This window comes from Phalacrocorax carbo, chromosome 3 (genome assembly GCF_963921805.1).
Source record: "Phalacrocorax carbo chromosome 3, bPhaCar2.1, whole genome shotgun sequence".
Classification (NCBI taxonomy): Eukaryota; Metazoa; Chordata; class Aves; order Suliformes; family Phalacrocoracidae; genus Phalacrocorax; species Phalacrocorax carbo.
The window spans coordinates 3,547,276-3,689,914 of NC_087515.1; the positions used below are offsets into that span (position 1 = coordinate 3,547,276).

General features: G+C 43.5%; 2 protein-coding genes and 1 long non-coding RNA gene across 9 annotated transcripts; 2 read left to right on the forward strand and 1 right to left on the reverse strand.

The window, feature by feature from the left end:
* Nucleotides 1-42,630: 42,630 nt before the first annotated feature.
* DLL1 (delta like canonical Notch ligand 1) lies at nt 42,631-50,945 on the reverse strand. The gene is made up of 11 exons (XM_064445640.1): nt 50,816-50,945; nt 50,295-50,606; nt 49,812-49,872; nt 49,261-49,518; nt 46,723-46,783; nt 46,112-46,242; nt 45,806-45,975; nt 45,451-45,667; nt 43,952-44,744; nt 43,720-43,834; nt 42,631-43,335 (listed from the first exon to the last, which is right to left on the reverse strand). Exons 1-11 carry the CDS (start codon nt 50,873-50,875, stop codon nt 43,330-43,332), a joined length of 2,184 nt encoding a protein of 727 aa, XP_064301710.1. The 5' UTR covers nt 50,876-50,945; the 3' UTR covers nt 42,631-43,329.
* LOC135312424 (uncharacterized) lies at nt 47,421-52,689 on the forward strand. 2 transcript variants are annotated; one of them, XR_010371935.1, is made up of 4 exons: nt 47,421-47,475; nt 49,323-49,420; nt 49,808-49,921; nt 50,577-52,689. It is a non-coding gene; the product is annotated as an uncharacterized LOC135312424 (long non-coding RNA). The 2 variants fall into 2 exon arrangements; XR_010371934.1 differs by lacking the exon at nt 47,421-47,475 and having other exon boundaries at nt 49,343-49,420; nt 50,577-51,926; nt 52,022-52,689.
* Nucleotides 52,690-58,172: 5,483 nt separating this feature from the next.
* On the forward strand, nt 58,173-114,177 carry FAM120B (family with sequence similarity 120 member B). Of its 6 annotated transcripts, none has more exons than XM_064445644.1 (11): nt 58,237-58,258; nt 60,964-61,138; nt 61,612-62,657; nt 65,589-65,769; nt 72,447-72,542; nt 78,730-78,902; nt 83,020-83,112; nt 100,406-100,612; nt 104,469-104,577; nt 105,812-105,925; nt 110,060-114,177. In XM_064445644.1, exons 3-11 carry the CDS (start codon nt 61,638-61,640, stop codon nt 110,119-110,121), a joined length of 2,055 nt encoding a protein of 684 aa, XP_064301714.1. In that variant the 5' UTR covers nt 58,237-58,258; nt 60,964-61,138; nt 61,612-61,637; the 3' UTR covers nt 110,122-114,177. The 6 variants fall into 6 exon arrangements, with proteins under 6 accessions (XP_064301712.1, XP_064301714.1, XP_064301715.1 ...); XM_064445645.1 differs by lacking the exon at nt 58,237-58,258 and adding an exon at nt 61,377-61,510 and having other exon boundaries at nt 58,304-61,138; XM_064445643.1 differs by lacking the exon at nt 58,237-58,258 and adding an exon at nt 58,304-59,804.
* Nucleotides 114,178-142,639: the final 28,462 nt, after the last annotated feature.

The following is a 142,639-nucleotide window of genomic DNA, read 5'->3' on the forward strand; positions in this document are numbered from 1 at the left end:
CTGAGGCCACCAGGCAGCCACTACTGCCATGTGGCAGCAGCCACTCGGCTTGGGCATGGATACAGCTATTTGCTTTGCCAGGAGCTGTGGAGGAGATGGCTCTCTCTCACCTCATCTACTCAAGACAGCGGAGAAAAACAGCAGAGGAAGGAGCAGAAGTGAGGTGGAGACAAAACTGTGGTAAATCAGACCAGGACACAGCCGGCACCTGCCAAAACAGGAGTTTGCAATGGGCATTTCACAGAGCAGCCCTAGAATTGGCCGTGAGACCGTACCAGTGTGGTCCTGCAATCCTGGCCGGACAGAGAAGTGGTGACACAGAAACCAAAGACAAAGCTCCCCACCGCATCAGTTGCACCAGATCAGGCTCAGGGTGCAGGTGAAAGCTGAGGATCGTTCTGCAGGAAAGCACAAGCCTCTGTACCGCAATTAGTGTTAAGGCCAGCTTTATAATATTTACACGCTGTGCTTATGATATTCCCTGGTTAGGAGAACAACCAGCTGAGAGATGGGTAAATAATTGATCACACGTGTTGTTTGGGATTTGATTTTACCCCATCCCGCGAAGGCAGAAAAACTATGCATTTTGAAGGATTTATTGTTTGGAAATAATATACTTCACACTCAAGGAAAATCAAACCTAATGCAAAGATTTACAAATAAATACGACCTTCTTCATAAAATGCGCTTTAACATTAGAGCCCAACCTTGGCAAGTCCTGAAAGACTGAGTGCTTCAAAAGCTAAAGGTTCTTATTACCTTTCAGGACCAGCCCTTAGCCTCGGTCTCTCCTTAACGTTCATATGGAACTTTCTTCCCTTTTAGGTTTATTTTTGTTTTTAACCAAGAGCCAATTAGAGAGATTTTGAATAAGGTTGAAGCACTTTTTGTTCAAACGAGAAATTTTTAGTCCCTTGAAGTGTAATGGGGTTTCAATAGAAATCCTCTCCTGCTGTGCATTGATCAGCTATTGATTGGTGAGGGTTTAAACTAAATTATCACTGCCAAATAAAAGATCTTCAGAATGAACGAACTGAGCTAAGCACAGTGTTATATGAAAAGTAAGCCAGTCCTTTGTGGTGGAATCGAAAGGCCCTGGTCACTCTTGAAGAAAAAAATGTTAATTGAAAAATTCCTTAAATAGGTAACAGCTCTGAAAGTCTGCTTTACATAAAAGATATGAAATCACAATCGGCCAAGAGAGAGAAAAGGATCCTGCAGCTCAAGTGGTTTTTCTCTGTAAATGGTGCTGATTACTTTCCCATTCATGGATGACATGGAGTGATGGAAATTAGTCATTTCAGAAGAAAGGACTAATGACAGCTGAACTTGCAGGCACTGGGGGAAGTTTGGCGATTGGCTCCTCGAGACAGAAAGTTAAAACAAAAGAACTTCCGATTGGGTGGAAAGATTTATCCCAAGTCTAGCAGGAAAACAAACACGCAAACTTGATTAGGCTGCAAAAGATCCATTTTTTAATTTTTGCTTTCACTAGCAATCACAGGGGTTTCAAACTTTGTCAAAAGAGCAATGAAAGAGAACTGTGTTGACCACACACAAATGGCTATTAGTAAAATACATTCCTAAGCAAGTCTTTTTCTTTACAATTTGGAAATTGAAAGAATGGTTCTTGACGATCCTCCGAGGCAGGCGTGGGAGGTCGGAGCTCCATCCAGCTGTTGGAATTTCAATCACAGGCCTGATGCGCTACAAAGCTTTTGGTAGCCCTAAGCAAGTTCAAAGGGAGGTGAGTACTCTTAGTCAGGCCAGGTTTGCTGAGCAGCTAATTCTGGGTACCCATATCTCAACACGTGCAGGACTGCAGGATCAAGCAGGACCATACCCTGCCAGAGTCCCAGAGCGCTGCAGTCCAAGGTGCTCCAAACTCTCCAAAGCTGCATTCCCATATCCCCGCTGGAGCACGGACGCGTCTCGCCTTGGCCACATCCGTGAGTGCCCCCAGCTCTGCCTCCATGCTGCGAAGCGCACCTGCACCACCCTGGCATGGCTCTGCCTTCTCTGCTGGGCAATTTCTTCGCTCGTAATCCTCAGAAGATGCCTTTTTAAGGATCAGGTAGTACATACTTAATACATAGTGTCTTTCTTAGCATGTCAAAGGGTAACGTGGAATAGGATCATTTAGCCGACTTACAAAAGCGTGTCATTTTATTACAATCAAAGGTATTTCAGCAGAACAAATCTATCGCCCTGTTTGCAAGATTTCGGTACCTCGAAGTTCAGGATTGCTCAGTTTCAGGGACAGTTTTTTCCCCCTTTCTGAATAGTTGGCTCCATAACTAAACAAGGATTCCAAAACATCATCATTCCAATTCATATTTACAGGGTCTGGTTCAGGGGTCCGTTTAGTTTGTTATCCAGACCTCTGGAAGAGAAAGGGCTGGTTTGGCCTCCGCAAAAATTCATTCTCAATCCAACTCTTTGTACAGCACAATCATGTGCATTTCAAGACTTCACAGAAGTCGGAGCCAATATGGTTACTTGATTTCTTTCAGTCAGAGGAACCCTGTCTATCTAGTAAAAGCACTCTTTTTGATTAAGCGACTCCGTAGGCATTTAGCTGCTGGTAGTTGTAAATTGAGTGCTTGCCCGGATTTTGATACAAACATTTTATCCAACAAGAGGTTTGCCATATCCTCTCAGTCGAGTGGGATATCACAGCAGTAACAGAATAAATATTTCTCTGTCATAACTTTGCCAGTATTGTAAATACAGTGGCCAATGCCAGAGCCTTCAGAAGAGTAATAAAATGCCTCATAAAGCCCTTGGTTTTGTCACTGTAGATACCTTGAATGTTAACATCCCAGGAGAGCCTTACCATTTGTAATCGAAGACTGGATAACATTGATGTGGGTAATATTTTTAACTATACAGACGTCTGCTGCTTTTTCTTTATTTTATTTATTAATGTCCCAAAGCTGTGAGTTCCACCAGATAGTCACATGTGCATCAGCCAAGCACAAGCTATGCTTTAGGCAAGCATGCATTCAGACAGGTTTGCAGAGAGGTAACTGGGAAAAATGTGATCATTTCTGATAAATTCGAGGTCAAATTAAATTGTCTAGTTGTCCCATCCAGCTCAGAGCTCTGGGAAACAACTCAGCCTAAAGAATCTTCGCATAAAGAACCTTCCGTTCATTTCACACCCGCTGCCTTTTAACTGAGAGCATTCCTTTTTCATGTACTCTGTGTGCAGAAGTAGGAAATAACATCTATCTCCAGAGCAGTCTCCTGTTGAACACACACATTTCTCCCATTTCTGTTAAATAATTACAACAGAAGAGTATACTGAATAATGAAAGCCCAGCCTCCTTACCATTTCAGTAGTGATGAGTCACCTGGCTTTCGTAGGACAAAGAACAAGCCATAGACCCTGAGGCGAATGAATCTGATGATGCTGAAGATAGTAATCTGCGAGAAGGAAAACTTATGCAGAGGAGACTGGAAATATTTTCTTCCACTGCTGCCCACAGAATATCTTCTTCATTCTTGCCTGTTCCAGCGTATTTATGCAACAGACAGGTTAATAAATTTAATAGTGCCTCCCTAATCTCCAGTTTATCCCCAGCATATGGTTACAACATGCTCCAAATCCTAACTGATAGTTAGGATGAATTTTAAAGTAAGAATTAAAAGAAAAACCTGTAATGAGGATGTAGAAGTTCATCATCCACATAGCAAATATCTACAAAGTCATGTAAAGTAAAATGTAGTGGTTTGATTGGAGGATCTGATTTGACCCAGAACTGGTTGCCAGATCCCCTGTTATGTCCCTAGACAAGCAGTGCTTTGGGCGGCCAGAAAAGTCCACTGGCCTGGAAAGTCAGGGTGCTGGGGCAATGCTGGGTGTCTTCCCAGAACACTCCGCAGAAGCCCAGGACCAGAGTTTCAAAAAAAGAAATTCAGTAAAGAGAAGTCAGCTCTCACCTCTCCTGCACCTTGAATTTCAGAACCTATTTTTTCTGTGGCAAAGTTTCAGGTTACAACCACCGAACTGTCAGGCTTCGGCATCTGACATAACATGCCTACCGGGGATGTTTTTCAGACGCCACAAACACACTGGGCAAATGAAGAATAATTTGTTTAAGCACCCACACTAGGCCTTTGATGCAGGTATAATGAAAATCTCTGTTTCACAACAAAGAAAATTGAGGAACGGAAAAAATATCACCTACCTAAGGTGAGGAAACCAGCATCACAGACAATGCTAGAATGCAGGTCATCTAATTACTGGGCTGTGTTCTCCTAATTGCCAAATAAACCCACAATCCTAGCGGAAGAATTATTACACCTTCATCGCCATCCTGTTTATTCAGCAATGTGGTAATAATAGAGCAACGACTGGGAGAAAATACATTCCGTTTTCGAAAAATGGTCTCAGAAATTTGACGAGTCCTCACACAGAGACCTGTAACGAGTTCAAACCGCTCTTCAAACTAAAACCTGAAACAAGCTTCTGAAAAGGAATCTGTGTCACTTTCTGAAATGAACTGTTCATTTACATTCCTTTAATGATCTGACTGTATTGAACCCAACGCACTGAGCAACGCATGCAAGAGAGCTCATTTGCACTTCCAACTTTGTTTTTCCAAGGGAGCTGTATTATTTACCTCCTCATTTCCTTTGGAGCTCTTACGATGGGAGCTATAAGCTAAATGTCTCGAGCAATAGATGGAAGATGAAAGGTGACCAAATATATTCAAGCCGATAATAAACAGAGAGCATTTGTAGGTGAAAACAACCAGCTTGGCACAAGAGAGAGAGAGATAATGCAGTGGGTTTAATAGGAGGCTTTTAACGTTTCCTGTTCAGGATTGGCTGGCTTATTAATGATTTAAGCACAAATTGAATTAACCAAATATTGAACATATGTTCTTTTAAACTCTCTTAAATCTACCAGAGCCTTGCGCGGGAGAGCTATGCGGCCATGCTGTTGAAGTGGGGGGAGGATGACAAGTGGGTATTGAGGGTGATTGGGTAAGTAAAACATAACCTGAAGGTGGTCAATTTAATGCTGTGTTAGTGGCCTGAACTTTCAGTTCCCAAAGGGAAAGGATGATTAATGCCACTACCAAATGTATACCCATACCTGACCCTGATCTCATCAAATCCTGCTGCCACCATCTGCTGTTTTTAATTCCTCTGCAATATTTGTATTTGCTACCTCCCTCCTACAAAGAGAGGGAGGAAAAAAAAATGTTCCCTGCTTATGAATGGTGTGATCTGGTTGTACTGGCTGAACGCTGGCCAGGAGGCATCTGTTGCTTATAGTCCTGACAGCATCTGCTACTATTTCTCACTTTTCCCAGCATGCTGTGAGATATGGTTTCTCCCAAAGGTGGCCTTTGTATGCACCATTGTCAATTCCATCATTGTCTGCCACAGCCTGTTCCCACGATGCAGTGGTAGTTATTACCACGCTGCAAAACCTTTTCTTGCAGGCTATCTGTAATCTAAGATATTGTGTGATTGAGTTATGCAGTTAACCCTTTTCCTATGCATCAAACCATTAAAATAAAAAGAAACAGGCTGGACCATTTCTGGAAGGGAAACCTTCAGGGCTTGCAATGGATGGGAAAGTGAAACAGATTTTTTTGGTTGGGTTGTATTTTTTTTTTCTTTTTAAATAATGACAGTTTGTCGTTAAGTAAACTCGAGGTTTAAAAACAAACAAACAAAAAGACAAAAAGCAAAAAAATATCTTAACTAGCAGTTTTACTTCTTCTAAAAATACTATAAAGGATGCATTGTTTTTTCTCCTGATTCCTGATACGGCTATTAAGCGTTGTAACCAAATGTGTGTGAATGCTATTATTTATGTGTCTGATCTTTAAATACCCTCTGCTAGTGGGATACAGACTGAGCCTTCTGATGGACATAGGCGTCCCAAGCTGTCATCGTGCCTTGTCCTTCTGTCAAACAGTTAGTGTGTCAAGCGCTTCTCCTGGGAACTTTTAGAGCAGGAGACTAAGTGCAGAACGGTCCAGTCTCCAGAGAGCCACTTTTAACTCACGACAATATCCTTGGTGTCAGCCCAGAATAGCCCACTATGGGGCAAGGGGAAAGAAAGCGCAACAGATGTTACTAGTAAAACCATGTTTACAATTCTGTAAAGATATTGCCCTTATGTACCTTCTGACCAAAACCCACTTAAAAGACAGCCAGGTTCCTAGCGGCTGCGTTTTTTAAGTCAATTCTGTTCACATAAATCTTTGCGTAAAGAATCAGTGCAACTAAAATAGGCATTGCATCTCTCACGTGTTTGTGCCCCTCCCGTTCCCCGCAGAGCATGTGTAACAGCGTGGACTTTTGAATAATATAGTTTTCACTTACAGCTGTATTTATGGTAACTTCTATATCTGTGTAAGAATTGTAAATATTTCTTCCTCAAATACCTAGGACGTGAGTGACGTTTTATCACCCCAAATGCTTTCACACATAATTTATTATCTTTTTTCCTCTTTTTTTAAACTTTTCGTTAATTTGAGGCTACTTATTACATACAGAATCATACCTAAATCCCCTCAGAGGTACTTTCACAATTGTGTAATAGAGTAAGCAAGGTGGCTGACTCTGGAAGCAATGATAATTAGCTGATTTTTTTCAATCCATCTTAGAGCAGACCAAAATATTGGAGAGATGGGGGGAACCAGGGAAAATAACCCTGTAACTTGCGAAGAAGGCTTTTAAAACTAAGGCCCCCCCCTCAAAATTCTCATCTCTCCTTCTGCCCAGCCCTGAGGAACTGTTGGGCAGTGCAATACAGCACATGATGACAAAGCAAGTACCAGGGCAGCATTTACAAGGCTACATTTGGCAAGTGTTCCCATTAACCTCATTTGTGTTATACTTTGCATCACTTATATTACATTTTCTGGGGGAGGGTGCTTCTAGGGAAGGGGGAAATTGTGTTGTTTTATATCTCTGTGATTCCTATTTTAAGTGGCGACCCGTGTTACTTCAACTGTTTTTACTCTGTCTGTTCTAATAATGCCGACAGTTGTACAGACATGGAGGGAACGTAAAGAGCAAGTACTGTAAAGACATACCACTCTCTTTGGCACCAGTTCATCTTCATGCTTTTGCTAGTTATATAAAGTCCATTTTCAGTGTTATCATAAATTTAAAATAGGAAGTCTGATTTAAAACTCTTTTACGTTCTGTCTGTGCACGTAAAAGTCTAGGGAGAATAAGGCACTTTACAGAGGAAGCACTAAGCCAGGTATGATGTTAGGTAACAGATCTGTCGAGCTGCTGTTGCTTAAGACCATTAAAAATACATTGCTGAATCCAAGAGCAAGTTCCTCTCTGCACTCCGAAATCCTTTTTCCAGAAGCGACAGGTAACAGAAGGAAAACCATGGCTGGGTGGCTCACTTGCAGCTTTTTTATCACTAAGCCAGAATGAGCTTGGGGAAGGAAAGAGAGCACCTAGAGCTGGACTTCTGTACTTACATCATCCAGCGAGAGCTGGGCAGGCTGGAGAGCTGGGCCCAGGGGAACCTCAGGGAATCCAACATGACCCAGTGCCCCTGGGGGGGAACAACCCCCCGCACCAGCACAGGCTGGGGGGGACCTGCTGGAGAGCGGCTCTGCTGAGAGGCCCTGGGGGTGCTGGGGGGCAGCGAGGTGACCCTGAGCCAGCACCGGGCCCTTGGGGCCAAGGGGGCCAGCGGTGCCCTGGGGTGCATGGAAAGGAGTGTGGCCGGCAGGGTGAGGGAGGTTCTCCTCCCCCTCTGCTCTGCCCCAGTGAGGCCACATCTGGGGGGCTGCGGCCAGGTCTGGGCCCCCCAGGTCAAGAAGGGCAGGGAGCTGCTAGAGCAAGGCCAGCGCAGAGCTGCCAAGGGGATCAGGGGCTGGAGCATCTCCCTTGGGAGGAAAGGCTGAGAGACCTGGGTCTGTTCAGCCCGGAGAAGAGAAGGCTGAGGGGGATCTCATCAATGGCTATAAATATCTGAAGGGCGGGTGTCAGGATGATGGGTCCGGGCTCTTTTCAGTGGTGCCCAACGCCAGGCCAAGGGGCCACGGGCACAAGCTGGAACACGGGAAGTTCCCCCTGAACATGAGGACAAACCCCTTCCCTGTGCGGGTGCCAGAGCAGGGGCACAGGCTGCCCAGAGAGGCTGTGGGGTCCCTTCCCTGGAGACATTCACCCCCCGCCTGGACGCGGCCCTGTGCCCCTGCTCTGGGGGTGCCTGCTCCAGCAGGGGTGGGACGGGGTGAGCTCCAGAGGTGCCTCCCAACCCCCGCCAGTCTGGGATTCTCTGATTCCGTGATTCTGGTTGGCTGCAAAATCTGCACAGGCAGATTTGCATGGAGAAATTGATGGTTTCTTTATGAGAGTGTGAGCATGTGAAGGAATCCATAAGTACAAACCGTGTGTGATACACTTTTATAAAACATTTAATATCCATGAATGGAAAGCAATAAGACCATCCTAGCAGGCAGGTAACATGACTTGTGACAGAATCATTGAGCAGGATTACAACATACAGATGCTCCGAATGACAGATATCAAGCTACAGATTCCTCCCAGGCTGGCTTGTGGAAGCTCAGCTGCTGCAAACCTACCACCGTTCCCGAGTCTGTCGTTCCCTGAGGCACCACCATAGCCTTTGTTATTTCCATTAGGATACAGGATCCTTTAATGACAGCTTTTTTGCAGGAGGAGCTGTGTGTTTATTATTTCCTGTAACAGGGTGAACCAAGGCAAGACCTACTATGAAGGGCACTATGACCTTCCTGAGATCTTCAGTAAAATACAGCGAACCCCAGGTGTGATGTAAGGAGGCACAAAAGCGTTGCTTTCAACAGAAAGAGATTTGCACACTAATGGCATAACATTGCTTCGACGAGCCTCACTGGATGTTTTTTCCTATTTCAGGCCAATCACAGGGAGTCTGTTGCTCTTTGTTTTGACTCTCTGCTCATTCCCTGGCTGAAGTCAGTGAATGGCTCCTGCAAGAGGTGGTGGGTGCACCCGGCCCCTCTGACACCAAAAAGGGGCCCAAACCTCACCAGCGCTATAAACCAGAACTAACTTCAGGCCTTCTAGCAGCTTCACTGAATGAAAAGCAGCACTGGCACATTTACAGACAAGCATGTGTATAAATGTGTTCCTGAAACAGGAAATATTGCAAGGAGGCAGGCAATATTTTTTCCGTGTTTGTTTCAGCAGCAGGAACAAGTATGGACAAAATTCCTTTATTATGGGTGAGCAGGGTATTTAGGCTAGGATCTGTAGTCTCTTCTCCTCCCCCCAGCATTATTGTCAGTAGATCCATCTGCAAATGAGAAAAATACTTCTTCCATGTGCAGGTAGGTTTTGATAGCAAGTGTGCGCTGGAGGCTGCTCTGACTCACCTCTGTTTGTTTTTACTTTAACCAAGAAGCTACAGCTCCCACCGTGTGAAGCAGAGATTAAAATAAAACGAAGCAGAGGCAGGGAAGGCCTGTACTTGGTTCTGGAAGGGGTTATTGGAGGATGATATCACATGCAAGGGGAGATCAACCACCCGACCTCCACCTCGGGGGCAGCAGCGTGCTGCCCAGGCGCTTGCCCCAAGACTCATGGCCACGAGCGACCTCCTTGCCATCGAGCGACCTCCTCGCCACGGAGCAACCTCCTCGCCATCGAGCAACCTCCTCGCCATCGAGCAACCTCCTCGCCATGGAGCGACCTCCTCACCATCGAGTGACCTCCTCCCCATCGAGCGACCTCCTCACCATCGAGCAACCTCCTCGCCATGGAGCGACCTCCTCGCCATCGAGCGACCTCCTCGCCATGGAGCGACCTCCTCGCCATGGAGCGACCTCCTCGCCATCGAGCGACCTCCTCGCCATGGAGCGACCTCCTCACCATCGAGTGACCTCCTCACCATCGAGTGACCTCCTCCCCATCGAGCGACCTCCTCACCATCGAGCAACCTCCTCGCCATGGAGCGACCTCCTCGCCATCGAGCAACCTCCTCGCCATGGAGCGACCTCCTCGCCATGGAGCGACCTCCTCGCCATCGAGCAACCTCCTCACCATTGAGCAACCGCCTCGCCATGGAGCGACCTCCTCACCATCGAGCGACCTCCTCGCCATCGAGCAACCTCCTCGCCATGGAGCGACCTCCTCCCCATCGAGCGACCTCCTCACCATCGAGCAACCTCCTCGCCATGGAGCGACATCCTTGGCATCGAGCAACCTCCTCCCCATTGCCCACGAGGCACCAGCCCGTGGCCTCCGCCCAGACACCCTGTGCCAGTGCCCGGTGGCTGAGCCAGCTGGGTGGCTGTGCTCACTGGGATCCAATCCCCAAGCCTTCTCTGGCCTTCCTGGCCTCCTCCAGCCTCCGCTGGCCTCTCCCGGCCTTCCCTGGCCTCTTCCCAGCCTTCCCCAGCCTTCCTTCCCCGGCAACAGCGGGGCGGCAGCCAATGGGGCCAGCATGGGTCAGGGCGGCACGGCAGCGGCCGCGGTGGCGGCGGCGGCGCGGGCCTTTGTGCGGGGTGGCAGGTGACCACGGCGGGGGAACAAAGCGGGGTCAGGGCGGGAGCCGGGTCCCTTTTCTCAGGCCCATGTTCTCCACTCCTCACAATCTGTCTGAATTTAACTTGCCATTGAGGGCCCTGGCTGTAGAAAACAGCTTTATGTCGACTAATCCAGGCAGAAGTAAGGGTAGACACAGAGACAGGTTTGAAGGCGGGGACGTGGCTATTCTGCTGCCTCTTTTTATTTTTTTTTGGCTTTTTTTTTCCCTCCCCCTCCCTTCCCCTCTGCCTCCAGTGAAAAGTTTTCTGAACAAAAAAAAAAAAAATGGTGACAAGATTAATCAGCCCGTGGAGCTGAAACACATGCTTGACTTAAACAACCTCTTTGCTGTTATTAACAACTGCTCCAGCATTTCTCTTGTTATGCTAATGGTACAGATTAGAGTAAAATCTATTCCTTCTTTGCTGAACAGGCCAATTGATAGAGGCCGATCTATTTTTCTCCCCCGTTTTAATTCTTTTTTTTTTTCTCCGGGCACAAGTGTTTGCAGCAGGAAGAACAACAGAACATGAAAAAGAAAAAAAAAAACAAAACTGCACACAGAAGTGAGTAGCCCCCACATACACTAAAATCATTAATAAATACAGATGTATATTCGTCTCTACTACAGCCTGGAAATAATGTCTGGGTGTTGTAAGATAGGCTGACCACAAAAGACAGGAAATTCCACACAGTGGCCAATGCCTTACCTTTAACTCATTCATTTGTTTTTTCTACACAGACACAGAGTGTAAAGGAGTAAAGGACACAGCTTTGATTAGTTTTAGTACGTACCTGGGATGAAAAAATGAAGAAGGGAGTGTTGCTGGCAAGTTCTGGAGAGGGCAACTTGACTCAACACCACATCACGTGCTGGAGCATCATTCAGATGGAAGGTGACATTCCTGTTGCCAGCACAGGCCGTAGGGCTGTTTGCTCCGTGGTGCCAAGGGGAGCAGGATAGGTGCCTACGTGTCAGTCTGTGCTTGGTGGTTTTTACCTCCTGTTAGCTTGGGTCAGACCCTAAATGGTCTCTAGTTTTTCTGCATTTTTCCCCCCAGCATTTTAGTAGTCAAAGACTGTGACCTCTTTCACAGATAACAGCAAAGATGACATTGCAACCTATAAGTTTATGATGTGATAAATATTTAAAAGCCTAATATGTCTGACACCTCAGAGAGGAGCTTTCAGCAGATAATAGCCACTGAGTGAGAATGAATCAACTTCCATGTGCAGTATGCATTTAGTGTTTATATTAAACCCTGTATCATTTCCTCTGGATTTGAATCATTCCTATATAAATAAGTGGAAATATCATGACCCTGGTCTGCTTCATCATAGCCAACTTAACTTAGGGAGACTTCTCCCATTGATTTTGCTGATTTCTAGATTTGACCCTAACGCTGTCTCTGTATACACCCACTGCTGAGCAGCAAACATCTGCAGCTGCCTACCACCTCCTTCAGCCTTCCCAGACCCATTCACAGTTGGTTGATACTGTAACTTGTCTGAGTTCAATGTTCCTTGACTTTAATGAGTTCAATGAGTTCAACAAATTTCCAGGATCCACTTGTGAAGCCTGCAGTAACAGCAGGCTGATTTGTCTGGGTCCAAAGACGTTAAAGACTCTCCTGGGCCAAGCCTGGATGTGGAGGTCAGCACTTTGCTAGCACTAAATTTGATCAGACAGATTTCATAATTACACGGAGTCAGAGACCACAGGGATTGTTAGATCATCTGCTCTGACTTTCTGCATACCATATGCCATCACATTTTGCCCAGTTATTCCCATATTGAGCCTAATTACCTGTACTTGATTAAAACAGATTACCCATCCTATCCTAATGAGATGAAATAAAAAAAATGGGAAACTACCCCCTCCTGTAGTAGTTTGTGCCAGTATTTTAATGACCTTCACTCTTCAAAAACATGTGCTTAGTTTCTCATTTGAGTGGGCCTGGCTTTGGTGTTGGTTTTTGCCCAATTTGGCTCTACAGGAGTAACAGAGCCTTCCTGAACCTGGTATCTTCATCTGGTGAAAGTATGTAGATTTGCAATCTTTGTGTCTTTATGTCATTTTTTTTGACCATACAAACTGGTTGAACTCCTTAGGGTGTTCACTGGAAGGCACTTTCTTGATCTTTCTTTGCTGTTAGGTGGGGATTGCCTACTCTCACTTGCTAATCCTGTGCAGGCACACAAGGACTGCTTTGACCCCTTTCCTATCGCCGTGTTCAGGCAGCTTGTCCACTGTGAGTGCCAACCCTCTGCAACATTGCCATATTCCAGGAGGCAACCCCACTTTCTTAAGGAGTGGCCGACCTTCTTTTCTCCTAAGTGTGCACCGTTTTACAGTTTCAAAAGCATTGTGTGTCTGATGCATGATCATATTGCTCCATATGACTCCTCTGTCCTCAGCCATTCTACTAATCTTTGTATGTAAATGTATATTTAGAAGGGCTTTTTTTTTTACTCCAAGATGAGCAGGATGAGGCTTACATCTGGCTGCTGTCAAGCACACTAGGAAAAATCTAATTGAAAGATAATTACTCGGGGGCGACTTCTCTTCATTACAGGCCAGCATCTAGCTATTAATCTATTTATCACATGATCTAGTGATGTTTTAAAGAACTTTAGTCTTAATTAGTGTCCTATAGCATGAATGCTGTATGAAATGCATTGATCTCTGTAGTTATCTTTAAAAGTTGGACTTTGAGTCTCATTGAAGAAGTTGGCAGTTATTTGACAAGATCATCTTTCTTTGGTGTCATTAATTCAAAGATATCTCCATCTTCTAATTCTTTGTTGGTGGAAATCTCTATCAGTCTAAGCATTATTTCCCCTCAGATAAATGGTAGGCTAATTGGGCCACTCTTACTTGGGTCATCCTACTTGCCCTCTTTGAGTATCGGCAGGCCATGTGCGCTCTGTACAGCAGGAACATCCTTGGTGCTCTGAGATGAGGTGAAAATGAATGTCAGCAAGCTGAAGATTTCCTTAGTCAATCGTTTCTGTATTTCTGGGTGTAAGGCACTGAGCCCTGATGGTTTATAAATGATTATCACTAAAACATGTTGCCTTGCTTTCCTTCCAGTAACCCAGTGTCTGAAAGGAGCTTCTGTGACCTCCATAAAATAGAAGTATGTCAAGAAAAGAAAAAAAATACCTGTGAAATACCTATATTTCCACATCCAGGGAATGCTTTTTTGTAATCTCCATCTGCTAGTATTTCTATCCCATTGTTAGGAATTTTTTTTGTTCTTACTGTAGTTAAAAAAATTCATGTTCATTGTCTTCAGCAACTCGATAGGGATTTACCCAACTTTGGCCTTCCCTGTCAATTTTCTGCATTTCATCCCTTTGTTATTTCATCCTTCATTATTGATTTTATCTTTTTTCATTACACTTTTATTTCTGACTGCTGGTTTAACTATTTTGCCCATGCTTTGTTGTTTCTTGTTGTAAATGCACAGCTGCAGCAAAATATCACTTCTCTTCAGAGAAAATATAAAAATGTACTGCATTTTTAACATATCGACACTGTGATAGACTCCCTACAGGAAATCTAAGAAATGACAAATGCTTTGTGAGTCTGTGCAAAGCAGTCATCTTTCCAAGAGGAAAAGAGATATATACCAACCTGTCAATAACTTCTGATGCAGCCCCAGTCCAAAGCTACGGGCCGCACCACTGCATTCCCATGGCTGCATCACATCGGCAAGAGCATGCAGGGGAGGCATCAAAACCAGTTCAAGAAACCTCAGCCAGAAATATGGGGTGGGGTGGGCGCGTGGTAGGTGTGCAGCCACCAGCAGGACTGTCTCGGTACGCTGTAGTCGTACCACACATGAGCAATGGCCCAACAGCTGGCCCGAGGCACTGCTCTGCTTGTGCTGATGGGACCGGGAACCCCCTGAATGCAGAAAGGTTTGAGGGAGACAGGGCCTACAGCTAGTTTAGGGTACTGCCACTCCTTCTTCTCACCCCCAAGCCAATCTGCAGGTAGGCTTGGTTTCCCTGGATAATTCTGTGTGAAATGAGCGTCTGAGCACATGTGGTGTTAGACGCTTCTTAAATAGAAAGAGAAATCCAGGCATTTTGAGGCACTTACTACGTAAAAGTTCTTACTCCGCACTGAAGAAACAGTGTTCCAGGGAGAAATATCTCCCCTACACTCAAGTAAGAACTCAACAACAAAAAGAAAACGGAATAAATATTTCTGCATTTCACCCACCTACCTTTAAGTCGTGTGTTTTTTAATATTTCACTATCTACTTGCAGGTCAAGTATTTCCCTCGGTGAGAAATCTCTATACAGAATAAGGTCTGTCAGTCCAACCATAGGCCTCTTTTTCACCCCTCACTTGGAACATGTAGGATGTCATTATTTCTTGTTCCAGTTTAGCTGGTGGGGAGCAGTGGGAGAAAAGTGAGAGGAGAAACATGTTGGGCTCTGATGCCAAATCCCCGAGTCTGAGCTTCATGGAAACAATGCCAAAATACGGATTAGGCAATACAGGAGCCAAGGTGTTGTACAGGAACTCATTGCCAGATTTTAAATAAAACTACTGCCCCTAGAAAAGAAACTATGAGATTTTAAGAAGAGTCACGACATCGTCCAGCACTAATGTCTCTTACATCCAATAACTGCAACCCAACACAGTATTATACAAAGGGTTGAAGCCAAATGTTCTTACAAATCAATCACAGAAGTGCAAAAGTGGCATTATTATTATTGTTGTTGTTATTATTATTATTATTATTATTATTATTATTGGCATAATTTTCTATTCCTAATACTGGAGCCAGTGGCAGAGAACCTCCTTTTGCAGCAAACAGTCAAGAAACTGAACAAAACTCTGCAATTTCCATTTACCAGCATTCACACAATTTGCTTTGGTCCGCATACCATGCAATCCCTGGTTTACCCAGAAATATCTTTTAGGCAGAAGCTGTGCCTAAAAATAAGCCAGCAAAGGAACTAAGCACGGCAATAAAAAGACTTTGCTAATATGTGTAACATTTTCAGAGAATTGCACAACATCTAGCAATAAACACTTTTCCAAGCTTTAACTATTCCGTCATTCGTTGTGTTGTGCACTGCCTCTTCTGTTGTTCATATTTCTGTAGTATTTCAGAGTCCTGTTTGTAGACCCATTCTATTTAGGCACCAGTACTCTTGTTGAACAGTACCAGATTTCGTGGTCTTGCAAACCAGCTACTGGTTGGAGAAGGAGTGATACAGAGTCTGGAGGTTTTCTCAGCGTGGGCGTTATCAGGCTTTTCGGATCAGAGACTTGTGACAGCCATTCAAATTTCTGTCAGTCATGAGGTACTTTAAACATTCACCTTTTAGCTGAATGCGCTCTAAAGGGAAGATTGTTCCATAAACCAGCTCCTTGGGCAGCCGATGGTGTACTGCACTCAGGCTGGGAAACAACTGGCTAGACAGTATTTCAGAAAAGCTCCAGGGGCCAGAGTTTTTGAAATGAATCAGAACGTATTAAAGAAATACCTAGACTCTGCATCACTGTCTTAGGGTTTGGCTGCAAAAGGCTTTGTAGGCTGACACAAGCTCCCTCTGCCCACACTCCAGGCAAGCACAAACCCTTTCCGCCCTGGTCAAAACCAAGGAAATGTTGTTCTAGCGGCCGTGCAGCTGTATTAGTGCTGCATGGATCCAGGGTGGTTTCCCCTGCATCTCTCAGGACTTGTTAGCAAAGGCTCAGTGTCCCTCTAGCCACAGCTCCCAGTTTGGAGCTGTCATGGGTCCAGTTACATCACTCAACAAGCGGAGTATCACACAGCCACCACACCATACAATAATGTATTCTGTGTGCTCTGTGTGCATGAGAAATGGGCAAAAACCCCTCAGAAGTCCATTGCCTGAGACCTCTCAGCAAAAAATAATGCCGTACAATTCATCAGAAACAATGCTGTTTCTAGAATTCATTTAAGTTAGGCAAAACCAGGGGTGAAAATCTTCTAAAGCTGAAAGTGAACTCTCCAGGGAAAGAGGCAACATGACTTAGCCTAGCAGTTTTTCAAGGACAGAATAGCGTTCTTCCTAAGAAAACAACTGGTGAAGCCACGGGTGCCAGCCCCATGCCAGGACTGTGCCAGGCTGCAGTTATTGTATGCTTTTAATGAATGATGCCTCTGCTGTATTAGTTTGGCTTTTATAAACATAAGAGTATGTTCTACATTAATAAATATATGTAATATTATAAAATATCTTGTATGTTATAAATGTATATTGACTTTACAGAGGTGTTGGCAGTGTATGACAGTCCTGTTCTTATCTCACCATTGGTGCTCTGTGCAAATTTGAGTATCACTGTTAAAGTAAGACGTGCGGGAATTGGAGGAACCCCAAACAAGATGAACAGTTTGGGATGGCCACACTCAGAAAAGTGTGAAGGACACCAGAATGAGAGTCTTCAAATATGTGAAAGGCTGCCAGTAAAGAAGGGGATAACCTGCTCTCCTAATCCACAAATCAGGGGCTCGTTCAGACATCAGGAAAACTTTCTGACAGTCATGACAGTGAAGCACCGGACTGGGTCACTGGGAGTGACTGCAGGATCTGTGTCACTGAAGGTCTTAAAGAAGCAACTAGAAAATATCTCTCAGGAAGGGCGATTTATCTCATAAGCAGAGCTGATCCTCCCTTGGTGCAGTGCTATGGACTTGACAACCTCCAAAGGTGCCTTCCAGGACTATTTTTCTGGGTTCCATGTTTTTGGTATTACCACCTGAATGAAAAGGGCTTACTCTCAAAAAAAAGCCCAAGAACTGTCCCTCTAAAGACCCAAACACCAGTGCTAGCCAGCCCCAGCTTGTCAGTGGTATAAGCTTCAGAATAAGGGCTGGTGCCTGCAGACTTCGGTGGGTTAAGTGCAAGTGTCTGGAAGAATTAACTACTGCCCATTCCTGGTCTTCAGCCACCACCCATGTGCTGGAAACGCAACAGCAGACATGACAAAGAAGCAATTATCCCAACAAAATCAGTTATTACCAGCAATTCATATGGTAATGATGGTGGTGAGGATGATGATGATACTGCTCAACTGTAGCAAGGATGATAATAACCAGTGTTTTAGGGGACGGATTACAGGTTTAATCAAATGAATAGTTTATCACAGATAATGAATTTTACAGGGGAGTATGGTCCTAGGAAAATGCCTTGTTCTGAATGCCTGAAAATTACATTGATTTAAGGAGTGGGCTACCATATTTGCACTATTCATTTAAGAGAAGAGAGAATGTAGCATTTTTATGTAGATATTCTTTGCCATCCTTAAAGAAATCGATGTTAATGTCATGACCGTGGTAAGGAGAGCCATTATAGAGTCTCACATGTTTATTGGTATCATTTTCATAAGCTCTAAAATTTTACTTGAGTCTCACTTGTATCATCTTTGTTTTGTTCCTGGCAAAGAAAGAAAAAACTATCCATGTGCTAAAAAGAAACTAAGATGTGTATTTTGTGACATTCATAAGCAACAAAGATCCTAATTCTGGAGAATGTTGAGACCTCTGTTATTACAGTGGGACTTAAACACAAGCATATATAAGAGGGAAGCTCTCTCAAATGAAAGATGAATGGTGAAGGTCTGGAGCAATATATTAGCAGTAAAAAATTTGTTAAGCATATTCATTTCCCAGTACATGTCCTTTTTTCTAACAAAAAAAAAAAAAAAGAAGAGGGTTAGAAGCTTCATTTATATGTTGTAGCGAAAGGCTGGGGGGGAAAAATGAGAAAGAACGGTGCAATAAGATAGAATTAGAGAGTTGCCCATGTTTTAAAAATAGACAAATTTCAGACCCCAGAGAACATGACTTTATTCCCCAAAAGAAGCAGACGTGGGCTACCAGTGTATCTCCTTTCCCATTCATTTAACTTCTCCTTTTGCACGTTGAATTCTCTATGAGATCGTTCCTGATACCGTTAATGCTATTTTGCTATCATTGCTGATTTCAAACCGGGCTCTGCTTTACTTCACAAACTCAAACAAGCTGCAGAAATGCTGAAATCAATACATGCCTCTTGAAGGATAGATCTTTTGTAACACAAAGGAGAGAATGACTAATAGATTACGGAAGCCTTAACAAAACCTCAACAGATCCCCATATGGTGCATTGCAATTAAAAGAGTAGAGGATGGATTTATAATTTTTGGGGTGGAGAAAAGAAAAAGAAAAGAAAGAGTTTTGGACAAGAAAATGAGTGAGGTGGAGACAGAAGTGATGTGTGACCATACACAAAATAGAAACCCTTCTTTCTGAGCCTTTCATCTCCGGGTCACTGGTTCCAATCGAGCCCAGGTCGATAGTGAACAAAAATCATTTTAATCTGATGGCTGTTTGCTGACCTATGTGAAATGAACTGGTTGTGTCAGTCCACTTCCCAGCTGACAGCTCTCCCCATCATCAAGGCTATTGCTACAAGTGGCAGTAATTGGTACTTTTTTGAGGCCAGCTCAGCTAAAAGGCTGAAGAATGGAAAAAGCAGTAGGGCTGAACCACCTCCTCCTCTTGTTCAGCTGCTGCCTCCAGGTGAGTGCTGGGGGACGCCAGGGGAAGCTGGCATTGCTGTTGCCTGCACCACATCTGCTCTTTGAACCAACAAAAGGCTTCAGGGCAAAGGGGAGTCCTCTGAAGTGGTAAAGACCTCTTGTGAGCGCAGATTTCTTGGGGAGGATGTGGGGTGGTAGAGGCCCCAGGCCTGCAGTGCGTTGCAGGTGGCTACCATTGTTTGTCGGTGGCCCCATGGGAGGGTGTCTGTGCAAGCATGGGACTCCGAAAGGACCCGTCAGGCGACCGAGCTCAGTCCCTGGGGCTGAAGGTCTATAGTTACAACTCCACCTGCAAAACAGGAGCAAGGAGGCCTATCATGTCAGTGGAAGGACATCTGGGGCTCTCTTACATGCCGGTACCTCCAAAGGACTTTAATAACATTTTCAGAGACTTTCAGTTTTTAATGAAACAAGCTCGTGTGAAGGAAAACCTGACAAAGTGAGCTGAAGCTAAGATGTTAAAACAATAAAGGAAGAAATAAAAGATTAACTTCAAGACGTTAATAAAAACTAATGCCCTGGAGAGGGCAGTTTTAATCATGAATTTTATCATTGTTTCTCTGAGCAGCTGATACCTCCTCTGTGTGAGGGCATAATGTATTATGAAGAGGATATTATGAGGGAGACTTTCAATTACACTGTAAGCCACAGCCACCTTGTCTCCCTCAGATGCCTCCTGGGAACAGTGATTTTGCCATGGGACATCAGAGATGCCAGGACAGTCTGGCTAACTGGGACACCAACAGGTGGTCCGAAGTCTGCCCAGATGGTGCTGGCCAGTGATGCTTTCTACAAGGTAAATCTGTGCCTGCCACTGCGGACAAAAGGGAAAGTGGTGAAGGGTGTCAGAACTGCTGGCAAAGTGGTGAAACAAAGCCTTGCAAAGGGGGAAGTCCACCTTGTGAGTATCTGTTTCCCCTTTCAGGGATACACAGAGACACGTAAGAAGGTGAGGTCCATCTCCAGGTGGAAGGATCCATGCTGCAGGTGGATTTCCTGGCATCTGAATGAGCTGCTCCCAGCGTTGCATTTCATGAGCAGATTGTGCATTATTGCAGCTATGAGACGTAGGTGGATGGGTTAGGGACAAGGAAGAAAAGAAGCCTGGAAAGATTAGTAGGACCTTGGGTTTTGCAAGTCATGCCTTGTGAAACGAAGTCTTTGCCGTACATGCTCCCCTTTCACATATACACAACCATCCTTTTCATCAAACTTCACTGTTATTTGACAGACTGGGCACTAGGTAACAACAACATCTCAATTCCCAAAGTAGGGGCAAGAAAAAGACATGATAGTCTCTCATGTGGCGCCCTTCTGAGCTCCCGCCATTCCCTTTCCATCATCAGATAGACCGTGGCTAGAGGCAACCTGTGAGGAAGGCTGGCAGTGGTCCTCACCAGCACATGTACCTTCTACTCCCTTTCTCTAGAGCTGGAGAGAAATAAGTGATGTGCCTGCATGGAGTAAATTCCTCTTCAGTTTTCACTGGTGATCCCTCATATTACTGTTGGGAAAAGAAAGTGCCTGGAAACTTTTAGCAGCTTCAGTCTGGACACTAATGAACATTGACCACGAGCGAAGCTGTCTGTGCACACTGAATTCCCTTGTAGCTCAGAAGTCTGAAAAGTGGGAATGCTCAGGGTATCTCCAAAATCTAAAAAGGAGCTGTTGCCTTCCCACTAGTTGACATTATTTGGAAAGCTGTAGGAAGAGGTAATGGTCTGACAGGCACTGCTCCCACCTCAGCCTGAGCCAGCCCTTAGGCAGGAGGATGAAGCACTTAGAGGTCTGCAAGTGAGAGATGCGCGCTATGACACCTGAGCTAGCTGGGCTTTGGCTGGAGTCTTGTACTCCTTGGGATCCTTCCTCTATTTAATCCAAATTAAACTCACTTTGCTCAGAGGTTTGCTAGTAGGGTAGGTGCAAGGTGAATTTTGCTGCCATGGATAAAGAGCTGGGGCGAATGTCCTGCCACGGGCAAGGAAGAGAAAGGGCAGAACTGGTATGGAGAGTTTGTGGGATGAGCCCATCTCCACAGTATGCTGTGGGATATAAGGCTTGCGGTTCATAGAAGGGTGAGGAATTATATTATGAGGAATGTAATTCATATAGCATCAATTGGTAAACTAAAACATACATGTATGTTATATGATAGTCCTCATCTCTTAGTACACAAACCAGAACAAAATGTTCAGGGGCAGGTAGAAACATCATCCAGAGGTGAATTGCACCTGTGAGGTCTCTGACCTTCCTCTGAATAATTTGGTCTTTTCAGACATTAGGTCTGTATTGGAATAAATAAGCAGCAAATGGAAGAACGCCGGTTCAGTTGGAAAGAAGAAATTTCCACAGTGGCCCAGACCTCTGGCCCATTTGATTCAGTACCCCAGTGGAGCCACCAGCACAGGCTTGTTCAGAAGCTGTTACACCCCTGTAAAAGATAGTTCTCTGAGGATATACCTGTTTTAGGCTGTTTCTGTCTAGATACTGCAATATTGTCACCTCCTCAGAATTTGGGTGAACCTCGGTGAATATTCATAACTTGTAAACTATGGGGCTTAGGGGGCTGGAGTTTTGCGGTAATTGGGAATTACATGAGACCACCTAGTTCATTAAAACAAAATGAGAGACAGAGTCAAAGCCAGGCCCGCAAAGGTAAACAGTGCGTGAATTCACTGCCTCCATATTTAAAGCCTTCAAAGCCTTTCAGTTAAAATCCTTTTCCGCTCTGGATCTCAGCATGAGTCTGGCTGCGGGGAGGTTTTGTGTGGTGGCCTGTCAGCTTCCATCTCCAACACAGTGAAATTCAACTAATTGTAAGTGCATGTTGCTCCAGGCGTACGCTGCACGCTGCCGCTCGGGCCGTGCACACGCGCCATGACCCCATCCACCTACTGTAAAACACGGTATTCTCGCCACACCAACACACACACGCTCTGTCTTTTTTGTTACTTGCAATCACCAAAAAGATGACGGGCCAGAGCAAGGAGCAGAGATCCCCACTGTGTTTCTGCAAAAAAAAAAATTGGTGTGGAGGGATTTAGTCTCACGACCGCGTATGCGCCAAGAATTGCAGCAATCATTGGACTGTGCCTCCGATAATGAAAAAGGGATGGCCAGAGAGCACAGTGTGGGGCTGTGTCTGCCTTCTGACTTTGATCTCACCTGCTGAAGCTGACCTCGCTGCTGTGTCAGGATCTCCGCATTGCAGCTGAGGATCAGAAAGCATCCAGGGGAAAAGAGGAATAGAAAAATGGGAAATACATCACAGTTGAAGACCCTCTGTGACCCAGAATAGCCTCTGTTAGTGCTAATCCTCAGTTGTTTGTGAGGTTCTCCAAGGTCAGGCCTAATTTCCTCCTTATGCAAAACTGTTTTGCTCCTGAGCTTTCATAGCAATAGTATAGTAACAGATTACTGGCAAACCGTCCCCAGCAGGCTTTTTTTCAGCACATTCTCATTCTTCACAATTTGCCATCTGAACTTCACAGAAGTCATGTGAGTTTGTTTCTATTTCTGGTTTGGCCGGGCCAGGCTTTACTTCCATCAAAGTAGGGTTTGTTTCCTCAATCCTTAAACTAGAATCTTTTTCAACTTAATTTTGGATATCAGCTTGACCATCACAGATTATGAGTGATGTACTGCTTGCATGAATGCCATCATCTGGACTCTTCTGGAGGGACAATGAAGGAGTATTTTTACCTTCCTTCCCCACAAATTTCCTAAATCCCCAGCTGAGAGGATGATTTACATGACTTCTCCTGCTGCCAGTTGATCAGCAAACTATTATGGCTGCAAATCAAACATTTCATCCTTCTACACACACTTCTTTTCTCCGTCTTTGTGCGCTCAGTGAGGTAAGCAGCCACCTGTTCCCCCACATCTAGCATCCTTTGTAAGGGCCTCAATGCTCTCAGGGTCCATTAAGCACGATCCAGACACACCAAGAGATCAACCTTGTCACAGTACTCAGGCAGAGCATGGATGAGTCCAAAGTTCAATGAGCTTGGCCTGCCTGCCCCCAGGATCGTAAAGGTCCTGTGCAATGGGGCAATTTCAGGGAACTTTGTGATCCAAATCTCAGAAACTAAATGATGCTAGCTGCCTGTTGTGTTAATAGTAGTAGTCTGAGTGGCTGCTAGGGAGAGACCCTACTGTTGAGTTACGAGGTTCAGGCAGGACCCCCTTGCTTTCTAAACTCCTTCTCAGAGTGGAGTCTAGGTGTGGCGAAGTCCAGTCTTAGCCTCAGACTTGGTCAACAGTTTATTTTCTAAGGACTGTAGATGTAACCACCCATCAGAGTATTTGTTGTTAATACCTAATTTGGCAGCTGCCCAGGCCAGTCACATTCAGTGAGAATGACCATGGCTAGATTAATGTATAGTATGATTTATTAAAGCAACAGGTACACAGGTTCTTTGGATTACCGGTGACAGAATTGCTGGTTATAAGACACACACAAATACTAGGAAAATCAGTAACACTGCTAGGCTACAAGTGCGTTAAGCAAATATGGAGCAACTCTAATGCACTGGAGATTTAAAGTGAAGCTATAGAGAGGTTCCTAAGTTTTTCTGGGGAAACACTTGGTATAGTGAAGTGCTCAAATCTTACCCAAAGGAGTCCCAGTGCGGGGGAAGAGAGGCTCAGGCCGTCAACTAGTCCCAGAAGGCAGAGTGGTATGCCATGGTATCTTCCCCAAGGCCCCTTTTCTCTTAACCTAATTTATATTATTTTTTACCTTTCAGGTGGAGCTTGAGTGACTCTAGTCATACATACCTTCATTATGACTGGTATAAAATTTTCTTGCTTTGCCCAGTGAGGGGTGGTTGCACCTTAGAGGCAGGTAGCTTTTGGGGTAGAGGTGTGTTTTGGTATTATTATGATAAAAAGGACAGCATTTTGTCAAAAGCATGACGGACTGTTGGCTCACGGTAGCAAATGTGCAGCATACCAGCTCCATGGTACCGCGAGCTCCCATTTATCACAAAGCCTGGCCAGGTGTACGGTGTACCAGCTCCCTGGTTACGGAGCCTGGCCATTGTGTCTCCACACCGTTTCACCCTCTGGACATATCCTCTTAGAGTCAGTACACCAAGTTCTCCTGGCATTGCTGACATCTAAGGTTACATGGAGAACTTCCATGGAACGGATTTCTCACCTGTCAGCCGCATCCTACCCTGCAAGCTTCTTCCATGCTGTACCTTTTCTAAAAACATACATTTAATTTCTAAGTCACCCCCAGCGATTATTCCACATAATCCACCCTGTGACTATAGTCACTCAAGCTTCACGAGATTTGGGACGCATTGGGTGTGTCACACGTGTTCTTGTGGTGAGGATTATCGAGGACATATATATCTTGTGGGGACATTTGGTGAGACAAATATTTCACCATAAGCTAAAGTTTAACATACAAGGTAATTGTTAAAATACATCCCAATATGGTAAGTATTAGTAAAACCATGACAGGGTGAAGCATCTTGTTGAAGCTTCCTGTTGCGGTCGTGGACCATCCAGACAAAGTGTCCCACCAGTGGTGTTCTCCATCCTTCTTCACTCTTTCTAAGACACGGTGTATCTCCTCTGCGTCATGATGGACAGTAATTAGAGTGCCTTTCCCGTTGTTCCGAATTCTTTGCAGAAACTGGTTCAGATCATCATGTTGCAACAGTTTTCTCACCGATGTGAGATTCATTCCAATGGGGGTAGGTAACAAGTCTTGATATGACATGTAGTTAGATTGCAGCAATTGGTAGGACATGGCAGGAGCTGAATAATTAAAGTCACATCCCATTATGTCAGTAAAGTTAAAAACACAAATGTTAGAGTGGTTATAGGTAACTACAGTGGTGCTGTCTACAAGTATAGAATCACAAAGGGCTCTCACACAAGCGCATCCTTTCCCAATATATATAAGTACAGTTTTAGGGGTTTCATCATGTTGTATTTCAAAATGACAAACATTTTGTTCCGCGTCGAGACAAATGCCTTGGGTTTTGATGGTGTTGCTCTCACAAATAAATCCTTGTTGCTCCCACACGACACATGCAGCAACCTCAAGAGTTTCCCATTTGTCTTCTCTTCATCGGGCCCACGCTTGATGTTCCAATGGGTAGAGTACGGCCCCATTCTGGTTCAACCCCAGCGCAATGATTGGGTATATGGTATATACCGAAGCATTACATATTGTCAGAACAAAAGCTGTGGCTTTGCCATCAGTAGGGTCATAGGTAAAATTAACTGGGTACCAACAGGACAGGAATTCTTTCTCAAATTTAGTTGCATTATCCCAAATTCTCTTTCAAATTTCAGTGGGCAGGGTGCCTCCCTCACCTTCTCTTAGAACTGCAATGACTATAGATTTTATCCACACTTGAGCTTGGATACAACTAAGAGCTAGGGAAGAATTCTTTCAGGCAGCACCAAGTGCATCTGTCATCAACTGGTGGTCTTTCTTATTTACCTTTCCCCACTGAGGCAATATATCTGATAAAAGCCATTGGTTATCTCCCAGAACTGAAAGAGAAGATTGTAAAGGGTACTCCCAGTCCCGTTCCTAAGGCACCCATCACGTCTCTCTTTGGTCGTTTTTGAGAGGTCCGTCCGTGCAACCATGCTGACCATCCTGCGTAAGATGTATCCAGGAATGATGAACAGGTAGGTTTAACTGCAGAGAAATTAGTCTGCCTTGCTAATTCCACGCGTTTGAGGGAGTATGATGGATTAAAGAGTACTCACTGTTGCCCTATGCTTTTAATTGTGTAGGGACCAATGTTACTGATGTGAGGAGACAATTCAATAGGAGGTTGGGTGTGTGGATATGGTCAATTTTGAATCGATAGCCCAAGCTAAAGAAAAAGCGCATACGCTTCAATCCATGGCCACCCCGTCACACATGGATTCCACATATTATATTCAGTAATCATAAAGTCAAATAATAATTTTTGCACCACATCTGCCCCAGAGACAGAATGCAAATTTCAGAGGGTTTGCCGTCAGTAGAGTCATTGATTGTTCAACACCCTATCTGTATTTCTTCTCCTGGTGTGGCCTGCAGGGACAAAATTTGGTGAGAAGTTCATGGTTCCAAAGATCATGTGCCTGGACCAGAAGGAATGTACTAATTTTGATTAGAAGGAAACTGGTCCTGGTGGAGTCTTTCCCAAAAAGGTTATGCCATAACCAAGGGTGATTCCTCTAAATATAAAGAGAAAGGAAGCATGCTCAGTTGAGTATACAACCGACAGGGTTATTATTGTCTTGTTTTCCAGTGTAAAATCCCATAGGATATTCTCTCAGCTCAGTAGGAACCTTTGGGGCAATGGTATTAGCGGATACACAAGAGGCTTCCATTTTGGGCTGCCACCTCCAAGGCTGGGCAGCCACCTGTATCAGAGTCACAATCTCGGCAATGTTTGGAACTGCAGCATTTAAAGGTGCAATATTAGCATCTAACTGTCGGTAATCCGCTGTGAAACGTCGTTGCCCAGTTGGCTTCTTTACTGGCCACACTGGTGAATTACAAGGTGAATCAGTACTTTTGATGATGCCTCTTTCATCTAATTCTGTTCCCACCCTGTCAGTCCCCGTAATTGCCGCTGCTGGTAATGGGTATTGCCGAACATTATGGGTAGGAGAGGCGGGTAAGATGCTTCTAAGAGATTTAATCTCACTAAGTCTGACCCTATTTCATTTCCTGCAAAACTCCACACTGTCCTGTCTGGGGGTTTCCATACCCGTCTGTGCAGTATGTTAAATCACAGCATGTCAGTGAGCGCTGCACCAACTAATATCTGTGCCTTGGTCAGTCTTTGTTCTCCTGGCAGCCAAAGTGAAACTTTCCCCATAGAGCATTCCTTTTCCACGCCATTGATTCCAGTGAATTTAACCCTGCGCTGGCCAGGTTGTATGCGGTCTTGCAAATAGTTTGAGACTATCAGGAAGACCGCGAATAAGAGAGGTTAATCGTGCCAGGTTGATGGGAGCTGGCATCAGGGATTTCCTGAACTTGCCTCTTGCGTACATTGCCTGTGTGCAGGCTGTTTTCTGTACTGACACAGCCAGGTCAGAGAAACCAGTAGCTTTAATCTCCAGTGGTTCTTCTCTCCCCTGAGGATCTATACCACCTGCCCAATATGCAACCCGTGCAGTTAAGGAATAGCTATGATTTTCTGGTGTGGAGGTTAAGAATACTCCTGGCCCCCAACAGCTTCCAGCTTCTTCCTCACTTAACATAATTCGGTCTCGTCCTTGAAGAGAAACTCGCCACACATACTCAGCTTTTGATTCCCCTGGTCACCTTGGGAATTTCTCCTGTATTTTCAGTAACTCTGCTGGTGACCACAGAATTGTTCACACAGTAATACAGGTTCCGTCATCGTCATCAACAGCGGTCTCGGTTTTAATCAAAGGTCTTAAAGGAACTGGTTCTGGTTCGGGATCAGGGGTTTCTGCAATCTCATCATCGCTATCAAGCCAAATATCCCAGGGTCTGTACAGGGCATCAGTCTGGGAAACTGCTTAACTGGGGTGAAAGGTAGCACTTTATCTGTCAGCCAATTCAACCTTTTCAACTGCTGTTTAAGATAATGATTTTCACTCGCAATTTGATTATTTTCACTCACAAGTTCATCAACTCAGGTTCCTAGTTTTTTGCCTGTCTCCCTCTCAAAGGCCAATGATGATTTTAATACTTCATTTTCTGATTTTAAAGCTGTATATTCTACGTTTGAAATTTGTTGGGGAGCAGGGGATTCCTTCGCTTCTTGCTGAGCACAAGACCAACGGGCTCCTAGCACCACACAAATTACACCTTTACTGTTTGCTCCCAGCCTTTGCGCAGCCTGACGCTGTTCAATGCGTCCGCGACTTTCTCTTCGTCCCTCCAAAATTCTTCAGCGCACTCCTTCCCACCCTGGGAAGGGGCACATTTGTGTTTTTGCAGCAATTTGTCCATGGTAATCCTGCCAAGTTCACCAATTTTCTGTTGCGCTAATAGTAGGAGTCTGAGGAGTGGCTAGGGAGAGACCCTACCGTTGAGTCACGAGGTTCAGACAGGACCCCCTTGCTTTCTCAGTTCCTCAGAGAGGAGTCTAGGGGTGGCCTCCCCAGCAGTGGGGAACTGGGTTTCTGAATTAATCTCTTTGTGCCTCAGTCTTGTTTAGCTCTTGTATAAAGTTCTGGAAGAGGGCATTTCAACCCCACCTGATCCTTCACTGGCGATTCAAGGTGCTATAGTTGAATGAGTCACGTAAATAAGATTAATATTTGGTTACTTGTTAGCACACCTTTCAGGCTGATCCTCATAAAGTTCAGTTCTGAGCAATCTCCCTGGTGTGACCAGCTTAATTTTCATTACTCTACCGCAGAAGTGCTTCTTGTCCTTCAGATCACCTGCTAGCTCTGCTCTCATGTTCAGTTGACCTGTGACACTCTATAATTCAATGCCGCTTCAGTGACAATAACATTGAAATTCAACTACACAAGATCAACAATTTAAATAAATAGTTCTGACTGCTCTCAAAGACCTCATAATCCAAAAGGCTTTCATTGCCACTCACTGCTGAACCTCACCACTTACGCTCATCTAATTATGCAACACTTTTCTTCCCAAGCCATTGCACCTGAAGTGCTGATTATACTGTACTTGGAGTGCTGTGTGCTCTCTGAAGGGCTGTTTGCGGTCTCTGTGAGGTTGCCACTTGGGTCCTGGTAGAAGTGATCCCATTGCTATTTCTACTTTGTTTTGGGAGCAATGACTGGAGCGCTGATGTTCAGGGGTGCACCCACAACACCGCAAGAAGTAGAAGTGTGACAATTCCCTTTTTGGAGATGGGGACTTCGGAGTAAAGCAGTTAGCCCAAAATCTCATCCTTATTTCTGGGCAGAGTGAGAACTATGATCCAGGAGTGCCAGACCCCTCTCCCGACTGTGAGAGCGCCCTTCTCCTAAAATAAAGGCTAGGCAGGGGAGCCCTGGGGAAGGTAATAGCTGCTGCTAGCTGCCCCGGGAATGAATTCATTAGAGATAAGACAGTCTCAAAAATATTTGAAGGAACAATTCGGTTTCATTAAGTAAATAAAATCTTAGAGGAGTTAATAGAAAGAAACAGAATATGGTGATGTGTGTGGTGTATGTGTGCATGTCTGAAGATATAGACGTATAGATATGGATATAGATACAGATATAGATGTAGACAAATATATATGTGTGTGTGTGTGTATATATATGTATAAATATCGTTTCTTCCTAATGGAAGTATTCTCATTAGTTTTACTGCTTCATTTCTTTATTTCTAGGTGTTTTAATAACTAAATTTAAAAAAAAAAAAAAGAGGTCATTCCAAATACTAGAATCAAGGGGGACTTCTTGGACCTTTTGATGTTGCTTCAGGGTGCACCAGGTTTTTCTAATAGACCAAAGACAGCCTCTGCACATACAGCCAGAACAAACCAGCGTGCCAGTGAAGCCTTGTTTTGAGGACTTAAATGCTAAGGACCTATGGCTTTTTATTGATCTTCTGCCAGGTATGAATTTCATCCACAAGGCTTCAGAAGGTAAAAAGTGGCACTACAGCAAATGGGAGGCACAAGTATACCTCCCCTCACTTGGCCTTAAATGTCTTACCCATTTGAACTCAAACATTTCCGAGAAGAGATTACAATTAGGAAGACGCAGATTAGATAGAATTGAGTGGCTCAGCTGATCCTGACATGTATTCTGATAGGTTTTGTGTTTCTGGAAATAGCTATTCAAGAGAGTTAGGGCTCCTTCCTTTAATGGAGACTTTAGGTCTATCGTATCAGATGGGTTGAATCAGAGCACCTCACCCACCTTGTGGGCAGAGAGCCAGTCTGTAACACCGAAGCGCAGAGGGAAATGTAGGAGGCACAGCCCAAAGGAATTAAGAAAATAAATAGCGCGTCCTCACGTGTCCTTCCTTACACAGGGACTCGAGAAGGGCCAGACCCACTGTTCTCACAGATTTCTCAGAGTCCCAACTCCCAGCTCCTGCCTTCATACCGATTTCTGAAAGAAAAAAAAATCAATTTTACCAGCCATGAAACTCTCAGAGGATGGCTTCTTCTGCCAGCGGAGCCAGTGCTGGGGAGCAAATGGCATCCCACACTTTGAATTCACAGATCATCTGCCTACCGTCAAGCCTGCATTTTTCCTTGAGCATTCTGGATATGGGGGCAAAGCATTTTCTCCCAGCAAGGCAAATTCTCTTGCCTGTTCTCCCCTGCAGTTGCCCTATGGTTTCTCTGAGAAGCCAGAAATGCCTAAAGCGATTGCTAGTATGGTTGATTTTTGCCATGTTGACAGTAAGCAGTAGTCATTAGTAAGCAAATACTGAATTACCCATGTTGCATCTTCTGCCTGCAGCTTAAAGACATTATTCACCTCTACTTTCTTTCCTGCCATGCTTCTTCTAAGATAACTATAGAGTGCAAAACTCACAATTATTCTACCACTCTTCTATTCCTGATCTTAAGCAGTAATGGTTGAGGTGCAGGGATTATTTCTGAGGAGTTACTGACAAGTCAGAAGGAGCTGTTGGTTTGAGGTGCAGAAGAAAATCGTTAACCTTCAGCTAGTCATTAATCCCCAGGAAATGTCCACCCTGCAGTCATTACTGCTTTTAGGATGAAAAGTATTATACAGGAGCAGAATATTATTATGAGGTGAAACAGGGGACAGGGGGAAGGTGTTTTCTGAGAGTAAGTGCTCTCCAAATTTTATTTGGTTTGGATTTCCTTTTCCTAACAGTATTGAACTTCAGCAGAACGAGCACTGCGTTGCTTTAAATCATTGCTTCCCTCATATGTAACTCAGTTTGTACAGGCATGGGTTTGGGTTTTTTTTGTTTCTCTGAATACTGTTTATTTAAGTAATTGTTGGCTCTTTTCCTGTCCTTTGTTGACCCCAGGAAACAACTTTTTTTATGTGTTTCCATTCTGGGATTTCTATTATCTACTGACTTGAGCTGGGTGTACTTCCGTGAAAAGGCCCAAAAGAGAAGGAGAGAGCTGAAGTTACTCTTGAACTAAAGTCAACTTGTCTTCCAGTCTGAGGCCCAAGAAAACCACCGCTTGAAACAAAGCACTTACAAGGTAGTTTACAAGTCTACTTCCCAAGAGCAAACCAGGATGTAGTGTTATCACCTTCACAAAGTTAAAGGAGGTGGTTTTACAATTTAGTGGAAAGAAGTCATGCTGTTAATTAGTCACATTTATTTGACAAAAAAGTGGGGGAGGGTGAAAAGGGGAAAGGAAGTTGGGAAAGCAAAACAGAAGGGAAAAAATCTTTATGATGAGGTGCTCGGCAGGATGAAGGAACAAAAGGAAGGCTTTCTGCCTGTCTCCTGATATTTTCCAACTCAGCAAAAAAATCCATTGTGTAGCTTAAGGGGGGAAAAAAGTTAAAGTGGAAGCTTAGTGTGTGAAAGCAACTGCTCAACCATTGTGTAATACGGGCTAATGTAATGTCAGTGTTTCCCCATGATGTAAGTTGCAATTTTTGTTCCAGTTGCTGTGGTCAATGTTATCGCTTTCACTTTTCAAAAGGGGGCAAAGGGATGCATGGAGATGGTATTTCTCTTTACCCCCACCACCCCTTCCCCATCCCGAAACAAATACTTCTGTTAGGAAATATCAGTGCTGACCAGATGTCACTGACTTTTTTTTTTTTTTTTTTTTTTGCATGTGTCCCTTAACAGCTGGCAAGAATATCAGCTCAAATTATTCACCACAAGCACACTCTTTCTGTTTGTCTCCAGATAAAGGGATTTGAAATCCTGGTTGTCAGAGAGGGATGCTGAAAACTGTGGAATGGATTTCTTTGGGCAGAGGGAATACTTCTTGAAGATCTTTATACCAGTCAGGGATGGTCATGGCTAGCATGCAAACCAAACGGATCCTTTAGGGTTGGTACTTCATGTTCTCAGAAGCCATTTTAGCCCAGGATGTTTTGTTGGAAGCACTGTGAAGTGGCTTGTTCGTAACAATCAGCAAATCTAAATGTAGAGACGCTTTTTGTTTCTGTCATGTCAGCTGAAAAAAAAAACCTTAGATGTGGTTACAGATGAGAAATAGAGTGGGTGGATGATGAAAGGAGACTTCTGTGCATGGATGCTCTAGAATTGCTTAGGACCGTAGTCATGTGTCTGTGTTACCTTGAACTACAATCTCTACATCTTGCAAAGGGGCTGAGGGCACAAGACAGTGCTAGGTTTGCAGTGGGACCGCTCAGCACACAGCCCTGGTGTCACAGGGCTCAGGAGGCGGCGGGGGTGATGCAGCGAGTGGCATTGCTCCAACTGGAGCAACACTCAGTGGGTACCACTGTGCGCAGCGCAGAACAGGGGCTGATTTATCCTCAAGGACTATCAGTTAATGGCTTTCGCCATCCATGTCAGTGAGGACCATTAACTCCTGCATAACCATAACCTTCACCTCTTCCCCTCATATTGATGGTTATGTCTGCTTTTCTCTTCAAAACTGACATAGGTGACTCCTGTTGTACAGAATAGCGCTGTGCTCTTCCCCAGTTACGGCTCCATTGCAAAATAAGTTGTTCTCCTTAGGTAAGCAAAGATAATTAAGGAGCTCAGTACATGGAAGTCACAGCAGGATAGCATTATTTTTAACATTATCTTCAGATGAATGAAAAAACAAGATCAGATGAAGATAACTCAGAGTTTCTGAAAACTCCCAGGCAGGGGGCAAGTAACTCTTCACTTCAGCTATGTCTCTAAACCAGAATGAATCACTGTGTTTATTTAATACTGCATCTTGTCTTTGGTGATGGTTTTAAATGGTCACTTTAAAAGAAAAAGGCAAATATTTTTAATGACCAATAAGGACAGCAACTACCCTTGGAAGAGTATGTAACACATGACATGTCCCACGTATGGTAATGTTATGCTTCATCATATCAAGTCTTGTCTTCTATTACTTGCCATCTCTAATATAGCTGTAGAAATCTTCACTACTGATATGAACAACAATGTTTTTCTAAAGTATGCTAAGCTCCTAAGCTCTTGAAGTGGCATCAAACTTGTTCATAGGCACAAAATTCCACTGGTGAACTACACGTTGTAGTTTCAAGCCCTCTTATTTTGGCCTTTTCCAGCAAGCAAGTAGGAGAAGCCAATTCACCGTTCCATGTATTGTCATGTTCCATCTTTACCTACCCTTTAGTAAGGAAACCCTCGCATTTTGTCATGACGTGGAAGCATTTCCATATGCCTCATCACCTCCACTGTCCATCTCTGTGGTCCGTTCAGATTTGAGCATACCTGTTTTGAAATGCAGAGGTGGGAACTGACTGTGGCTCTGACCATTTTAGGATGCAGGGAGATGGGGCTGTAGACTACTGGAAAGGCAGTCTTGAGTGACCTACATTTCTGTAAGAAATCCTAGCTCGTTATGAGTCAACAGCAGCACTGCCACTGACTTCAAAGGGGCCTGGGTAACAGTCCCTGTGCCTTCATTTTTGTGCTGAAAAATGGGATATTATGGTACTTGCCATTGTTTCTGAAGTGGTTTTAGATGCATATAAAAATTAAATTATTAAATAAAAAAATAATTGTCATTATTAATGTATTTTCCATATTGGTTTCCATCACACTATTTTGTTTGCTTCTCTGACAGCCCCGAGGACAGAGCAGATGTTTTCACTGAGCTGTCCTCAATGACTTTTAAATTACTTCATCATTGAAAAATGGCAACAGTGCCAGTCTTTCGTGTAACGTTCAATCTCATCATCCCTGCTTATAAAAGACAACTTCAGGGCCAAATATACATGGCGTTGCAACCACCATCTCTAGATACCTCAGGTAAAGAGCAAGAGGGAGATGGAGAGGTAAAGAGAGAAAAAAAAAAAAAACAGAGAGAGTAAGGGAACATGAGATGGAAATGGGCAGCAAGAAAGAAAGGAAGGTCAAAAAACAAGTCATTTGTGCAACTGAGAAGCATTATAGTTTGTGTTTTCCTCAACTATTGATGGCCTGAAACTCAAATATTAATTTAGCTCGATTCTTGAATCTGTTTTGCCTTAGAAATAATGGGGGAGCACTTTACTGGAAAAAGGAAAAAACATTCCTTGAATGTCTGACAATGGAGCGTTACTGAAAACTTCTGATTCCCCCAACAGAAAACCTATTTAAAAAAAAAGACAAGTCATTAATCAGTAACAGCTGCTCCCAGCACCTGTTATTTATTCCCGTCATTAACACTTCCTTCAGCATTTCTGACAGAAATGGGTATCTTTTCTATCTATCTGATAGAAAAGTGCTCTTTGGAACATCCCCAGAACTTGGTGGCTACACTTGATCTGCAACGTGTGTTTACAGCTTACCCCAGCATGGTATTGCAGCTTTTCTTTTTCACTTGTGGGTTCTTTCTTTATTCTAAATGTAGGTTTGAAAAGCACTGAACATCCCATGTCTTTTGCTGAATATTTGTGCGGCCTCTAGTCTTTGGTATGCCCTGGTTAATCGGTCACAGGGGCAAGGGCACACGGTGACTGTGGGGTGTGTAGAGGTGCCAGAGGATTCCCAACCACCATGGCCCCCCTGTGCCTAATTCTTACTGAGGTAAATGGAAACCCAGCGAGCTTACAAGCTGGGATTTCAGTGCTGCAGGTGTCGTAATGTTTCTGTGTCAGTTTTGTCTTCTGTCAGAGCCTCCATCTCCCTGCTCATATCAAGCCTAGCCAGGGTCCCCCAGTTACCTCACCCACCTTCCTCCACCAGCACGGCCCTGTGATGCCCCCCCAGCTCCTTACCACTGTCTGGAGGAGCGGGGTTCCCCAGGCAAAATGGTGCCCTGCCTTACCTTGCTCTTGGGGAGATTCCAGTTGGACACGAGAGGGACATTATTCACAGTGAGGACAGTCACCTTTGGAATAATCTCCCCAGGGAAGGGGTTGGCTCGGCCACGTTGGGCACCTTCAAGAGTCGGCTGGACAGGGTGCTGGGCCATCGTGTCTAGGCTGGGCTCTTCCCAGAAAGGTTGGACTAGATGGTCCCTGAGGTCCCTTCCAGCCTGGGATTCTGTGATTCTGTGACCTCTTCCTGCAACAGCCCCTGGCTGACTCTTGCCCCTTCCCTTCCCAGTGCAGGAGGCATCCAAGCCTCTTCTCAAAACAGAGGAGATTGAACAGCAACAAACGTTGTTCAGAGGCACATTTCCTTTATATCCATTACCTGTAGGCTTCTAGCACCAAAGCTTGGTGTGAGAAGTCCTGCTTTCCACGATCATCCAAAACCCTCCTGTGCACGGGCAGAAGTGGGTGCTGAAAGTCCATCCACCTCTGGCAATCCTGGTTTGAAAATCTTATGGTAAACCATAATATATAATATAAATAATACATAATATAAACGACGTGTAGATGTGGCGCTTAGGGATGTGATTTAGTGGTGGACATGGCAGCTTTAGGTTTACAGTTGAACTTGATGATCTTAAGGGTCTTTTCCAACCTCTGTGATTCCATGATTCCATGATTCTGTATTTCTGCACATAGTTAAACACATCAGCAGCAGTGAAGAAATGCAAGCATACCTGTAATATTGCTGCTCTTTGCTTCCTTTTTCTTTTTCCAGCTCTCTCTTTTTGCTTAATAAATACGTCAAATCTGTTTCATGCTTATTCGCAGTTTAAACATTGAGATTTGTAGTGGTTTCCTACCACCATTAGATAATGTTTTTCATCTGAAAGCCACTGTTTTCATTTAGGACTGTTGAAGTTGTGGCAGCATTTCTGTTAGTCTTTGGGTTTATAACGTTGTTTTAGTAAAAAGCCTGCATGGGGTTGGATTTAGGAGAACATTGTTTCTTTAATACAGATAGATAAAGAAAGCAGTGTATTGTATTTATCAAAAGGAAATGTCAGCAGAACTTTATAGTCTGGTAATTAGATAACGCAGATAAGTCTGCTGAGTTTGTGTGCTCACAACTGCCATTCCAGATAACACTTCCTGAAGCCAATTAGAAGAACTTACACAACATCATACATTTTTCACGGTTCCTTTCTTTAAACTGATACAGAAAGAAAGAAAGAAAATTGAGATACAGGCTAGGACCAGCACGATATGTAGTTGTTCCATGTTAGTTTTGCGCTCTGAACAATCCCGCTCTCTTTGAGCGAGAGCGCGGGGAATCTGACTTTCCCAAAGACACCCACAACCACGGCGGCAGCAGCTGTGCCAAACCGTCACCACCGCGGGGCAATGGAGAATTCCACGGGCCCTTTGATTCAAACCAAGGTAAAACCAGCCCGAAGCCAGGGGCTTACATTTTTCAGACAGGTGGCCTTTGTAAACATCCACATTTGCATACATGGAAAACTTCATAAAGGAAAATCTCTTAGTGCCTTGAAAAGGAAAGCACACACGTAATATCCAAATTATCTTGGATGCGGGTATCGGATACAAGTGTTGGAGGCCTGATTCTCCCCCTCCTAACCATTTTTATTTTAACTGTAGATCAGATATTTGACTCTATGCCTGTTGATCTGAAGAGGTTTAATTTATTTATTTTAATGGTACAATACTAGCCTTTTATGCCAGGAGTTCATATCTCATAATGTTTAGTGCCTCATGTAATTAGTTGTTCTTGAGGACACCAGTTTTCCCTTGCGCAGGTTACCGTTAGAAGTATTTTCTGACATACGGCCAAATCCTGGAATTCGCTTGTGTTAAATACAACCTTCCTCAGGCCACTGAAGTGCTACTTAGGGCTGGAAAATTGGATGAGAGACAGAACTTATCTTTAAAGATCTTCACATTCTAAAGCAAAATCAAAAGTAAGATATACTACTCTTGATGAGATAAAATCCCCGGATGAATTCTATTTTTGGGATGGGGAGGGGAGGGAGGGGAGAGAAAAAGAAAGGACATTTTCATCTAATTTGCTGTCTGCTGGGAAACACTTACTTGTCATTTTGTTTTATTGCTTCACGAAGAAAGTGAAACTCATAAGAACTTTTCAAAAGGGTATTTCAGTTTACCATAGCTGAAAAACAGTTTCCCCACTGAAAATCTCCTTCGTAAAAATATTGGCTTTGAAGTGTTGTGGAAAAACATAATTTTCTGCACGGTAAAAATTCTGATTAGAAATGATCACCAACCGCCTCCTGCATGAACGTCCTGGCAGTGGCGGGAGCTGGGTGCCGAAGTGGCTCTGCAGCACGTGCCCTCCCCGCACTAAAGGCTGGGCAGAGCTGCCTGTCTGCTCCGTCCTTTCCCACAGAAAGTGCTGATTTCACAAAGTTCCGTTTTCATGTTATGAAAGAGAACACAGGACACCCCCTGATCCCGATCCTTTCTCCTGCTCAGCCTTCAGCACCCTGGGAAATTACCCCATGGAGATACACGCACTAACTAGCAGTCCTGAGCCCGCGCAGCTGTGAGCGCTCAAGCCTTGTCCGAACAGCTATGTATTTTTCTGAATTATACCTGCTTCTTTAAAGGCCCACAGCCGTGCTCTGGAGAACACAGTGGTATAAAGTTGCTTATCCTAGCGCAGTTTAGATAAATAAGCATGGGAAGGGAAGGTGTCTGCACTGATGTACATGACCTTTCTTTCAGTGTAGCTGCATCCACGCTGGCTGTTCAGCTGATAGAGTTTTATGCCGTGAAAAAAATCACGCTGGTCATATATAACCCATGCATGGAGCAGGCTTTAAAGTAAGCAGTGCCGGTTTATATAGTTGCCCCTAGCAGGTGACATGAGTCTGCACTGACCCTCACGGTTACCCCCACAGCTGTCAGTCAGAGTTCCTCGTCTAAGCCAAGGAGTAAGGCATTCCTGAGCACGGCACTAAGGTGCTCTGGATACACCTGTGCTGGGAAATTTAGCGGCTCCCGATCTCTGGAGTGCAATAATCTGTATTGTTGCATTGCTACAGTGGTCCTGCCATGCTTTTGCCCGCACAGTTAGCAGTGTCCCAGGCTGTTTCTAGGCACAAAGCAGGAGCTGTCCCCCGCAGGCGGTGTGCATGTAATCGGTCGGTTTGGGAGAGTAACGCAGTTTAACGCTATAGGCACAGACTGATCCGTACCGACTGGCTGCAGGGCCAGAGAGCAGCCCCAGCAGCGCTGCATTTATTGGTGCAGGAGATGAGGCCACAGAAGCAGAAGAGACATGGGATGTTTCTTCCTAAGAAAAAAAGGCCAACGTGCCACGAGGATGCTGTGACCTCGAGCCCCGTCTCCCGTACCTCCCTGCCCCACTGACCAGGCAGCAGCCCCCGCACAGCAGCGGGTCTGTCATCCGCCTCTGCCTCACTGCAAGCAGCAGGATCAGCCGTCACATTTTCACAACAATAGGCCCCGTGTTTCATCTGAAAATCTGCCTCGTAGTGCACGTTGGGTTTTTTTCTGCCAGGCTCTTGATTTCTGACTTGCATCGTAGGGAGCAGAGACACAGGCAGAAAGCTGGGTCTTAACAGCCAGGTGAAAAAAGTGGCTCCCAAAATGGGAAGGGAATGGAGAGGCTCCCCATTCGTCCGACACAAGTAGATGTCAGGCACCATGAGAGATTGCTGCTCAGTTTGGGATTTGGCCTAGAAGTAGTTCTCAGGTCATTTTCTTTAAAATATATGACTTTGGACGTTCAGCCATTACAATAGGGAGGTTTCCCAGGGTCTGTCAGTGAAGAATTCCCATCTGTGTCATTTCTGCAGCTTTCCTCCTTGGCCCTCATAGTCCCAAGCTGGGTTTAGTCTGTATCTCCACCTGCAAAATGGTTTTGCTGGAAGAGGGCCTGCTACAGCAGAGAGCAGGCTACAGACCTCGATTGCAGGTACTGATCCGTGAGGGGAGGCCGACGGCACTGTGGTCCCCCCACGTTAACGCTGACATGTCTGGCATCCTTTCTGGGCCATGGGCACACAGCTGCATCACGTCCCCCCTGCGCACACACTTATACCACCGCAGCTGCCTCCCTCCCCCCACCAGTTTGTCTCCTTGCTGCCAGCGCAGGGATTGCGTATCCTCCCTGAGATGATGGATGTTTCAATTGTGATAGGGGTCTTTATTCCATGCAAGCATCTGAAAGCGCTTTGCAAAAATAGCTCACCACCTCGCAGACAAGCAATCTGACATGCAGAGATAGGAAATAGTCTTACTTGCCTTGGAGGGTATTTTAACATTCCCCACCACTGCGGTATCCTCTCAAAAGCACAAATGACCTTCTCCCTGTTAGCACAACCAGGAGGCCCCCATTTTCCTAAGGTCCTGGAAAGATTAAGTGACACAGGTCCAAGGTTGCACAGGAAGTCTGGAGGGAGCACTGGAAATAGGAGGGGGCCCTCCTGAGTCCCTCTGCAGCGCCTTGACCACAAGACCATCCTTCCTCTCCCAAGGTTACACATCAGGACTGTGGTGGAGCCAGGAATAGTACCCAAGTTTCCTGACACCCAAGCTGTCCTCCTGCACTGTGTACAAAGTAAGCACAAATATCAATTTAAAGCAATTTATAAACCTGTGTCTTGCAATTAAACCTAAGACATGCTGTCTGAACTCTAAGCTTCCTATGTTTCAAAAGCTCACTTAAAAAGTCCTCTTCCACAAACAGGGCAGCTATTACCTCCCTGCAGCTAACCTCTCCTGCTCTTTCAGTGCCTCTAAGCTCCTGACACGTCCTGTCCATGCCAACCCACGCCGCTTCCCACACATAGACAGGTTTGCAGGCAGAGGCGTGGGCTGAGGGGTGCCCTCCCCGGCCACCCTTTTGAAACTTGGCACCAAACAAGGCCAAGCCCTCCCTAGCCGCTGCAGGGTGGAGGGGAGGAGATGCTGCAGGTCGAGGCAGAGGCATGAAGGAACAGTGCTGCAGCGACAGCCCGAGGAGGGACCCCGGATCCCCAAGGCCCCGGCACAGCGTGCGGGCTGGCACCAGCCGCCCGGGGGGCAGAGGTGGCTAAACCGGCCGTGGGTTTCTGCATCCCCCACCCGCGGGGACACATGCCGCATCAGTACATGCAACTTCCCTGGGGAGAGCTGGGGATGTGCTGTGTCAGGAGGGGCACGGTGCCATGCGTCCCTGCAGCTCGTTGGAGCCTTTCCATTAATTTTAATGGACTTTGGATCAGGCCCTGAATTCTCAGCTGTCCCGGCTACATGGCCTCCCCAGGCAGGCTCTCCTCTCGTTTTAGAACGAGGAGGCCTTTCGGAGACCCTGCTGACAGGGAGGTTACTGCCGCTTTTTGGCAGCAGAGCTCCCGTCCGCGGGCGAGCGCTGCCCGGGCAGGGCCGAGGCGGGCAGGCACCTTTGCCGGCCCTTGCCCACGGTGTGCACCACCTGCACGCATGGCTCAGCACCTGCATGTGCCGCCCCCTCTCTCTCAAGCAAACACGGCTTCCACCAGATCATTCATTATTTTCCCCAGAGAAGCCCAGGAACTATAGGCGTGGATCCAGCGCTCCACACTGCATGCGTCCACCTGCTCTGGTCACTGAGAGCCTCTGTGTACTCACACACTCAGGTTGGGGGACTCAGTAACCTTGTACAAGAAATAAATCCTGCACGTGGCAGTAGCCCCAACCCTGCTCAAGACAGAAATGCAAGGAGCCGTCAGGCTCATCCATGTAGCCATCATTTCAGAAGGTGCTTCAGAAGGACAAGACCGTGCCTTTCTTCTGCCCACAGTACGTTTTCCTTCGCTCACCAAGCTCAGCACTTCTGGTAATTAGCACACTTGGCCAAACTGAGCTTTCAGAAGCTGTTTTACTTTTAAGCAAAGTTGGGTAGATGTCAATGCTGTGCCTCTTTACAAAAGCAAGGAGCTCTGTGCTTTTCCAGTCCTTTACCTGACACCATACTAAAGTAGTACTTGCTGTAGCACTAAAGACCTGACGTTATGGAGGCTCTCAGCCATCAACGACCTTCTGTTCGTTACTGCTATTTGTACAGAAGCAGCGTTAGGGGGCTCCAGCTGAGACCATGGCACTGACTGTGCAAAGCGCAGTACATCGTAAGACGTAAGCCTGCTCCAAAAAGCTGGGGAAGAAGAGGAAACAGAGAGAAATAAAGTGATTTGCCCAAGGTTGAAGAGCAAATCAGCAACAGAGGTGGCAATAAAACCTACCAAGGCTCACTTGTTTGTCCAGTCTGTGAGATTATGTTGCTCTGAACACCTGCTGCCATACACACTGTTGTGCCTTGTTTGATATATGATGCATCGACTGGTTATTGGCAGGTTGTTATGTTACTGGTCAGATTGAAAATGCTGTTCAGACCATCACCGACAGGCTCCTTTTTAATACCGCACATCACTCTCCTCGTGAAAACTTTCCCTAAAAAGGCAGTTTGGGATAAATGAAGAGGATGACCCTGTCAGGTCACTTCATGAGAAGTGAGCTGGTAGATCTTATCTAAGGTTTGGCTTAGCGAGAAGGCCTTATAGCCGGATGAGCTCCTGCAGTCATTGTGAGTTTTCCATTGATCTCACACCAAAGTTCCAGTGGTTCGTGTACTTATTTACACTAAAACAAGGGAAGCACATATGTACTTTACAATTATAGATCACCAGCTGCCATAATAACTTGATTATATCTGCTACCCCGGATATATTATATCCCCCTCCCCTGAAGTGAAAGGGAACAGAGGATCTTCATGAGCTCCTCGAAGCTGCGGGAGGTGCCCCACAATGACCCGGGTTCAGCTTTAATGGAGCAAAAAGGAAATTATTTCCTAGATTTCCCTTTTTTTTCCTGAAGTGGAAGAACACTTTGCCTGTTTCAGAAGGACCCCTGCTAGTTGACACGCAGCATAACCTGAAGGAGAGCTAGTTAGGGCAAACTAAATTGGGGAAATTCCCTGAGCATTTGGGGCCAAGCCAGGGGACGGTACCACACCCTGCCCCAATATGAAGGCAGCAGGCCCCAATGTGAAGGCAGCAAGCCCCAGGGGCAGAGCGGAAACCAAAGATGCAACTAATACAGGTATCATAGCCAGGACTGTTGTGGCCACCGGTCAACTCAGCATCACCCTTTCCTGAAGAGGGAAGTGCCACCCCGCAGCAGGTGTGACTAGGGGAGCTCCCATCCCATGGGTGCACACCAAGGACCTGAGCTGGGGGCTCTTGCTGGCATGCCCTGGGTGCCCCAAACGCGCCTGGACTCCAGGCGAGCGTTTGAGGTTACGAGAAATGAAGAGCTGAGTCATGACGGGCCCCACATCTGGATTGCGACGGAGTGCACTCGCACCGCTCTCCTCAGGAAGGGATGCCGTATGTGTTTATATATACGCGGCCCAACACGACTGAGCAAACATTACTCAAGGTTTTGACATTCGCCTTTGGGGTAAGGGTGAGGCCAACCGTGGGGTCAGCAGTTCAGGAGATTAGGAGGGGAAAGAGGGGGTTCTACACAGAACGAGTTGTTCCCCAGTCTTTGTGATAGGTCTCGGTCCTACCCCGTCTACCCATGAGTCCACAGAAGCCTGTCAGATGCCTGGTTACAAGGTTCAGTCAGTTCATCATCGGTTATGGAATAAACATAGCGCTCCGGTTATCATTAATAATATTTATTTTGGAAAAATATTTTAAAAATGAATTTCTTTATTAACAAAACGGTAAAAAAAACTCAAATAACTTTTGCACAATATTCCATAAATACATTTATATACAAAAAAATATAGTCACATAGACCCGAAGTGCCTTTGTACATATTTACCAAAAAATTTAAATTATAAAAAAATGAACATCACAAAATACTCAAGCTTTACAATTATCATGAAAATATTTTTACAGATTCAAAAAAATAACACACTTTTTCTCACCTAGTAAAAACACATTTTAGTATCAAAAAAGACAATAAAGGCAGTGTTTGTGTCTCTAATTCAAGAAAAGACTGGCTCATAAGAATCCAAAATATACACTTCAGGCAGTGCATGCTTCTTATGTAGTAATTAAGTCCATTCATTTAAATATATATAGAAAAGCAACTGACCATAGTGCAATGATAAAATTCATAAAAGGCAGTGCAACAGTAATCCTTGAACACAGACCCTTGCCTGGTGTCCATCTTGTTTCTTTATTTTGCAGTCACTTTGCTAACTTCAGTAGAGAACCAGCTCAAGCCTGAATTTAGTTTCTCAGCAGCAGTCAGTGAAGGAATCTATCTCCCATTCCTCTTTCAGCAGCATTCGTCGGGGCACGTCTCCTCTGAAATTGTTCTGAACAACCACCTTGCCATATCGCCTCTGGTTTACACCTGGTGAGAGAAGACACGAGCAGAGATCAGGAGAGGTTACTGGAAAGGAAGAAGAGGGCTGTAAGGCTGCAGAGGGTCAGGACTCTGTCTTTACGCCGGGCAAGAATGGGCTGTGCATGAAGCACACTAAGGGGTAGGTCAGCAGACCACCACCACACTGTTATTGAACCCTTGTCTGCAGAAGTCATCGCACCCGTACCATCCACAGCAGCGAGTCACTGAGCTCGTCCTTGCAACATCCACAGCACGACAAACTCGAGCTGGCTGGATTTCAACAGGTGCCAATCGCTGCGGAAAAGGGTTCAGCTGCCCTAATGTGTGTTAGATGAGGGTTGCACACTGAGCCTTCTCTCTGCTGTTCCAAGTGCCGGGCAGTATACTAACCTCAGTTGCTATGATGCACTCGTCTTTCTCTTCTGATATGACATACACCGACTGGTACTTTGTGTCCTTTGAAGTGGAATATACTGAATCTGGTCGCTTTCTTTCAGAAGTATCACTATTGAAGACAAAAAGAGACAACACAGGTCAGATGGCTCTTGCTTAATGCTACCTATGAGACACACACACCCCCTTCAGAGTCAAGCTGCCCCCCACGCTCAGATGTGAGAGATACCTCTTCAGTTGTACTGCACTTTTCTCCTCTGCCTCCGAATCATACGTTTCACACTTGGCTTCACATTTGCTGTGCTCCTCTTTAACAGAGTCCTCGTTCTTGAGTTCGTGCACCAAATTGTAATCCACTGATGGGTATCTGACTTTGTAGCCATTTTTATCGGAGTTATCGCTGTGAAAGTCTACTTTCTTATTCGTGTTTTTAATCTGAGTGGCACCAATGACACTTATGGAAATGTCCTTCTCACGCTGGCAGTTCGCCAGGTTGTTCATGGTCTCAGTCTCGCTCCTGCAAGCGTCAGGCTGGTGGTGCCCCTTCTGCACTCTAAGCCTGACGCAGACGACCACAGCAGCGCACCCCAGCAGCAGCATGAGGACCAGAATAATCCCGGCGCAGACGGCGATCCAGGGGAACTGGGCGTTCTGGCCTTCCGTGTACTTCTCGGTGAAGTCGACAATGACCGGTCCCTGAGGCGGCTCAGGGAGCAAAAACTGGCAGTTGAGCCCGCCGTACCCTCGGGCGCACTCACAGACGTAGCGGTTGTTTCTTTCGTGGCAGGTGGCCCCGTTGTGGCAGGGGTTGTGTTCGCATCTGCTCACTGGGGTGCTGCAGTTCTTCCCGTTGTATCCCGGGGGGCAGGTGCAGGAATAGTCATTGACGCCATCCTGGCAGGTCCCTCCGTTGACGCAGGGGAAGGAGGCGCAGTCGTCCACGTTATCATCGCAGTGTCTCCCAGTGAAGCCAGCCTGGCACTGGCATATGTAGGAGTTCCCCAGATCGACGCACTGGGCTCCTGCAAGACATGAAGGGGGACAAGCGCTGAGTGGTGGGCAGCCAGACCCGACAGCCTCCCACCTGCTGCTCTCGGGGCGACCGTCACAACCAGCAACTAAGAAAAGCTTTCTTTCTGAGAGGTTAGCTCAAGCTTTGCCAAGTCTGTTCTACCATAAAAAGTACAGGGTTTCTTTAAGGAAGTATTTATTAATCGGATCTATGTTTCATTCTCCATCCTACTCCCTTTTTAATATTTCCCTCAGCTCGGACAACACAGCTAGTCCAGATCGGGTTAACACCCCAATCTCATGCTAAAAAGTTTTGAGTGGCAGTGAATGAGGAGGAGTGCGGTAAAGAAAGTCTTAACTAGTTTAATCAAATCAGAAAGATTACTGTTACCAGATTACGAGTAATAATGTTTAGCATTTATATGGCATTTTGCATCCACAGACCTCAAAGAGTCTTTGCAAAACATTTGCAAGTATAAACCCCCACATTTTTATGCATGAATCTTCAGGCCAAGTTACCTGGCCACAGACACCCCTTGAGAAAATGCCATCTGCAGCAGTGGCCCAAACCACTCCATTACTTTTTAAGCACAGTTCCTCCACCAAGTCAACTATTGACATGGACCATGATGGATCAGTGGACCTCGTTCTGAATGAGAGGCCAAAGTAACAGGATGGTCTCCTTCTAGAAAGTCACCGTAGCGTGTTTGGCCTTACCGTTAGCACAAGGGCTGGAACTGCAGTAATCGATTTTCTTTTCACAGTTGAACCCAGAATAACCCAGCGGGCAGCGGCAGCTGTATCCCCCATCAGGGTTGTCGGTGCATCGCCCACCATTGAAGCATGGCCCATCAGCACAAGTCATTGCGCTCAGCTCACAGTTTTTACCATAGAAGCCCGGGGGGCAGGTACAGGAATAGCTGTTCTCAAGATCCTGGGGGAAAGAAATGAGAAATGGTTAAAATGTTTATGTGAAGTTGCTTTGAAATCCAAAAAGGGATTTTGAAAATCAGTAAAACTGACATTAACTCCTCCCTTGGGGTTTCAGATGGCACAAGCAACTCAAACTTACAGTGCAGCTTCCACCGTTCTTGCAAGGGTTGGCGTCGCATTCATTGATTTCAGTCTCACAGCTGGAGCCTGTGTACCCGGGTCGGCAAGAACAAGTGTAGCTCCCCTGACCAGTGTTGGTGCATGTGGCACCATTCTTGCAGGGCTTGTGGTGGGTGCAGTAGTTCAGGTCTGTAAAAGATTCATTTAAGAGGGCAGTCAAGATACTTGCAGCTTTGCAAGGCTAGCACAGTGTGGGTGAGGTGGAAGTAGCCGCTTGCTTTCTGCACTTTCTGCACAGACCCTCAGGCGAGGACTGAGAACTCACCCTGGTTGCAGAAAAGGCCGCCCCAGCCTTCCTGGCAGTTGCACTGCCACGGCTGCTGACAGGTACCATGAAGGCAACCTGGATATCGGATGCACTCATCACAATATCGCCCCTGCCAACCCACTCTGCATCTGAAAAACAAAAAACCAACAACAAAGTCTCATCAGATTTAGACTTCTCACGGTTGGAAACTCTATCGCAAACTCTGCAAACACACCGATGCCAGGGATCAAGTTTCCTAAAAGCCCTTAGTGATCCTTCATGTGAGAAAGTCACCAAGTCCAACCATAGCATCAGCTTTCATCGGTCCCAGCTATTTCTTCTACTTCCTTAGACGAAGCCATGGTTCCAGGTACTTAATTTGTTTACTCTAATAACAAACAGCTAAACCTTACACACAGCACTGTAAACTCATTAAGCTAATATTAATGGCGCTGATGTTTGACTTGTAGATTAATACTTTGATCTGGCATCACCTGGATTTCTCAAATTTCCATCTAATATGAAGAAAGGCATTTAAACTGACCCTGCAAATGACCAATGGCTTACTTAACACGAAAGCATCAACCTTAAAGACAAAGAAGGCAACAGGAGCGGCGTGGAAAACTTACTTGCATTCCCCAGGTTTTTCGCAAAAGCCGTGTTGCTCATCGCATCCAGGCAAACAAATCGCTGCAAACAAACCAAGCAGGGAGAGACATCAGCAGCGGGGCCAAACGCCTCCCTTTTACAAGTCCGATCCCGGGAGCACCTTGCGGGTGGGGAGCAAGCCCCTTTTACTAGGTCGGCGCAGTTAAGCACAGCTGAGTTAATCTCTGGAGTCTGCAGGAGTATTGATCTCTCCCCGTAACCGGGCACTTTACTTATCGCCGGGGATGAGCATTCTTCTTAATACAGTTGCACACAGACAAAAGAGGGCTCACAATTGCTCCCTTCCCCACAGCCCCTCACCCCCCTTCCCTTCCCAGTGAGGGTCAGAAGTCCTTTTTTCCAATTCTATGCACACAGCTCCACCTCTTAATATCCCCCGAAAGTGTGTGTGCAGATAAGAGTGGACAGCTGGTGTGCAGGGTGCCAGTGCAAGACAGCTGCTCTATTGTCTATTCTCTCCCAGCAGCTGCCCCACTGCAACAATACCCCGGCCCCGGAGCCAATGGGGCCGGCGGCCGGCGGCCGGGCAGCCTATCCCTGCCCACAGCTAATCTATGGCACGCGCGTGATTTCGCTGCAAAAAAAACTTTTTTTTTTTTTCTTATTCAAATAAATAAGTCTAAAGTTCTTCCTCCCTCCTTTCCCCCCCACCCCCACCCCCCGCCCCGCTCCAAAAAGGGGCGGGCGGCTGGGTGCAGCCATGGTAAAAAGAGGTAAGCGGGCCAGCGGGAGGGTGGATGAGGGAAGGGAAAAAAGGGACTTCTGCTCATTACTTCGCCTGGTTATGGAACTCATTAAGCAGGCACTGCAAAGTTTTAATTCAACAAAGCCAGCCGGAGACAATGGCATGCGAGGGGAAGGGGGTGGGAGGGGAGGGGAGAGAAAAAGAAAGAAAGAATCGACACTGATAATCAGATCGCCTCCAAATTGGAAAGAATGGAGCTGGGGGCAAGGCGACGGGAAGCAATCTGCAACTGGCAGCTCCGCTCGCTAACGGCAAAACATTCTTTTTGCACGCACACATAAACACATCTCCCCTGCCCAGTAGGTTTGCGTCGCTGTTATAAGCTGTTGGGTTTTTTTTTTTTTCTGAGAGGGAAAGCAGAGCGAAGAGCGTATGTAACGAGACCGACAGCCTTCTGCTTTGCTAGGGAAAGAGCAGCAGTGTACAGGCATCCAAAAGTGCTGACAGCCCCGAAAGAGCTCATTATCAAAACGCTTCCTTTTTCCCCACCCCTTGACACAACCGGGCTAGGCACTTTTGATCATGGGAAAGGTTGTAGTTCCTATTAAAAACACTACCAAGGGAAATGCGAGCCCCTCTGCCTGCTGCTTATTGTGCAACATTGTACCATGAACTGCTAAAGACATCCTAGCAGTCGCTGACACTGTGAATAATCGATCTGGGCCCGTTTGATAGCAGCTCAGCTGAGACCACAGCGTAGGTGGGCTTTAAGAAAAACAAAAACACAACAAGAAGAAAACCGAGAGGCTGCCTTACAGCCTGTAACTCTTTTCTCCCCGCCTGCCTGGCCCTTTGACGACTGGAGAGGAGCACTCGCCCAGCACGTCATCTGCCAGCGTACTTTAGATCCGTGTAGGCACACAAACAGAGAATGCCATCACACGCTGCAGCAGGAGCTCTGCGGGCATGTTTGGGTGTACACCGCTGCGTATCTGCAAAGGGCAGTAATCTTGTACAAAGCTGCAAGCGTCTGACATCCCTGACTGTCCTCTCTGCGACCTGCTTACCGGCCCAGCTTTTCCTGCTGTATCAACACACCGCATTCCTCAACAACTTCGAGCTCAGGTGTACCTTAAAACTCATGTCCCTCGCTACTTTATTAGTAGGAACGATCATGGTAATGGCACAGAAGAGATATGAGGAAGTTGTTGAATGTTCTTGCGGCTCCAGGTGCAACAGTCTCTGCCAGTGGCAGCTTATGAATACCCCAAATGAGAATTGTACAGTCTAGAGGCCACAGAGAATATCTTGGACCTCCCAATGATTTTCTCAATACCAGGTGCCAAGACATCAGACCATAACAAGCCTACTGATAGGCCTGCCACGTGGATGTTGCCAAAGCCTAGCTCCCTCTCCTGAAGCCATGTTCCCTGAGATTATGGTGTTGATATACCATGGTTAAAGGGGTGGCTAGGTATAAAAAGTAGATCCTGATATATTTTAATAAATCCTCAAGCAACTGCTGAACATTTTGCTATCAGATTTGATGTCTACAGCAAATAAGCAAGGGTGTAACGTTGACACTGACATTTTATTAGCTTGAGAAAGGGCTGTCTGCGTTAACTTCCTGTGGCAATGCTGACGACGTCCCGTCCCCCGCCCCAGTAAAGCCTGTACACAGCACCAGACCTCCACCCACTGTAGCTCGGTTCCCCCTCTCCCGTGGGGCCTGATGTCAGAGAAACACCCCCCCAAGAGCTCAGGGGACACCAGTGTGGCCAGCACCCAGGGAGACAAGGAGGTGGACACTCACGCTCGGTGCAGTACTGGCCTTTCCAGCCCGGGTTGCAGACTTTCTCGCCACGCTCTCCACAGGTGAAGTGACCAAAGGCATCATCCCGGGGGCGGCAGAAGACAGAGCAGCCTTCTCCGTAGTAGTGCTCGTCGCACACAAAGCGATAGGAGTACTTGAGGTCAGTGCGGCCACTGCTGTGCAGGTCCTGGGACCACTCTTCACCCACCGCCAAGTGCCTCTGGGTGGCCAGGCGGCTGATGAGGCGCTCGGGGTTTTCTGTGTGAAAGTGGAGAGGAGAGATGTGATTAGGGAGCCTGAAGCAGGCAGGGGCGTAGGAAGATGTTCAACTGGGGGCCTCCGGTGGGAGGGGAACTGCAGAGGCAGGACGATAGGTCTGCATGACAACAGGTTGGCCTTTCTTCCTGCGGCCTCCTGAAGAGGAGCAGGGATGGGGTGGGATGGGGTGGGATGGGATGGGATGGGATGGGGGAATGTGCAGCACACTGCAGAGAAAGGGGCCACGTGGGACAGGGATTATTCCGGGTAAGAGTCTGTTTTGGGACAGTTACCTGTAGTGAGGTCATCAGGAGAGTCTGTATGCAGCGCCTCAATGATGAGCGAGAAGGTGCCCTGGAGAAAGAAGAAGCAGAGACAACCCATCGGGAGAGCGTGAGAGCAGGCAGGGCCAGGGGGCAGCACCCCCAGCCCCCCAGGAGTTATCAGGGTCCCCCCCAGACCTCCCTGGGGGGATGGGTAACCCCTTGGAAAGGCACTTGCCCAGCTGGGCTGGCCTGGGTGTGTGGGATGGGATGGGACGGGACGGGATGGGATGGGATGGGATGGGATGGGATGGGATGGGATGGGGTGGGATGGGACGGGGTGGGGTGGGATGGGACGGGATGGGACGGGACGGGATGGGACGGGACGGGATAGGAGGGAATGGGACGGGACAGGACGGGATGGGATGGGATGGGATGGGACAGGTAGGGATGGGATGGGACGGGACGGGATGGGACGGGGGCCAGCCCCTCCCGCGCCGCCCCCCCACTTACGGGCCAGGTGAAGCCGAAGGGGAAGCGGATGGGGTTGCTGAAGGCGGGGTCGGCGCCGCCCGCGCCGTCGGGGACGCTGAAGGAGTTGGCGCCGAGGACGGGGGTGATGGCGCTGCCGTAGGTGCAGGGCGGCTCGGGGGAGACGCTGGCCTGGTAGTGCTTGAGGCAGACGCGGAAGAAGGTCTTGCAGTCGCACTGCTGCAGCCCCCCGCCGCCGGGGCCGCCCCCGCGGCAGCAGTTGCGGTTGCTGAGCAGCCCCTTCTTATTGACAAACTCCTGCAGCTTCAGCTCGAAGACCCCGGAGCAGCCGACCTGCGGGGCGGGGATAGCGGCCGTCAGCCCGCCGAGCCGCCCGCTCCCCCGGCCCGACCCCAGCCCCCGGCGGGCACCGGCGGCACCGGCACCCCCCCCCCCCCTTCTCCCGGCTGCCACAGGCGGCACCGGCCCTCGGCACCCCCGCGGGACCCCCCGGTGCGGGGCCCACCGCAGGTATTTCGGCCCCCCACCCCGCGGGCACTTACCTGGCAGCGGCTCAGCAGCACCGAGAGGAGGGCGAGCGCCAGCAGGAACCGACCTCCCATTTTGGAGGGGCAGCTCTGGTGCCCTCGCTTTCCTCCCCCTTGCCTTCCCGTCAGAGGGGAAAGGGGAAAGTGTCTCTCGGGGAAAGGGAAAAAGACAGCGGCCAAAACCGCTCGCCCCAGCAGAGCTGGAAGAGTTAGTGTCACGGTCTCCTTCTTTCAGGAGTGTCCCTGACTTTTTTTTTTCCCCCCTCTGTCGGTACCTCTAGGTGTAGCCTGTCGGCGACTGACAGCTCTTTCGGATGGCAAAAGAAAAAGAAAGGGAGGGAGGGGGGAAAAATGGTTAAGATTAATCTGCTAAACTCTTTTTCTTTCCCAATCCACGGTGCTCCTCCTTTTCTCCAGGAAGAAAAAAATAAAAATTAAAAAAAAAAAAAATTTAAAAAGCAACTTAATTCCCAACGGAGGCAGAGAAAAGGCTTCCCAAGGAAGATTAAGAACCGGCGATCTGGAAATCCCTGCAGAGGCAGCGGCGGACGCGGCGATAATTCCCGGTGCGGTGAGATGCGGGAGCGGCCCTGCGCGGCTCTGCGCGGCTCTGCGCGGCTGCGCTCGCCCTGCGCACGTCGGGGCGGGCGGGTGTCAAACGGCAGCGGCGGCGGGCAGGTCACGTCGGAGCCTTGATCCCCTTTTTTTTTTTTCCTTTTCTTTTTTTTTTTTTTTTTTCAGAAGAAGCGAAGCTCTCTTTCCTTGTTGCGGGCTTACTTTTGTTTTCAGAGGAATCCCAGCCAACAAAAATAAGCTCGTGTCTCAATAGCGGCGCACTGAGCGTGTCCGGGTGTGCTGCTACGGGGGCGGGGGGTGCCTGCTCTGCCCTGCCCTGCTCTGCCCTGCTCGGCCCTGCTCTGCCCTGCACCGCGGCTCGGCTGGGCTCGGCGGCTCTCTCCGAGGGTGAAGCGCTAAGGATCTGCCTCTCCTTGGGCGCCTGCCTCCCTTATATCCCGCCGGCCGCCTGCATGCCTAATGATATGCAAATGAGCAGCCCCCCAATCTGGCTAGAGCTGTCACAAAGGAGCCACTTTTCCAAACCCTCCTCTCAATGGATCGCCAAATGGTCAGTGAGCTGTAAAATGTGCAACCCTCCTCCCCCTCCCCTCCGCGCTCACAAAACGTGCTCATTTACATTCCTGCAAATTTGGTAACCGCAAGAATCCCCCTTCTGCTCCGGGGAGACGGTAACACCCCCTCCGCACCGGAGAGAGGCAGAGCAACACGCTCCGGCGAGAAAACAACCCCGGGGACGGCGGGCTGTAATTACCTCTGGCAACGTGCAAAGCGACCGCCGTGCCCCCAAAAAAATGACTCGGTGCTCCCGACCGCTTCCAAGGGGCACCGTCGGCTTTAAAGGGACGAGGGAGGTGGGAGCCAGCGCGCCGCAACGAGGGGAATCTGATCCCTGGAAATTCACACCGCGTTTCCCCTGGCACTAAGCGGGATAATTGGGGAGGGGTAGCGGGGGGCAATGAATTTGCGCGACCCGAGCCGGGGCTGGCTCTTCCCTTGGCTCGTCCCGTCGGCGGAGGGAGAGGGGGTCCCCGGGGGGTCCCGGCGGCGGCGGAGGGTGCGGGCGGGTGGTTCGCGGAGGGGACCCACGGAGGGCACCCGTGTGGGGGGACCCGTGAAGGGGACCCGCCTGCGGGGCTCCGCGGGTCCCGTCCGCGCCACCACCGCTGCCGGAGAGAGCCACCCGCTCCGCCCGGGTCCCGCACCCCTCTATGATTATTATCATCATCACCGGCAACCTCTCCCTCTCTCTCTCTCTCTCTCTCTCTTTTTTTTTTTCCTCCTTCAGCTTAGTAAAAAGTGAGTTTGGTGTGTGTCGTTCGCGTGGCTGTCATTAAGGCCGTTTGTTATTGTGTGAGGGCTGAATCAGTTAGCTCTTTGTGCTCTCAGCTGTATGGTAATGTAGACAGCACCTGCTCCCTGCACAATGCGAGGGAGAGAAAGAGCTCCCCTCGGCGCACGCTACTGCCTCTACAACAATGTCCGCACATTTTTTAAAGAAATCCCTTCCAGCGCTTCCCCCCTCCGTAAGAAAAAAAAAAATTAAGAAAAATCCCAACCCAAAACCCCCAACTTTACACCAACCGTCACCTTATTAATTTTTTACATATCCATTAGACACTAGAACTTTTGTTTTGATCTAAAAAACATGTGAAGGAGCTGACTGGTGCCAGAGATGATTGCCATTTGAGCGGTTTCTTAATGATGGGTGAAGCGGGGGATAAAAGTTGGAGGGCGACTCTGGCATGTCACTCGAAGCCGGGTTTTCCACTTTGTCCGGACCCTCTGTTTAAACACCTTGGGTAGGCGCAGGCGGATTCATTAGGATGCAAGGTGTAACTGTCTCTGTAAATGTCATTTTAATTGTAACAGATCATTTCAGCACAGATTAAGCTTGTGTGCGAAAGGAGAGGATTTGGCTACAATAACCTCACTGTAGGTATGCCGTGCTAAAAGCCTTATTACGGCGACTTTATTGGGTTGAAACGTGCATTTGCATGGCAAAATGTGACTTTCATTGAAGCAGATGTCTTGATCACAAATTATCTTACAATGCGCTAGGAGAAAAAAAAAATTCTTAAAGACTTCTTAAAGTAAAAGCACTGGGTAATACCAATTAAAAGAAAATCACTAATGAGTTCGCTCAGCCCAGCTCTTCTTGGCTGTTCCAGGACCGTAGCTGCCCGCGTTCATTTACTGGGGGTTTGTGGCACCTACCCCAGACCCAGGCAGGTACCCTCGTACTTAACCAACCCTCCAGACTTCTGCAACGCTTCGCCGGCTCAACGTGTGGGTCCTTTACATCTAATTTTGGTCGAAAGAGCCATCTACCCCCAGGCGCTCTTCTTCTCCCCTCTCCCCTCCCCTCGACGCTTAAGCGAAAGCTTAAATGTACAGGAATGTTTGGGATTGGGGTTTTTTGGTGGTGGTGGAGGGTTTTGTTTTTGTTTTCTTTAACACGGGCGTTATACCTGGGTAGAGAGGGAGGGGGGCCCGGAGGGGAGCGGCTCCCCGGGGGACGGCCCCCCCCATCCCGGCGGGCCCGGTCTCTGCAGGGGGAGCGGGGATGGGGGGGGGGGGGGGGGACCCCGCAGCGACGCCGCATCGATCTGTACATTACTTTTGCCACCTAGCGTCAACATCTTTTTTTCAAGCGGCTTTGCCGCTGCTTCGCAAACTTTGCTGCGGCGTTAGCCCCGGGAAAGGGAGGGGGGGGGGGGGGCAAAAAAAATCATTTCGCATCGGGTTTACTAAGGGAATGGGGCGGCGCGGGGGGGGACATAACTGTCTTTAAATTTGGGGGTAGCTTGTCGGTGGAGGCGAGAAGTGATATATCACGGCGGATCTTTTAATCTACGGGAGATAGAAAGTTGGTGCATTAGCATCCCCTTGCTTAAAAAACTGGAAATAAAAAGTTACACGCGCGAGGGCTTTAACCTAGCGATAGGGAAAAGGAAAAAAAAAAAAAAAGACCCGAAAAAAAACTTGCCCCCAAATCCTTAACAACCCCCCTTCGGTACCGGGTATTTGTTAAATTGACATGGCACAGATTTCTCGATTACCGCTGCTGAGCGTGACTGAAAGGCGCCGTGAGAGCCGGCAGGATCCTGCCCACGGCGCTCATTCTTCTCCGGCTTAATTTATGCCACGCGATTCTGTATTGGGGAAATCAAGCAGAAAGCTCCTTTTTCTGCTTTTTTTCCCCCCTCTCCCTCTCTCTTTCAGATGCTGGGCTAACGGGGAGACTGTTTAACTTAAGTGTTTCTATAGGAGGCTGTTGTAGTTTAACTCCTGCCCACCAGTAGCTGAGGCGAACAAAGGAGGGACTCGAGGTCTAACTATTCATCCATTCTCTGCACTTTAATTTTCATTGATTTCGAAGACAAGGGGAGCCCTTAGGGATTCTCGCTGAAGGGGGATGACACGCCTTTAGACGCGATCAGCCCCCCAGCCAGCCATCTGCTCCCAACCAAATGGCGCTTTTTCGCTCCCAACCGCGTGTCTCCGCACCGCGATCGCCCGCCGCCCCCCGCGCCGCCCCCGCGGTTTCAACCGCACCCGGGCACCGCCGCCGGCCCCCGCCCGGGGGACGCCCGCTCCGTCCCGTCCCGTCCCGTCCCGCCGGGGTGGGTGAGCCAGGGCCGGTGGTTGAACCCCCCCACCCACCCGCATCCCGGGGGCGGCCGGTGCCCGGTGACCCCGCACGGCCGGGACGCGGCGGGCCCGGCCCCGCCTCGCTGGGGCTGGTGGGGTATTGTGCTCCCCCCCCCGCCCCTAATTGATACCCTTCCCGCACAACTCCCCCCCCCCATGCTCCTGCCCCGGCGAGGAGGATTTACGGTCCCGCCGCGCCGAGAGTCCCCCGCCAGTCCCGGCTTTTCTTTCTAACCGAGGCAGATTATGGGAAAAGTCACTTCGGGGTGGGGGTGGTGTGGGGGGGGGGCGGTGGGGGGGGGGTCCGTTTGTTCATTAGGACGAGCCGCTGCCATCGCTGGCGCGCAACCCTGTTTTTTCCCGGGACGGAGGGCTCCGGGCATATGGCGAACGGTGCGTCGGCGGAGGGACGTGTACGTGTGGAGCTATGTGTAGCCGAGTGTGCATAATATTTTAATTAGGTCTATAGTCCCTACGGAGGTATGTGTGCGCGGCTGCCCCGCCGCCCCAGCCCTCCCCGCACGCCCCCCTCACCTGTCCCCCCGGGCCGGGAGCGGAGGGGACGGGAGGGCAGGCGGGGCCGGGGCTCCGGGTCCCCCGGTCTCGGCGGCGTGAGCGGGGTGCTGGCGCTGCCCGGAGCCCCGGCGCCCCGGCCCGACCCGAGGTGAGCGCGGAGGTGGCGCGGGGGCGGAGGGGCGCTCCGCAGCCCTTGCCGTGTGCGGGGAGGGGCGGGGGGGATTAAGGAGTTTAGCGTGTAGGTTAGCCCAAAGTTGCAAAGGCATGTGCTGATTAGAATAAGAAAGGGCAGTCGCGTGGCTCAGCTGGCACACAGCGAGGCCAGATGATAGATAAGCAGCTCTGGGCCTTCCCCCCCCACCCCCCAGCCCCCTTTTTCAAATCGCAAATCATCTGCTCCGGCCCTATCCTCGCCTCTCATTTTCATGACAATGCTTGTGTGTTTACCTGCGATCCTGGGACCGACGGGGCATTCCTTTGTCTCCCGAGGAGATTACCGCAGCCAGCTGCTCTCCAACCCTTCCCTGGGCAAATCCCGAAGTGGCCCCTATATGTGTTTTACTGATTGCACACGAGGAGAAAGCGACCCCCCCAACCCCCGCTCCCCTGCGCTGCTTGTTTGTTTGGGTTTGCTCCCTGGCTCGCTTCCGACGGGATTTTGCTCGTGGGAAACTACGAGGGATAAAATTGGTCACTCGTGTGGCTGAGCTGTCGTTGCTCCCAAAGCGGCAAGGGTGAAGGGCTGCGTGCCCCCGCCCGCCCCGGGGGAGGGGGGCAGAGCCGCGGGGCCTCCCGGGGACGAGGGGACACCGGGGGAAGGAGGCTTCCCCAGCCTCGTTCTCCCCCGGGCCCTCGGCCACCCCCGGTCCGGGACAGCACCCTCCCCCGCAACTCCCCGTGGGTGTCCCCCGTGGGGACCCCGGGCCGCCCCCGCTCTCAGCTCCGGGACACGGCGATCCGAGCGCACACACCGCCCGTGCCCCGCTGGGGAGCAGCTCGGCCTTGCGTGTGGAGATGCAGCCTCTCTGCCCCCCTTCAGCTCCGAGGACGCTCAGCATCTTCGCCACGCTAGAAACCACGGATCGTGTTTGTACTAGATGATCTTCCGAGGTCCCTGCCGTCCTGAAATATCCCGCGATCCTGAGGTTTACCCTGTGCCCCAGCACCCCATCGGCCAAGCCCAGCCTAAACCCTGCAGCCCTGAGGCCTGGCTTGTCTTGGTGGGGTGCCCCAGAGCAGGGAGGGGGAGCGATCGGGCTCAGATCATGTACGTGGGATAAAAAACCTGATGGCACTTCTCAGAAAAATATTTTGCATTCCTGCTATCAGATTTCACGGGACAGATGGAAATATTCCCTTCTGTTACCACCTTCAGTAGCAATATCCGCTGCATTTGCCAGTGCTCATAGGGAAACCCACTCTTCTCTTTTCCCTGGTTTTATTAATCATCATCTTAAGCCAGAACTGTAAATAGCTGCAAACTGCCGCTCCAGACAGTAGCTGCACAGGCCGCTCTTCGCCTACGACAGCCAGCACGACATGCCGCCAGCCCGCACCCCATGTCACGCGCGAAGGGTTTTTCTGTTCCCCCGTGGCCTGCAGCCCCCGATGCGCGGCGTGCGCGTCTTGTGCCCTGTGCGCAGGCTGCAGCGCCAAACCTGCTGCTAATAAACTTTTTGGGGGAAGTACGTTTCCAGGGCTTTCCGAGCTACTTCCAACTTGCATCGTGTTTACTTCTTTCCACCTCCATGTGCGGGGAAGGTGTGGGGGGTGGAGGGAGAAGAAGGGGGCAGAAACTCCCCTGCAGAAGGTGATTATGAGAAAAAGGATGGGTATGGTTGGGGCGGGCCCGAGCTTTTGGAAACGCTCTCCCCTTTTCTGAGAGCATCTGCCCGGAGACGAACAGATGTGGGCACCTGCGGTGACAGGCCACATATGCTCCATCCTATTCACAGGCATTCAGGCACGGCTACAATGGTGAGGCTTTGTGCGCGCGGAGTCACCAAATATATTAATCTGCGCTCCCCAGAGCACCGCTCTGTTTAATTTTTCACCGGCAATAACATCTGATCTAATCCTCCCACCGGCTCCCCCCCTTCTCCCACGACAAGATGTGGAGTTATTCAGGTCCCCGCCTGTTGCCGGCGGGGTGGGAGCGGGCGCGGCTCCCGCCAAGCCCGCGGCCAGGCCCTGGGCGCTCCGGGGAGAGGGGGATCCCCGCCGCCCCCCGCCCATGGGAGCGACCCCGGCCCCCGCTTTGTTCCCCCGAGGCCCGTCCGCGCAGCCAAGGGGCGACATAAATCTCCCACGTACGACTCGGGGGAGGTGGGGGGGGGATTAAGCCGTTTCGGTGCGGGACGCTTTCATCTCGCCACGTCCCGTGCCCGTCCCCCCTCAGCCCCCGCCCCGGGTGGGTTTGTTTGGGGGCACAATGGCCCCTCCGGCCCCATTGTGGCCGTACAAAGCCGAGGGACACCAGGCCGCGGGCGGGGACAGCCGCGGGCCGACCCAGCCCGACCCCCCACCCCCCCGCCGCTGTCATGCGAAGGGCGCCGCCGCAGCCGGCTGTGCCCGGCGGGGCGGGGGGCGGGGGGGGAGGGAGCGGGCAGGGACGGCGACAGGGACGGTGGCAGCCACAGCCCCGTCCCCTCAGGCCCGGCGGCGGGCGCATGCGCAGCCCCGCCCCCGCGGGAAGCGGAAGCGCAGGCTCGGGTCAGTGCCGGGAGAGCCGTTAGGAGGGGGCGGGTGGCCGTTGAGGGGCCGCGCCGCGCGGGGGCGGGAGCGGGGAGCTTGTCGGAGGATGAGGAGGGCGAGCGGAGCCCCGGCTGTGGCTCGCGGCGGGGCCCGGAGCGCCGCACGGCCTCCCGGGGAGAGCTCGGCCCTCGCACCTCGCCCGGTGCGGGCCTCGGCCCTCACCTCAGCGGCGGGTCGGTACCGCCGGGCCTCCAGCCGCTCCCGCGCCTCTGGGGCAGGCTCCGGCCCTCCGAGGCAGCGTGGGGCAGCGGGCCCGTCCGTGCGCTGCTGCTGCCCGTCAGACGTGGAGGACTTTGCTGCTCGTCCCTGGCGCTGTGGGCCTGGGCTAGAGGGCTCTTGCGAGGGCTGGAGCGGTTACCGTGAGCGTTCCTGCTAACGACCGTTTGCAGTGCTCCACGTTACTATGGGCATCATCAGATTTGTGTGGTGGTAGTTGCTTGCTGACAAGATGAAGTTTAGTGGTATCATCAGCTGACGTAGGGGTCACCTCTCTGAATTTTTGTGCCTGTATAAAATGGGCGGGGGCGGGCCCGTTTTTGAGTATTTCAGTTTGTGGAGAAAACTTCTTTTCCCCCGCCTCTGCAGATTTGTGTGCTTGACAGTAGCGCAGCTGAGATCCTGTGGTAACTAGAGAGCTCCGTTTCACACAAGTATCCTTAGAAATCAGCGACCAGCCTTAAACTGTTCATCTGTTGCACAGAATGAGCGTGTTTCCCACTCTTGGGAAACTTAGCATTACAGCATAAAACATTTTAGGCTTGATCCTGCCAATTTTATTGAGGCGCCTCTGATGAAAGTACTTTTCAAGTCAGTAGACTTTACTTGTGCTCTTTTCTGTTACTGTAATGGATTAGAGAGTCATTTCCTTAACATGACTTTTACTTTTTAGTAGTGAAACAAAATGGTTGGCAGAATGTAAACTTTTTTATTTATTTTGCTTTCAGTGGATGTGTTTTGACAGTAATATTAAAATGCTAGTTGTGGCCAAGGCACTTGCTTATGTGTTTGGGTGTGAACTTGCTATTTATTGAGCTAAACTAGTACTGGCAATGGAAATTTTTCTGATAATCTCTATCGTAGACTTACATAAATTGTTAGGCAAGAGGAGTGCTTCAAATACAGCTGTGAGGAGGTAGGAAAACGTTTCTTTCCATTTAGTACAGTACAGTGTAGCCAGTAAGATGTTTATCACACTTCTTGCTCTGGGTATGTAGCCACTATGGACAGAATCTGTACTGAATTGTTACTAAAACTTGCCTGGACACAGCGCATTTTTGCAGAAGTAAGACCTGCTGTGGAGTACTGGTACTGCGTCTGTGTAGTCACCTCAGCTCGTTTAGTCTGACCGCACATGTTAGTGATTGAAAGATGAAGACCTTCACACCCATTGCTAGGTCTCCATGGAAAGTAATAAAAATCAATAACCTACCAGTGCTCAAACTGTTTGGAATCAGAGGTGCAGCTTTCCTGGAAAAGCAAATGACTGGATCTTAGGGGCACCCAGGTAATGCTGGTAGCAGCATCGCAGAGAGATCAGTGCCCTACCATGTATCCATGTGTAGCAGTGAAGCAAATTCATACATAGTTATTTCTGATTTTATAACAGTGAGCTCTACTGTATGCTCTGAGGTTTATTTCATATGTAGTTCATTATATAAGGAAGAAATTTTTTACAATGAGAGTGGTGAGACATGGGAACAGGTTGCCCAGAGGCTGTAGATGCCCCATCCCTGGAAACACCCAAGGTCAGGCTGGACTGGGCTCTGGGCAACCTGATCTAGTTGAAGCTGTCCCTGCTCACAGCAGGGGGGGTTGGACTAGGTGGCCTCTAAAGGTGCCTTCCAACATAAACCACTCTACAATTAAAGAGGATGGTATTAAAAATCTGTATCTGGAGGTTATTAGATATTTAAACTCAGGAGGACTCAGGAATACCTTTAAAAGCTGTCAATTCACAATACTTTTGTAAATTCAACTTCCTTTTTTTTCTTTTTGTGTACCATAAGTGTGTATATTGCAATGTAACACCCCTGAGACAGTTTGTAATCAAAATGTCAGAAATCAGCAGTATGAAAAAGAAGAAAAATTGTAACTCTTTTAATGAAAACATAGTTAATTTCTTCACTGTTTAACTGAGAAGGGATTTGACTTTTGGGTAAAATCAAAATAAAACCAGATTCTCTGAGAATAAAGAAGGAAACACAGCTTGGTGGACTTTGTTACCTCCATTTTTCATTGGAAGGTCCTTTAAAATAAAATGGTGCTGTAAATAAAATTGATGCTGTAGTAGAGGGAAGAGCTGTGCCAAACTTCTTTGTGCTGAGATTTCTAGAAATAAGAATGGAGGTCAGCAATGGTTTCAATTTTATCCTGCAACTCTTTCTCTCCATGGAACATGTAAATTGGTTCATTTGGCATGCTGTTAAGTTCTGCCCCAGAATTCAGAGACTCTTCTTCAATCCTTTGGTATTTCCTAAACTGAAATTAGGTTTATTACATTTTTAATGTCTACCTAATGTTTGCATGTGTGTTTATTTTAAAATAGATTGGTTCAAAATTGCTGTGCATGTTAGAAATCCCATTTAATACGTTAACTTCACTATTAATGATAGTCAGATATATAAATTCACAAAATATAGGTAATCCTCTAATTCTTTAAACAGGTCTTGAAAATTATGTTTTCAAATGACAGGATGGTAAAATGGATTGAATTTCTGATTCAAAGCAGAACTGATACTACCAAAACCGTTGCAGAAGTAGAGGCATTGCAGCTGGTGCCATATCCATGGACTGCCGCCTATAAACTCAGACGGTAACCGAGCCGTTTGCACAGTTGAGGTACAAGACTGATTACCAAAGTTATTCGGTATATTTTTCCACAGACTTAAAGACGTTCGTATACTTTTAGTGTGAAAATCAAGCCATTTATTCTTGTTGTACACTGTCAGCTAAGATGTTATAAAGCTTTTAATTATGTCTATATTTGTTTTTCTAGCAAGGCATACTTTTCTATGTTTTTTGCTATTTATCTGAAATTTCTGCAGTCATACTTATTAAAACCTTTTGATATTTACAGTTTTCACTGATAGAAAAAGCAGAAGTGAATGGGCACTTAACATCCAGTTTGTTGATGGGAAGAAAACTGGTTCAAACTGTTTAAAGGCTGGGACAACACGACAAGCTATCATCAGCAAAAGCAGAAAAATAACAGTTCTGTTCCCAAGCTGCTCTTTTTTTTATTTTATTTTAGACTTTCATTACGTTTCTCAGTATTTCATTTTATAATGTTGTTTTTGTTTTTCTTCTTTCAGGCTGCTGTGAGTTTCAGAGATCAGCCATGGGCATTAAGGGTTTGCAGGGATTTGTGGCGAGAGTTTGCCCTGATGCATGCAGAACGGTAGATCTGAGAGAGATGGCAGAAAAACATCGCATTGATCATCCTGATTTCCCACCTGTTATTGTAGTAGATGCCATGAGCTGCATTAGATACTGGTACACACCAGAATCCTGGGTGTGCGGTGGCCAGTGGCGGGAGTACCTTGCTGTTTTAGAGGATTTTATTAAAGCTTTTTTGGCAGCTGGTATCAGGTTGGTGTTTTACTTTGACGGAGTGGTAGAAGAGAAAAAGAGAGATGAGTGGATCAAACGGAGGTTGCAGAATAACAAGGACATAGCCAGAATATTTCAGTTTATCAAGACTCACAGGAAACAACCAGGGAGGGGAATGTTCGTTGTTCCATCAGCTTTGCCTACTTTTACACGTTTTGCCCTGAAGTCACTTGGTCAGAAAACTGTATGCACTTTGCAAGAGGCAGACTTTGAGGTGGCTGCATATGGTTTGCAGCATAACTGCATAGGAATTCTCGGGCAAGATAGCGACTACCTCATCTATAATACATGCCCCTACTTTTCCATTGAGAAGCTCTGTTTGGACAGACTGGTCACTGTTATGTACTCTCGAGAAGATCTTTGCTGTGCGTTGGGTCTTAGTTTGACGCATCTCCCTCTTTTTGCTTGCTTGCTTGGCAACGATGTCGTTCCAGAAAGCTTGTTGGAAGGCTTTTGGCATAAATGCTTAGTCACCAGTCCCCACAAGAATAACAGCTACAACCGAAGAACAAACATACTTTTAGCTGTAGCAAATTACATCTCAAAAATTCCGTGCTCGTACAGCAGCCTGAAACACTTAGAAGAGATGCTACCTTTGGGATCAGACAAGACATTGCTTTACAGAGGAGTGGAGTCCTATCTTTTGCCCGGGCAGCAGTCTCCATGGTTTCCTCCCAGTGCAACAAATTGCCAAACGTTCTCCCCTCAACAACAAACACCCGTGTGTCAAGATAAGGAAATCTTTCAGGTACCTTCTTTTTTAAAGCTTAGTGGTCACTTTATTGCTACGACAGTTACTCATTGGAACTTGGTAGTGAGTACACGGAACCTACTGACAGAAATTTGCTTGAGCAAAATCTTTTGTCTGTTAAGTACAGCCACGGTTAGGACTACTGCATGCATCACAAGGAGGGCAGATGCAGCACATTTAATTAAAACTGGTTCCTCTCATTTTGAAGTGTCAGGCCAAATAATGGGGAGCAGCTCCTGTATAGGCATATACCTGGACGTAGAGATGTGCTTCCCATGTATTGCACAATGTAATGGCTGGCTTTTTGCTTTGAGAACCAAAGGGCAGCTACAGCAGCTTAGTGGTCTGCTTGGCGCTGCCTGGCACATGCAGCCTTGGTAGCTACTGAGCTATCTTGCATTAGAGTTCATGCAACAGTAGTAAGTCTAGAGTACAATTCTGTAAATTCATGGCAATTAAGATAACATATTGATTTAATAATTTAAAAAAATCTTTTTGAGGTAGTGTATTTTAGATGCTGTATTACCCATCTGTTACTCCCTGTTTTGTTAGGTACCCATAGACTTCAAATAGAGAGTCCTTTTTTGTGTGTGTCTTACTTATCTTGAGCATTTTCTTTAAAACTATTTTTCTGTTGCCTCATATTACTCAAAAGTAATCCTATAACTTACTTTTTCCTTTTCTAAAAAGACTCTAAACATGTCAAAACTACATTGTAACCTATGCAATGTTAATTTCAGCTGAACTGCAGATATATTTGGGTGTTCTAATTAAGGACACATAGATACAATACATGTCACTTTTGACTGTAGTAGTTAAATAGAAGATATTATTTGAAAAAATCAACAACCCTACATCCTAATAAAGTGTTGAAAAATATTGTTTATGCTTGAAGCGCAAGGAAAAATTAGCCCGAAAGTAATTATCTAGGTTGGATTATGGCCAGGACAATAGTGGTAATACCCTTGCTCCTTGAGAGAATGTACCATGTGGTCTTTATGACAAGTGGTCATTATTTCGTGGCTAGATCTTTCATTTGAAGGGTTGCAGTTCTCTAGCGTCATGCTGAGCTACTGCTGTAATAAAATAATAATGTTTAGAGACTCCATTGAATAATGCCTCACTGTTGCTGCTTAAATCCTCTGTTAAGCCAGTCCCGGGGCCAAGGAAATTACAGTTCAAGTTGTGGAAGTGTTAACTTGTCTTTTGTTTTTCTTACAGGTGTTTAAATATTTGTATGTGTAATGTGTGTGTTTTGCTTCATATTTGGAAGCCCGTATGTAGTTCTGCTTACCTTGCACATAAGCCGAACTGCACGTAAATGACATACATGGCTCAGTTCCAACCTTGAGGACATAGCCTCATGTTGCTGCTTCTCTCAGGAAAGAAGAGCATCACTTTCTAGCTGACTGTTGGTGTAAAACAAATATTTTTCAAGATACAGCATTGAATACAGCAATACTTTTGAAATCAGCTTGTATTTTTTTCAGTACATAAGGATGTGTAGATTATTGGCAAATTGCATGAAACTAGTATTCTCAAATTGTCTCATATCTGTGACAGTGGTTTGCATTAAATAGTTCAGTGCTTCATTCAAATCATGCTTAAAAATACTTAACTCTTTGTTTTTGTTTTATACAAAAATAGATTTGGGGGATTGCATTGTTTATGTATATTAGGAATAATAAAGTATTTCTTCCAGGGCAACCATTACTTTATTGCTATAAGAAAATGCTCTGTTGATTGGCATTGCTCACAGAAGCCTATCATTGATTTATGCTTAGGTGAGAATTTTTCTGAAAGTATGACATTTCAGAACAATTAGTTTTGATCAGACCCTGTGATTGACTGCAGCTTTGACCTGCTGACTTCCCAGGTTTGCAGATACTGGAATTCTGCAGAAATTGTGAATTTGGCCCTGGCCAGTGAAACAGGCCGAGATAACTGTGTGGATGACACAGCCCAGATAACACAGCACGACACATGCAGGGAATGCAGAGCAGAGAAACTTCAGTGCCTGCTCACCGTATGGCACGGGTCCAGGAGAATTTATTAGTGGCACCCCATGGAAATAATTGGCTCAGCTCAGCTGTTTGAACACCCCCATAGTTTTGGTCTGAGGTAGCGAAGTAGAAACTGTGTCTGCTTCTGCACTTGCCCAGTCCAGGTTACAAGCGTTACTGGTTGAAATTCTGTGCTGCCTTCAGAGCAGCTTTGTTGTTTCTGTATCTAAGCTGCTCCAGACCATCAGTCCCTGATGGTACTGAGGCTGCTTGTAGCCAGCTGCTGTAGGCAGATGTGTGTGGTTGATATGCAGCCTGGGTGATGCTGTGATTGTGCTTTTCAGCAACAGCCTGCAGACCTGGTTTTCCTCACTAAAGTAGATTGTATTTCTTCTCTTGGGGAAGAGCTACTGCAAAGTAGAAGTGTGGTGGAGTTAAGTATTCTAATTTTACCTCAATGTAAACTATGCAAAGTCATCTCGGGAAAGAAATGGGAGCTGTCTTATGTAGTTTGCCTGGCAGTAAAATTAAGAGTTTGGGTTTTGTCATATCTTCCCTCTTTAATAGAGAGTGAAGGTACATTTTCAGGTGACTAAAGGAGGGCAGCTCATTTTTCTATGTCTGAATTCAGAATTCATTTTAAGAATAATTCCTCTCTAAAAAAACTGTCATTAAAAAAACCCAAGTTTTAAGAATTCAAGGAGGGGCTAAGAAAGGCAGTGATGGGTTTCCTGAGGATTCCTGCCCACAAAAAGATAAATATCTGATAATATACTAGTGTTATTTGAAAAAAGCACTTGTTCCCTCCCTGGCCATTCCTTCCATTTCCACTAATAGAGAATTATGCACTCAAACAGTGCATAATTTTGTTAGGTTTTGATCGTTCTTAATTTTGGAGGTAATGCCTTCTTCATTCTTTGAACAGTTGGCTAAAGAACAGCATATCCGATCTGAAAATTATACAATCTTCAATATCCTGAGTAATGGCGAGATTGAGTGCAGCAACTCTTTGGAAGATGAATGTGATACGGAGATTCCTGGACAGGCACTTATCTACCGCCCTGCTCGTCAGCATATTTATTCTGTCTTGTTGGAATCTGGAAAAGGTAAGGGTTAAACTACTTATGCCATTATTCAGGTATACTTTCAATTTTGAAATATGAAATCTTGAATTCATTGTTTCAGCATGGCATTTAGGATAAAAACTGTGGGCAGCTGAAATGTACTCCTTAAGGAATCGAGAGAAAACGTGACAATGAAATTGCAGTTTTTATACATACTATTAAATTTCAGTGCTTTTAAAGAGGCTATAAAAATTGGAGGTTTTCTCTTTGTTAAGTGGGAAGTTGTGAAAGTTGTTAATGATCAGAAGATTGAGCAAAACAATGACATTTAGAAGATTTTAAAAGTTTGAGAGGATACGAAACCTTATTTTGCTTTGATAAGTGTAGCTGTTGATGAATTAGTGAGTTGGAATATGCTTCTGCAAAACAGTAACGCACTGCTACAGTTTTACCTTCTGTGGATTTTAAGTCTGCAATTGTGGATAGTCAAATATAGTTACTGTAGTAATACAAATGCAAGTAGTCATGCCACTGATTATTAGTTCTTTCATCAAAGTGCAAGAAAATATGATTTCTTTATCCAGTGGTATCAACAGATTCTGTAGCAGGTGTATGTATCTGTGCTTCATTCATCTGCTTTAAGAGAGAGAATTCTTTATTCACATACTCGGACAAATTTTATGTTCTTAAGACTTCCATTAGTTAAATGTTATCTTTAGTGTCTTTTAGGCAGTGAGTTGAAAGTTAAAAATTTACTGAACTTTTATTCTTTTTAATGTGTTGATTTCTCCTTGGTAATCACTTTACATTTTGTTGATGAAAGTGCACCGCCATCAAACCTAATATTCAAACTATGTGCTTAGAAAGGCACAGGAAGGTAATTAAGTACCTGACTTCCTTCAGCAACTAAAGGTTGAAGTTGTGCCGTAATAGGAGGGGGGAAAAGAAAAAGGAAAAACTGAATCAGAGCTTACATAGTCATTTGGAGTGAGTAACAAAAATCTGAGCAGTAATCATGCACATCTGTCATTTTTCATTTTTTGGCCAACTGTCTCTAAATTTTGTAGACAATTATAACTTGGTTGGGGTTTGTTTATTCCTCTAAGCAGCAGGATAGTCACTGATGTTTTCAGAAACACCCAGGCCAAAACTTCTAATTAATTGTTGCTGTGGGATGGCAGGGTAATAGGCAGATTTGCATTTGTGTTACAGTATTTGTAGTACTCTGAAGAAGATTAGAATTTAAATACAGAAACATTAATTTAGAATCTTACTGAAAATGAAATTTGTATGTGAAAGAGGTTGTCTTTTAAGAAAGTGATTTTAGAGTAAAACCACAGATAACGTGTATTATTTGTTCTCCGTTCATGCTTCAAATTCCAGAGATAATTTTCTAAAGTATATCACAGTGCACCCTCAATCCTTAACCCTGCCAGAAAGGTAGTTAGAGTGTGTCTGCATGGGCATCCCTATTAAATCTGCATTTTTAGTGCATGTATCTACCTCTTAACTGCTTTAACTGTGTCACATCCTAGTAGTTCATGGGTTGTTTTTTATTCCACTGCATAGCTGCTTCTAAGTCAAGAGTGTAGATCATTAATCGGAGTCTGTATGGGAAGTCATAAGTAAATGTCAGCATTATATTTTATGATTTTTGCTGCTAGACCTACAAGGAAGTTTTGCTCTTTACAAAGCAGAATCCTTTTCCAGCTTCCCTCAGATGATGTCGACTGTTTTTTGTAATTCGGTGAGGGGTAGGATGGGAAGAAGTAACCTACACCCTATGTTCGTTGTAGTATAATGTAGAATTACTTTGCATTGGCATTAAAAAGGAACTTATTGGAAGCAATTGACCAATTAAATTAGTCCATGTGGAGCCCGCTGCCATTGTGATACAGTTGCTCATGTAGCTTGTTTGAAGCTAACGTAGCTAACTCTACCCAATGTTCCAGTTTGCAGTGGAGATGTATGTGTTAGCGATCCTCTTTTCTATTCCTTAAGATCCCTCAATTAAAAGATTCCTGTGTTGGAAACTGACCTCTTTGCAGTTTGCAACTCTGTATATTTAGTGTTAAATAGGGATAAGGAAGCAACCAACATTCAGTAAAAGCAGCAGTTACAGTTTTAGTAAGAACAGGTGCCGTGGTTTAGCCCCAGTCAGCACCTAAGCACCACCCGGCTGCTCGTTTACTTCTCCCACCCCAATGGGATGGGGGAGAGAATTGGAAGGGCAAAAGTAAGATAACTCATGGGTTGAGATAAGAACAGTTTAATAAATAAAATAAAACAGTAATAGCAATCATAATAATAGCAATAATAATGTAATGAAAAGGAAAATCCTGAGAGAGGGAGGTGGGAAAACTTGGGGGGGGACGTGGGGGACGAAACAAACAAGTGTGGTGCAACCACTCACCACCTGTGAACCGACGCTACTGGTTCCTGAGCTGTGATCGCTGCTTTCCCTGGCCAACTTCCCCCAGCTAATATACTGGGCATGACATCATATGGTACGGAATATTCCTTTGGCCAGTTTGGGTCAGCTGTCCTGGCTGTGTCCCCTCCCGGCTTCTTGTGCACCCAACAGAGCATGGGAGACTGAAAAGTCCTTGATCAGTGTAAGCACTACGTAGCAACAACTAAAACATCAGTGTGTTATCAATGTTATTCTCATACTAAATCCAAAACACAGCACTGTACCAGCTACGGTGAAGAAAATTAACTCTATCCCAGCTAAAACCATGACAACCGGTTAAAAAGAATGTAGACTGTTTCCTCTACCCCAAACCAAAAACTGTTAATTTTGAATGTCTAGGTTGAGGTTTCCAAGGGTGCCTGAGAGACCCAAGAATCCATAGGAGCTGGATGTTTTCATATCCTTTGAAATCACCCACCTAGACCCTGCTGCTTTGCCTGAAGCCATAGTGTGATAAGCGTTTCTTTTGCTTTCAGTGCCAGTTTAAGTAATTCTCTTGCACAGCCACTCATTTCAGTCCCTGCTCAGCCTTTCAGTTGTGCTGGTGCAGCTGTTCGTGCAGCTGCATGGTGGCCTAGTTTGAGAAACTGAAAATAGCTCTCTCTTCCCTCCCTTGCTTGCAGTCAGGTAACTAACCTGCTTCTGTTTCCCCATCTAACTCTTTGTGTAGCCTCAAAACAGCTGTGGTGAAACAGCTCAAGGGAAGGGCAGGGAATGGGAATGAGCAAATCTGTGGTTGCCTGAAAATGTTACCTGTGCTGCTGAAGAGAGTTGCTTGTGTAGCTATGCCTTTGGCATAGTTTGGTATACGGTAAGCATGTGCGTACCTTTAGTCGCAGAAATGTTACTAGAATCACAGCCTTATTTTTGACAATACCAAAATAAATAGAGGGTTAATAGTGATCCTGTTGGCATGGCATTTGTTGCCTGTGTATTTTAAAGGTATTTTTATAATTAATTGAGCTATATCTGATCATTAAGTGGAGTATTGCATATAACGATATACAAATTGTCAACTTTTAGCATCTTTCCTAGAAAAACAGTACTGTTGGAAAAATTCAAGAAGGAGGGGAAAACAACAGCAAATAAAGCTCCTTGGTACGCCAGCAAAGCTCGCTCTTTTGTGTGCAAGGAGTTCAGAACAAAGCTGGCAGGTTTTGGCACTAGTGCAGTCTGCGGCAATACCTGCACCTGCGTGACTGTTGCCAATTAGGAGGTTGAGTAATGTAGCCTAAGCCCGTGGCCGGCTCCTGGAAGTCCTGGCATCGCTCCCAGTTCTAACATTAGCAGACCAGACTGACCCTTACTTTGAAACTGTCAGAGACAGTCCGTTAGCAGAATTGTGGCCAGTTATCACCAGTGACCACTCAGGAGGCCTGGCGTTGTTGTGGGTGTAGAGGAGCACACGTAACAGCGTTTCAGACTGTCTCGTGTGTTGGTGTTTTGCACATAGTTGAAATTTTCCCTAGGAAGCCTAAGCAATGCTTCCACAGGTTGTGCAGAATCTATTTAAACAAAGGAACTGCTAGATTTTTACTTTCACTGGTGATATTCTGTATGTGCATTGTGGGGAAAAAAGTTTGAAAAAGTACTGGGTTTTTTTCCAGAGACATTTCCATGCAGGGAAGACTGCATTTAGTAAGCATGTCTCCATTTTGTTCTTGGTATGTTAATGTGCTGTCAGTTTGCAGGATCTTGCTTTCAGCTGTGTTTATTTGGCTACTTATGTGAGCAATAATATACTTTTGTTACTAATCTACTGTAATAGTGGAAAAACACTCAGCCAATGTGGTGCTACGTCCGATACCAACATCCACATACATTAAAAGAACAAACCCAGAGGTTTCCTACTGACTTCTCTTTTACTGTGCTTGAGCTCAGTGGGTGATGTAAAAATAGTATTTCATTGGCATTTGGAATTGAGAGACATTTTGATAAGCTGTTCTGTGAGTTGTGGAACTCAAAGTGTGACTCTCCCCGGCAGCTTCCCCTTAGCAGAGCTTCTGTATTTCCATGCTCCTTCCTAGAATCCTCTTAACTTCTCCCCACGTCCTTGCCAACTCCCTCGTGCAATATATGGTGTTCTCAAGTATATTCCCTTCTGCTCTCCCCAGATCCCATCTACCTTTTTATTCAGCTGTATCTCTTCCATAGCTACTTGTGTATTGATTTGCCATCCAGGAGGTTCGGATAAAACAGGTAACTTGACTTTCCTGCCTTTCCTTCAGCTGGTGCCCAAATAGGATTCCTCAGTCAGCTGAGTCACCAGTTTCACAGAATGTTTGGGAATTTAATACATTTGAAATCTCTTCTCCTCTGTCAGGTTTAGTTGAAACAGAACAGTGCATCCATGAATTAATTATGAGACAGATGTCCTAATTGTATTAGGCTTGCTTCCTCAAGAAGCCGGGCTAAGATGTGGGAGGCTGAGTGAGCTGAATAGATTGAATAAAATAGAGTAATTTGCACAATAAATCTTAAAACAGAATGCTAAAACATCAGAATGTTTCTGAAAGTGACTTTGGGATATTAAATTGGAGGCTTTTGTTCATGAAATAGCATTATCATAGGCAATGATGTATAATAAAGATGTGAGACTCTGGAATGCGCAGTTTAAGGGTTTTGGTTTTTTTCCCCCCCCCAGTGTAGGCATTTTTCATTCTATTCTTAATGTCATCAGTTTTTGAACAGTGAAGCATGGCAAGCCAGGTGTAATGCCGTCCCTCATAGTCCAGCTGTTGGTTCTTCAGTCCCTCACCTTTATTGGGAGGTCATGCTGCAGGTCCACAGGTAAGGAAGGAAGTGGAAGCAGGGCTGTAAAACAGATCTCGTCGAGTTCTTTTCTCCCTCTCTTGTCTCTGACACTAGAACTCCATCTGAGGAATTTTTGCCTGTGCACCATAGCATGCTACTCGTTCATTCATGCCTACAGTCGTTTGCAGCACGGAGCTATGAATGAGATCAGGAAATTAATGTGACCAGACTTTTTTGGGTTGTGGAGGGAAGGGAAGGAGTGTTGGAGAGATGTGTTTGGTTTAAGCTAGGTGAAATTTTTGGTTAGGGTTCATAATGTGACATCAGAAATACTTGTGCAGGTGATTGGTTGGAATTGATGATAAAAGGCAGGACTTTTTAAGAACAGTGGCTTCAGCACTGGGTGAGAGCTGGAAGGAACTAGAGGTGCAATTCTGTGAGTCTGGAAAGGGACAAGGGAAGGAAAAAAAATGCTTTGAGATTTGCCTGGAGAAGATTTGAAAACACTATTCCAAGTGCCCAGGACTAGAGAAATCTGTTTACTTCATACTGTTTACCAGACGATGGAGAGTGGCTCAATGACATGGTTACCATAAGCAAAATCTGGACAGAATGCAGCAGCACCATTTATAATGATAATGATTCTAGGTTTTTTTTTTTTTATGAAGACTTGCATTGGAATGATTTTGAGCTGACTATTGGAAATTGGATAGACTGCATTACAAAAGTTCTTAACTGAGTTTTTTCTGAGGGTATTTTCTTTGTTTTTTTAAAAGCATCAAGCATTTAGATGCACAACTCAAGTAGTGAAATTTTTAATTTAAGAGGCACCCTACGCTTTACTGGGGGGCGGGGCAGAGTTGGGGTTAGGGGGTAGGAAGCCACTTGAGCTATTATGCATAAACAATCCTTTTATGCTAGATAAAAGGTCTGGAACAATGGGCTGTAAAAGCTCTGCATCCGACAGTGGGATGACTCCATTGCTGTCAGCTTTCAAACGGCCATCAAGGCCTCCTTATAAAGATTTTGTCTCAAACCCTGACACAGGAAATGTCAGGGCAAGTTGGGAGGAGAATCATATTGCGGACTGCTTGCATATGTGGCAGTGTGACAGGCCTGAAAGACTGAGGTAGCTTGTGTAGGTCCCTAAGCTATGCCAGATGCCTCCACAGCTTCCTGAACTGCCTTGGAACGGGAAGGCCTAAAATTGGCTGAAAGCCATTTTAGAATGCTTTCCACAGACTCTTGCACTTATGTTTTTGGCTGCAGTTCCCAACTACAAACTCATGTTTGTAGTACATAACTCCAACTCTCTTCATTTGTTCTGATGATTTGTCATAAAGATACTAAAACTAATTTTTCTTGGTTTGTTTTTAAAGAAGCTAAGCAAACAAGTCATTATGAAGCGCCTTCTATTACTTTAGAATCCTGATCACCACTTCCAACTTCTACGCTAGTGTCAATGCTTACATTTGAATTCTGTCTTTTTTAGGTGGAGCCTATCCTTTGGTAAAAGAGTGGTTTGTCTATTTTGGAAATCCTCTCCAGCAGCCGGAGCTCATACAACCTGTACAACCTTCTATTCCAGGTAGAATAAAAATGTCTTTAAATCTGAACTGAAATAACGACGCCCCTAAAATCAGGTTAGACAGTCCATTGTCACATGTTTGATATGGAATCCAAAATGACTGTGGAGAACAAGGGGCTAAAGTAGAAATGCCACATGCCTGTAATTGCTTTTAATTACCCTGTATAATTATAATAGGATTCAGCTTTGAGCTACATGTTATTACTGTCTTGTTAAACACAGTGCTATTTCAAACATCAGTTCTAAAATGCAAACAATTTCCTAGAGGTTCTAAATACTGCTCTAGGGCAGAATAAGTGGTGTGTAGGGCCATATCCAAATTCTTCTGTTAAGTTCTCTGAGAGAATGTGTTAACAAGACTGGCAGAGAATATGAAAAAGGGCCATTTTTAGATCACCTGCAACAACCCAAAAAAGATAATCCAGCTTTCAGCAAAAAACTAATTAGGCTGTTTCTGTGAAGCTATTTCTACTGTCTTCAGCATCAAGCGTGTTGTGTGTTCCTATCATCTTTCCTTTGGCAAAGGACACATTTATGAACACTCTTATGAAATTAGTGTTATGAGCAATGTGTTTAAATTTATGAAAAAGTATTATATACATTAAAGATAGATAGAGATACATAGAGAAAAGTGACTCTCTATGTCACTTATCACTTCATCACTGAATTGTGTCACACAATACAATTTTAGGATAGCAAGTAAGCAGTACTGTACCAACGTTGTTATTTCAGAGGGAAAATTGTTCATCTGTCCATGCTGTTGTAGTCATAACCCCTCTGTCTTTATTCTCACAGCTCGCTCTCTCTAGTCATCTGCTCTTACATGGATCAGGAGCTCAGTTTCTTTAGTCTTCATGTAAAATGGAATAGTTCCATTGATATGCAATACCATTGATATCTTGTTAAGAAAAAATATTAACCACTCAGCTTTTTGAGAGTAATCACCAGTGCCTCTTCCCTCAGTACCCAGAGCTTTCTGTAACAATCTGGTCTAAATCCAGATTCAGAAGAAGTTGAAATGCATACCTTTTTCTGGGGGAAGGCGGGCGGGGTGGGGCTAGGGATTGCTTTAGAACCTACTTGGTTTTAATTTGCTATAGTAGTACTATAACTATAGTTATAGTAAATTTTCTTTTAAGGTACCCTAAAATTGTAGCTTTATCTTATATTTGAAAGTCATATATTTAAAGAGAGTCTTCAAATTCAGGTATGAAGGAGAACAAGTTGCTCTTTAGATATCAGCCTTTTCAAAATCCTTTTGAAAGGAACTGTTTGGAAAGAAATGAGTTACATAGACAAAGTACAAACAAGGTTTCATTTCATATACAGTGGTTTCATTGTCCAGTACCCCTGGTACAATATTAGGAGAGTGATTATCTAATTGACTTGATGATAGCATGAAATTACTGTGAAATTTTCCAAATGGATATGAATATGCAGGGCAAAAATTGATCTGTCTGTCCTGTACAACTGTTTTATTTCAGCACACAATGGTCTGGAAACACGCATTTGTAAAACAAGCAAACAAAACTCAGCGAAGTATAAACCATACCTATGTAGTTACATTTCAGTTTGCGTGGCGAATGTACTGTATTTATTGTTGTGAAATTTTCTTGCCCAGGCAGTACAGTACCTTCTTCCCTTTCTGGAGAGGAATCCACTTAAGCTCATGTAGTCTGGTTCTACTGCTCTGCAAACATGCTACACATAGAACCCACCTTCTTGTTGACAATAAACAGGATTTAAAATCACTCTGTGTGTTTGCTTGTTTGTAGCAACTACATAAGAGGAGTTTATAAAAACAGCATCTTCTCAGCCATAATCTTTACTAACTCAGTAATGAAAGGCTGTTCAAGCCGACTATTAAAAAAGGGGAGGAGGACTTCTGCTGTTTTATTTTTAGTGTTCTGTTGTCATTCCTTCAGCGAACAAATATTTTTCTAAAATTTTTGCAGTCCATATTTGTATGCCTTACATTCGCTCATGCATCTTTTATTTTCCACAGCATGACTTTCTAATTCACCAAATAAGGTTCTCAGCAGCGCATCACATTTTTCAGACAGGGATCATATTTAGAGCTAAATTTAAAGAAGTTGTTATAGGAAGTTAGGGTTCAAAGCTGTCAGTCAAGATCAGGTTACTCAAAAAAGAGAAAAAACCTTACCAGAAAGTATTTGAAAAATCATAGGTGCAATTTATCTGGGAAGGTTCTTTGTTTTATTTATTTTTTTTTGAAAGAACCTCATCATCACAACTGCTTTCGAAGCGTACTGAGAATATATGGGAAATCCTGGCTCTACTGAATTTGATTTAGATAAAAAGACTGAAGAAAGGATATTTGGTATGAACTTTGGACTGTAATGCACATAACGATAAATATTTCAAATTTCGCACTGATCTTAAAAAACCAAAAAGTAGAATTCCCACTGAGTTTTTGTGTGTATAAAACAGAACCGTCTTGCATCTGAAAAGCTGCAGGTGATAGATTGAATGTTAGCTGTTTTTTTTAAATGAAATATCGAATCCTAAAGGCTGTAAGATGATAGCTTAAAATGTATTTAAAATATAGTGTGTATTATGTATATGTATTTTTCTTGAGAGACAGTCTTCTGAATTAGCATCTGTGCTTGCTCGCATTCTCTGTCTGTCTCTCCCTTCTGGAATGTTTCCTTTCAGTTGAATGAATGTGATCATGATGTTTCCCACACATTGACAGAGCAGCACTTAGATTGATAAAAAATGCCTCTGAGAAATGAATTTTGTTAGAAGATCTGTGATCCAAGAAAATACTGTTTAACACCTTTATCTCGTGAGCATAGCTGATCTATGATATGTGTGCAGTTTATATGGAACAGAGAAAGTTTTAAGTTCTTTACTGGAAATGTATGGATTTTGCTTTTCATTTCTGAAAATGTGTAGGATATTATAGCATCGTACCATGGGGTTTGGATGTTCTTGCAGTATTCAAATCATTGCATCTTACAGGAGTGTATCATGAATATGCTTGCGTTCAAAATGCAGTCTCTGGAATGCTTCTTTAATGGTCAGATTTAATTGGCATTTGGGTTTATGGCATTTTTAAAATTGGCCACAGTTGTTGACAAGTTATTGTTGGTTGGTCCTATTGAGTACGTTTTTATAGACTTATTTTTATTGCTCAGTATTTACGTGAGTGTGTACAACAACAAAGTGTTAAGGTTCTGTTGCTGGTGTTATAAAATGAAATTTCTATAGTCATTACTTCAAATATAGACGAACAGTTAATATTATATATTGATATCTATATACAGAATGGTGACATATTTTAAGTTGGTATGAATGTGAGGCTCACCTTTGTATAAGCCTTGAGTTCAAGGATATCATAGTATCAATGCATTCTACAACTTTTACGGGCATTGCACATTCATAAATCAGTTACTCCAGGTCAAACAAATGAAATAAATCTTTATGTATTCCCTTGAAGTGCTTTTGTTTATTGTGATGTTTTCTATATGACAATGTCTTTAAATGTGTGAATGAAAAGGAAAAGGAAAAGGAAAAAAAATAATTCAGTCAATGCTTCTTCTCTGAACTCGTTGGTTCTCCATTTTTGCGTTATGCAAGTAGTACCCCTTGACCTCCACAGAGGTCTTTTGGTGCTCCTCTTGGAGTTCCCAGGGACTACGGTTTACATAGTGCTGAATACGGTTTTCGCGCAGTTTTGCGCATGGTGAGAATAACCATAAGCATATGCAGTGTTTGAGTCTGTCTTTGTAATTCCTAGGAACTTGTGGTTCCTACGACCCCTGTAGGATAGATAATTTTTTCATGGCTAAATTTTACAGTAAAGGTGTATCAGTTTATATATACTTAAGTAAGTTTTGTTCTGTGTCCCTTTTGCTACACAGTTTGGGGTTTTTTTGAAGGTTAATTTAACAACTATTTAGATATGTTCAGAAAATAAAATACATCTTCTCCCTATCCACATACATTTCTCTCTTTCTGGAATGTTTTCTAGTTGCTGCGAAGTATGTAGTGAGGATGTAACTAGAGCAGAGAACAGTTTTGGGGGTCTACTGAATATGAATCTTAGGTGTCTTGACTGGAGGCAAGATGGGAGAGTCATTCAAGTTCAGTGTATTAGTTTCTTTGTTTTACTTATCTTTCATTTAGGGGTTAATAGACTGGATCGCTTTTGGGTGTGATATGGAATTTAATTACTTGTAGAAGAAATCCTTTCAGAAAAATAACACTTTTGGTTGGTATGTTCCAAAAGGAGATAGCGTATTTTTCTTTCCCAGAGTAAATAACTCATAATTCATCAGTACCTCTTTTTTCCCAGGCACAAGTAGATGTTGTTTCTGAAAGTATAAGAAACTGTTTATGGAAGAGATGTCTTGAATTTTTTGTTGAGCTCTCTCAATATAGATATGTAATCTTGATTATTGATGCCGTTCATGGTTTTACTCTGCAGAAAGAAGGATTTCTATTATTAGGTATACCCCTGGATGCAATTAAATTTAAAAACTGAACAGATGGGAAGAATACTTTCTTTTAACTGATTCTTGGCATATCTCTTCATATGCAGCTGATTAGGAACGTTCTGGAAAGCAGAAACCACAAAAAGTATTCAAGTTTACCTATGTAAAAATCATCTCACATTCAAGTTGCTCGGTAGGAAAAGTTGGCTTTGCTCTGGTTTTATGCATGTTATCTTTACTTTTCTTTCTGGAAGTCAGTCTCTGCTGTTCTCTTTTGTTCTTAAGGCAGCAATTACCAGTATCAAAATCAGTCGGCTGAGTCTTATTTTGCTGTCTGTAACTGGCCCTGCTCATGGCCACTATTTGTGTTATCACTAACCTGTATTTCCAACTCCAGCCGAGCAACTGATAGTTTTTCTTAATATAATTATTTCCCTACAAAATAAGGTTAGGAACTTACAGATTGTATGATGGTAGTTCTTTACATGGTTAAAACTTTTGATGGGAGAGTTAGTCTTAAAAATAGTAAAAGAAACATCTATCAGGGACATGAAGAAAGAAAATACGAACTTTTCTAGTTTTCCCCTCTCCAAAGGATTAGTACCATTTGGTTAATGAGCTTTCTTGGTTAAATAAACATTGTCTACGTAGATTTCAGCACCTTGTCACTTTAACCATTTATTATCACCAGGCGTTCCTAACTGGACTACAGCTGCTGCATGTCATGCAAAAAGAAGAGTTGTTACCAAATGTAGCTTAATTAGTCCACTTTCAAAATTCACACCTTGTTTTATTTAACTACAGAAGCAGCAGTACTTTATGGGAGGATTCTGTCTTTAGTTGGGGTTCTTAGGGTAACCAGTTAGCTGTTCTGTTATTTCACATGCCTTAGTGTTTGTTTTGTTAATGGATTAAATGTAATCTAAATGGGGAGCAAATCTGACATTAGTTCACAGGTGTCACAAGTTGGGAGACGGTAACATGGGGTAAATATTAAGGATTTAGAGACCAGGGTGAATGATACTGTAGAAAGTGTGGAAAGATACATTATACGTGACCGACGACAGTTCTTTTGGGTGTGTTTGCAGCAGTGTTTCATACAGTAGCCTAAGGAGTGCAAAGTACCAGATAGCCTTGATTTATGTTCCCAAACTGGAACCTACTGCAAAGAGGTCATACCAGCACAGTATTTTGTGGAGAATGCATGTTTGCCAGCAAATGGCACAGGTGACCGGTTTGTTCATTAAAACAGGTGTTTATAAGGGAGGCAATGTGAGGATCCTTCAAGGAGCCCTGAAAACGCTAGCTCTAGGAGAGAGAGAGAAGAAACAGATATGGTTGTTTTCTGCTGAATCACTGTTTTATGATGAAGCTAACCTCATTTAGTGCTGTGGATCCCCAAGGGAAAGCACACACTTGTAGGCAAACTTTGTTCTTGCAAAGGGTAAAAGCCAGATGTCTCAAAGTTGTCTATATTGTTGTAACAATTGAATTCAGTCCTCTCTGCTTAAACATGCCTGTATTCAATGCAATTTGTTTAAATTACAGGCCTTAATTCTTTTGTTAATTTTTTTTCAAATGCCAACTTTTGTCAAATACATTTTATTTTCAACTATGTGGTCCTTGCAAGTGCCAAGAGCAGATCAGTTGTTTCCTTTCAGATTGTAATGAGGTAGGCATGTTTTATCTCGTTGCTGCCAAGATAAAATAATGGATTTCTGTTGTAGGTGGAACACCTAATTTGAAAACACTGTGGTTTGCCAAAGGACCTGACGTGGAAAAGCAACGGTATAGCACATTTCTGGCATGCTTTGACCTTCAGGACAGGATGGAAGAGCTCCAAGCTCTAGAAGCACCTGTTGCAGCATTCTGCTGCTTGCTGGCCTATCTTATGATGCAGGTAACTGGGGCGGTTGCTTTTTTTTTTCCAGCTGTCAACCCTGATAGATGTGATTGACTAATAAACTGTTTCTTGCTAGCCTGTGCTGGATTTTGCTCTTAATCTTTACTGTAGGCATAGTTGATCAAATATAATAGTACTGCATTACAGTGCTTTTAATTACTCCATTTAACATGCATCATCCTGTTCAAGAAACGCTTGGGTTTTTTTCGTAGTTAATCATAACTCTCACATGCCCGTGACAAAGCCCCTTGGGCAGTTTAACAGAGAGTATAAACTGAGGGATTTCCCCTGCTTTTGGGGACCTGTTTGCAAATTAAAGCTTCTCTTTTTGTGTTTCCTTTGTGTCATCAAAAGAAGTCATTTCCTTAGGTGACTATGCAGGCTGTGCAAACAGGCGATATAAATATTTAGTCAGTTCTCACTACTTTTTCACACCATCTTGTCAGTCTACTCTGTTTCAAGCCAGAACTGAGGATATGGCTCTTCTCATTAAATTCTGAGTAATAGGTGATCATTAGGTAGCAGTTCTGCTATAATTCCAAACATTTGGCAGCCTGCAGACTACCTTAATTGTAATAAAAAGGAACACAAGATTAAATAAAATTAAATATAATATTGCTTCATTGTTTACATTTCTCTTAGGTATTTAATATGTATTTAATACCGACGGTATGTCTGTACTTGCCACCTTTCAAATGCTGATCTCACAAGCAGACTTTCCTCTCTCAGAATGAGAAAACTATAAATGCCTTTACCTAATCTGATAAGCTCTGTTGCACTTTTACTTACATGGGACTGTATTTTGTCGTTTGTTTTGCTTTTTCAGACTTCTCTCAATAACAGATTTATACTGGTGTGTGATAAATGAAAACAAGTTCTCCCTGACTTTTTCTTTCTTTTTCCTTCATATGTGTTAGTTCAAACTGGGATGATGCACTGAGGAAGTGCATACGGGTATTATACAAATGAGCCATGTAGCTCTTTTTATTTCTTAATATTTTTTTTGTGGCAGAATATAAATGGAAAGTTTTTTGAAGATCAAACTCATTTAACCTCATTTCATGCATTGCGGTTTCAATTCAGCAAGACACATATAGTGTACTTAGCTTTAAACATACTTTAAGTGTTTTTCATATTTGGATATGAAATCATTTCATTTGTTTATCTATTTTCACTGTTTCATTTATTTATTCTGCTATCCTGTATATCCTTTCATAACATGATTACTAAATTATTTGAGAAGGGCTTCTTTCGTGGGATTAAGAGGAGGAGTAACAGGACAGAAAATGTGGATTCATTGAGCCTTGATCACAGCGTATTAATAAAACGAGAAATGCTTGTTAGGGATATGGTTGTCAGAACTTACTATCCAATGGCTAATGTTAAAAACAGATGAAAACAGTTTTGCAGCTCATGTTTTCAACAAGAATAACAGCAGAGAGATCATGCAACGGGCTTAGTTTGACGGAAGGTTTGTCATGGCAGTGCCAGTTTCTCAGCACCTGTCCCGTTTTCCTGATTCTCCTTCGCCTCTGAGTTGCACTGACACAATCTACCCTGTGAACCAGACTGGGGAATCGACTTGGATTGAAATGTTTTTCGTTGCTGAAGTGTTTTAAACTTTGGTTAGTTCTCTGATATTGTCCATTTGTTTTCTTGGGGTGTTTGAGAGGAAAACATGAGAGCAAGACTGTCAGCAGCCATGCTGTGAGCTGGCCATACTGCTTCCATTTGTTTTATAGCTGAGAAAACAATGCTTGTCTGGCTGTGGCCTAATTCTTGTCTTTACACTTTAGCCTTAACGTTTGTCTCTGAGAGGGAAGGTGGATTGTTACCCCAAAGGTGATTTAAGTTGAATAATTGTAGGTTGCCTTGAAGCAGGCTGACAACATTTCCTTCAGCTCATATGAGGGGGAAATAAACTTCTTAAAAACTTCTTACCTCTCGTTTAATCTAACCTAAAACGTAGGTTTTTGCAGGAACCAGCATACAGAGCAACCCATTTGGCTTCCTCAAGATTTATATGCAAGTATTTAATGAAAACTTCAGACACTTTTTTCGTAAGTGAGAAGAAAATTCCAATAAGCAAATCTTAACTATATACAGAAAGTATCAATCTGAAGAGTAATCTTCTCAGTGAGGGTACTTTTTCAAATATCCTCCAAATTAAGCACAAAAATAGTAAAACAACAACAAAAAAACCCCACACACACAAAAAAACCACAAAACCAGGTTTGCCTTTAAAGTTAGGAAAAGGAGTGAATGAGTTCAAATATCAAATTGTGGAGCCTCCAAAGAAAGGGGAAATTTCTCTTTCAAGCTCTTACAGTTTTGGAAGAAATCTGATAATGGAAGTGTGCTAACTCACCAAGTGCGGTTACTGGATAAAATATTTCTCTGAATAAGTGTTTTGACATTCATAAGCATTTCGGCTGATTTGCTGTGTTGGGGGCATTTCCTTTGTTGTACTTACAAGCAATCTTTGACTTACTTTTCTTAGGACAAAATTGTGCAAGTATTAAGAATCGTAGTTGAAAGTCACGTTTCCTGTTACCGCAACGCATAAAATGTGCAGGGTTAGTGAACGGCTCTTGTTGCCGTCTACACAAAGGTGACACCTGACTTGGAATACGGGGTAAAGTATTATCAGATCTCAGCAGCCAGGTGGAGTTAATGAATACCAAGGAGCATTCTGAAAGCTTAAAACTTTTCTGATACCCCTCACGTTCTTGTGCTTTACGCAAGTTTTAACAGTCATAGAGGGCAAAGTATCTTACAGTGGGATAAGCAGCAAGGGCTGATTTAAAGAAAAGAAATAAGTTCTCAATAAGTTGAATAATTTTTATCTTGAGGAGGAAAGAATGGATTATTCCTCCTAAGCAAATAAATGAAGTAATTATAAATGGCTTCTTAGTGTTTTTTTTCTTTTTCTATTGATTTGCATCAATACTTTTTTGTTAATTTTTCTTTCCGTTTTTTCTGTCACTTTTTGATTTCAATAGCCTTAATAGAAATTCTTAGTGGATTGAAATGAGATATACACAACGTTCCCCTAAAATCAAGCTGTTAAAAGAAAGGCAACACAAAGTTTTAGGAAGCCTTTTAACTGTACCGTAAGCCCACAATGCACATTTCCACACTTTGCAGGGGAAACCTTCCCTCAGGTTCCAATTGATGGAGAATTGTAATGCTTTATGGATCTCACCTACAGCCATCTTTATAGCTTCAGCATTTGTAACAGATATTTGGTAGTGGTGCACGTGTATTATCTGTAGCGCTCTTATAAGAGGAAGCAGGTGATCAGAACTGGAAGGGTACTGTCAGGGAACCAGCCCAGCTGCTCTGGAGGCACTTCTTTCTCCTGAGGTGAGCAAGTGCCCCTACGGAATCTCGGAATCATTTTTGGCAACAGTAAATGCCCCCGTTCTGCCTTTTCTGATAGAAGTATTAGAGTGATCTTTTACATGAATCTAGAATGTTCCTTTATGTTTGCCCACTTGAACATTTTTAGGTTTAGTTTTCTTACAGTTTTGAGTTCTTCCTACTTCAATATGTAACCTAAAAACCTAGAAGAATCCAAATATGTTTTGTTAAATCCTGAAATTTAGCTTTAAATAGGTAACAAATATTTTAGGTTATTGTTAAAGTTTCCAACAGATAACCATGGAAGCTTTTGAAAGAAGTCCTAATGGTCATCACATCTGTGCCTCATTGAGGTTATTTTTATTCTGGGTCTTGATTATAAAGCAATTTTTTTTTAAATCTCTTTTTTTTTTACTGTGTTTAGTGGCATGGAGATGAAGACATTTCCTATTATTAAGAAACTCCAAAGGAAGAGGAGAAGGGAATACATGAAGGGCGGGCATTCTGTTTGGTGTGTGGAGATCCATGTATGTACACGATACATGGGTATGGGGGTACGCACTTCATTTCAGTTGTGAAAGCAAGTGTTTTGTTCCCTTTAAGTGTCTTCTCCTAGACAATGCATTCACGGTGGTCATAACTTCTTGAGGTCATTGATTTAAGTTTGCTGTGCTTGAGCAAGAGGAGCCAATTCTCAGAAAGTTCCTCTTCAGAGCCTTCAGATAATGTGTTATTTTTTCATCTGTTTTAGGTCAGTAGCCTTTCTCTGGAGGATTTAAATGCATTTGTGGCTCTCATTCTCTGCCTCAAAGGGAAGTCAGCTGCTCAACTGGCAGGTTTGCAGGTATGGACTGGAATAATTGAGTAATACAAAATGTTTGTGGTATCTCTGGGATAAATATTTTTTGGGAAAATTAAAAAAAATAAATAGGCTTTTAATGTGCTGCAGTCCATGTAAATGCTTACATTTTGTTAATCACAGGAAAAAAAAAAAGGAAAGGGCATTTTCTAGTGCTTGCAGTCCTGGCGTGAGTGAATTAGTCTCAGGTTTCTTCCTGACTTGGCTTCCAGACTTCCAGCTAGAAGTGTATTCCATACTACATATGCCAATAATATAACATACATATACCTATTCCAATATTTATATTCCAATATAAATTTTTATATACTCCGTGCAAATCTGTTTATTTCCTTTCCTGTCTTCTTGAATCCACATGTGGCAAAGCAGGTTCCTAGATGGTTATTGCAGTAGAACCATATAAATAGTTCTTCTTGCATATCTGATTACACAAGAGTATTTTCAATCTCATAGCTTGAGATTTTATTCAAAGTATTAGCAATGTACGGCACAGACTGCACATGTCAATATCTGAGTTGTGGGTTTACTTAAAAGTAAGGGGGAAAGGGTTAGAAATGATTGGAACCTTAATGCATTTTCACTCTGAAAATCTATCTTACATTTCCAATATATACTCTGTCAAGTTGAACACTCTATGTTAGAGTTTTAAAAGTACTTTTTTGCTGATAGCAAGGTAAATCAACCACTCCTGTTGCTATCCATTGGTTTCTAGTGCACAGGAACCAAAATAAAAAAACCTGGTGCGATTCCAGTTTCATTATTTGACTCGTTGTAACAGATGAAGTCCAGCCTTCTATCAATTTTTTCTGAATTCATCACAAATTTGTTCTGCAGCTGATCAAGTGTTAGATCTGCATAACAAAAAGGAATCAGTGAGATGAAGGCAATATGGAAAACAGCAAAAATATAGGATTTATTTCTGTCAAAGACATTATTGCACGCAGAATTACACTTAACGCTGAGGGTATCATTATTTTGTCAAGGCTGTTGTGGCAGTCACTCAGTAAAAGCATAAAGGAAGCCAAGCACAAGAGGGGGGAGTTGAAACAATTTGTTTGCAGGTGCCACTTACAGGTACTACTAAGTTTCTAAAGCACTTGGAAGTTTATTCTCTTTGAATTAGATGTCTGTGTGATTCATTTGTGTTGTGGTTCTATGAAATGATGAATCTGAGTGTTGCATCCAAACACATAATACTAATCAACATATACTACCTATCAGCAGCCATTCTACTAATGTGTTGTTCACAAAATTTTGTAACCTTCCCACAAAGCTTATGGCAAATCAGATACTGTCTGCTCTTCCGCTGTTGATGTAAAAGTACGTGAAACATGAAGCTGGTCTAACATTGTACCATGATCGCTCCGAGGCAGACAGTGTGGTGTGGGAATTGACTTACGCGTGCTATTGGCAGGTACTTTCCAAAGTTGCATCAAGCACTGAGGTGTAATGCCTTCTACTGTGCTAAAAAAACAACAAAAGCTTCATGTGATGCAGCTGAAATTTTTCTATCAGGCTATTTTGTAGAGCACTTCCTTGTCTTACTCGATTGAAATTCACAGTAGTGCCTTTGCTAGTAGCTTGAGCCAGAATAAATCCCTCCAAAGAGAATAGTGAGGAAAGATATTGGCCTCTTTCCCTTCTGAGGTTGTGAATAACAGTTTCAAAATGTTCCCCTGTTGCCTTCAAACTAACCTCCTTTCCTGTGTTTTGATGGCCTGGATCTCCCAGTGGAAAATAGTTGCTGCTTCTCAGCTTGTTACGTATCTCTGACTTGTCAAGCTATATCAAGAGAGGCTGTTACGTTGTATTAATTGCCATTAAAATGCTTCTTTTTGTTCATATATAAGCCACCTGTAATTTTTTGGTAGCACCAGGATCAATTTGAAGGTTTGTGTGAGGTTAATCTCACTTTCACAGGAAGAGTAAAAAAATGGCGTTTCTTGTTTCTGTGCTTCTGAAATGTGATGTGTAGGTGAGCTTAATGTCCTGTGAATTTTCTCTTGGAAGGGCAGGAGACTAAACTAACAGAAAATCTTCTATAAATGTTCTGAAAATAATAACAATAAAGCAAGCTTTCTATGCGTTGTTATTCAAGCATCTCATTTTCAAGACTCCATCTCAGAATAGCTTAAACTGTTTTTACTCATTACTGTGTTTAGTAGCTTTACAAAATTGAGTGATGTGGTTATTTTAATAGCTAGTGAATAGGGTGTCAATAGGTACTTAACAGCTGAATTTTCTTGGTATTTGTGTTTAAAATTGAAGGATCCAACTGCAACGAATTACACGAGTACTAGCTAATTAATATGTGGGTTTATAGTAGGAAAGCAGAGGAATAGAGTTTAATCTCTTTATCACACTTTTTCCTTCTCCACTGAGAAGTTAAATGTGATCCCTAGAAACAACTTAATAACAGAGCTTTCAAGGCAGTTGTGTTAAACATAGTCAGCATCGGTAACCTGTTATGAAAATGGTTGCTCAGTTGCAATTTTGGACTTAACGCTGTATTATAATTTTAAATGGAGGAAAAAAATGTTTACTCCTTGTAAACTGTTCTGTGAAGAACACTGATTTGAAAAAAAATTGCTCTGTTTCTGCAAAGGACTCCATTAGCAAATATGTTTTAGCAGAAGAAACCTTAACTTCCACTGTGAAGTATGAGAGAAAATGTAACGAGAGCCTGTTCTTCTGATGAATGAAGAGAACTTTTCAGCCTTCGCTTTCAAATCTGCTTTCTGATATGCTATCCATATTTCAGAGTTAATGAGATCCATAAACCCATAAATGTATGAAACAGAAATGTCCATGGCTTGAGTAAAGTGGGTTAAAGGCATAAAAAATATAGTTTATTTCATGCTGAAAGCAAGCGGGCTGTGGACGTATAACTGAAAGGCACATTAAGTAGTTACTTTCTGAGAAAAACAAAACATTTATACATGAAGAGTTGATTATTTTTCAGGAAGGATAGTTTCAAAATATCAAAATATACACACGATAGAGATTTTATACATTCTTTGTCTCATAAGTTTTTTTTCTAGTTTCCTTGTGCCCCCCCCCGCCTTATATGGTAGATTAACATTCTGCTTTGTCCAAGCCTCCCATAGAGCTTATACATAAGGTCAGAATTAAATTTTGGACCCCAGGTTGCCTGTTTCCCTTCTTTCTATTTTAATCTGGTGTGCGGTTTTGGCAAGAAGGCCAGAGAGCCATCAGTCTAACTTTGAGGCCATCGTAGAGAAAAAGAGGCACCAGCAGTCAAGCCTTGTTTCTTATATTGTGCTGGCTTTGATTGTTTACAAGTGCAATTATAGATCATCTTTCACCTCTAATGCATGTAAAATACTGCCCAAATGGAAGAGGCCATAATGTTTTGTAAACACAAATACATTTTTTTTTAATAAGACTTATAAATATGTGAACATATGAAAAATTTGTATCGGAGGTGTAAAGTTGTGAATCACATCTTTTTGGAAAGTTTTGGCCAAAGATGAGATAGGAAAATTTGGTTAGAAAGGAAATATACCTGGAAATTAGTAGATGAAATCTGGGTCCCGTTAAATACTTTTAAAAACTGAAATGTCTGTCAGAAGATAAGAACTCGAAGTTAGCAGCAGATGCATGGGTGGACATACACATCGCTGCTGGAATCTGTGGCATTTGCAAGCTCTTTCTAGCTTTGCTGTAAAATATGCAGTTATGCCAGAATATCTGCTTTGGCGTAACTACATCTTCTGTGCCACCTGGAAAAGGAACAGTTTGGCTCTGTATAAGGAAGTCAAGCACTGAAGTGTATTCCTTCCATTTTTCAAGTGCCTTCAGTTATTTAAAAAGTCTTACTGCTACGAAATGAGCACTGTCTTTTTAGATCTTAAATTATAAGCTCCAGAGTGTCATTGCAATTTGACTGCAACTGAACTTTCACACAATACATATTAAGTATTACTCAATTAGCTTTTGGAATAATAACTAGTTTGGTGAGTATTTTTATTTTAACTAGTTTGACAGGCTGTCGTGGTTCAGCCTCAGTAGCAGAAGTAGCTCTAGCAAGAATTGTAGTTGCATGGAACCTTTGAATATTTTCCCTTGTACAGTGTCATGGAAGCAGAATTAGCTTGGTAATAGTATTATACCAGTATTACACAAGTTATTTTGCTCTGAATATTTTCCTAAGGGATACTTAACCACATGCATGCAAAAAAAAAAAGCAGTCTATTTTAGAGTATTGTGTAGGTATCTTGGTTAGGGTCCTGCAAATCTTAGAAGGATGTTGGTAAATCTATTCTATTAAACTCTCTATTCCTTCTTCTCCCTTGCCACGTGCGCAGAAAAGCATAAATAATACTCAGATTCTGAACATTCCCAAATCTCAGTCTTCTGACCTATTTGGCAAGCCAGGCTATGTTTGTCAGCACCATTAGATGTTATACTTTTCAGACAGACTCCAAACAGCCTTTATGAGCTATCTATATTTTTCAAAATATACTTGTTGAAAATAAATCCTTTCTCCCCCAGGGAGTGTATGTTTATTGTGCCTATGTGACTGTTTCCTAGTAAATATTTGCTTGAAGTCTAATTGGATTGAGTAAAACATAAAATACAAGTAAGAATATTGTTAAGATCTCAAAGATAAACCTCTCTCAGATACTTAGGGCCTGCTTCTGTGATGTGCATTGGTATTAACTGAAGTGGAATTTGAGGGCAGTTCCAAATGCTTTACTGAATCGGGGCTTTATACTCCCACAAAATTTGCATCTGTCAAAAGTGTTTTTAAAATGATAGGTGAGATTGTAGCTGGCAGGGGATGGGGAACCGAGGGGGATTGAGGTGGTTTACTGATCTTGGCATTGCTTCCCAGCCCATCTGCAGCCTTCACGTTTTCTCGAGTGTTCTGCGCTACTCTGGAACAAAAGGCAGCAGTATGGGATGCGATTGCAAGCTGAGATTGGTTCAGCCCCTGCTCAACCTCAGAAATATCACACTCTTCTCCTTTACTCAAGATAGTCTTAAATGAACTAATCCAAATAGAAATAGTTTAAGTCTTCCAGCAGCTAAATTAAATTTGATTTAAAACATTTAAAAAAATTGACATGATTAATCAAGAGAAAGTGGCATCAAAAGAACCTGCTCATATTAAATCTGTATATTAAGGCTGGATGTGTTCAGGCTTCCATACCCTGCTTTTCTCTTAATAACCGTGTGTTGGCCTCCCAGGCCTGCATGCCTAGTTCAGTACCGCAGAACCTCTTTATTTTCTCTAATGACTTTGAAGTGGTGGGTATGACTCCCCCCTTCTATTACTGAGAGCAAAGCGTTGCATTTGCATGGATCAAGCATTAGTGCAAATACAATTATGTCTCCAGACCTGAAGTTAGTCACTGTTTACAGTTTTTTTTTTAAAGTCCCATCTCTAAATCATCTTTTGAAGTTCTGAAGAAATTCAGGTTTCCTTAGTCCTTTTGCATGGGCAACCGGCTCTACCTTTCTTTGCTGTTATTGGTTCATAAATGTATTTAAAAAAAGACTTTCTTAGGCTAACATATTAAACTTCCAGACACGACTGCTGTTCTGCCCTGCTCTCCCCCATTTTCTCCTTTACCAAATTGCGCATATTTATTCGTATTATTAGAGTCTGTTTCCCTGAATATTTTTTACGTTTGACATAAGCTCAAGTATCAGAATTCCAATAACTGTGTGAATTCTGTTCTGTGTCACTGGCGCAAATACAAACCTCAGCATGACCACAGCAGCTCTTCTACCTTCTGAGAAAAATGCATTCATTTAGTTAGACACAGTTTGCTTACAGAGAAGGTCTTGAGCAAGATTTTGAGCAAGGGCTTTACTGCTGAAACCAGAGGATTCCTATTCTTTTTCATGGAAGACAATCTCGTATTTTTCTCTGTAATTGTATGGGTTTGCTCTGCTTTTCTTTGAGTTTTCCCCTTTACTGCCATGTAGCTCATTAACAAGGTTTCAATAGCAAGGAATTAGGAACAATGTTTCAGTTATAAATTGCTTTTAGGCTTTATATAGCATAAAGAATTTTTCATGATGTTTAAGGTAAAAGGCACTCTGGAATTTCAGATAAAATTACTGTTAATTTTTAATCCATGCTCAATAATACCGCAGATGGGAAATGTAGTTATTGGTAGTGAGAGTAATAAACCTCTCCCAAAATATTAAGCAAACTGACAGCTTTGAAAAAGTCAGAGATAATCTGTTACAGAGAGAGAAAATAACAATTTCTGGTATCAAATAACATTTTCCTGCCAAGCTTGTTGCGTTGGTCAAAGTGTACGTTTACTCATGAGATAAATAGTTTTCACTTCCTTGCCTGTCATATGTTAGGAAGAGCAAGCAGCACACGAGGGTTGGGGGTGGCGTTTGCATGGCGTAGGTGGGGTTGCTCTCCCTTGCCTTTAGGGGCTGACCTGCGTCCCTGCAGGGCAGGTGACCTGCAGGGGCTGGAGCTGGGGAGGGAAGGCAGCGTGTGGTCGGGAAGCGGTGGCACGCGTGCACCTGCCCGTCGGCTGCTCAGGGCTGCCTGCATCTGCCTGCGCGCCCCTGTCACGCCTGAGCAGAGTGCAAGCTGCACATCTGTCTAGGCTTTCCCTGGAGAAGCAGATGGCTGCGTGTAACTTTGGAGAAGCAAAAATGTTTTCTGAAATGATCTAATGAGCCATTTATAGGTGGGTGGAGAAAGAAGATAAAACGTGCCTTTAGGCATACGGTAACAGTGCCTTGTAGGGTGTACTGGAATTTTTCAAATGACTATAGTAGAAATGTTCGTCTTGAAGATACCAGAAGCAGCCAGGCTAACCAAGAACTGATTTGTTACCTTTCTTGTCCAGTGTATTCTTGATGGACATTATCATTGTCCAGGGGTTAAAAGTCAGGACAGTGTCCAGTTCCTGTCCATTGCTTCCTCTGTGACTTTGGTCAAATTGTTCAGTTCTTTCTCGTATTTAGTTCTTACTTGTGACACTCATGCAACAGTAGTCTCAATAATAGAAGTTCTTTAGCCAAAAGTGCTGTATAAATGTGAATTCTTAATATATTCCTAACATCAATATTGATGTCACTTATATTTTCCTCCCCTTCGCCTTTACTTTGGGATATTATTTCATTTGACATTTACTGAATGGTAGCCAAGGAGCTTTTTATAAAGAAATGGAGCTGTGTTAAGAGAAAACCAATACATGTGCATTATAACATCCCTTACCACCGTTGTATCTTAGCACCTCAAGACATCATCACTCATTAAGACAATTGTATCCCAGTGTTATAAGGGAGGAAACAACACACAGGGACAATAAACACCAGATGTGTAAAGGTGGTTGTGTGTAACCTCCAAACAATGTTAGTGATTTATGGGGAGATTTAGTTAATTGTTAGTAATCTAACCAGCGTGTCTAGTGTCACACCACACACACAGGAAGCATAGGCACATTAATTATAAAGGTATGTTAACATTCAGCTAGGCTGCTATATTTTCCCCTGATAGATTTAAGAGACATTCAGTGCCTTGCCAAATAGGAAATTATGTATCTATTGGCTTTAGCAAGGGCAGTTAATGCAAACCTAAGTATTGTTTCCTTTTTAGCAACAGTTTTCTATTTACTTTCTGTGTACAGGACACAGAAATACATCTTGGCAGAAAATATTTCTCTGCGAGGACTGAAGTTCCATAAGTTCCTGCTAAAGTCAATGAGAGCTCTGCTGCTGAATTTAATAAAAGCAGAGCTATGCCAATACACTTCTGAAAAACCATCCGTCAGTCTGCTCAGCGTTACTTGCTTTTTAGCAAAATTATACAATTGTATGTTGTGTTTGTACACTGAGGCTTCAATACAACAGAGGTATTCTTCAGTCTAGCAACAATGGCAAGTATAATTCTTCAATTATAGGAGGCTGAAGGCATAGTGGCCCTGCAGGAAGCTTATTTTGGCACAGCACCTTGTGCCAAAAAAAATAGGCACCTTTTGTTTTAATAAAATGGCTGTGGGTCAGTTCCTGAGGCTGGAATGTTAGTGAATGCTTTTTGTATCAGCAAAGCATCTGCAGAGTCCAATGCTGGCTGAAGTGCTGAGATCCCGAAGTTTGGCTTTGGATCATGTATGTTGGAGCATGTATGTTCTTTTAAACAGCATTCTTCTCCAGGTTAAGTACACCTTTTAAAATGGCCATGTTACTCTCACATAAAATGTTTCCCTATTTATATTCAGTTTGCTCTGACATAGTGCTAATACAAGCAAATGTAGATTATTACATGTAAGTAATTTTATTTTCTTTAAAACCTTTATTTGCAGTCCATTCTTGAATAGCTCAGAAGACCATCTTTATGTAACAGCTGTGTGCACCAAACAAGGATTCTCTAATTTCACTGTATGTGTTCATCTGAACTACAGCACAGGGTTGATCTTCTTGCCAAAAGGTAGCTACTTTCAAACCATGTGTTGCAGTTTTGCATTCCAAAAGAAATAAGTGTTCTGGAAGTGGATGCTCTGTTGTAGCTTAATTTCTAAGCAGTTCCTAGTATCTTGAACCGATCGCAGGGTGCGGGTTGGCAGTTCCTTTCATAGGTCATCCGAGATACTGCCGCGTTGATTCGTGGTTCGATTTGTCTCGGACCTCGGGATTGTCATGAAACAGAAGCAGACCATTTCTTCTTTTCTTCCTCAACCTGCGGGCTTTAACACCTGGAAAATTCCTTAGCCAGAACTGTTTACCTTGGACTGTATCACTTCAAAAGGTGAACCATAGTATCAACAGTCTTGTAGTGCAGCTGCTTTGCAATACAAAGAAACCTTAGGAGGAGAAAAGAGGAAAAAAAAAAAGGACAAAAACCACCAAAACCTATATTGCACTGGCAAACAGTATTTGTTCTCCTGGAATTCTCTGTAGTAATCATCTTTTTCAGTTACAGTTTTATCTGAAGAGCTTATATACCACACATGACATTAGTAACAGTTGTCATAATGTTTCTGGAAGCTGCAGAGCTTCAGACATACTAAATTTTGCCTAATCTAACTCTACTGAAGTTCACTGGTTTTTCTGTTGGTTTCAGTGGGAAATAGATCAGGCCCTTTAGAGGTATATACTCGAAACAGCTTAAGAGAGGGAATGGTCATACATTAGGATAATTAAATAGATCTTGAACGTCTACTCTGGCTCTGGGGAGAAAAAAAGACAAAACTAATTCTTAAGCTTGGCTAACTAGGCCTTGGATGGTTTTAGTAGTGAACTCCCACCTATCAAAATGTCTTTGTAGTCACAATGATGTCTTAATCCACGGCAACGGCTTCACAGTGCACTGTGAAGAATGTCCACAAGATAGGCCACCAGACAGCAGCACACTGAGCAGCTGCATGTGAAACCAGCTATCGCTTGCCAGTATAGTCTGCGGCTGTGAAAGGACGCACACTGCATTAGCGAAGGTAGCCAAGCCTGCTCTGCCGAGCAGTTGCGTTGGTGGCAGAATTTCTACTCCAGAAATGAAACTTTGTTCCATGGACCAGTCCTATGATTAAATGAAGGGAAAGTGCTGGGGTAAGGTGGACGTGGTAGTGTTGAGTTGACGGTTGGACTTGATGATCCTAGAGGTTATTTCCAACCTTAATGATTCTGTGATTCAATGAGAAGGGCTTTAGATCAGGAGAACGGTCGAGATGCAGGTAGCGGCAAATGAAGCCCCTCATATTAAAGATTTTGGTAAAGGAGCTGGTCAATGTAGGGCAGAATACAGAAAAATATAGTGAGTGTCAGAAGGTAAGGGAGTGAAAGAAGTTTGATCTTTAAAGGCTTACAGTGGAAAGTTACTGGAAGTAAGAGAGGGGAGTGACCTTTGGTATGTTTTTCAAATTTTTCTCCGTGTCCCCTAATAACTTTTGAATATGTTGGCTAATTTCAGCCATGTTTGATAGAGATGTAGGAGTCTCTGAAAGAAATAAGTTACTACCAATTGTTTTAAATAGACATCTGTGGAGAAGGGGGAGGCACTCTAAATTGCCTGACAGGAGGAAGCTTTAATGTGACATCACGTTATTAGGGCATCCATGTGAGAGGGAGACAGTGCTACAGGCATGGGAAAAAATGTCAAATAATTACTGAACCATTTCAGATGCCAGTGGCATAGCACGTACAGGAGCCCATCAGTTCCTGGGGCAGATGTACCAGGAGTCTGTCAGCAGTTTGTCCCCCATCAGGGACAAATTTTATTAGTTGTAAGGCAGACGGAGCTACCGATACTTACCCTTCTCATAATTCCTCAACATTTAAATGGGGGGGGGGGGGGGGGGGGGGAAATGTGATCGTAAGAGTTTTCAGAGTTCCAAACAAAATATATTTTGCTACCAAATAAATCCAATATTATCTATGTGGGGGAAAGGTGAGGAGGTTCAAAGATAACTGTGTCACTGAAAACATGAGCACGTTTTTAAGAGAGTAAAAATCAGACTCCTAATGCATCGCTTCACTTTTATACAAAGGACGTGGCTGCTGGCTGGGCTGTGGTCAGATTGTCGGCCTGATGACTAGAACTCAAAATTTACGCAAATGTTCTGTCAATGTCATATGTTATGAACTGCCATTAGCCCAATAATCATTTCGATCAGAGGCGAGCAATTGTGGCTAAAATAAGGAAAGCAATGTTATTTTAATCTTTCTTTCAGGTGCTGGTGTGCTGTCCATTACATAACTGTGTACAAATAAACTGAAGGGGCAAAACTTCTTAACTGGTGATATTCATCCTCACAGAAATGTCATTTATGCTGCGTTTTGTTGTAGATATGATTCAGAGCTCTGATAAAGGCTGATATTTTTGAAAATTAAACAAATAAGAAGCAATCTTTTTGGAACTGAAGGAGATTTTTATCTGGTTGCGGATTGGTTAGCAGTAGTACTTCTGTGTTGTTATTTTGGAGGGTGCTTAAAGGCAAAAGCAATTTTTAAAGCTCTTTTTAGGTTGACTTCATTGGAGTTTTTGGCTTAATGTAAATAACAGTGTTGTTCCACAGAGAGGTATCATTTTACATCAAACTCCTGATAAAACCCAGTAAATAAACTTCTCTCAGCATATAAACACTAAACAATTGGGTGTTTACTGCTAAATATTTACTGCAAAGCCTTAGAAGTGTTTAAAAACTGGTTTTTCTAGTTTCTGTTGCAGCAGATGCCCTCATAGGATCTATTTCAATCCCCATTTTCCTTTGCACACACCTTGTTTAAGCAGGAAGAGCTTAATTTAAGCCGTAATCTTTTATCAGAAGAAACCTTAGTCATGTTTTCAAAATACTGGTGTTCCTTTCCCGCCGCCAGTCTGACAGGTCAGGGAAGCTGTACTTCACTCCCAGCAGCCTGTTGCTTAAAGCTGACTGATGCCAAGTCAATGTACTGTTTTACTAGCCCATCTCTGTAGGATAACGCTCCTTAAATTTACCCCTATTGCACCAGTTTAGGTTACCTTTGCTCAAGAATAGAGCATATAGCTCCAGTGCACAGGGGTTTTAGCATCTTTTGACAACTCATCCTAGGAATTTATACTACTGGCTGAAGGTAGGAACGCCTGGAATTCAAGACAGAGCTCTGTCTTTTGGTTGAAAGAATTTGTTTAGTGATACTTCCCACAGAAGAGAGTTTAATGTTAGTGAAGTTGTCATCAGTTGACAGTTCATCTCTTTATATTTGGAACACAATATGCCTTACCTGTCCCAGGCAAAGCTGAGCCTTACTGTTTTGATGACAAGTTCCTGAGATAGGATCTACCTGCTGCCTTTATTGCTCAAGCATAAATTGCCTATGGTTAAATATTCGATCATTTAAGATACAGGTGGGTTTGGGAGAGGTAATGTAAGAAGTAGTGTACTGATAATATGCTGACCGAGTTCAAATGGATCTAAAAAGAACCGGTTAAACTAGGAAAGTACCCAGATTTTGATCACCATCACTTGAATTCCAGCAGTTTATTGCTCGGGTCAGAATTCATTGATTTTTAATTATTGTTCTTCAATTGATTAATTTTAACTAGAAATTTGCAAATACTAACCTGTCCTTGAGTGTTGTGTTTTCCATTTTATAACAGAAATAGGTATGTTGTTCTGAGGGTGGGTGAGGTGGGGAAGCGGGGAGGGAGGGGAAAAACATCTTGTATCATTTTTAAGTTATTTTGTCTTAAATTTATATTTCAAAATCCTAGCCATAGTCGTATCTTCTGTATTCAGCTCAACCACAGGAAGAAGGCAACAGGTTAGGAAAAAAATTAAATGCACAAGAACAACTTTAACCTAAGTAACAATTATTAGAACAGGCTTTTTTTCATTGAAAAAGTGCATCCCCAGAATGTTGTTGAAAATCCTGCTAAAGGAACCAGTTCTTAAATGAAATAGTATTTAGTGCATTGAATATAGTATTTAGTGCTTTGAGATACAGGTGACATGTAAAGTAGCGCAAGTAAAGAACTGTAAAATTATTATCGCATCTTTACCTTTCTCTTTGGTTTCTAGAAATGAAGATAGTGAGGCAGCTTTGCCAGTGGGTACGGTTCTGATCTTCGTTTATGTCTGCTGTCATCTGGCATGTTCAGATACTTGCCCTCACGTTTCAAGTGCAGTAGAACCTATTCAGCCTTTTAACAGAATTTGAACCCTCTCAACTCCATAGAGTAGAGTGGAGAAGGAGTTATAAGGTTTTTTTACTACGTTCCTGAAAATAGGTTGTGCAGATTTCAAAGTGTACAGGCTAAAGTTTTACACATCTATCAAAAAATCATTTGCAAATCCACAAAGACTGAGTACTAGTAGTATTTCCTTAAAACATAAAGGTATTTTTACATCCTGATTATTTTTTAATTTTTATTTAATTAGATGTAATTTGAACTGGAAATTTGAATTTCATATATAGAATTCATGTATTTTTCGTCCTGTGAGTAAAAACTCTTCAGCAGGATGTACAGTCTCTGGGTCTAGATTTGCAAACTGCTCCTGTGAGCAAACACTTTCTTTCTTGCAAAGCCTCTTTCTGTGGCCAGCAAGGATGCACATGAGCACAGAGATCAGCCTGAACTTGTGGTCCACAGGCTAAAGCCGTGTTTCTAGAGTACAAAAAGGCATGATATAAGTCTACGATGATGGCTCTCCTAGCAAGGACATTTCTCAAATTGTTACTAAAAAACATCATACATGAGTGATGTGGGTACTGTAGCACTTCTCTCACTCTTTCCAAGTGGGCTTACCCAGTTCAGCTCAGGCCTTCTAAGCACAATATTAGCAACCCCTGCTGCAATATTAGAGGACTGTGAAATATGAGTTCTCTTCTCAGTCTTCAGTTAACGCTGGCAATGCAAAAAGTAATCTTTTCCCCCAGACGCTGAGAGGGTGGGGAGCTGCTGTTGGTAGGAGCAGCAGCAGGGGCACAGCGCGGGCAGCTGGTCCAGGAGGAGCAGTTCTCACGCACTCCCTGTCTCTCACAGAAATGTCATCAGCCGGTCGTAGGAGTAGCAGCAGCAGGATCACAGGGGTGTATCTCACATGATTCACTGGGGTCCTGAGTTTATAAAAATAGTAAAAAGGACAGACACAATTTCCAATAAGAAGTAATCTCTAGGGTGTAGTGCCCTGGATGGCAAGCCTTCTTTTCTTTTGGAATTTTCCACTTCTCATCATGACGTCTTTGCATTGCAGACACCAAGCAGTTGTGAGCATTCCCATGGCAAAGCAAGTCTGTGGTTTGCCATGTGCACAGGCTCATTGTTATAGACCCACTGTGCTTTCATTTTCTTTGTTTTTCCTTGCCAGACATGGAAAACAGAAATTACCCTTTAGCAAATGTATTTCCTGTCTTATTAAAATAATCACTGTTGATAGTTCTTGTCTTGGTCTTGCCAATATTGATTTCCATTTAAACACAAGCCTTACCTGATGTTCACACACACCCCCTGCCCCGATCCTTTAGTGCTTTAGGAAAGTTCTGGATTGATATCCCTAGGCAGTGAAGTCTTCCACCTGTAAAACCTGTCACCGGCAATGTTGGTTTATCTTTTTAACCACTGTGTCTCCAGTGTAGTTGAAAAGGGCACAGGTAGGGTTGCGTTGGTGGCTCAGGCTTCATACTCACTTAGGCAGAAGTAGCAATCAGCATCAGTGACAGTACTACACTGATCTCCTGAGGCAGCGCTCAAAGTCCTCTTCTGGATTTTCCTATTTGGTGCATCTCCATCAAAAGCAACATTTTTCAAAATCTCGTTTAGACACTTGTTCTGCAAATGTGCGTGCATTTGCATTGCACTAACTTGGATAACATCACTGAAGAAAGGTGGGTTAATCACATATTTGCGTTGGGTCTACGCTTAGAGTTTTCAGAGTAAAATAAAGATACAAAGTGTTATTGTAAGATTTGAGGCCCAGATGGCATCCAGCATCCACATGTAGCGTTAGTAATTGGCTCTAACAGCTGTTTTACATCCTCGGTACTAGTGGGATTAAAAAGGACAGTAAAAGTATCTTTGCCAATAAATAACAAAAAGGTATGAATTAATAGTCATAGTACGTGGACGTTCAATTAGAAGATGGGAAGTTGCTTGCTGCGGATGACAGCGTTTACTCTTTTCAGCAGCTTAAATACTTGTTTTCATTATTCTTCCTGAAAGTTTGTTTTCAGCAATTGAATCTTTTGACATTATTGGTACTTACTGATAACTCAGTGACAGAAGATACTGATTTGTATGACAAGAAATTTCCGTCTGGTTTTGTACTGATCTATAATAAAGAGACTATTGGTGGTATGAATCATATTGATATAAATTTGGCCGAGTGGGGTTCAGCTGGTTGGTGCACTACCATCACTCGTGGCCTCTACTGCTAATTGTAGATCGACGTATCTATTTTCCTTATAGCTTAAAAGCATAACTTTACTACTTGTCAAAGTACTCTGAAGTGTTTTATTGAAGTTAATTAAAGTTCAGTTTATTGTTGCGTTGAGAACAAGACCAGGGTGTGTAAATTCTGAAAGTATTCACTAGCTGGATTAGTTTACCAAAAAAAGGGAGTTCTGGGGATTCCCAGCAGTTCTTACTCTTTGTACTTCCTGCTCCTAAAGTCTTTCGTTGTGATCACAAACCAAGCAGATTTGATTTTAAAGCTTGTAATGATGTGGAGTCTTTCCCTTGGCAGATCTTAAGATTTGATCAGGTGATCAGAAACAATCTGGTTAGTGCAATATAAGAATCTCTCGGCTGCAACACGCCAACTGGCTGTGTGCACTCTTACTGTCTAGTACAAATAATACCGGTTCTCTTAAACCCCATTCCTCATTCAAGTGCCTTTCAGTGTCATTAAATGGTTTGCAAAAACCCGCTTTACTTGCCGGAGCGAGGGAGTTATGAGTGTGCATATAGTTACTAGTCTCAGCTGGTAAAACGATAGCTTACATCTGGAGGCAATAGCTTCTTGAAACCAAATAGCCTTCTCCCATACTGAAAGTACTTTTATTTTAAAGGAAGGAGAGAAGATGATCTCCCTTACTCAAGTATGAAGTGTCACAGTCAGAAAAGGATGGGCCTTTCATTTTCTAAATGACTGCTCAAATTAGCTCGTGTTGTCTGCATTTGTCTGAATGTCAGTTGTTGTCTTCAGGTGTCTGTACTGGGTGAATTTCAAGTACTGAGTGTCATGCTGGGTCAGTGCCCTGGCGGCCAGCTTTTCTTTCCAGGAATCACTGGAGGCAGAAGTAGCTCTTCCCAGAGGGCTCTGGACCACCCTGCCTGGTATCTTTTGCCTGCATCATCGTCATCATCTCTATGTACTCTTTTGCTTTTGTACTGTAGAAGAAACCGCCAGTGGAGGTACACCTCATATCTTCATATGGCCTTAACAGAACCCAACTGCCCTTTGTCTGTGGTTAGAGGGAACCCTGTCAGAGAAGCCAGTTTCACATAGTCAAGTTATGCCAGAGACGACAGCTCATTGCACAAAAATACGGAAAACCTAAATTCTTGACCATGTTCCAACTATATTCTCCAAATGATTTACTGTGTTTGTCTCTTTTGGAAGAAGCTTTGTAGTTCTGTGTTGCTAGCAAAGGTTTCCTGATTTTGTTATGCAGAGCTTGGGGGAGGAAAACATTCTGATCCATTAGTTACACCATTTCATGTTGCCTGCTATTACTTTGGTGTATGTACATACCTATAAGTCTTTTGGGGATCTTTCAATATGTGAGATGTTGTTACTGTCAGTAATAATGGGCCAACCCTTTCCATTGCATTTCAGACAAACAATTCACAGCTCTTCAGGAGCTAGGGCTAAGAAAATTGAACCACATTTTTTGTCCTTTCTGTTCTGCACTATTTTGGATGCTGTTCCATACCTGGTATAACTTGCACTGTGAAGGAAACTGTACTGTAAGGGTATACAGCTGCCATGGATTACAGTATTGATGGCCACGCTATTATGAATCCCTCCTGGTCCTGACAGACTGCTTCAGTACAGACTGTGGAAAAGGCATTCCCCACAGAGGAGCTTTGTATTGTTTAAGCAATACTTAAAATCACAGTTTTCCCCATATCGCATTCAAGGCTTTTATAGTTTGCTGTGCTCTGCCAGAGCAGGATGTTAAATTCACCCATCAAGTTTATTTTGGCCGTGAGTTTTAATTGTCTTGTTGAGTTTCTCATTTTACATTTTCTGGATGTTGTCATACAATTCCGGTATTTCTTCTGGAGACATCCATGTTGAAGTGAAATAATTTGAGTTTCAGACTGTAGTCAGAGGAAATTTCAGAGTGTTTAAAATAAAAGCCTGGGCACAATAAACTTTGTTCTGTCAAATCTTCCAATTTAAATGATCTCTAAGTGCTGTAACATTTGCCGGTTGATCAAACTGGGGAAGGTCAATGGATCACTCTGCACATCATTTTATACTCCCAGTTCATGCTTTGCATTCCACTAACAGAATTATTTCTGGGGAACTGCTAGAGCTTGAGAAATACTATGGAGAATAGCCATTTATTTTGTCTTTCCATTTTCATTTTGAATATATCCATCTTAAAAACTTGAGTGAGATGCTGTATTTGTTAAACTTCACTTCTTTCACTTTATTGACTAAAACTAGATACGGAATCCTTTGATGGATTCTGCTGTGCAGTAGAGGACCATCATTGTCACAACTTTGGGACTGTTTATCATTTGCTCTGCCATTCACGTGGTTTTACGCGATGGTAAGATTGCTTATATTTCCTGATTTGTGAGGCCTACCTTTTATTTTAAATTATTTTTTTAACGTGTTAACAGCTTGCACAAGTGGACTCCAGAGGTGTACATCTTGGTGCTGTCTTTGTTCGTGGCCTTACAACTTTGCTCATGGCCAACAGTGCTTGTGGCTTTCCATTCCGAATGGATGATTTGATGCCTTGGGAAGTGTTTGATGGAAAACTTTTTCAAGAAAAGTACCAGCGGTCACACCGAGGTTGCTCTTTGGAAGAGCTTTTGGAGGGCAAAGTGAGTAACTGCATCCTCTTAGGCAGTTCTGCGTTCTTTGAAAAATGTACCCGTCCATGTTTGTTTGTTTTAATATCCATGCTTACGCTGGTCCCTTTTCTTTGTGTTTTACCCCTCTTCCTTATTCCTTTTCATCCTCTCTGCCAAAAAAAAACCCCTAAGTAGGTAGAAATAAAATATGAGGGAAGCTGTAATTTTATCTTTATTTTTATTTCCATTACTCAGAAAATAATGAATTGTCAAAATGGTTGTCATTTTCAAAGAATGAAAATGCGTGTAATGGTTTTCTAGTACTAAGATACTAATTAGGTCTTCTTCCTGTAAGATTCTGGTCAACATATTAAGAATGTCTTCAAATAAGCATACTGAGTATAATTTTTAAAGTGTTTAAGAGTGATATTTTTAAAGGTATTAAGGAACCTAAAGTTTGAGATGAAGGTTTGGTAAAATCAAAAAGGAACTGGAAATCAGAGGAAGGTATGTGTCTAGGTATTTTTTTAGAATATCACCAAGTACCTTCCTGTACCTCTAAGTACTTAGTTCTCAGTCCCACTTTCCAGAAGCTGGGGATTTGTACACTTCGCGTGCTATGTTACCAAAAAACCAGTATGATTTAAAACATGTCTGCCTAGGCAAGGGCAGGGAGATATCAGCAGCATCTCGCTGGATATGAGCCATACCTAGCACATGAGGGTGGCATCATGTCCAGGCTCAGAGTTAGGGTCTGCTAGACTGGGGGCAAGGCTGTATTAATGCGCTAGTGACGCCTCGGACCAGACCTGGCTCGTGCCCCACCAGCACAGAATATGTGGAGAGGTGCCTGGGATAGATCTGTACTCATCTGTGTAGATAGCTCTTAAGACCTTCAGTTAATGTGTCTCTCTTCAATGTGGAACTGAAAATCCTGTATCATTTAATTACTTTTGGAAATTTTACCTTTTGAATTTTTTTTTCACTTGAGGTTAAAATAAATGAAAGTGACTACAGGTAATTTTTTTTCTTTTGAATGATTTTCCTCTCATGCATTCTCTACCAGTTGTTGTATAATTAGCTTTCTTTTCTAATTTTGTGTCCAATTACCTACCATCCTGATCTGGAGTGATGAGTGGAACGCTTGTGGTTGGGTGGAATGTATGTGTTTTCTGCATGGAGGAGGAGGATAATCCTTTCCATATCACATCAGTCACATCATTAGGACTATAGCCTCTATCCAAATCCTGTGGTTCCCATTAATTGGTCTGTTGATTTCAGTAGATTTCGATTAGGCCAGTGGTTCATCCAGTTCTTCATGTAGGACTTTTGCAGAACAACAAAGGGTCTAAAGAATAAATGGGAAAATGCAAAACTATACAGCTCTATGTGAAACTGGTGCTTCTTTTCCATCTGGGTAGAATTCAGATTAGTGAATAACTTTTACAATATGTATCTGAATCTATACAAAATTTATATTGGCTGAGAGGTATTTTTCAATGTGTTAGGTAGTATGTTTTAGCTGACATTTGAAAATCATGATGTGGTCAGGTTCAAGTAATCTTCTGACCTGTCTTAGAAGTAAGATGGAGGAGGATGCTTAGATCCCTGAAAGAGAGTTGGAAATCCTCTTGATCGAGTAAATTATCTAAGCTAGGGTTTTTAAAAGCCCGATACTCTTAACTTAAACCCCAGATAAACCATTCTGTTGTGGGGAAGAATAGTCTAGCCCTGTGATTTTTAAATGTCCTTTACGTACATGTATATATACTTTAAATATCTTTTTTATGTACGATTTTGTGGCACATATATGGCAGAGGTAGCTCCCAGACTAATAAAAAAGCTTTCCAGCTTATCAGTTTGAGGGAAGAATCTGTTTTTGAGAGAATTGCCAAGAGATGCCAGTTTAGCTGGGGACACTGGCAGGGCAACAAGCATATGTGATTGGGTTTTCCTATTATTATAAGTTCAACTTTAATAAATAAAATGAGTACTTAGTTCCTGGCAGAGCTTAATGTACCGCTGGAAGCCAAGATCTTTCAGCACTTGTTTGTTAACAATCTACCCTTGAGCACCATAAATCTAATCTGATGATAGCGAAAGCATTGTATTCAGAAAAAAAGTTATTCTACATGGGATGTTTTGTTATAGAAAAGATAAGTAATAGGAAAAAGTTACTCCTTTTGGCGTCGGGTACTTCTAACTCCTAAGGTCCCTTCTCTATGGTCTGGACAATTGTATTACTTGAGGGAGTTCAGGAGATCTCAGAATCAGTGTTGTTTTGATTATGAGGGACTTAAATATGGCTAATAGCTTTATGAAAATTACAGTAGAAATACAGTCTTGGTTAAAGTTACACATATACTGGAAATTTTGAACATTTTAGGGTCTGCTTCCCACAGATTCCTGCACCAAAAGAAGAAAATGTATAAATCAAATGCAGTCGATACATTTGTGGGCTAGTTTTTGTGCAGCTCAGCTCTTTGTAGCCTAGCAGCTGTTAAAGATGAAAAAATGGAAAGCTTCTGATAAGAATTAAAAACAGAGCCATCTTGCTTTTTAAAAAAATATGCAAAGTTCATATAATGCTAGTTCTCTGTTTTTCATAACAGTAATCGTGTTAGTTTGCTTATCCACACAGAAAATTGGATGTAATAGTCTCACAAAGCAGTGAGACAATGATATTATCACTTTCTTAGCCTTTTTATTGTGCTTCTCAATAATGAGTATGTTCATGATGAATTTTTTTTTAATTAAAACCAAATTATGTAATGGTGCCAGCATAAGTGATATGTTTTGTCCTTTTCTGATCATGCCTTTCATCCAACCTTCATAAACACATTCTAAATTTATTCTCCCAAGAATACAATGAAAGGTTTTTCCCATTAGTGGGTGTTCTTCGCAGACTGTACTCACTTTGTGTGGGGGGAAAAAAAAATCTGTGGGCTTTGTTTAAGGCTCTGTGTGAGACTTTTTAACCCAAAAAATGTGCTAGGGTATCCTGTAATATCCTCTCCTGTAATATCCTGTAATCCTCTCCTCCTTCCTGCTCCCCCTCCACCTTGGTGGTTACTGAAAGGAATTGTCATCCTGTAAAAATCAGTTTTATGAAAATCACAAATTATGCTATTGCTCTGAAACCTGTCTTTTCATCATTCTTTTTCATGTGTACTACTGCCCACCTGCCCAGTACAAATAAATAAGAAAGAAAAAGATTCTAAGGTCTGACACTTCAGAGCTCACTGAAATCAGTGAAAGTTAAGGATATATCATGTCTTAGTACTATGTCTTTAAATAGCTTCCGTTTGTCCTTTTGACAGTAGAACTTTTCATCACACCACAAGGTAAACAGTTTTCTTTAATTCCCCCATTTCTCATTAGGTTTGGTTATATCTTATCAGTCAGGAGTTGGGGCAGATGTATTGCTATTGCGTTAAGCTTTGTTTCTAACGTATGAGATGAAGAGAGTTTGATTTTCACTGGTGTGTTTTCCCCAAATTCATCAGTCCTTATTGGAGGCTTTAACCATCTCTGCCTGAGGTATTGCTGATAGAAGTCGAGTATATCTACAGGTGCAAGGTAATAGAATAGGAAAGCGAGTGATTTACAGAGGTGAGCAGAGAAAAGCAAACTTCACTAAGAAAGGGGAAAATATTCCTTCGGCACCCCTACTCATCCCTCCAAGGATCCACTTTTAATATGAAATGTTTGAACTTTGTTTCCTAAAAAAATGCAAACCAGGTCTACCACCTTTGTATATGCACAAGTGTGGCTAAGAGAAGTCTTTTAGTTGGTGTGTATGTCCTTGCATGTGCTTGTTGATTTGTGCTACACCTGAACAGAGGAAAGCAGAACAGTCATTGATTTTTAACCCTGTTGTCTGCAGGAGTCTTTGTATACACCCTTCCAGAATCTGAAGTCTTTCATTTGCAAGGCTTGCATGGCGAAGAAAAGAACGATACAGAGCAGACCAAGAGGGAATGGATTTATCCCAGGTTGGCATTGTGTTAATTTTGTCAATAAAGCCAATATATGGGTAAGCTCAATTATTCTTCAACAGCAGCAGCATTTACATAGGCAGCCCATCAAGCTAAGTAAATTGGTCCTTCTCCAAGAAACCAAAGGAGAGAACTAAGTATTTCCTGATTTTAGGAATTCATGTGAATCTGATTACCTAAGTTCAGATAGAATATTTCCATCTAGCTACGTAGTTAGTGAGATATGTGCAGTAAATGAAATATAATTTACTGACAGAAACATCACTGCTATTTGCTCAGTGACTAAAGTTATTTTTATAGGAGGAATTGGATGACTCAAGAGTTCTTTCTTCCTTTCCCTCAGGGGAACTATTTTAACATTGGTAGTTGAAGCTCTGAGTGAGGCATTGGAGAGAAAATACTCCTTATTGGACTGACTGATACAGTTCAAAATACAAGAAAGCTTTTGGGCAACCTGGAGAATGGCTCTTTTTTTCCCCCAACTTTACGGCTCGGCTTACTAAAGGCATTTGTCTTCCCCACCTGATCTGCCTGACTTTCAGGGGAAAAAAACCTCTAAAAGGTTTTTAGCATCATGAGCCTGAATGTTGAGGCTCTTGAGGCTTTGAAATAATTCACACTGAATCTCAGTGTTTACATTGATAGTGTGTTTATTACCTGCTTAATACCTGATCAGTTACAATGCCTGTGAGGATAAATATTACCCCTTCAAAATTTCTTGAGCAAATTACAACAGACAGAATGATTTTCTGCTAGTTCAGTACTTTGCATTATGTGACAGCAATACTTCTGATGATATACTACACCGTACTGGCGCTGGACATTGAAAACTAAGGGTATCTGTCAGTGATTTATGATACCAGTCCTTGTTAGCATCTGCCATGGCTTGAGAGCTGTACGTAACCATTTTAGTTATGATTTGTGGTTCCAATTTGGACAGAGATTTCTGTGTTGTTTTAATGACTGCAGTCTCCAAATCTGTGTCATAAAATTTTGGTCTGGTTTCTAAATACATTTGTTAACAGCTTGTAATCATGACGTGCATAGATGGAAATGAGGACAAGAACCATACTTATTAGGCTGACTTTAGGTTGGAAAAATTGTAATTGTGCATAAGTATTTTGGCATAAAACTGAGAAAAGTTGTTTCCTGAGAAAGAATATGCTGTCTCTCTTTTTCGTCATTTAATCTTATGTACAGTTGGAGTTGCTTAGTAAATACTGTTTTCCAGGAACGCAACAAAGAGAATTTAATCCCAGGTTCCAACAAACACACAGAAGTTCTTTTATTCCGCCGTATCATAACCAGATGAGGGCGTTCCCATGGAGAAATCCTCAACCACAAGGTAAAAACTGCGTGCGCGCGTGTGTATCTGGAATTGTCTATCAGCACTCTGACAGCTCTGTGTCTGTATGCAGTTTGTGTGCAGTTACCCTGTGGCTACTGCAGCTGGTAACAAAACTTGTTTCAGTTATAGTTGTGTACTACCACTAGCAAAAACTACCTCTGCAAGGTGAAGTAGAGTGTAGCGGTATAATCTGGAGTCATCTTTTACTCACTGTGTTCTGGCAAAAAAAGCTTTCGTGTGGTGTTTAAACTTTCCATGCTTGGTCTCAGCTGAACTGTGTGTAAAATTGTAATAGTGCTAAAACAAATTGGCACAGCTGCACAGAAATATCTGTCTGAAGTCTTTAGCTGCAGATCTTAGTTCATACTTCAACAAAACAGTTAAGCATATTAATAAAGTTAAACACATTCTTAAGTTTTTTTCTAGATCAGGGTCTCAGCTTCCAGATCATTGCCTAAGTAACACAAATGCAAGTTCTCTCTTGTCTTGGCATTAATCTCAAGTCATTCACCCATCTCACTTCTTGAACGGAACAGGCATTTCAATGAAGCCTCACTGAGGATAACACTGTTGAGCTGACGTAATTCAGTTTTACTTCCTCATTATTATGAGTTAAAGTATATACATGTAGATTAAAGAAAATAAGCAAAAGGAAGAGACGTGTCTAAGAACGATCAATTATTTTATTAAGTCTTCAGAGCCTAAATTTCTCCTATGTTTCCAGGTGAGGTTTTCAAAGAAGATTGATGATACGATTAGGGAGGATAAATAATAAATAAATACAGTAAAGTCTTTAGTGTGTTTCAGCTTCCACTGTTGTACGCTTGAGAGTGAAATATTATCTGATTCACAGATAAGATTGTTTGATTGTGTATGTAAAATGTAAGGCTAAAATATAGAGCGTGTTTGCTGGCCATGAGCAAAACCAAAACTGGTCATTTTTACTGGGACCATATCAAGAAGCCTGCTGTTCAGGGGTCAGGTCATCTCTGACCAGCTCCAGAGATCTTACGACTGCATGTATTCCACAAAGTGTGTTCCGTAATAACTGTGCTGAACTGTTATAAATGTGTTTCAGTAGCATTATTAAAACATCATGGTTTCTTCTACACTAATCCTATTTACTACCCTCAGGATGCTCTTAAAACATGATCCCATAAGTGCTGTTAAATTGCCTCTGTTATAAGTAAAATAGATTTGTTGGAAAAATATGTGTCCTTACGTAAGAGCCCTGCAATGTGTTAGAGCTCCTTTTACACTGATCTGCCAAGATGACTGATTTTGACAGTTTCTTTTTCCTATATTTGCTAATATTAAAGACAGGTATTTGGGTTGCTTTGTTATGTAGCTGTTGTCTTGCTGTATGCATGTGTCTCTCACCAAAGAGAGAGGAAAAAGTAGAACAAAAATGTACCAATTTTGTGTTCCATGATAGCTTACCTGACCAACCTTCCTAGTAATATTATTGATACCTATCTATCCCATCCTATACCATCTTCCCGTGGTATACTGTTATGGTTCCTGCTGTTGCATATTATATATAAATCATTGAACTAAATGCATTAAATAGTAACAGAACAGTAACCACAGGACCCATATCTTCTGTGGCAGGAACATACCTAACGATTAGGCAGCCTTTGCTCTCTCTTATCAGTTAATGTTTAAGAATTCCATGACAATGTCTTAACTTGAACAGTGGAGGCAAGAGTGCCTCCACCCAGAACACATAAACCTAAGAAACGCTGGTATTTCTCTGAGATAATGGTTTGAATCCCCTCAGGCAGAACAAGAATTGAATTTAGGCATCCCTCATTTTATGGTGAACTCTAACCACTGATCTGTTGTAATTAACATCTCATCCTCTAGCTGTATTTTGAGAGAAGGGCATTCAGCTGTGGGATTTTGGGGTTTTCAGAGGGTTTGGGTATTTTTGTTTTGGCTTGATTGTATGTATTTATTTTAAGTTCTCTTCATAAATTTCTTGCTGTGTGTCACAAACGGAGAGTGCATCCATGTAACTCCGAGCAGGACATCTAAGCCTCACAGGGAGGTAGATTCTCCCTTAGTGTTTCTTGTTGGGTAATTTAGAAGACTTCCTATTTAGCACGCTGGCTTTTGTGTATCCCATTCTGAGCGTCTGACCATTTGAAAGCTAAGGTTAGGCTTCTGTTATCGAGATATAAAACTTTGCATTGCAGCACTTCATAATCTGTGCACTTTGAATTTAAAAGTCTTGTCTGAGGTAGCATAGGTGTCTGTAATAAAGCATGACTTTACAGATTCTAGGTTCGTGGCTGAAACACCACATGCCATATACCCTATTGGTAGACAAAACTTCATTAATTAGCGGTTAAGACCACTAATACATTGGTTTGAATCACATTGTTACCTCGTTCTACAAAACGCTAAAAATAAACTGAGCACTAAGAACTATGGAAATCACTATTGAGACTATTGAGATCGTGTGTCTTTGTCACTCTCTTCAGCAGTCCAACTGATAAACACTGAGATTTTTTGCCATAGCATACAAATAACCACCTAGATCTAAATCAACATACAAAAGATAGCAAAAAAAGGAAAATAAAAAGTAATTCCAGTCTTATCTATGCGTTGTATTATATACTTTTATAGCTATATTTTAAAATGTCAGTGATTTGGACTACAGTTCTCATACTATTTGAAAACCTGCCTGAAAAGTGAGCTGAAGATAAGGGAGAGGGAGAGACATAGGAGAGAGTCTATGGGACTGGTTGTAACAGCTACATGAATGGTTGAAATCAAGGGTACCCTGATGCATTAGAAATAGTGAAAAGTATTGGCAAGGATATAGAATTTCTGCCAGTGGTAAAGTAAACAGCAGAACTCTCGGTATGATGGACCCAGGGGAGGGATGAGGACATAATGAGTAAGAGCTGTGAGAGAGCCAGAAGTAATGGATAACCATTTCAGCTACCAGTCATCCACCGCCAGAATCATAAACAGTTGGATGGGGAGATCGTGAAGCGTTTTGACAATTTCATGCTTGCATGTAGAATTTGTTTGTTGGATTTAGGGGTCAACTCTATCCTGCCTAAGAAAATAATGTTTTCTCCCAGAAAATAGTTTTGCTTTCTTTGTTTCCATCCACCTTTGCCTTGTTTTTCTTCCATCTCTCTACTGGAAAAGAAGAGAAAAAGGGAAATGGGCAGCTTCTGTTTTTTAAAGAATTCAACTTAGAAAATATTGCTTTTTCAAAAGTGATTTATTTTTCTTTAAAAACAAGGTCTTGGAGAAAAGCTTTTATGGAAAATTGAAAGCAGTTTTTCAGGGGAAAGGAAATATGATTGTCAAGTAAAGCTATGGAAAAAAGAATTGTTGGAGGTATATCTCACTTAAGAGAAACTCTTTTGCCCAAGACAAAAGGGAATTATCCAGAGTCCCATTTCTTCATGGGATGTAATTGCAGCAAAAGGGTACATTCACTTGAGCCTTAGCACACTGTAGCTAAGCTAAACCACGTAGCTGAACGTAATGCAACTCTACTGAAGGATCTGAACTTGAAGCAAGTTTTCATTTGCTAGATGTTTAATCAAGGCTTCCCCACTCATGTTGCGTACTCTGTGTTCACGCATGTTTCTGATTAATAGGATTTTGATGGAACTGTAATGTAGGTGGAACTTGGTAGAACTTTGGTGCTGAAGAAAAGATTTCATTTACAGTTTGAGTACCACTTTGCTTACAGGAGTCTATAACTAAAGCTGTGTTGCTCACAGGCACACTTAAACCAGTATGAAAATGTTTGTTAATATAGCTTATGTCTGGTTCTAAATAGTGTATTTTCCTTTCCTGAATTCACACAGTCTGATCTACCAAACACAGTGTATGATCTGTACAATTCACTATGCCAACCCATTAATTGGACTAGCTTTAGAAGTTACCATGTCCCAGGAGCTTTAAGAGCGATGCCACCATGGACTTTATCCTCTAACATCTCAAAATACCAGCCATAACTATACACCAAATGGAGAGGGATATGGTGTTTTTTCAAAATATGTGTAAATGTTATTTTTCTTGCAGACTATCTGAATAAGCTATTGTTTTCCTGCTTTAATGTTAACAAAAAATATTTCATCCCTCTCCTACTCCCTCCAGGTAGAGAATACGGATTGGGACATCCAGGCCGGAAGAGAAGATTCCACCTTCCTCCTCAGTAAAGAACACGTGTACAGGTAGCAAACCGAGATGATGGGACAGTTGCCATTGAGATAATTTTTGTCTATGAGAGCCTCTTTTTATGAACTTTACATAGTAACTGAACCATGTGACTACGGATGAAATCGCTCAACGCTGAGGCTATTCCACTTTTTAATCACTTGTCATGTTAGGTCTGAGCTTCCCATGAGACCGGAATCACTAAAACTTAAGTTAAAGGTACCAGCTGAAGCACAGTAGCATCCCAATATAGCGTCATTGTTTTGCCTGTTTGACACTGGAAAGTCTGAAGTATTTTGACACCATTATTAGATAACCCTAACTGTAAGTTTAATGACTTAAACTGTAAGTTTTGCATATTTTTGTTACAGTGGTGTATATTACAGGAGTTTGCTCACCATGACTGATGTGGCATATCCATGTTGAACTGTGGCTTGTGTCTTAATTGCGGATTATATGTTTATCTTAAGGGTTATACCATTGTTACTGAAACCTGTTGAAAAGCTGGAAACATGACATCACTGACGTAAACGTCATCTGCCAGTGAAACAAAATGGCCTTCCTGTAAAATGCAGCACTTTCTTACAAGAGCCAAAAATTGCCATTACTTTTAGCACATGTAGTTAAGCAACTTTTTCTATCTCAGCTGACGGTGTGGAGTGAGCCTTATCGCTGCTGAGGAGAGGAGGATTCAGTCATGCTTTACTTGTGTAATAAATAATATGTATGAGAACTAGGTAATTTTCCTGTCCAGAACTCCAATTTAAACAATCTTCAGAATTATTTCTTAAAATTTGGTATATTTTACTTCTTGATTCCATTCCAGTCATGTATGTATTTCTTTAATTATAAGATCAATGAATTGTAAATAGAGTTAATATAAATAATACTGAAGAAATGTAAAATAACAGAGCACATCAATTTTTAACAGCACCGTAGGATCATATCCTGGTAAAGTCACAAAAAACATATTACATGTGTTTTTAAGAAACTCTTTTAGAGATTACAACAACTTTCTTACGTCTTCCATTTGTTTTTAACTGAATGGGTATGCAATCAGAGGTGCTTTACTTGGTTACTGTCTTCAGGCAAACAAATATTAGGCCATTATGTAGCAATCCCATTTTAAATCATGAAGTGTAAAAGTTGTACCAGAGGAGAAAAGTGTCAACAGCACTTATGTCGCAGAGCAAATGGGTGGCACACTCAGAACCGTGTTTATCTCTTTACGGATCTGCATCTCAACCTAATTGAAAATTGTCTCCGTCTATGTAATCTCCAACGATTCCCTGCTTTTCTTAGGTTTCTAGCAATTTCTGAATAGGTTTGGCTCAAACGGATGTTTATGGAATGGAGCGGTTTTCATCTGTTTATGTGCTTTGAAATCACAGGATTTTTGGTTTTGTACTTCAGCATTTTCACTACATGAAGTTAAATAATTCCTCCTGTATGAGAAGAAGAGAAATTATATGATGAAAGGAAGATGAAAGCCTCATGTCCTGTTGCTACTCTTAAAAAAATAGAGTGAGCAGGAGAAAAAAAGGATATACAAAGATAGAGGCAAAATGTTAAGAGTGAGTTTTGAAACCTGATACAGTTTGCAGATTTTCGTAAGAGCGTGTTTAGCTCTTGAGGACGATGACTATTCCAAACAGTGAAGTCAGTGGTGTTGCACATGGACAAAACTCTCTATTTACACAGAGAGCTGTGGCTTGGATGTTTATCATGTTGGAAAATCCACTCTTTTGGATTATTTTTCTTTTTTGTTTTGAATAATATTGATTAGTGTCTCGTTAGTGTAGTTCTCAGCCTTAGGCTTCTTATTGTATTACTGCCAGGATTATTTATTTTTATAAGCATTTGAAAATTAAATTTGTATCTGAAAACTATCTCATGACCCACACTAACAGAGAGTAGCAGACACTAGAAAACTTAATGCTTGCAGAACTTAAGGTTCAAAACATAAGTGCTGATCTGGGTAATTACTATACAGATCACTTAACCCAGAACGCATCATTACAGTAGTTTAATCACCTGCATAACACAGATCACGAAATCTTACCCAGCAACAGGCCATAACTTCTAAAATTGTTTCGGTCTTGATGTTCGTGTGTCCTGTTTGGTTCCTCACAACTGTTTGTCTTTTAGATCACCCAGGTGACCCTACTCATTTCTGGAAGTGGATGAAAATGCATGAGAGAACAAGAAATGTTTTTATGAAATGCTATGTGCTGAAGATCATAAAAACTTCGGTATTTCAAAAGTGGTGGTGGGAAGGCTTTAATTGGAAATTTATCATGCCTCATTTTCAGTTCCATTTTATTTTGTATACTTTTTCCTAGCCTATAGCTTAGAGAAGTAAATTATGGAGTGTCGTGAAGCAATTGTTGCATAATTTAGGTTCCAGATAGTATTGTTCAGAGCAGTTTACAAAAACCTTCTTGGCACAGTTATGAAAGATGATGATTGAAAAAATTATGTCTCAAAAGTAGAGGCCAGTCCTAGGTGTTGAAGAAGGCTAGAAAAATTTAATGAATTCATCTAGTTCTGTCATGAAAACCGTTATCTCTTCTGTTAAACCTTTATGCTATATGATGCTGAAAGTGCCCAGTCTTGGAAAAAAAGGGGACCTCTAAGGCATTTACAATCATACCACGCTTCAAAAATTTTACTTTTCTGCCATGTGGCTTACTTTTATAGTTCCTCAGTCTCGGAGAATGAGAAAGGGGTAACTAAAACATTCCAGAAAGTTATAACATTAGTTTCTATGTACAAAACTGCTACGGCTTTTATTTTGGGGCCTTTCAGAGCTGAGTCAAACATATAGTCCTCTTCTGGAATACCTAGAATTCTCCTCCGTGTGTAGTGAGTCATTTATGGAGCATTTAAGGTTTATGCCAAACCTTACATCTGTCTTTAGCCTCTAAGTAAAGGTGTCCATGTGAACCTTCGGCCAGTATCATTTCAGAGAAAATTCTAAATCAAGGGGAAACTACCAGACATTTTGAGTGCAAGCAGTAGTTTGAAGCCCGCAGAGTAAGTTTTTGTTTCCTGTTGGCATCATCGATGCTTCTTTTGCAGATATTAGCGGCACCGTGATTTCACTCCATACTGATAAGGTAGTCCCAAGAGATCTAAGTAAATGTCAGAGTACAGGTAGGGCAGTCGGGTATCTCCTGTCTTAATTTCCACTGGTCTATTATTCATCACACAGACTTTTTAATTCTTTGGAGATATGTGTATTTTTAGAATAGTACATATGTACACTTGAAATTAAATGTCTTTTAGAAGCGTTTAGCATGAGGAAAAAGCATTATTTTCATATTCCAAAGAAAAATTTTGCCTCTAATTTTGAAATCTATTTCCAGAATAAGTACTATAGCTATTGCACAAGTTGCACTTATCTTTATGGTACAGTGATGACTGATTTAAACTCTCTTGATTTGTTATTTGCTCAGCTAATGTTGTTTCTTAGGCCTTGTGCAGGTAACTCCTTTGAGTCAACTGTCAGTGGAAATTAGTTCCTATTTAGTATACATATTACATCAAAATGTATAGTATTGTCAGACATCTGTAACTCAATACTATAATTTCCTCGCATGTATTTTTCTGTTTGTAACCCAATAAATATATCCTTTCGTACTCTGCATATAGCAACAGTCCAGCTAAACAATAAATTGGCAGCAATACAGCATTTCTAGTTTTATTAAAAGTTTGGACAGACACAATTTTTACACAACGCAATGTCTGATTTGCGTTCCAGGGATCCTGTCATGATAGGGGCATTCCTGCTTCCTTTTTCTGTTGATTTGTCACTGGTTGTAATTGTACTATCACTTTTTTCCTTTTCTTCCTCCCCCCCCCCCCCCCCCCCAGCCTTTTGGAATAATGTGTTCTGAGTTTTATGGAAAGTTCTCTAGTTTCAGGAATCTCATGATGTACAGTAGTGTATTTGAAAAGAATGTAACTGTGTGCCAGAAATTTTTTTGGTATTTCCCCCTTCAGGCTTTGATATGAGAAAAGATTTCTGTTGGCTTCAATAAACAAAGTTAAATGCAGTTAGAGTGGGAGTTTTGCTGTGCTAGTTGTGGTATGTTATGAATTGTTGGTAATAATTACCCTGACTACTGAAGAATTGTTAGCTTCTCTGTGAGGTTTTTTTCCTCCTAATGTTAGACCATAAGCAGAAGCTGCTTATTATTATTTCCAAGTCAAAAGATTTTTTTTTCCCACCAGGAATCATACAGTGAAAGCAGAAGCATGAAGACGAAAGAGAGGGGTGATACTTTCCTGTCTCACAAAACTTTAAATTGGTCAGAGTACCATAAAGCTTACGGACTGTGGAATGAAATCATGTACAAGAACATGACCTTAAAGATTCCAGTCTAATTAGGTTTCCTTAATATGTGGACTACAGGGTTAGTTTGAATGGGCACAGGACAGAGGAAAAACAGACGTGTGGATCTGAAAGGAAGGAACCTATGTTTGTGAAGAAAGAATTCCCCCTACTTGGCTGTATTGCTTACTGTCTTCTCTAACCGGTGCACTGGGTAGCTGCCTTTCATCAAGTGTTCACTGAAATTGTGGGTTTATTTACTAGCTTTATTTATTCCCCTTTTGGAAGGGGATTCAGAGAACATTCATTAACATCAGTAACTCGGTCAACTGTGACTCAACAGAAATCATGACGTGGTCATTGTGAGAGAAAGTGTGACCGCCAGGAAGACGTTTGTCAACTTTCCTCTTTTTATCTATTACGTACCCTTCACCGTACATTACTTTGCTCATTTGTGGCAGCATCACCCTGGGAATCTGCATCTAGACTGCAGAAAACACTGAGTTAATCTTAGTATGCTGTGGCACTGTAAGTATAAACGCATATAGTTTAGGCCTCTCTTATAAAACTACAGTTTTAATTGCGTTGCTACCTTAGCAAGTGCTGTGCTGAGGCAGAGGGGAACAGCAGAGCTAAAGCTCTACAATTCGTTTTGTGCTGTGCTGTCTGGGCAAAGTTATAAGGATAATCAAACACATGGTATTATTTTGCAAAGGTGGTCTTTAATTAAATGTTGGGGAAGAAGATCAAAAGTTGACATGTTCATGTTTAAACATTGACTCCCTCTTGTCAGCTAAGCTGGGAGGCAGGCTAGTGTATGCTCCTTCCCTTTGTGATTCCTCTGTGATGCAGAGGCTAATTCGTAGAGAATATCTTTTGGTGATATAGAAGCATGGTCAGCCCAGTAAATAAGCAGAAATCTTGGCTTGTTTGAGCCACATAGGCATATCATGCTTGAGAGTGTAGAATACCATGGCATTTTATGAGCCTGGTGAAGCTGCCCTTTTAGATATATTTTGATGACCTGGTAAGGTTGCTCCTGAAGGTAGGTCATTCAGGCTTGCTGAGGTTGCCCAGGACAGGTCTCAGCGATGGTGAGTATTCAAGCTTGTGTTTCCTAGCGTCCCAGGCGCAGAGGTGTCTGACAGCCACATGGCCCTCTGCACCCGGAGTGCTCCTCCAGGCTCTCCTCCTGGCCCCAAGGCGGTTGGTGGCCAGCAGCTGGGTGACCTTGGGTCCAGCTGGTGTGTGAGAAAGACATATGTGAGAGAGCTGTGAAAAGTCTCATGGGAGGCCTCTGCCTCTTGGCTCAAGAGCGGCATTTAAGCCCAGGTCCTTGCCTAATCTACTTTGCAGGTATGCCTGTGTCCAGCCTGGCACCTTGTTGATTTTGCCCTTGCCTCGCTGATTTGACTTCCTGGTTTGACCTGAGACATCCCGCATCGCCCCAGGCTTGTCAAGTGATCACAGGACTGTTGTGTGAACCTGGTTACCATCATCAGACCTGCTCTGCCCTTGTTCAGGTACTGTGGGACTTCACCCTCACCAGCGAGGTCACCGCCCTACCTGCGTTGCCACTCAGCTGCTGGCTTGCCTTCCCTCGTGGAGCAGCCCACCCTTGCTGCTCCGTGACAGTGGGCTTTAAGGCTCTGACAGCACAGGTGGTCAGAAAGTGTCAGAATTACAGTGTCAAAATAATAGATATGGCCTGTGGGATTACTTGCTGCTGAAAACAACTTGAAAAACTGAAAACAGCTACAACCAGCAAAGTGTCTTTGTTTCTATACAAATTAAGACCTTGCAGCTGACATCCAGACCTTCCTCACCCATAATCAGGCTACTGAGTACACCGTGTTTCAACGTTGCACACCACAAACGTGAAGCTGGTTCAGAACACGGAAGCTCTGTTGTTAAAGAATATGTTCTTGCAACTGATACTCCTAGAGCTCTGCTGGCTTGTACTGCTTTTGAAGTCCTAGGTAGGATGTTAGGTGTTAAGTTTAACCTACAGCATCTTGGCTAGGATTTTGTACCTGGAAGTGTATAGTTCTCTTAGGGTTCTGGAGCTGAGACAACACGAGTTGAAGAGTTGTCTGTAAAAGACAAAGAGGCAGCTGGCAGGGTATTCTGTGTGAGTACTCACCAGCCTAAATGTGTTATTTAATGTTACTACAAAATTAAGGACTAATGTTTGTTTTTGCGTCTGCCAACTGGGAAAATATATCTTTATTGGATTAAAACCAGTCCTACAGTCTGGTAGGTAGACAAATGTTTGTCAGGTAAGGAATCAAAACCAAGTACTGGCCCTGATTTTGTACTGTGCTGCTCATTGCATGAGCGTGAGTTATGGTAGCGCACAGCTGAGAAGTCTCTAACATGCTTGAAATCAGTGCAGGCATGACTTCAGCTGTAATAATTTCAAGTTCTGTCTCCTGTATCTCTATATACTACAAATAGGGAGACAGACATTTAACTGGGGCCGAAGAACCGCTCTGACCACAGAATTTCGGTCACACAGTGTGTTGCGTTCCGCACTGGGTGTTCATATTTGATAGGAAAATGGTGTTTCATCAGTAATCATCGCCAAAAGACTCTCCTCATTGATTATATTTGCAGCTACTGCTCACCAGTCCTTCAGAGATTAAAGATGTGATTTGCTAATCTGATACAGTCACAGACCTGCAAATTACACAGTCTAAGGAAGCAAGGAAGAGACATTGAATATGAGGGATGCATACGACATTTAATATTTTCAGGCTTTTTTCCTTGTTTTGGTTCTTTTTATTCTCCCATAGCTAGTCATGAGGCCACTTACAGAATGCCCTGTTATTAATAGTGGTCACATAGATAAAAGGGATATATTCAATGTTAATATATTCATCAGGGCATGAATTTTGATGTGAAATACGTTGATATTTCAAATATATTAATCTTCTCTTTTTCATGCCAGAAGATACAAGAAATACTAGGCACAGAAACCAGTCCTGGGTATAAGCCCTCTGAAAATGCTTGGTAACTGAAGGCTTTTTAAATAGCGAATGGTGCCCCCTGTCTCAAAAATTGGATAGCCAAGTCTGCAGCTGGCCCTTGGGCTCTTATTAAAGAGCAAAACTACTGTAAGAGCTGTTCTGATCCCAGGTGTGATTTCTAAATATGCTGCAGGTAGCTAAAAAAGTCATTGTTCAGTGAAAGCAATCATAATTTTCAGAAAAGCAGTGAGAAACTTCCATGCTGTTTATGGCATTTGAAGAATTTAAGTCAAGGTAACCATTCAGGAGTTCGCTTTATCAGATCCAGCATTATTTTAGTCAAGGGTTGGTTTGTTTGCTAATAGCAGAGGCCCAGCAGGCTCTGTATTTACTTTCTGACAACACTTTAATTTTCATTTGTGATGATGATGCAGCGCATCTAAAAGGATGTAAGTTTATAATGTGCTGCCTTTTGATAATCATCTTCGCCCTCTGGTTTAATTACCCATCAGATCCTTTAGTCCTTTTGATCTACATTCTGCTGGAGGGTTTTCAATTTGAGTAAAGTTTATCCAGGTTTGAGGCATGCTGATGATAAAGTTAGACCTCTTGTTATGTAATACACATGTGAAAGATCACCGCATTTAAATATGGTGATAAGGCTGGCTCAGAATCGTAACCATTTTTGGGCAAACTGCAATACTTCTCTCTTCAGCAAAGCCTTCGTTTCGTAGGTGTGGTTTAATTTCTACTCTACCTTCCCTATGCAGAGGGGAGACTCCACAAAGGAGCAAATAGGAGAAGTTCAAAATAATCCACTAGCGACGTTGCATTTCCAAACAAAAGAGGGAGAGCAGCTACACAGTTGATGCACAGCAGTGCGGAGCGTTAAGAAGGTGGCTAGTGCATCGAGGAGACCAGAAGTCCTAGGTTTTAAAAACAATTCAGAAACCTAGGGCATACTGTACTTCCGTCATCGCTGCAGTACACTTAATGCAGTTATATATTTTTTTTTAATTGGTTATCTTCATATCTAGACTGACTTTGCAGCTCTGTGTGGTGTCTCTGCAAGTCTAGACAGTGACTGTGGTTTATGCTTTACATAAAGGTTACATTTTGAATGATTTCCTGAAGTGATCGAACAAAAGAAGTAATTAATAGCCTGCAAATTCATCCTCCTTATATTTTGAGGAAGGAATTCTTTTACTTCTTTGCATTACTGATTACTCTGTGAACTCTTGGCAACAAATAGTGCTGTGAGAAACTTTTCTTCCAAGCAAGCTAAAAAATAGCATCAAAGAGAAAAATATTAAGCGCTAATAGGAGCCAGTTTGTGTCCTATCACTTACTTGTTGGGAGTAGGAAAGAAATCCCAAATTTGTCGATGTGCATTTGTTTACGCTAACGTGTTATTGCTTAATCAATTCACCATCCCTCTCCCTGATAAACACCCCCATCTGACTGTAGAGAGCTCAACCTAGCAAGGCTGATAGCTTGTTGTTTCAGAAATTAGGATTGGGGTGGGGGGGAAGCTTCTCTTCTGTTGCTTGTGCTCCAGGAGTGCAGTGATTCAGGGGGGTGTTAACTGCCCCGTGTAATGCTCACTAGGGGCTACAGCTGGTGCCAGCCTGCTGTGTTTAGATTTTGAGAGGATGAGTGTCCAGCCTGCTGGGGGATAAGATGCATTCGCCTTTCCTTGTGCTGGATACGATTTATCCTTTGAGAAGGAATAGTTTCAACCCCAAAACAGTTGTACTTCTAGGTATGTGAGGGTAGCGCATGTAAAGTTTCTGTAGGAGGCTCTGTAGCATTTTTGTCCCATACAAAAGGTTTCCTCACTCTTTTTATGACTTCAGTTAAATCTCTGAAGGGCCAGAGGGAGGGTGTTTTTCCTCTGAATTCTGTTGGTTTCTAATTGGGCCCACCAGAAAATGAGATAAATCAATTTAAAGGTAATTTTGCAGAAGAAGATTAAGAGGATATGAGGCCAGAATTGCTTGAAAAATAGAAATTAAGGACTATGTTTTGTCTTAGATGGTTTGTGCAACTGACTTCAGATTAATTGCACCCTTTTAGATGTCTTAGGCTGACAGTGCTGGGAAATTAGCCCAGGCCTTCTGACTTCTGGTAGCTTTCCTGACTGCTGGACTAAAAACTCGCATGACAGATTGCATCCAGCACAGTAGGCTGCAGAAAGTAGTTAATGGAAAATAGACTGCTTTGATGTTCACTTCTGGTGGGCTGATCCTCTGGTTTAAAGGCTAAACATCTATTGTCCTCAGCTGGAGTTTTCTTTACGAAAAACCTTCACAAAATCTGTAATTTCTCATTTTTTTTCTGAGTCTGTGGTTTGCTCTCTTTCTACATTCAGTAGCCAGCAAATATTTTCAAAAGCAATTTGTAATTTTCGAGTCTTTAACTTCAGATGCCACAGACAGGACCTTATTTCTCAGAAATGGCTAAGCATCTGTCCTCTTCTGCTAAAGCAGATGTCTCTAAAGTATTTATATTAGAGCACCAGAAAGGAAGGCACCTAAACACACTGCCTGCTTTCCTGGAAAATGGGTCTAAGCACTGCAGAGATGCACCTTAGAAAACAGGCTCGGCTAGAATTAAAATGGGGGGGAGGGTGAGGAGAGTGAGAGCAAATACAGTAACAGCCTATGATTAGAAATCTTAACAATGACAGTGAGTTCTGTTTAATTTCCAACTGCTTAAAAGCAGGCCTGGGGAAATGCTCTGCTTAGAAATGTCATGGAAAGTGCAGCTGGTCCACGGGCTTTATCTTGAAAAGCAAAGGATCTTTCCCATTTTGCAGTAACACTGCCATTTACTGGGCCATACCACTAGCAATTTGCAACAATGGGAGGGAAAAAAGCTGCCATTTGACCTAGAATGCAATTTTCAACTAATTAATAAAGTGACCATTAGTGCCCGAGGGGATAATAACAGGAATAAGAACAAATTACTATGGGGTGCAAAGGAGGCTTGGGCATTGTATTGCAAATTTCTTATGGCACTATTCTTCTTTTTTTTCTCACTAATACTTTTAAAGTGCCCCCACTCAACACTTGCTCCTTGTAGGACCCTTGCAAACCACATAAGAATTAGCCCTTCAAAGATCAATCAGGATCTAATTGTTGTTAACAAAGTGCCACCTGGAGAGAAATGTTACAATATACCTTCATTACAAAGCATTCAATCTCTCTCAGGCTCACAAGTCCTGGCTACAGTACAGACAAAAAGAAGCGGTTGCTAGCATTAAGATCAGGCACCTGCAATTGCTTGTAAAACACTGCCGGTCCCTGCACAGATATGCTCCTAACATTGCATGAGCCTCATTAGAACTGCTCTGTTTATGCTTCCTCAGAGCAAATTTTGCTGGGGTGTCCCTGTTTGCAGTGCTTTAACAGGTCACTGAAGCCCTCATGTTGATGGGGACCTTAGGCGAAGCGACTATACCACTTGCTGTGCTCTCTCATAGGCTCCAGGACCTGCTCTCAGTAAGGATTCTATATTTTAAGGCCCCTGCTCTCCGTGTCCCAAAGGCAAGTGTTCAGGAAACCCCCAGTGAACTGACTTTTAATGCCCTGGTTTCGTTTCTCTGCCCTGTCAGAGGTTTCACTTATAGGTGTAGGGCATCTGCTGTAGGTCCTGCCTGTGCTAGCACTTTGCAGCTTCGATGGGTAAAATTCAGGACGAGACACATGCTGCCCACTGTCTGCCACTTAATTCTTGGACACCTTTGTGGCTACATGTCCACAGAAGTTGAAGTCAACCGCTGCTACGGTCGTCCTGAAAATATCCAGTGGGCTGCCTTATAGCAAATTAAAAACTACTGTCCGCAGATGTGCTTTGCTCAAGCCTTGTTTACAAAGTCAGGGACTTGGCTTGACTGAAAGCTAACCTGCTCAAGAAACTAAAAATAAATTCGTTTTTGATCAGTTACTCGATCAGTCTGCTGTGGCCGCACGAAAGCTGGTGCCAGCACAAAGGAGGGGCAGGAACTGGTAGCTGGGAGCGGCTGTGGGAGCACAGGACCTTCCCGTTAGTGGAAGGATTTGCTCCACATTAAGGTGAACCCAGCCTCTCTTCCCAAAAGCATTTTGTAAAACTTCTTTTATTTTCCTTTTTTTTTTTTTTTTTTTTTAAAGCAGTGGGGGACGTAGAATCGTAGAGCAGCCCAGGTTGGAAGGGACCTCGAATGATCATCTGGCACAACCTTTCATGGGAAGGGGAGCCTAGATGACATTATCTAGCACCCCGTCCAATCGCATCTTGAAAACCTCTCATGGTGAGGACCCTTGGGAGGTTGTTCCAGTGAATGGTTATTCTCACTGGAAAGAATTTCTTTATTATATTGAGATGAAACCTCCCCTGGTGCACCTTTAAGTACTGGAACTTTGATAGGGTCCCCCCTGAGCCTTCTCTTCGCCAGCAAGAAAAGACCCAACTGCTTCAGTCTTTCCTGCTTCAGTCTTTCCTGCTTCAGTCTTTCCTGCTTCAGTCTTTCCTGCTTCAGTCTTTCCTGCTTCAGTCTTTCCTGCTTCAGTCTTTCCTGCTTCAGTCTTTCCTGCTTCAGTCTTTCCTGCTTCAGTCTTTCCTGCTTCAGTCTTTCCTGCTTCAGTCTTTCCTGCTTCAGTCTTTCCTGCTTCAGTCTTTCCTGCTTCAGTCTTTCCTGCTTCAGTCTTTCCTGCTTCAGTCTTTCCTGCTTCAGTCTTTCCTGCTTCAGTCTTTCCTGCTTCAGTCTTTCCTGCTTCAGTCTTTCCTGCTTCAGTCTTTCCTGCTTCAGTCTTTCCTGCTTCAGTCTTTCCTGCTTCAGTCTTTCCTGCTTCAGTCTTTCCTGCTTCAGTCTTTCCTGCTTCAGTCTTTCCTGCTTCAGTCTTTCCTGCTTCAGTCTTTCCTGCTTCAGTCTTTCCTGCTTCAGTCTTTCCTCACAGTGCAGGTTCTCCAGCCCTTTGATGATCTTCATGGCCTCCTTTGGACCCTCTCCAGTCTGTCAGTGACTTTCTTGAATTATGGGGACCAGAACTGGACACAGTACTCCAGGTGTGGCCTGACAAATGCTCAGTAGAGCGGGATGATCGCGTCTCTATCCCTGCTAGCAACGCACCTGCGGATGCAGCCCAGGATGCGATTTGCCTTTGCTGCTGCAGCGACATACTACTGACTCTTGTTCAGCTTGTTGTCCACCGGGACCCCCAGGTCCCTTTCAGCAAGGCTGCTCCCCAGCCACACAAATCCTGCCCTGTACTGGGCACCTTGGTTACGTTGTCCCAGGCGCAGGAATTCGCTCTTGTCTTTGTTAAACTTCATACCGCTCTTGCTAGCCCACTCTTCCAGCCTGTCACGGTCTTTCTGCAGGATGTCTCTCATTTCTGACGTGTCCATCTCACCACCCAGTTCAGTGTCATCAGCAAAATCGATTAACCGTTGACAAGTGGGTGCCTTACATTAGGCATGATGGCTGCAGTGAGTCAGAACAAAGACAGTGAATGGGAGGGAGATATAACTTTTATTTCAATAAAGATGAATGTCCTGCTCATTCTGAGGATGAGGAAGTTGGAGAGCGAAGGAGAGGTGGAAACAATCTCCTGTCTTTCTGTTCCTTGCTCAGATTAGCCACCTGTCCAAGCCCTTACCCGTACTGCTGCAGAGAAGTGAGGGAAGGGCTTGCTGTGGTACCTTGGCCAGCCTGATTCTTTAATGGATGTACGTGGAAGCAGGAGACTTCTGGAGGTCTAGGCAATGTTAACAGCCTTAGGCTGCTGGTTTTACTGGAGAAATTACCTCTGTCCAGATGCTGTCTCATACCTATGTGGGGAGAAATGGCACACTCAGGGTCTGTCTTGTTGGACAACTAATCCCAATGCCCTACTTTCCTCATATTTTGCAACATACATAGTAAAAATAGAGATACAGAAGATACTTTTTCTGATGAAGAGCACGTTATACAAAACCAGACCAATCCTTCTGGATCCTGAAAGGCTTCATTTGTTAAACGTCATTCCACACATCCTTCAGTGGAAGATACTGGCTGTATGTGCTCACCCTGCAGTTGTTTTGTAAACAGTCAGCATTGTTGCCACAATTAAAACACATGCTTTGAATTTTTCACTTTGACTTTGTGTATCTTTGACCATCTTCAACTACCATGTAAGAAGGCCATTGATCGTAAAGGATCTGTGCTGCTTTAACCTCGGTGAGGATTTGCTGAAGAACTAAACGACAATGAAATACAAAGTCTTTGGTGTAATCGGGACAGTGAGGCTGCACCAAACTAGTAAGTATGTACAAGCTTTGCTTGCACGTGGTGGAAGAAAGGAAGAAAACACCCCCTATGACTGGAAGAGCGTCCCCCAAACAGCACTGAAAGAGGTGGGCTTCCGACAGCACAATCCCAGACTTGCAAATTGCCTTTTTGATACACTAAAAGTCATTAATGGCGTAAAGCGTAAAGCCCAGAACATAAAATGGGCACCTCTCAGCAGTCTGGCATCCTTGTACTTGAAATTAATCAAAAATGGTTCAGCTACTCGGTCTTTTCAGGTTAAAAGTGTTCTTAAATGGCTTTACTAGTGTTACAGTGCTCGCCTCTGGAAGTTAGCAATGAGAGCTTGGGACACCTTGCTCCTTATGCAGAAATTTGCAGCTTCTGTGTGGTTGTCCGCTCATGGCCATGCATCATTTGTTAGGGAGTTCTCACTGAACATATTTTCAGAGTTGATGAGTGTCTTATTTGGTCTGTTGTAAGATTTTATCTCATCAGTAGGATATGGGAGAGAGGAAACCTGATTAATTCCCCTGCACCTTCCTAGACCTGCCATTTGCCAACTCTGTGACCTTGGTCAAGACACACTAATATTTTGTGACGCCCGCCGTCATTGCTGGAGCACAGCCTGCCGTCTTCAGAAGCCTCTATGAAGCTTAGATCCATTTGGCACCGATTGCTGTAGTGGGTAGGCACTAAATGTGTGGAATACTGCTGGTAATAACTCTGTAATGCTGAGGCCAGGTGCCAAGGTGTGCAAAACTAGAAGCCACTTGAAAATATGAGCAATTGACTCCCTGTGCTGCTGTTTGCTGAAAGGGCTGACAATATTCACCTCTCAGAGAGATTATAGCGTGAAGAAGGGCAGGAGATCCTTGTGTGAACGGGCTATAGGACTGTAGTGTCTGCGTAAAGCTTCAGAGAAGAAACTGTGAATAAACAGGGGGGTGCACAGGGGCTTAGCCAGACTGTGAATCTCTGATCAAATTCATGCTTTCCAAAGAAAGGCACAAGTAACAGAGATGGAAGGGTTTGCCATCCCCAAAACAGCTTGGCAGTCCCCCAGGACTGTAGACGGGCTTCACGGGAGGGTCTGTTCTTCTGCTGACACGAGAGATGGATGTACATACAAGTCCCATTAGCACTGAAGGGAGGTGCCTGCTAAACTTTCCCACACATCAGCAGAGGAAAAGACTTCTAAGGGTATCTCGCGAGGTAACAGAAGGTTGTTGCTGCACACATCGCATTTCTTTAATATTTGCCTGTGACACAGCTGTATGCTTACATCATTTGGATGTATCTACTTGACATCTTGCTGTCTGTCGCAAAGAGGCGTTCCGGAGCGGTCCAGCGTGCTTTCCCGTTATCCTCAATGCAAGTCTATAAATATACAACTCGTGTGTAACCTGTTTGCATACTGATTCCCTGTGCCCAGATCAATCTGTTGTCGATTTCCAAGGACTATAGTCTCCTTTGATTCCTAGTTTTTATTGAATGCTTATCAGCAGGGATGTATGCTGGATTTTTTTTTTTTTCCTTCTGTGGCTGTTTTTCTGTCTTTTGTAGCAACGCTTGAAGTTTATTTGCGGGCTGAGGAAAGTTATACTCTTTGTGACAATGTGTTGTGGGGCTTTATTTAATCCTGTGGGGTATTTGGGTGCATTCTGTTGGGGGAGGGATGGAAGGAGTAAAAGAAAAAGCTGTAGAAATCAGTGGAACTGGAGATCTAGAGTCCTAGAAGGTGGCAATCTGTTAATTAGTGTTCTTGGGAAAACCTGCCTGTGATGAAAATAAAGCCCCATCGTTAAAACCCACTGCATTTTCCTTTTCTGCCCTTGAATGTTGTTAACAATGTTGCACTCTGGTTAAGTAAAAATCTAAAACTGCAGTGAAGTGTTAGTAATCGGTTCCTGAGCAGATTCCCTAATGCTATTCACTTTTCCCTGCTAATCTTCCTGTGTGAGTTATAACAATGCAGCACCAAATGAGAAGGAAATGTCAGGTTATGTTTCAGGGCCAGCCTCCTGCCCACCCTCCATCTGTGCTGATGTCAGTGCTTATTGGAACATATGCTGCCTGTTGCTCACTGACCATCTGTTAGCTGAGCTGATGAAGTGTTCCCGTTGCTGGGACAACCCGGCCCCTGATTGCCGGTGGCACCACAAACATTTTCCGCTCAGGTTTCACTTTTATCTGTGCTCTGGAATGGCAGCCCCGCCGTGGTACGAGTTACCCCATCCCTGCCTTTTCCCTCGAGTCGCGGGGGGAGCGCAGTCAAAATTCAAGTTACGAGTTTTAGGGCAACTGGAAAAGGCTGCAGCAGAGCTAACGTGCCCATGATAAACTGCTGGCATTACAGGCTCGGACGTAGGGGCGGGCACGCTTTCCGATGGAAGCGCAGGGTTGAGGGAGCACGTCTGGTGGTGGTTAGAAAGTTTGCGTGATGAGACTGTGACTGGCATCACGCAGAAACACCTGTAGCCCTGAAGACACGCAAGGCTACAGAGGGATTTTTGGAGCCAAGCAAAAGGCAAGAGATGGGCAACTTTTCCGTTGTTCAGGAGTCACTTGTTCTGTAATTGCTGTGTGTTGTAGCTGTGCCTGACAGCCACAAATCTTTCAGACATAACTGAATCCAAATGTAACCATTCCTTTACGGGGTAGGCTTCGGTTGGTGGAGTGAAAGCGATGTTAAGCCGAGCAGTGATAATAAAACTGTTTGCCCGCACGCAGCCTTTTTGCAGCTCTGTCTGGTGAGCTTTCCGCCTCTCTTAAAAATGTCTACAAACGTTAATCAATCCTCATGACAAGCCTGTGGGGCTGGCAGGTGGTATTCCCATTTTAAAAGGGAGAAGCAAAGTGTGGGAGCTGGCACGAGAAGCACGGTGTGCCCACCTCCCGGCCCTCGCCTGCTGAGATCACCAGACCATATTGCCCTTCGTTACACTCCAAGAGCCCCAGCTCAGCCTTGGTGCCAACAGGAGCTGCGTACCAGCGATGAGGGCCGAGTAGACTGTGTCCTGGAGTTCCTTCCATCTTTACATGTGAAGGGAATAGAGCAGCATCTGATAAATTAACTTTGTTGCCAAAGCTGATGATGATAGCTAGGGTAAAAAGCCTTTAGGATGCAGAAAGTCTGGATGTTCTGTCAAGTTAAATGCTCTGAATCTGTGAAATGTCTTGGTCTCTCGTTTTCTGTGTTGGTATTCCTCAGTGTTTTCCCCACTGACCCTGGGGTTTTGGTCCCTGCAAGGCAGCAGCCACATATATGATCTCTCAGCCCCAGCCTCAGGGCTGAAGACTCTCCCGTCGTCCTTCCATTTTATTCCCTTCCCTGCTGTCCAGCCTGGCCTCTTCACTGTTTTCCCATAATCTCTCAGATATGTTGTCTCTTGCAATCCCTACACAGCAAAAGCAAACTTTTTAGACTTTCTCTCCTCCAGCCTATCCTTTCTACCCTCTACCACGGTCCTCTGTCTATCGAACCTGTAGCCTGGCCGGTCAGTCATACTCTGGCTGGCCTTTCTGCCACCTCCCCTTGCATCTCATGTTTCTAAAATTTTCTTCTGTTCCTAGCACAAAAATCCTCTTCCCATTTTTTAATGCATCCTGTCAGATATCTATACCATCTTTTCATAAGGCCAAGTTGTAAGCTCGTCAGAAAAAGGGCTATTTATTTTTCGCCTTATACATCAATTATTGTTTTAATTAAATGACTGAATAGCACAATAATGCTGTGTGCTCAGAGACTATGTGTTGTGTGTGGTAGAGCTGGATAAGATATGATACATACTGACATAATCCTAGGTGTTAATAATAATGCACAGCTTCAGCATATGTTGCTATTTCAGGACGTTAACAGGCTGGTTTTGTTCACCCTGGGGATGAGTACATGAACAAATTACTGCAAAGCCAGCAAGGGTGGGGATTTACATTGCCTCATCTGCTTTGTGGTGAGTGCCTGGATGTTGGGTCTTACTCTGTGGCGCGTGTGAGGCAGTGTGCTCTGCTTTTGTTGAGTGGCAAGCTGGGTCTCTCACCTTGCCTTTATCGTAGTAACGATAAAAGCGTTTATCTGCAGTTTATCACAATTACCACAGCGGAGCCTTAGCACTCTAAATTTATACCCTCTCTTGTGGCAACTCGTTTGGTGCCAGTCTGCTTTTAAATCCACTTTCGTGTCCTTGTTTGGTGCCAGAACGGTGCAAATGTGCCAGTACATGGATGAAAATTGGGCCAATCTTTTCTCCCCAACAAGAACGTCATAGAGCTTGGGGGTTTTGCTGGCTTTACAGGCCTGGACTGCTCTGCGTTTTAGATCAAAACAATGCAGAATTTAACACTTTGCTTTAAGATTTGACAACTTGATTTTTCCCTCAGTCAAAAAATGTGAAGGAAAACTGGTAGCATGAGCCACCATCTGCCCAGCCTCCAGCAGGGTTGCAGTTCCCAGCTGAAATTGCTATTTTTACCCAGGACAGGAATGCATGTTGTGTGCAGTTTTTAGACTCAGATTAAATGATTGCGCTGTTTTCTACATGTGGCTGAGAAGATAGATTATAGCATGGCTTTACTGAGGATTTGAACAGTGAGAGCTGTAAATTAAAGAGTTTCAAAGCTCCGAGATGCTACTAACAAGGCGAGATGAGGCATATGCATATACTTTACCGGAAATTTGTAATGTCTGCACATTTCCAGGAGAGTGTAGCAGCAAAGGGTCATGTTGAAATTCCAGATAGCAGTGCCCTTGCTGCCTTCGTGGGCAGCTATGTAATGATTACCGTCCTCATCTTAAGTGGTGGTGGAGGTCCCTGGTGCTGTGCCTGTCTACAGCACTGGAAGGGAAACTGTAGGTGTTTCATTGCAAGCACATATATGGGCTTCTGAGATGTGTACACGTAGCCTTGGCTTGCAAAAAGCAGAGGGGTCGATGCAAATTGCCTGTTTGATGTTGCTTAGACAGGGGTATCAGAACTAGTTACAGAAGCACTGTTGGGCTGCTAGGGGAGTTCCTGCGCCGGTCAATAGCCCTTGACACCATTAGAGAAATACTGATTTTTACCAGCTAAGAACCTGATGTCTGCCGTGGCTGGAGCGTTAGGCATTCCCAGCTCTGCTTAATCACAGCTTTAACACATTTTCTGCATCTGGATGGTTGGATCCTGTACGAACACAAGTATTTTACTTGTTTGCACTGCTGCGCTCTAAGGTTTGCAAAGCGGGGCCGTTGCGTGTGCTTTTGTGTAAAAAATCCTGTCCCCACCGCAGCGCGAGGGCAGGCTGCCGCTAGCATCAGTTGCGCGGGGATTTGCTCTGGGTCCTGGAGATCACTCTCTGCACAAATTAATTAAAAGATGCCTTAGGTAGGTGTCCAGCCGGCACAGAAGGAACCCAGCTCTGTTACTAGTCTGCAATCCCCAGTTTTCCAGCTGTCACTATGTAATACGGTCTCCCCCTCACGTAATTCCTTCCTGTAGTCCAATAGAAGTCCTTTAAAGAAGAAAAAAAGAAAGAAAGAGGAACAACAAGCAAGTAATCCTGTCATACGATCTGCCCCAGTAGTTTGGGGCCTGTTTCTCTTTCAGGGGCTGTGAGCGTGCTTTGAGGTGCACAATAGAGATGCCTTCTCCATTGACTGTGGAGCTCAATGAGCCAAACTGGGCAGCAGCCCCGGTAACAGCAGCAGCGGCAGCAGTGGTGCAGCGCAGTAATGGGCCCAACTGTTAACTGATTTAACACTCTGCCAGCTGCAGTCCCTGAGCTCAGAGAGGAGCGGCGGGGCCTTTGAATATTACCTTTCAGCCAATTAGACATATGTCACTTTCATAAAACCTTTGGGGTGTGCTCCCGTCGAGGGGAGGGTCTGCTGGGGGAGGAGGAGGGAACGGCGTTACCTGCCTCCCTCCCGAAAGCGCGGTCCCTCCCCCGAGAGGACTTTCTTGTTTCTGGTATTATTTTCAGCACTGATGCGAGTGCCTGGAGAGGTGTATGAGGGAAAGAGAATGACTGTCGGAGCTCAAGGAGTTTTTCAGACAGTCTTAAAGGCTGCCTGGGATAGGAAGCAAAGGTGGGTTTGAGTCGCTAGGTTGAAAGGAGACCTCTTGCATCACCTGAACACCGAGAAGGTTATCATCATCATCTGAATCGGCCTGAGTTTGTTTCGCGTGTCAAAAAACCCTCGTTTCAAAGAAACTTTGGATTCAGGTGAAGTCAATGAGTCTGCAGGTGCCAGAGGACTGGCGCTGAATGTGAAAAGTTTCAGCCCATCAATCAATTTCACAAAAAAAAGTACAAGAAAAATTGTCACTGGTGAGCTGCAGCTCGGGGAGAGCGCTGCAGGCTGCCTGCTTTGTCCCCCGGATCGGCGGCAGCCCTGCCGCTGAGTCCGCGGGCGCAGGCCCGGGGTACCCGCCACGGCCGCTCCACAGTCGCTGTCGTTAGGGGTGGGGAGTACACGGGGAACGAATGTTATGGGCGCTTATTTTCAGAATCAATGCTTATACTGGTCACAGAAGAGATATGCCACTTTTTATTCCTCCGGATTGATTGAATATTTTTATTTCAGTAAGGCTGAAATTCTTATTTCAGTCGTGCCAGTTTCTTTATGCTTTTTATCTTAAAATACACAAAAATGCACTATTAAAATGCACATTAAATTGTGATAAAATGTAGCAGATTATGGTAAGCTTTAAAATAAAATATTTAGTATAATGTGTTTAAAAATATTTTAATATCAAAAGTCAATTCACTTTAATAACAAATGAATTGAAGCTAAGAAGTCGAGCCAAAATGAACAAAATGAAAGCGTAAGATGAATGTTCGAAGTTTTTTTCATAGCAATGTAAAAAATTGAAGCATCCTGGGGCTGGAGGCTAATGGACAGAAAAACGTTTCTTTTAAAATCCTGGCCTAAAGCTTTCAAGCTGGCACTTGTAGCCGACACCATTGGTGAGCAGAAATGAGTGGTCTAGAGCTGCGTGAGAACTGCTTGCTTTTCCCACTGGAGGTGAGAGTCCTGCACCGGTTTTGCACACTCTCAGACCTGGGCAACAAACTGGTCATGTCGTGCAAGAAGAGAAGGGAGTAGGTAATGGTTATTGCCTCTGTAGCTTGGGAGAGGAGTGCTGAAGCTAGGTTAGTCAGGCACGGGGTGAAAGGGGCTCTGAATATGCATGATTGATTTATTCAGGTTTGGCTTTCCCGAATTTATTCTGGGTTTTCCTTCTCAGTCTTCTCAGCCGTCTTCCCAACTGGAGGTTCTCTGATTTAGACTTTTGGTGCTTGGTAATTGGGAAGTAGCGCTTGTCAAGGTTAATGAGGCAAGACATATTTTGGGGTGAGGGATCATGCTGGATCTAAGTGTGCAGGAGTACTCTTCAGGTATTCAGTCCTTCACACACCTGAAGAAAGTCTTGAATTTAGTTTTTGAAAAGAAACTTTCCTTTCAAAAAAACTCTTTCCTTGCAGTGTTTTGACCAGCTTCAGGCAGCGATGACAGGATTATGGAGTGGTAATATATAAGCTGAAATGAGATGCTATTTGGAAGATCCCAGGGCTGTAGTCAGACAAATACTTCAAGGCAGCATAAGTTGTCAGTGTTGATAAAAGCAGAAGTTCCGCAGTTCGTCTGCTTCTGGCTGCTTGTTCTCACCCTTGTTCTAGTCTCTTCCTTTTACCGTGCTTTTCTTTCTGCAGCCTAATGGTGCACTGGAGCAGATTCAGCTGGAAACAACCTTTTCAAATTACTTCAGAGTTTGGGGGTGGGGGGATGTAGCTGGACCCTTTTCCCCCAGTCTAGTTCACTGCATGACTACACAAACCCTTGTGTCAGTGGATAACACGTGGTACCACCAAGGGTAACCGAGCAGCCAGGGCAGAGAGCAAGCAGCACCACTTTTTCTTCTATTAGCACTAGCTTATTGTCTCCATTGAAGCCTGTTTTCCCATTTGGTAAGGCCAGTTTGCCCATTTTTAGCACCTGCCAAAAGAAACCGCTCGAGGAGATCTTGCAAAATACAAGTGAGTGTCTTGTCCAGCCAGCAGCTGGTGAGCCAAGGTCAGGCGTTGCTGTTGCTGGTGATTCCTGTGGCCAAGTGTCTTATGAATCTCCTTGCATGTGTTTCTACCTCTAGGCTTTGTTTGGATGTGATAACTTTCTCGGTGGCATAGTTCAGCCCTGCTAAGCATGTTTTTGATGATGATCCTTACTCAATCTGATTACACAGTTTGTGGGTAAAAAAGTGACCCTGAACACAAGTAAGGAACTGATAAGTTTAAATATACCATCAATAAACATATTTTCCCCCTGTAGAAGCATGTCAGATATTTATTTCACAGGTCTTGTATAACACTACGCTTCTTGTACACGGTATTTCAGATAACATGATTATTCTCTTTTTCATCTTCCTCTGCCAAATCTTCACTGGAGTGATGTTGCAAACTCTGTTCCTTTCCACCATCAGTCACTTAGTTGGTATGGCTTGGAACTTGAGTATCTTTGTGCATTTGAATCCTTTACTAATGCATAAGCCTTCATCAATTTGGCAGGAATGGACATTACACATCTGTAATTCATAAGCTTCAAGGCAGTCGTGGGTGATGACGATTCAGGCATCCACTGAATGTCCAAATTTCCTTTGGCATCAGTTGTCCAGCCATAACTTGTTGGATCCAGCAGCGTGGGTTCACATTGCAGGAATCGTCTCCAAATTCCCGCGTAACAGTTTGCATGCAGCTCATGCTGGAATAAGCAGTCTTTGCATGGGGGAAGCTGGCTGGAGCCAATTTCATCCCTTTTGGCAGAGAAGGGTTGATAATGGCATCAGTTGTTGCACTTTTAGGGGCAATCAGTTGGCATGTGAATTCTTGTAATTTCTGAAAGAAGCCTGATGAAAGCTCCCAGGGTTGTCCAAACACTGAAAAGTTATATCGATAATGGCATTTTCTTTGCATGAGTTCTAGGGCTCCCAGTTTTCCTTTGTCTGAAAAAAGCCACTACCAACACTGCATCCCAAAAAGAGATGCAGGCCAATCAGGACTCCGCATGCGTCCGTCCCAGGGGGAGCACGCTATTATATTACTGTCAGTGAGTGATGCTTTGTGTCTGTTTTCTGACTTTCTCATGCATTATCCAAGATCTGTATTACTGCTGGATTTTACTCATCATTTGAGCATGCAGTATAACACACATCTTCCTTCTTTAATGGTACATCGAGAAGTTCTGTTTTCTTGTGATGGTCTCTGGTTCGGAAGAAAATGATCATCGCAGTTGAATAGAGACGTGGTGCACTTTACCTTTGTGATTTACAAACACATGCTATCTTTTAAGCAAGAATTTGATGATGTTTGACTTGCTGCTGGGACAAGAGAAAAATTTGTCTCTTATTTGGATTTCATAGCCTGCAGTTGTATCCTTGAAATAAACGCACGTAGTGGGTCCTCTTGGATTTCTCACCACCTTTTGTTGTTATTGTCTGGTAAATGTTTAACAATGTATTAACTTTATGACTCTCTGCACCTTGGTATAGCTCAAATGAGCAGAGATGCCTTGTTAACACCACTCAGCCTTTGGACAAGTCTTTGTTAATAACACAGACAGATGGGATAGTGATGGTTGCAGGGGGGCTGTGGTGGATCGTTTTTTCCCCCGTCTGACTAAATAAACTAAGTCTTAGTCAAAGAGGTTTATCCGTTGCTCTGTTCTTGCTGATGGGCTTAAGTCTTCCTTCTATCCTGTTAGCATTGTATGAAGAAGCCATGTGCGTTTGACTTAATTCAGTTCTGAGGGCTGAAAAGGCCACAGCTCACTCTCGCTGCATACTTTGATGTCTGCTGTCCTCTGTGAAACTGCTCTACGCAGCACCACTTGGATGCCTATTGATTTTCACTCGGTTGCTTTCAGCTCTGTGTTCAGCACTAAATTATCTTTGGCAAGCATGTCCATCAACAAGTTGTCTGGATACATGATCCGTTTCCCGTTGTCACCGTGGCTGATACATACCTAGTGTCTCCTTCAAACCTGGTCTTTCGGGCTCCAAAGGTTTTGTTTCTCAGTTGAATTATTATTCATTGGTTTACACTGTTTCGTTTTTGATAGAGCCACTATTGCTTTGAGATAAAAGTTGCTACCATCTCTGGATTATCATAAATGCAAAGATCACTTGGTATACAGAGGGGGTTTTCCTGCAGAGTATTCAGAATTTGGATTTTCCATCTGGAATTCTTCAGCACTGTTATTTTGGCTGCTTTTGCCTTTGAGTACAAATAGCAACACCACCAGTAATTAATGAACTCTTGAAGCCGTAGTTTCGCTGCAGGGTTCCTTGTTCGTTGCGATATTCCTTACTTGCACATCAGCGCATGGTGTATTACATTTTACAGGTGGTTTCAAGTCCTTTGGCGGGGTTTGTTTCGGAGGCTGGGTTTTTTAAGTTTTGGGCTTTTTTTCTGGCGGAAGACGCATTCGTACTGCTTGGACCCTGTTTCTTTGTTTTCCTAGAAGTTTCTCCCTTCTCAGCCATTGTTGCCTTACTCCTTTGACCCAATGACGTCCCAGAAGACCTATTTTTGGCCATGGTTATTCATAGTTGTCATAATCCTGAACCTGTGATGCTTCGTTTTTGTTCAAGCATTTGGCAACGTCCCGAAACAGAACCTGGTTGCAGACTTAGGCAGCTTTCAGAAGAGTGTTTGTTTGCAAATACATTCTCAGGTGTGGCTTTAGGTTAGAGCTTGGACTTCTGAAATTGTGTGAAGTGTGTGCGTTTTCTGTGCTGTTTCAGGGGTGGTCATTCCTCTCTTTACTGCTTACTTTCACTGATGACACTAGTATTTCAAACCTGCAGTAAAAGGTGCTTGTATTGGAGGCAGCAGCAAAGTTCACCATCACGTAAACATAAACAGAATGAGCATACGTATAACAAAAACTGATATTTGGCATTCAGTTTTCTTTTGGTGACCATCTTGGAAAAGCTAACCAGACTGACAGCTGTGATTTGCCATGAAACTGCTAAACCACATAGATAAGTTCTGTAACAACAGCCAAACCATAATGAAAGGTCTGTTGATTCATACGGATAAATCCAACCTAACTCAAAATTTGCCCCTTCAAATTATACCACTTAACTCCCAGAGTCATTGATTAAGAGGGAAAGTGCTGTTATCTCCACTTCAGCAAGCACTTGAACAGTCATAGGAGGAGGAGATAGATATTCTTTACTCTATACCTGACTTTCCTTAATGAAGCAGAGGGTATGAAATTTTAGCGACAGGGCAGAATTCAACAGCTGGGTAAGATACAACAGCAAAATAGTGCAAAGGTGGCTTCCTCTCAGAACAAACTGCTTCATTCAATGCTTTGTGTTATTCAACTCACATAAATTTCTGACATTACTGATATTTTTCTGACTGCCCTTCAGAATCAGATGGATAACTCCTTTGTTATTGGATTTTCATATATATAGTCTTGAAAACAAACTTTTCCGTTCATTCACCACTCTGTAATAAGTGACTAGAGGGACCAGAAAATTGTTGAAATAGGTATGTTTCTGAGAAGCATTTCATCCTTAGCAGAACAACATGTTTGGCTAAGTTTCATGTGGTTGTAAATGCCCCCATCAGCCCTGGCCGGTAGTATTTGGTGGTGCCATAAATGAAATAAATACCACCCTCAGAAAGTAATTGCCCGTGCAGAACACTGTTAGCACAGTTCTTGCACTCATCTTTCTTTGATTACCTGCATTTAGATGGTAAATGGAAGCAGCACACAAGTGGTAACATACTAAATCATCTATGAATAAGGTAGCGTGACTGCCTGCATAATACTTTGTATTTCTCCTTTGATTTGGATGTTTTAAATGGCCCACAGTGACCAAGACAGGGAAACCTGAGAATCATCCACCTAAGAATATTTGTTAAAAAATTTAAGACGAGAAGTTCTGTGGCAAGGGCAGAGGAACTGGAGGAGCACGATCTCTGCGGGACTTCTGCTTTGCGCTTGTGTATTCTGATGCCTAATAAAGTGTTGCCTCTAGTTGAGGGTTTTCCCCATGACCGAGACATTCATAAGGTCTCCCCTATGGATTCCTTGCACCTAATAAGCTTTAGCTTCTGCTGAAGAATTTTCCTTGATAATGGCACAAACAGAGCCACCTTCTTCAACCCAGGTGTCCATTTTCATGAGACTTGCAGGAATTTAGTATCTTGGAGTGTAATTTCAACCTCCATCAAACTTGGTGGAAACTGGCTATTTAACTCAAAGGCCATTAAGAGAGCTGAGCATACACGAATATAGGCAAATGTGCAGAAAATTATTGAACAAACCTTCCTTTTTTTCAGTAAACTTGGCTTAAAATGGTTGTTGAACATCAGGCTCTTACCTCTGTGTGGTAATATTCAATCAGCCCCTAGTGACTGCATTGCAGTTATGAATCCTTGGTGCTTTGGGCACTTTCTTATCTGCTTACGTGTGCATTTAGGAATCTGATGTGAAGGTCACTTTTCTAATGGCTTATCTCCTTTGAAAATGTAGTGAAGTACAAAGTTCCTGTGTTTATTCCCAGCCTACTGCAGAGGAACATGGACACAGCCCTTCAAGGTAAGGTTTTGTCCTATTTAAAACATGCACCACATGCTTGAAACCATTGGTTGTTCTTGCCTTTCTTTTTTTAATGCCTTGGAAAACTTGAGCACCAAACACAGACACCGTATCTGTCTTTGAGCAGAGCAATTAAGGTCATCAGCCAAGGCAACTACTCACTCTGTGCAAAGTGGAGCTGAGGAAAATAGGAGGAATTTCTTCCTGTGAAAGAGTTACTTGAAGTTACTTCCAGATTCTCAGTAACTGTCGTCAACTTGAGAATTTAGCTGCCATGCAAACCAAAAGGGACAAAGCCCGAGCAGGAGGAAAAGGGAAAACAAGACACTTAAGACTATCCCAGAGGAGATTAGATGAAGATCCCTTGACAGGAACTCTTGACACTGCAGACACAAGCTTAAGAGCCTGTCCTGAATTAGACTTGTCAGAAAGCAGAGCTAACAATAGCCACTGGGCCCAGCAGACTGAGCTGTGCTCCCCGGAGGCTGCATCCATCAGAAATTAGCCATCGGGGCAGCAGAAGTGAAAGAGAGGGAGAGCCAGAAACAACCACCATCTTCCTCTCGGGCCCTGCAAGCCTAGCGAGCCACATGAGCAGGAGGTGTTGCTTGTGGATGGCTGCGATAACCCCCGTTCAGAGCAGTGCTGTAAGATAACTGCTGCCAATAAGGCTTGCAACAATACTTAGGATCTTATCTGCCACAAGAAAATACAAATATAACACCTGAAATAAATTGTCTGAGGTGCTTATAGGTGAGGAAATAAGCATTCAAATTATTTGCCTGTAGAGAAGCACGATGGCAACAGCGAAGAGTAACATCCCTAGCAATTTTGCGCTTGTGTCTCTCTGGCCATCTGTCCCTCAGTATTTCCATCGTGGTGGCATTCAGACCGTAGCGGGACATGTCGGTGCCATACATACTTGTCCTTCTCATGGCAGCCAAAGGCTGGTGAGGCACGGGTGCGACGGCTGCCTTGCCCCACTGCTGCTGCGACTCAGAGGACAGGCGGAGGAGGGTGTTCGCCAAGCACGGCTGTTGTTGCTGGTGTTGAGGAATGGTGGAGACACTGTCTTATGATTAAAGTCCAAGCTCGGGGCTTACCTGGAGAACTCCCTGTGGGCAGTGTATCATAACAGTGCTTGTAAAAGCACTTCAACCTTAGCTTGTAAGAAGAAATGAGGAAAGGTTGGACTAGATGATCCCTGAGGTCCCTTCCAGACTGTGATCCTGTGATTCTGTGAATAACTTGGAGCTGCAGTTTTTCTACAAGCTTTAACTGAGCTCCTGAAGCATGCCCTGATGTACTGATAGCTCAGCAGTGGTCTCAGCTGGGAGGATCCATGCAGGGAGGCTAGGGCGAGGTCCCTGGTAGAAGAGGTTGGCAAAATGTGTAACTCAGGAGGTTATTGCCATTCTGTTCAACTTGATCTATTCTGTGGAGTGCTTTGTGTCACATCTCTTAGACACACCATGATGTAACATTCAGGAGCATATACCTCTTGTCATTAACTCCATCTGCTACTGGTTTTCTAGCCCTTCCCTTCATCTGAGTGTCAGATTTTTCACTTGCAAATATCTCCAGAACAAGCCTTCTCATCCAGAGGAAGCAGAAGGAAATTGCCCTCCTTAATGAGCGTGGACTAAAAGAGGAGGAAAGCTTCCTGCCCTCTGCAAACACAGTTCAGGTCCATCATAGACGCTGTTTGATGTGCCTGAACTTCTCCTTCAAATAAACTCTAAAGCATCCTGACTTTTCCTTCTTATTGCATGTCTCCCGGTGCTTTTCTCAGCTGCCAAGTGCCAACTTGTGCATTGCAGATAAATTTCATTTTGGAATAACTGGACTTTGCTTCTCTCTTCCTCGCATGGTTTCAGTTCTCTCCTGCATGTATTGACCTAAACTGTTGGGTAGGACTTGTTAGGCTAAACTGCTTCCTCGTGCCACTCTAGCCAAGGGCAGCCTCGTTTCAGCAACGAGTTTGTTAGGCGTGGGGTTACCTACAGGCTGCACCCAAAGGGGTCCTTACTCCAGCTGGGGCTTCTCTGGATTTCAGTACAAATGTTGTGAGGGCAGGGTTTAAGCAAGGACTGCAAAACGCCTCCAGTCCTAGATCTAAATTAAAACAGACCCTGGTGCCAGTGTTGAATTTCATGCCTTCTCTTCAGCTCTGAGAGGCTGAAAGGCTGCTCTGTCAGCAGCCAGGTGCAGCAGTGGGGTCTGGGTCTGTACGTCCCTCAGATAAAACGGTGCTGTGGAATTCACAGAGTTAAAATAGCTCATATATTGATATTGTCATTGTTGTACAATATCTTTAATAGGCTAATAGTAAGGCTGGTAAGAAAAATCCTGTTGTGGTTTTTTGTTGGTTTTTTTTGATGACCCATAGCTCAGCTTTAAAAAAGAATTCGTTTCAAAGGTTTCAGTAAGAGCCCCAAAAGATCCTGGAAACAGGGGAACTTCTGAGAACTCCAAGTGTGAAGCTGTAAAGTCTTCGTATGCTAAAAAAAGCATCTTTAACGCTTGAGCATTTGTGCTTTATTCAGCTATCTTGCAAGTGGTGCTGCAAATGCAGCAAGAGCTGAAAACAGGCAGCCTCTTAACAGTGGCTTTTTTCTTTTTTTTTGGCTGTTTAATAAACATACACTAGATACAAATTTAGCCAATAAAAGGTTCGTGTAGTATGTATGTATGTTAAATAAATGCACAAAAGGGCTATTCAAAATGCATAGCAACCACTTGGCAGGGTTTAATTTTCCTTAACTGTTTTCCATTTTCCTTTAAATTTGGGGTGGGAGCGGGGGGTAGCAATCAGAATCCTTGGCATAAATAGGATAATAATAAGGAAGTTCCTGGTATTGTTGATGTTACAGTTCCTGACAAAGCATACAACTGACCTCAGATAAAAGAAAGTTTCTGACTAAAAGGGACCGTATGAATGAAAAATTTGAAAAGTTATTGGAAATGTCTCTTAGTTGTTAATCACTGTCACATGTTAATCACATGAGAAATGAAAAACTAGCCAAGGTTTTTGTAACATGTTTTATTAATTTGGTTAACACTTTAAAAAAATGTATTTTAAAAACTATTAGCATTCTGTATGATAGCCCACATAAATTATGTCAGCCAAAGAGTACAGCGGGTTACATCATTGCCTTCTGTGACATTTATGAAGCCAGCATCTGCTGTGCATGAAGGGTTGGCTTTTTCCAAAGCCTATCTAAGGGGTTTACAGCTGGCTTTCCAAATATATGCCCTGCCATGTTCTTAAAGGGACACACACCAAGATCATTGGCAGGTTTAGATCTTCATCCAGTTTTCTTGCTTCGCGGAGCCGGCTGGAGTGTCAGGTCTCGTGTGTGCTGGCAGCGAAGCCCTGAGTGTTAAACAGATGTTTCTGTTACAGTAGCTACCCAGGTGCTCAGATTGAGACTGTAATCCCATTTTAGTACCAGTGAAGAAGTAGAAATTAATAGTTGCTTGTAGCATAGTGCAAGGGTTGAGACTGCTGAGTGTTGTAAAATCATGAAGAATACAGAACAGAGGCAGGGTTTCTTTTAAATTTTTGATGCCTAATGATACAGATAAAATTTTTATTTTATTTTAATTATTTGTTTTGTTTTGTTTTGTTTTGTTTTTATTTCCCCCCCCCCAGAAGAATCTGCCCTTCTCTCACTGAAATCTGGTAGTTAGGTGCCTTCAGACATTTCATGATCCAGGCTGTCTCTGCCTTTTTAGGCACTCAACTTTGATAATCTAGCTTTTGCATTGTGCAGGGGGAAAGGCTGGAGATGTGCCTGTGGGGTTTTGTGAATGTACGGAAGGTAGGGCTTTAAAGAACTTGGGATCTAGGCAGATGCAAAAACAAGAGTGCTGATAAAATAGCATCAGTCCTGCCAGCCTCGGCGGAAACTGTGTACGTTGGTCTGCCTGGCTTATTTTGACCTGTTGGTTTTGTTTTGCTTTCTGTGTTGAACAGCACAAGCCTCCTGCGATGTGTTAGTGAAATAGGTGGAAGAACCTCACAGGCTTCCGTTTGCTTCTTTATCTTCCTCTGCTACAAAAATAGCTTTTTCCTGTCTAGACTGACAGAACAATCTTGTGGTATATGGGTGAAGACACACGCGTATGTGCATGTGTGTGCATATATGTATTCGAAGTATTCCACCCGTAACTCCTGAAATCAAACAAAGGCTGAGACCCCTGCAGTGCACCAAATCCTCTTGCCGTTCTGATACGTGAGAAAAGCAGGCAACTAGTACTTCTTCCCCAAAAAGCTTTTCTGTGCCTCTCCATTAATCTGGTTTTAGAGAAACCAGCAGAGGTGAAATCCCCGTTACCAAGAGGCATCCCAGTTTCTCTTGCCCGATCGAAGAGATCAGCTCAGATTCCCCTGCAAAACCTACCAGGAAAACACAAGCCTTTTTTTCCCTTAAGCTCTTCAGTGGCCTGAGATACCTTTCCTTGGGGCAGCAGTTCTGCTTGCAAAAAGCCAATCATTTCATCAAAGCCCCAGACTCTGGAGAACATGGGCTGTGCCATCACAGGGCTGCTTTTCAAGGAGGCATCTGTGCTTAGCATATGGCAACTATTTATTATAGCTGTTGCATTGAGAAACAACAATTCCCATGATAATTGTTTCTCGTATATCAAGATGCTTCAATCTCTGTTTCCCACAACATTCTGCTTGTCTGGTATGTGTGTGCCAATGTCACCACAGCCCTAGCAGACAGTTGTCTACATTTTGTCATTACTGAGGGTAAACAGACATGACTTGAGTGGGAAGGAGAGCGGGGGAAGTGGACTGCTAATTTAGTCTGGCTTTAATACTGCACTGTGAAAGAAGTACTGAATGATTTGTGGGCAATATTTACAAACCTCCTCTCCCTCGATCCATCCAGCCTTTTTCTTCAAGCATACATTGTTTCAGGGCATTAATGCTTGTTCTTTGCCAGAATGCAGTACAGATGATGCTTGGTTTTACAAGGGGGTGGGGGGACTTTTCCATCCTCCCCATAAACTAGTGCTCTGTTCGTTATTCCAAAAGAAACACTCCTGTGTTCCCTTGAAAATATATAACATGTATGGGCATTTACACACGCATGCATACACCTTCAGCACCTATATACAATATATACCCTTTCTCCTTTTGCGTACAGTAATCACATACATGCCTTCCATATGCTAGATGTCAAAATCCCTAGATGCATAAATTAATTATTTTTAAAAAAGAAAGGGGAAGGGGAAGGGGAAGGGGAAGGGAAGGGGAAGGGAAGGGGAAGGGAAGGGGAAGGGAAGGGAAGGGAAGGGAAGGGAAGGGAAGGGAAGGGAAGGGAAGGGAAGGGAAGGGAAGGGAAGGGAAGGGAAGGGAAGGGAAGGGAAGGGAAGGGAAGGGAAGGGAAGGGAAGGGAAGGGAAGGGAAGGGAAGGGAAGGGAAGGGAAGGGAAGGGAAGGGAAGGGGAGGGAAGGGGAGGGAAGGGGAGGGAAGGAAGGAAGGAAGGAAGGAAGGAAGGAAGGAAGGAAGGAAGGAAGGAAGGAAGGAAGGAAGGAAGGAAGGAAGGAAGGAAGGAAGGAAGGAAGGAAGGAAGGAAGGAAGGAAGGAAGGAAGGAAGGAAGGAAGGAAGGAAGGAAGGAAGGAAGGAAGGAAGGAAGGAAGGAAGGAAGGAAGGAGAAGAGAAGAGAAGAGAAGAGAAGAGAAGAGAAGAGAAGAGAAGAGAAGAGAAGAGAAGAGAAGAGAAGAGAAGAGAAGAGAAGAGAAGAGAAGAGAAGAGAAGAGAAGAGAAGAGAAGAGAAGAGAAGAGAAGAGAAGAGAAGAGAAGAGAAGAGAAGAGAAGAGAAGAGAAGGAAAAGGAAAGAAAGCCACCCTGTGAGATCACCTCCCACTGTCTTGTGACCAGTGACTCCTCAGCTTTTGCTGCCTGACCTGGCTGTGGTGTTCCCTTGCGGGCTCTGAGTTTTGGAGGACGTTGCAGGGACCGATTCTGAGAATGGGTGTGCTGTTGCAGCAGTTCAGCATCTAGGCTGTTCGCATAAATCAGTGCAACTCCGCAGACTCTCAGCATAAGTGTTTTGGCTCACACCAGGTGAGATTGGGTCAACGACATTTGATGATGCTTCCTTTTTCCAAGTTTTTTTTTGTTTTGTGTGGGTGTTTGGAGGAGAGAAGGGATAGGATGCCTGTTTCATTAGTTAATGAAAGCACGTTATACCTGGAGATGCCTGAGCAAAGCCAGCATCTGAGAGTTCTGTGCAACAGATAAACATTGCACTCATTTCCCCAGACAGTCACTCCTGAGAAACTGTAAGCATTAAAAATCATAATTTAAATAAATAAAATTCAGGTTTCAAA

Excerpts from the sequence above, each read along its gene's own strand:
- DLL1 (XM_064445640.1), bottom strand. The coding sequence starts at position 50,875 with ATGGGAGGTCGGTTCCTGCTGGCGCTCGCCCTCCTCTCGGTGCTGCTG. Across the intron at positions 49,519-49,811 it reads TCCTGATGACCTCACTACAG|AAAACCCCGAGCGCCTCATC; the intron begins GTAACTGTCCCA and ends ACTTTCACACAG. Across the intron at positions 46,784-49,260 it reads AGGCCAGTACTGCACCGAGC|CGATTTGTTTGCCTGGATGC; the intron begins GTGAGTGTCCAC and ends GTTTGTTTGCAG.
- FAM120B (XM_064445642.1), top strand. The coding sequence starts at position 58,216 with ATGCGCAGCCCCGCCCCCGCGGGAAGCGGAAGCGCAGGCTCGG. Across the intron at positions 72,543-78,729 it reads TGTACAACCTTCTATTCCAG|GTGGAACACCTAATTTGAAA; the intron begins GTAGAATAAAAA and ends TTTCTGTTGTAG. Across the intron at positions 105,926-110,059 it reads GAGAAATCCTCAACCACAAG|GTAGAGAATACGGATTGGGA; the intron begins GTAAAAACTGCG and ends TACTCCCTCCAG.